Genomic DNA, 136,957 nt, shown 5'->3' with positions numbered 1-136,957 from the left:
GACAGTTAGTGACTGACCATTGACCCCTCTCCCTCCCTTTCCTCTGTATAAAAGGAGCCTGAATTCAGACTGAGGCAGATGGTTTTTCGAGACACTAGTCTGCCGTCTTCTCAGTCTGTTAGCTTTCCGATTAAAGTTGCTATTCCTTGACCCAACAATTCATCTCCAAATTTATTGGTCTGTTGTGCTGCCAGCAGAGCAAACTTGGATTTGGTGTCAGTTGGATTTTGCAGCTTCCCAAAATGCATTAAGATAGACTGGAGAATTTCCCTTCATGGTCATCAGCTACAGGGTAAAATAGGTATACACACACACACACACACACACACACACACACACACACACAAACGCACATGTCCCACCAGTGCCACAAAAGGCAAATAAAATTAAAGTGTTCATTTCAGAAGAATTTGGAGTTCCCGTCGTGGCTCAGTGGTTAACGAATCTGACTAGGAAGCATGAGGTTGCAGGTTCAATCCCTGGCCTTGCTCAGGGAGTTAAGGATCCGGCATTGCTGTGATTTGTGGTGTAGGTCACAGACACGGCTCAGATTCCACATAGCTGTGGCTCTGGCATAGGCTGGTGGCTACAGCTCCGATTAGACCTCTAGCCTGGGAACCTCCATATGCCGCAGCAGCGGCCCAAGAAATGGCAAAGAGACAAAAAAAAAAAAAAAAAAAAAAAAAAAAAGAAGAAGAAGAATTTATAAGCTGAGAAAGAGCAAACCACACATGATGTTCTGAGCTCTCACTGTCTTCATAGAGAACTGTGCTAAAGAAAGCACTTCAGTAGAGAGGGAATCCCACTCCCCTCAACAGAGAACTCAACACACATTGCTCTGTTTAGATGAAAAGGGGTCAGGAAATACATACGACCATTTAGCAGTAAAAGCAACTTGGTTGAGGAAGTGGCCTTGTTAGAATGGAAACCTCTGGAGCTCCGGAGCTGGTACCAGTCTGTTCTACCTCTGAGCTAACTTAGAATCTGTAGGGAGTAGGTAAAGAAAGAGCCATCAAGGTCAACACAATTTGACCTTTTATCAACTCTACATCAAGTAAAATGAATGAAGTAGCAAAAAGAAAAATACTTCAAATATGTCAATGTGGAGTTCCCGTCATGGTGCAGCGGAAATAAATTCGACTAGGAACCATGAAGTTGCAGGTTCAATCCCTGGCCTTGCTCAGTGGGCTAAGTGTTGCCCTGAGCTGTGGTGTAGGTTACAGATGTGGCTCGGATGTAGTGTGGCTGTGGCTGTGGCTGTGGCTGTGGCCGGCAGCTGTAGCTCCAATTAGACCCCTAGCCTGGGAACCTCCATATGCTGCAAGTGCGGCCCTAAAAAGCAACATCAAGAAAGGTAAAGTAGGCTGAGAACCATTTCAGATTAAAAATTCAGCAAGAATTTCTGGGAAAGCTGCATGCAAATCACTGAAACTAGAACACACCCTCACACCATGCACAAAAATAAACTCAAAATGGCTGAAAGAATTAAATATAAGACAAGACACCATCAATCTCCTGGAAGAGAACATAGGCAAAACATTCTCTGACATCAACCTCATGAATATTTTCTCAGGTCATTCTCCCAAAGCAACAGAAATAAGAGCAAAAACAAACCAATGGGACCTAATCAAACCGAAAAGCTTTTGCACAGCAAAGGAAACCCAAAAGAAAACAACAAGACAGCTTACAGAATGGGAGAAAATAGTTAGAAATGATGCAACAGACAAGGGCTTAATCTCTAGAATATGCAAGCAATTTCTACAACTCAACAGCAAAAAAGCCAACCACCCAATGGAAAAATGGGCAAAAGACCTGAATAGACCATTCTCCAAGGAAGATATACAGGTGGCCAACAAGCACATGAAAAATGCTCAACGTCCCTGATTATTAGAGAAGTGCAAATCAAAACTACCATGAGATACCACTCACATCAGTCAGAATGGCCATCATTAATAAGGCCACAAATAACAAGTGTTGGAGAGGGTGTGGAGAAAAGGGAACCCTCCTGCACTGCTGGTGGGAAGTAAGCTGGTATAGCCATTATGGAAAACTGTATGGAGGTACCTTAGAAATCTATACATAGAACTACCATATGACCCAGCAGTCCCACTCTTGGGCCTATATCCAGACAAAACTTTCCTTAAAAAAGACACATGCACCCACATGTTTATTGCAGCACTATTCACAATTGACAAGACATGGAAACAACACAAATGTCCACCGAAAGACAATTGGATCAGGAAGATGTGGAATATACACACAATGGAATACTACTCAGCCATAAAAAAGAATGACATAATGTCATTCGCAGCAACATGGATGGAACTAGAGACTCTCATACTGAGTGAAATAAGTCAAAAAGGGAAAGACAAATACCATATGATATCACTTATATCTGGAATCTAATATAGGGCACAAATGAACCTTTCCACAGAAAAGAAAATCATGGACTTGGAGAATAGACTTGTGGCTGCCCGGGGGGAGAGGGAGGGAGTGGGAGGGAATGGGAGGGATTGGGAGCTTGGGGTTAACAGATGCAAACTGTTGCTCTTGGAATGGATTTACAATGAGATACTTCTGTGTAGTATTGAGAACTATGAGTAGATAGTTATATTGCAACACAACAATGGGAGGAAAAAGTATGTATACATGTAGGTGTAACTTGTTCCCCATGCAGTACAGTGGGAAAAAAAAATAAATAAAACCAAAGAAACTAGAGAGGAGTTCCCATTGTGGCCCAGTGCAAATAAATCTGACTAGTAACCATGAGGTTGTGGGTTTGATCCCTGGCTTCGCTCAGTGGGTTAAAGATCTGGTGTTGTGGTGAGCTGTGGTGTAGGTTGTAGACGTGGCTTGGATCTGGCATTGCTGTGGCTGTGGTGTAGGCCAGTGGCTATAGCTCCAATTAGACCCCTAGCCTGGAAACCCCTATATGCCTGTGGTGCAGGCCAGAAAGAAACTAGAGAAACGCAACACTTAAATACGCAATCCTGGGTGAGATCTTGGATCAGTTAAAAGAATTAATATCAAAAGTCATTGGGACAATTTATGAAAATGAATATGGATTATATATGAATAATTTTATAACGATGTTGAATCTTCTCAATTTTATCTTTTGTTTTTTTAGGGCCACGCCCACAGCATATGGAAGTTGCTGCCAGCTGCCAGCCTATGCCACAACCTATGCCACAACTTATGCCACAGCCACAGCAACGCTGGGTCTGAGCCGTGTCTGCAACCTAAACCACAGCTCATGGCAAGGCCAGATCCTTAACCCACTCAGCAAGGCCAGGGATCGAACCCACAGATTCGTTTCCACTGCACCATGACGGGAACTCCAAATCTTTTCAGTTTTATGAAACTGTATTTTGTTTAAGGAAAGAGAATGTCTTTGTTTTAAGGAAATACACACTGAAGGATTTAGAGGTAAATGGGCATGATTTATGCCATCTGCTTCCAAATGGTTCAGATAAATACACACAGACACACATGAGGAAGGGAGGGAAGGGGGAGTGATAAAGCAAATGCAGCGAAATGCCTGCAAGTGGTGAATCTTCATGAAGGTGTACTGGAGTTCTTGGTACTCTTCTTGCAATTCTTCTAGAAGTCTGAAATTATCTCAAACTAAAAATTAAAAAAAAAGAATGTAGTAGATATAATTTGGATTTATCTTCAAGATAAATAATAATTACATATATATATATATATGTATGTATATATTACTGCTTAGTCAAAAAAAGCAAGGTGCTAGGAATTCCCATTGTGGTTCAGCGGTAACGAACCCGGCTAGTACCCATGAGGATGCAGGTTCAATCTCTGGCCTCGCTTAGTGGGTTAAGGATCCAGCATTGCTGTGAGCAGTGGCATAGGTCACAGATGTGATTCAGATCCCATTGCTGTGGCTGTAATTGTAGGGCCAGCAATTGCAGCTCTGATTCAACTCCTAGCCTGGGAACATCCATATTCCTCAGGTAGAGCCCTAAAAAGAAAAAAAAAAATGGTGACGAGTATGCCTATAGTACATACATACATATATATATATTATGGCCAAATGAATATATATATATTTTTCATATACATATATTTATATATTTTATATTTATGCTCAGACTACACAAAAAACAAAGAATAACCATTTTTTGACACCTGGAGTTACTACCAGAGCTACTACCTCTTTCAGCTATTTGATCTTTGCAGTCTATTTACAGAGGAGTTTTTTTTTTTTTTAATTTTTTTTTTAAACATTTTATTTTTATTTTGTTGTTGTTGTTGTTGTTACTGTTGCTATTTCTTGGGCCGCTCCCGCGGCATATGGAGGTTCCCAGGCTAGGGGTTGAATCGGAGCTGTAGCCACCAGCCTACGCCAGAGCCACAGCAACGCGGGATCCGAGCCGCGTCTGCAACCTACACCACAGCTCACGGCAACGCCGGATCGTTAACCCACTGAGCAAGGGCAGGGACCGAACCCGCAACCTCATGGTTCCTAGTCGGATTCGTTAACCACTGCGCCACGACGGGAACTCCTTTTTTTTTTTTAATTTTTTTACGCCCTACCTGAAGCATATGGAAGTTCCAAGGCTAGGGGTCAAATCGGAGCTGCAGCTGCCAGCCTACACCACAGCCACAGTCATACCCACATCTGAGCTGCATCTGTGACCCACAATGTAGCTCCAGGCAATACCAGATCCTTAACCCACTGAGTGAGGCCAGGGATTGAAACTGCTTCCACATGGATACTAGTTGGATTTTTAAACCACTGAGCCACAATAGGAACTCCTCAGAGGAGTTTCTTGAAGTTACCACGGTGATGGTTCTTTCAGGACTTGAATCCTATCTTTCTGCTCCTTTTGTTGGTGAAGTTCTCCCCAGTTCTTCAGTTTCTCCTAACCAATTGATTTTGTTAAGATTTCATTTTATATTTGATTCTGGAAGGTGAAAATACAATTCATATTAATATGTTGATCTTGTATCCAGGAATTGTTCTAAACTTACTTAAATCTCAATTTTTACATATATGTTCTTTGGAATTTCTCCTTCCCAATTCTTATGCCTTTTTTTTTTTAAAGTCTTTTGAACTAACTAGCATCTCAAGTAAAATGTTGAATAGAAGTGGGCTAGTTGGTATTATAGCTCACTCTTAAACTGAGGGAAAGCTTTGAATAACTTACCATTATGTATTATGTTTACTAAAGGCATAGTTTTTTTTTTTTTGAGTTAAAGTCATGAATGGATCATAAGTGTGATCAGGATTTTCTGTATATTTTGTGGTAACCGTGAGATTCTTCTTACTTATATTCTATTATCATAGTTAATTATTGATGATGACCATATATTAAAGCCATCTTCTATTTCTTGGATAAACCTATCTTTTTTTTTTTTTTTGTCTTTTTAGGGCCTCACCCTCGGCTTATGGAGGTTTCCAGGCTAGGGATTGAATCAAAGCTGCAGCTGCTGGCCTACGCCACAGCCACAGCAATGCTAGATCCGAGCTGCATTTGCAACTTACACCCCAGCTCACAGCAATGCCAGATCCTTAACCCACTGAGCAAGAATAGGGATCAAAACTACGTCCTCATGGATGCTGGTGAGATTCATTTCTGCTGAGCCACAATGGGAACTCCCAATTTCTTGGATAAATCTGTTTTATTTGTGATGTATTATTTTCAAGAACTGCTGGATTTTATTTGATAATCTTCTGTTCAAGATTTTTTTTTTCTTTTTTAGCTAAAATTGAGGTATATGGACATTCCTAGGGCACGGATAGAATCTGAGCCACAGCTGCAGCAAGTTACAACACTGGATCCTTAACTGTGCCACAGTAAGAAATCCTTGATGGATTACTTTTTTTTTCTTTTTTTTTTTTTTTTTTGGTCTTTGTATTTCAATGCTGTCTTTCATTTTTTTAAAAAAATTGAGAGGAGGAGTTCTCAGCAGAAACAAATCTGACTAGCATCCATAAGGACCCAGGTTCAATCCCTGGCGTTGCTCAGTGGGTCAAGGATCCAGCATTGCCCTGTGTTACAGGTTGCAGATGCAGCTTGGATCCCACATTACTGTAGCTGTGGTGTAGGCCAGCAGCTACAGCTCTGAATCAACCCCAAGTCTGGAAACCTCCGTATACCATGGGTGCAGCCCTAAAAAGACAAAAAAAAAAAATTGAGAGCAGACGGTATTAAGATGATGGAGCAGAAGGTCTGGAGTTCACCTTCTCTCATAAAAGCAACAAGATTACAACCAACTGCTGAACAACCTTCAACCAAACAGACTGCCAACTATCAAATAAGATATCATATCCCACAAGACACATTGAGATGGTGGGAGAGGCGATTACATGATATAAGCAACCCTACACCCACAGGTGGGCAAGCCCACAGACTGGAAAGTAACAATCACACTCACCTTTGGGAGTGAGAATTCTGAGCCCCACATTAAGTCCCCACACCTGGGGATCTTGCATTGGGAGGAGGGGCCCCCAGAGTATTTGGCATTGAGGGCCAGGGGGCTTGTGTGCAAGAGCTCCACAGAACTGCGGGAAACAGAGAACCCATTCTTAAAAGGCACACACAGGGCTTCTTGTGTACTGGGTTCCAGGGCAGAGCAGAGACTCCATAGGAATCTGGGTCAGACCTGACTACAGTTCCTGGAGCAGCTCCTGGGAAAACAGGGGATGACCGTGGCTCACTGTGGGGGAAGGACATTGGAGGCAAAAGTCTCTGGAATAATCATCAGTGTGTATTCCTCTAGAGGTGGCCATTTTGGAAAAATCTGGTCCTACCCATCAGGGCTGAGAAACCTTAGGCCAAACAATAATCCATCAGCAAACAGGCTGCCTAAAGAACGCCCAGTCACACAGATGCCTCTAATCTCACCAGAAGGAGAAGAATCAGCTCCACCTACCAGGAGGCAAGAATATACAATGGAGGAGTTCCCGTCGTGGTGCAAAGGAAATGAATCTGACTAGGGACCATGAGGTTGCGGGTTCGATCCCTGGCCTCGCTCAGTGGGTTAAGGATCCAGCATTGCCGTGAGACTTGGCTTGGATCCTGTGTTGCTGTGGCTCTGGTGTAGGCCAGAAGCAACAGCTCCGATTAGACTCCTAGCCTGGGAACCTCCATATGCCATAGGTGAGGCCCTAAAAAGACAAAAGACAAAAAAAAAAAAAAAAAAAAAACAATGGAGAAAAGACAGTCCCTTCAATAAGTGGTGCTGGGAAGGCTGCATGTAAAAGAATGAAATTAGAACACTTCCTAACACCATATACAAAAATGAACTCGAAATGGATTAAAGACCTAAATATAAGACCAGATAATATAAAACTCTTAGAAGAAAACACAGGCCAAACACTCTGACATAAAACACAGCAGTATCTTCTCAGATCCACCTCATAATGACAAAACAAAATCAAACAAGTGGGACCTAATTAAACTGAAAAGTTTTGCATAGCAAAGGAAACCCTAAACAAAACGAAAAGACAACCTACAGAATGGGAGAAAATATTTGCAAATGAAGCAACTGACAAGGGATTAATCTCCAAAATTTATAAACACCTCTTGCATCTCAATGCCAAAAAAACAAACAACCCTATCAAAAAATGGGCAGAAGATCTAAAGAGACAATTCTCCAAAGAAGACATACAAATGGCCAAAAAACACATGAAAAGATGTTCTTCACATCACTCATTATTAGAGAAATGCAAATCAAAACTACTATGAGATAACCACCTTACACTGGCCAGGATGGCCATCATCAAAAAGTCTACAAACAATGCTGGAGAGGGTGTGGAGAAAATCAGAACCTTTTAGAGTCTGTGGAAATGTTAATTGGTGCAACCACTATGGAAAACAGTATGGTGATTCCTCAGAAAACCAAAAATAGAATTACCATTTGATCTAGCCATCCCACTCCTGGCATTTATCCAGAGAAAACCATGACTCGAAAACATAAGCATACTCCAATGTTCATTGCCGCTCTATATGCAATAGCCAAGACAAGGAAGGAACCTAAATGTCCATTGACAGAGGTGTAGATAAGAAGATATGGTACATGATGGAATATTACTCAGCCATAAAAAGGAAAGAAATAATGGCATTTGCAGCAACATGGATGGGCCCAGAAATTATCATGCTGAGTAAAGTTAGTCAGACAGGGAGACACCAATATCATATGTTATCACTTATATGTGGAATTTAAAAAAAAAGGATACAATAAACTTCTTGCAGAACAGATACTAACTCACAGACTTTGAAAAACTTAGTTTCCAAAGGAGTCAGGATGGGGATGGGGGAGGAATGGGCTGGGGGTTGGGAATGGAAATGATATAAAATTGGGTTGTGATGATCTTTGCACAACAGAAAATATAATAAAGTTCATTGAGTTAAAAAATAAAATAAAAATTGAAGTATAGTTGACTCAGAATATTATATTCAGGTATATTACAGTGATTTGGTATTTATAGACTATACTCTGTAAAAAGTTATGATAAAATATTGGCTATATTCCCTGTGCTATATATTTACTTTCTTGTATGTTATTTAATACCTGGGAGTTTGTACCTCTTAACTCCCTTCACCTATCTTGCCTCTTCCCCAGTCACTCACTCCTCTGATAACCACTAGTTTGTTCTCTGTATCTGTGAGTCTGTTTCTGTTTCTTTATAATTTTTTTATTTGCTTTACTTTTTAGATTCCACATTTAACTGAAAACACACTGTATTTTTCTGTCTGAATTATATCACCAAACATAACTTCGGTCCATTCATGTTGTTGCAAATGGCAAAATTTCATTTTTTTTATGGCTGAGTAGTATACCATTATCTATTCATCTGTTAACATATATTTCCTTCCATATCTTGGTTATTGTAAAAGCTGCTATGAACACTGAGTTGCATATATCTTTTTGGTGGTTTTTTTTTGGTTGTTGTTCATATAAATACTCATGCATGAAGTTGCTGGATTTTATGGTAGTTTATTTTTAATTTTTTGAGGAATCTCCATACTGTTTCCCACTGGCCTGTTACATTCCCTTCAGTGGTGTACTAGGCCTCCCTTTTCTTCACCTCCTCGCCAAGTTATTTATTTAATTTTTAAAAATTTATTTCTTGCTTTTTATTATTTATTTATTTTTAGGGAGGCAAATAAGTATTTGAAGAAAGAAGAGGATAGGTGTGGAAAAAATACAGGCACAGATAGCAGAGGTGAGGGAGGTGGAAAGGGTTAGAGAGATAGACACTGAGAGAAGAAGAGAGGAAGTTATTTCTTGCTTTTTAGAGCTGTACTTGTGACATAGGGAAGTTCCTAGGCTAGGGGTAAAACTGGAGCTGCAGCTGCTGGCCTATGTCACAGCTACAGCAATGCCAGATCCAAGCCAGATCTGCAACCTATGTCACAGCTTGCAGCAATGCCAGATCCTTAACCCATGGAGCGAGGCCAGGGATCAAACACATACCCTCATGGATACTAGTCAGGTTCTTAACCTGCTGAGCCATCAGGGAACTCCTCTGTCTTGTATTTTGATGATAGGCGTTCTGACTGGTATGAGGTGATATCTCATTGTAGTTTTGATTTATATTTCCCTGATGATTAGTGATGTTGAGCATCTTTTCATTTGCCTGCTAGCCATCTGTCTGTCTTTGGAAAAATACTTTTTTTTTTTTTTTTTTGTCTTTTGTCTTTTTTTTTTTTTGTTGTTGTTGTTGTTGCTATTTCCTGGGCCGCTCCCACAGCATATGGAGGTTCCCAGGCTAGGGGTTGAATAGGAGCTGTAGCCACCGGCCTACTCCAGAGCCACAGCAACGCGGGATCCGAGCCTTGTCTGCAACCTACACCACAGCTCACGGCAACGCCGGAAAGTTAACCCACTGAGCAAGGGCAGGGACCTAACCTGCAATCTCATGGTTCCTAGTCGGATTCGTTAACCACTGCGCCACGACGGGACTCCATGGAAAAATACTTTTTAAGAATCTCTACCCATTTTTAATTGGGTTGTTTGTTTTTGTGATATTGAGTTGTATGAGTTCTTTATATATTCTGAATATTAACCCACTATCAAATGTAGTTTGCAAATTTTGTCTCCCATTTAATAGGGTGCCATTTTGTTGATGACTTCCTAAACTGTATGAAAGGTTTTAAATTTGATTAGGCCTCATTTGTTTGTTTTATGGCCACACCCATGCCACATGGAAGTTCCTGGGCCAGGGATTGAATCTGAGTTGCAGCTATGACCTACACCAGAGTTATGGCAATGCCAGATCTTTTATCCACTGCACCAGACTGGGAATCGAACCCAAGCCCCCACAGCAAACTGAGATGATGCCATCAGTGTCTTAACTCACTGGGCTACAGTGGGAAATCCTCTGTTTATTTCTGCTTTTGTTTCCCTTGGCCTTTAGAAACAGATCCAAAAAAACATCGCTAAAACCAATGTCAAAGAACATAATGGATTTTCCTCTAGGACTTTTATGGTTTCAAGTCTTACATTTAGGTCTTTAATGTATTTTGAGTTTATTTTTGTCTACAGTGTGAGAAAATGTTCAAATTTCACTCTTTTATATGTAGCTGACCAGTTTCACATCACCACTTATAGAAGTGACTGTCTTTTCCCCACTGTATGTTCTTGTATCCTTTGTCACAGACTAATTGACTATGTGTATGGGTTTGTCCTGGGCTCTCAATTCTGTTTCATTGATCATTATGTGCCTGCTTTTATGGACACTGTTTCAATAACTGGAACTTTCTAGTATAGTCTGAAGTTAGGGAGATGATACTTCCAGTTTCATTCTTTCTCAGTATTGCTATTCAAGGTCTTTTGTGGTTCCATGAGCATTTCAGAATTATTTGTCCTTGTCTTGTACCAAAAATTCCATTGGTATTTTGATTGGGATTGCATTAAATGTATAGATTGCTCTGGGCAGAATGAACATTTTAACAATATTCTTCCAGTCCATGAACATGGGATTATTTACCATCTTCCATTTCCTTCATCAAAGTCTTACGCTTTTCAGAGTACTGGTCTTTTACCTCATTGGTTAAATTTATTCCTAGGAATTTTATTCTTTTTGATACAACTGTAAATGGGATTTCTTTTTTTTTTCTTTTGTCTTTTTCAGGCCACACGCATGGCCTATGGAGGTTCCTAGAGTAGGAGTTGAATCAGAGCTATGCCAGAGCCACAGCAATGCAGGATCTGAACAGCATCTGTGACCTACACCACAGTTCACGGCCATGCCAGATCCTTAACCCACTGAGTGAAGCCAGGGATTGAACCTGCGACTTCATGGATATTAGTCACATTCATTTCTGCTGAGCCACGATGGGAACTCATAGATTTTTCTGATAGTCCATTATTAACATATAGAAATGCAAGACATTTCTTGTACCCTGCAGCTGTCCTTAATTTATTAGTTCTCATAGTTTTTTGGTGGAATCTTTAGTGTTTTCTATATATAGTATCATGTCATCTGCAAATAGCGACAGTTTTACTTTCCTATTTGGATGACTTTTGTTAATTTTTCTGGCCAAATTGCTGTGGCTAAGACTTCCAATACTACATTGAATGGGTAACAGTGGTTAGAATGGGCATCCTTGTCTTGTCCCTGATCTTAGAGGAAATGCTATTAGCTTTTAACCACTGAATATGTTGTTAGCTGTGGGTTTGTCTTAAATGGCTTTTATTATGATGAGGTATGTTTCCTGTGTCAATTTTGTTAAGATTTTTTATCATGAATGGATGTTGAATTTTGTCAAGTTCTTTTTTTGCATCTATTGAAGTGATCATGTGATTTTTATCTTTAGTTTTGTTACTGTGATATATCACATCAATCAGTGAATATAGAACCATCCTTGCATTTCTGGAATAAATCTCATTTGATCATCTTTTTATGTATTGTTGAATTCTTTTTGCTATAATTTTGTTGAGGATTTTTACATCTATGTTTATCAGGGATATTGGCTTATAATTTTCTTCCTTTATCAGAGACATTAGCTTATAATTTCCTTCCTTGGAGCATTTCATATATAGTTTAATTGATTATTATTAGGCAGGTATGAATTGCCATTTTGCTACTCGTTTTCTTGTTGTCTTTGTAGTTCTTTTCTGTTCTCTACTTCTTTTAGACTCTTTGTGGTTTGATGATTTTTCTTTAGTGTTATGTTGGGTTCCTCTCTCTAATTTTTGCATAAATATTTTAGGTTTTTGATTTGTGGTTACCTTGAAGTTCATACATATCTAACAATATCTACATATTTTAAATTGATAGTCATTTCGGTTCAAATACATTTTTTAAAATTTCCGTTTTTCATTCCTCCCCCACTCCCCACCCACCTTGGGTGTGTTTTTTTTTTTTTTCTTTTTACAGCAGCACCTTCAGCATACGGAAGCTCCTCAGCCAGGAGTTGGATCAGATATGTGGCTGGGCTTGGCACAACCATGGCAACACTGGATCCAAGCCACATTTGTGACCCATACCACAGCTATGGCAATGCTGGATCCTTAACCCATTGAGAGAGACCAGAGATTGAACCCACATCCTCATGGACAACATCATGTCCTTAACATGCTGAGCCACAACAGGAACTCCCACCCCCATTTTGATGTCATATCTTATATCTTTATGTCTATCCCTTTACTGTTTATTGTAGTTACAGCTGATTTTACAATAGTTGTCTTTTAACCTTCGTACTAGCTTATTTCAGTGGTACTGTTATTCACATGTACCACAAAGATTTTCCCTTTCACTTATTTCTTGTTACAGCCTTTTCCTTTTCACTTAAAGATCCTTTAACATTTCTTGTAAGGTCAATTTAGTGATGATGAGCTCTTTTTGTTTTTTTAAGGGATACTATCTCTCCTTCAATTCTGAATGATAATCCTGCTGGATAGAATATTCTAGGTTGTAGGGTTTTTTTTTCAACACTTTAAATATATAATGCCACTCCCTCTGGCCTGCAAAGTTTCTGCTGGGAGGATCCTTTGGATATGGCTCTTCGTTTTTCTTACCTTTAAAATTCTGTTTAACTTTTGGCATTTTATTTATGGCATGTCTTTGTGTCTTTTCAGTTTCATCTTGTTTAGGACTCTGTGCTTACTGGACCTGGATACCTATTTCTCTCTTCAGACTGGGGAAGTTATCAGCTATCAAGTACATTTGTATTTCATCAAATACATTTTATGCCCCTTTCTCTCATTTCTCTTTCTGGAACCCATATAACATGAATATTAGTAAACTTGGTGTTGTCTCACAAGTCCTTTAACTATCATTAATTTTTTTTTTTTTTTTTTTTTTTTTTTTTTTTTTTTTGCTGCCCTGACTGGGTGATTTCCATTATTCTAACTTTCAGGTGGCTTGTGCACTTTTTTGTATCACCTAATCTGCTACTAATTTCTTCTAGTGTGTACTTTTCACTTTAGTTACTGAATTCTTCAGCTCTAATTGGTTCTTTCCTCTATATTCTAACTCTTTGCTGAAATTCTGAGTTCCTCCATTCTTTTCTTGCCACACCGTGCAGCAGCTTGATGTAGGATCTTGGTCCCCAGATTAGGGATTGAACCCAGGCTGCAGTGGTGAAAGCACCAAGTCCTTACCACTAGACCACCAGGTAACTCACTCAATGGGCATTCCTTTATACTTTATGACCATTACTTTACTCTTTATGAGGTAAATTATCTTCATTTTATTAGGGTTTTTTTTTTCTTTTGCGGTTTTATTTTGCTATTTTGTTTGGAATATATTCCTGTCTTCTCATTTTTTCTGTCTCTGTGAAATTAACCTATCCTGGTTTTCACAGTGTCCTTGCATGCGAGCATCCCTATGCAGTTTGTGTATGCCCAGTGGCTTTAGCAGGAGAGCTGGACATGAAGTGATCAGGGGCCACATCTTCTGGACTGCATTAGGAGCTGCCACCTTGGTAAGAGGTAGGGCTGTGGTTGGAGGAAATAGAATGAGAGTCAGTTGCAAGCTAGGGCTCCTCCCCAGCTCAGTGGTGGTTGTTGCCCTGTCAAGGGGGGGAAGTCCAGGGCCCAAGGGGCTGGAACAGGAGCCCTGGGGAAAGTAGGCTCCTCCTAGGAGCAATGGCAGTCTCTGTCTTGGTTGGGGGTGCGGCCAGGGCCTGAGGGGGAAAACATGGAACACACATATTTGTGTCATTCTTGCACAGCGAACATGCTAATCTATGTATCATTCCAATTCTAGTATATATGCTGCCAAAGAAAGAACTAGATCTTCCTTCTCTTTTTGAGTTTATCGTTAATATTTTCCATGAAAATTATAAACTTGCTGAAAATTGCATTAAATAGCTGGGTTCAAACTCTTCCTGTTCTCTTAAATAATTTTGCTTTCTTTGTTTACTGGTTACTACAGGACAGGTGAAAATTCTTATGTCCATCTGATTTTTCTTCTTCCTTTGTATACTTACTTTTTTGCTTCTTATTTGGAGTGGCCAATGTGGCATTAGGTAGATCTTTTCACTTATTCCCTCTTTTCTAGATCAATCTGGATTTCCCATTAGTTATTTTTTAATATTTTTATTTAATGATTTTTTTTCCCATCATAGCTGGTTTACAGTGTACTGTCAATTTTCTACAGTAGCAAGGTGACCCGGTCACACATACACATATACATTCCTTTTTCTCACATTATCATGCTCCATCATAAGTGACTAGATACAGTTCCCAGTGCTATACAGCAGGATCTCAGTGCTTATCCATTCCAGAGGGAATAGTTTACATCTATTAACCCCAAATTCCCAGTCCATCCCACTCTCTCCCCTTCCCCCTTGGCAACCACAAGTCTGTTCTCCAAGTCCATGAGTTTCTCTTCTGTGGAAACGTTCACTTGTCCCAAATATTACATTCCAGATGTAGTATCATAGGTTATTTGTCTTTCTCTTTCTGACTTACTTCACACTCAGTATGAGAGTCTCTAGTTGCATCCATGTTTCTGCAAATGGCATTATTTGGTTCTTTTTGTGGCGGAGTAGTATTCCATTGTGTACATATACCACTTTTTTTTTTTTTGTCTTTTCTAGAGCCACACCCATGGCATATGGAGGTTCCTGGGCTAGGGGTCTAATCGGAGCTGTAGCTGCCAGCCTATGCCAGAGCCACAACAATGGGGGATCCGAGCTGAGTCTGTGACCTATGCCACAGCTCACGGCAACACCGGATCCTTAATCCACTGAACGAAGCCAGGGATTGAACCCACAACCTCATGGTTCCTAGTCAGGCTCACTAACCACTGGACCATGATGGGAACTCCCAACATCTTTTTAATCCATTCATCTGTCAATGGACATTTAGGCTGTTTCCGTATCTTTGCTATCGTGACTAGTGCTGCAATGAACATGCAGGTGCATGTGTCTTTTTCAAGCAAAGATTTTTCCAGATATATGCCCAAGAGTGGGATTGCTGGGTCATACGGTAGTTCTATATTTAGTTTTCCGAGGTACCTCCATACAGTTTTCCATAGTGGCTGTACCAATTTACATTCCCACCAACAGTGCAGGAGGGTTCCCTTTTCTCCACAACCCCTCCAACACTTGTTATTTGTGGATTAATGATGGCTATTCTGACTGTTGTGAGGTGGTACCCCATAGTTTTAATTTGCATTTCTCTAATAATCAGAGATGTTGAGCATTTTTTTCATCTGTATGATGGCCATCTGTGTATCTTCTTTGGAGAAATGTTTATTCAGGTTTTTTGCCCATGTTTCAATTGGGCTGTTGGCTCTCTTGCTGTTGAGTTGTATAAGTTGTTTGTATATTTTAGAGATTAAGCCCTCGTCAATTGCATCATTTGAAACTATTTTCTCCCATTCTGTAAGTTGTCTTTTTAAAATTTTTTTATGGTTCCCTTTGCTGTGCAAAAGCTTCTCAGTTTGATTAGGTTCCATTGCCTTTTTGTTGTTGTTGTGGTTGCTGCCTTGGAAGACTGACCTGAGAAACATTTGTTAAAGTTGATGTCAGAGAATGTTTTGCCTATGTTCTCTTCTAGGAGTTTGATGGTATCTTATCTTATTTAAAAAGTCTTTAAGCCATTTTGAATTTATTTTTGTGCATGGTGTGAAGGTGTGTTCCAGTTTCATTGATTTAAATGTGCTGTCCAGTTTTCCCAGCGCCACTTGCTGAAAAGACTGTTTTCTCATTTTATATTCTTGCCTCCTTTGTCGAAGATTAATTGACTGTAGGTGTCTGGGTTTATTTCTGGGTTCTCCATTCTGTTTTATTAAATAGTTATTATTTCATTCATTAATCCAGAAGCTACTCAGATCTTTATGCCAGTCATTTGGATGGCTGTTTAACAGTGAATAAAATACAAGTACTTAACTTCAGATAGCTTACAAGTTACTGACCACTCAGATTTATTCTCTGTGCTTCCAACTTAACTCATCCCACAGATTTTCCATTATTTTGACTTTTTTACCTGTACTTATATATGACTATGCACTTATATGGTTTCTCTTCTTGAATTCTCTTGATGTTTTAGTTTCACATTTGTGCCCACAGCAACTTTAAAATTTTTTTTAAATTATTTTTATTTTTTCCATTAGGCTTGTTTTACAGTGTTCTATCAATTTCTTTGTGTGTGGAAAAAAAAATTTTTGCCTTTTTTTTTAGGGCCACACCTATGGCATATGGAGGTTCCCAGGCTAAGAGTTCAATCGGAGTTGTAGCTGCTGGCCTGCACCACAGCCACAGAAATTCAGCATACGAGGTTCATCTGCAACCTATACCACAGCTCACAGCAACACCAGATCCTTAACCCACTGAGTGAGTCCAGGGATCGAACCCATGTCCTCGTGGATACTAGTTGAGTTCGTTAACTGCTGAGCCACGACAAGAACTTGTGTTCTGTCAATTTCTACCATACAACAAGATGACCCAGTCACACCCAAGGCAACTTTTTACACCCTTTTCCCTAACCTATTAAAGTCTTAAAAGGATAACTTAAAAGTGACTTCAAATGTTAAGAGATGAATATGGAAAAAATTTATACACTTAGAGCACATTACAGACATATACATACCTCTTAAGCATGAGCTGATATTTTAACTATACTAACAGAAGAAGCTACCAGGTGATTAATTCCTTTATAAAAAGAACAATAAGGAGTTCCTGCTGTGGCACAGTGGGTTAAGAATCTGAATGCAATGACTCATGTCACTGTGGAGACACAGGTTTGATACCTGGCCCTGTTTAGTGGGTTAAAGAACCTGGCATTGCTGCAGCTGTGCCATAGGTCACTGCTGTGGCTTGGATTCAATCCCTGGTCTGGGAACTTTCATATGCCATGTGTGCAGCCATTAAGTAAGTAAATAAATAAATGAGAAAAATCTCATAATGTTCATACCCTCCTCTCTTTGCTGGAACTTTCAACAGAAAAAAAGTAGCATTGGGAGTTCATGTCGTGGCTCAGCACAAAGGAATCTAACTAGTATCCATGAGGATGCAGGTTTGATTCCTGAGCTCCATCGGTGGGTTAAGGGATCCAATGTTTCCATGAGCTGTAATGTAGCTGCAGATGAGGCTTGGATCCTGCATTGCTGTGGCTGTGGTGTAGGCTGGCAGCTACAGCTCTGATTTGACCCCTGGCCTTGGAAGTTCCATATGTCCAGACTGTGGCCCTAAAAAAAGACAAAACAAAACAACAACAAAAAACCCAAAAACCAAAAAAACCCTGCAGCATGAAGAGGCCTATTTGAGTACTTTCATTAGCTGAGTACTTAACTCACTGCACCTTCACAATAATATGAGACAAATACTGTTGAAAAGGCTTGCTCAATAAGGTAGTCAGCCAAGGTATAAGTGGCTGAGCGAGAGTAAGAGTCCCAGTCTATCCAGCATCATTTTCTATTGTGATGTATGTACAGTAGCTACAGAATCGAAAAGATTCATAGAATGTTGTAGGATATATCAGTACTTCCTTCGTATAGCTAGACCGTATTCTATTTTGGGATACATCATATTTTATTAACCTATAGAGCCACTGGACATGCCTTGCTTCTGCTTTTTGGCTATTATAACAAGGTTTTGTATAGATATTTTCATTTCTCTTATGTATAAACATACAGAGGATTAAAACTGCTGTCATATAATCTGTCTTCTTATGGTTGAGTTGTAAGTTCTTGATACAAATGCTTTATCAGATATATTGCAAAATTTTCCTCCCACCCTGAGAGTTGTCTTTTCTCTGCTGATGGTGTACTTGGAATTAAAAATTAATTAAAATTTAATTAAAATTTAAAAATTTTTATTAAGTTCAATATATATACTTTTTATTTCATTGACTTTGCTGTTGGTGCCATATATGAGAAACTAATACCTAATCAAAGGTCACCTTTATATTTTCTTTTTAAGAGTTTTCCGATTTAGGCTCTGGCATTTAGGTTTTCAATCCATTTTGACTTGACATTGGTATATGATGTGAGGTACAGGTTCAACGTCATTATTTTAAATGTGGGTATCTAGTTATCCCAACACATTTTAATGAAAAGACTCTTCTTCCCTCACTGAGCTGTTCAAGCACTCTTGTTGAACCTCAATTAATCATACACTCCTGGACTTAGTTCTATTTTATTGATCTATAAGCCGTAACACACTGTCTTGATTTGTCTGGCTTAGTATGGGAAGGAATATTTTAACAGTTTTTTTAGAAAGCCGTGGATAGGCTTATTTGAGAAAATACCAAAACTGGACAATGGTGGTTTCCTAAAGGTCAGCTGCAGTGTAGCATCTGAAACCCTATAATCTTCTACTCTGCTAGACCTTTCACTCACACACCATTCTGTAATCCATGCGTAGAGTATTTGAAGAATATTGGTTTTGTAGATCATCCAAAGGTTGACACATTTCATTATAAATTATCAACAACGATTTTATTAGAAAAGTACTAGGAAGTTATGATGCTATTGTGCTAAGATGCAAACTTTCCAAACTTCCAACTTGCTCTTGAAAGCTCAAATTTTAGCCTTAACAAGTACTCTTAGTCTTCTGCCAAACACTCGAGTCTGAATAATCCTGGTTTGCCTGCTAGTCACTTTCAAACAGAAACGTTCAATGAAAAAAGTGACTAGTTCAGTTTATAACTCACACAACTACTTAACTGTCTTTCCTTAAAATAATGACCACTTTATTATGCAGCAAAAGTGCTTTATGCATACTTCTTATTTTGTTCCACATAATATTAAAGACATGTTTTCAAAGGTCAAGATTAAGAATTAACTTACTACTTCATTAAAGATATTTTAAATGAAAGACTTCTTTAAAAAAAAAAAAACTGTGGTATAAAGATGAAAACTATAATGAAGACTAGTACAGTATGGTGCTACTGCCTTGACTCTTGCTAAGGTACCAGCAGTTTTGCCCACCAATAAAACTTTTCAACACACTGAAAAAGGCAAATAATAACTTAGAATTATGAGAAGTTTTAACTTTGTAGACCCCATGAAAGAGTCCTGGGAACCTCAGGGTCTATGGTCCACTCTGAGAACCAATGATCTAATTAATACATCTTGGCAATGACCATCAAAAAGACAACCAGACCTGTGTTTCCTAGGGGATGTATATACCACCACCAGTGAAGCATTCTTGTCCAAGAGAAAAAAAAAAAGAAAAAAAAAAAAATCAACCTCAAATCTCAGCCTCTATACCTAACAACAGTTTACGACATATATAGGAAAGAGAAACATAGTGACACCTAAGGAAATAATCAGTAAAACCTTTTAGAACAAACAAGCTGGCTTTTATATATTAAAAAACCTATATGTTGAAAGAGACTTTAAAGACAAATCAAGCAACTACTATATATGGAAAAGATATATCTTATAAGATACATGTATCTGAGTCCTGATCTAAGCAAATTATAAAAAAATTATTTTCAAGAATCACATTATTTGATATTAAGTAACTTAATTTTTTAGGTGTGAAGACACCACAGTTCTTGTGTTTAGAAACATACTAAAACATTTAGAATTAAATATAAAGTCAAGTCCATGATGCAAGACTGTATAGAAATTCCAAGGGAAAAACAAATAAGGAGAGAGCTAAATGTGCTTGAAAGTACGCTACTGAAAGGTGCTGTTTACAATGAGCTGGCACATGTAGTTTTTCTCAGTAATCACATCCTCTTCCACCCAATTCTGATGCCCACTAAGGACCCCAGGAACAACCTCTACTTTGATGAATTTCCAGGGAGCCCAGAAGAAGGAAAATATATTCCAAAGAGGATCAGAAAAACCGTAGGGTTTTTCCTAAGAAAAAGTTCACAGATGACCGAACAATGGAAACAGTCTGTCATACTTCCTTCAACACATTACTTATCAAGTACCTAATTCAATGCTACAAGCTCCAGCAAGGCACTAAGGGAAATACAAAAATAAGACAGCTCTTAGTTGGTAATACATACAATCTAGTTTTTGAGAGATACACAGTGATCAGTTTTATTGTAATACATAATTACGGAGTATTTAACTAGGTGCTAAGTGTCATGGACCTGAGGATTTAAGTTCCTCAAATACATATGCTTTATGTGAAACTTAGCTTGGAAACAATCAAAACAGACATGGTAAATGAAGAGAATCATAAAGATACCTGCCCACAGATACACTCCTTCCTGCAAATAAGTGTTTGATTTGTCTTATAAGTGATATACAGCTACTTAGTGGGTGCTCCTGCCCTGTCTACTTAAATACATAAGATGGTGTCATTTTAATCTTCCTCAAGAGAAAGAAAGTTTAATACTGTAGAAAAACATTTAAAAATTCAATTAGCTTTAGGGAATACCTATCACAAAGCACACATATATAAGGTAGTGGGTGCTATGGGAGTGAAAAATCCCAAAGGTACTTTGCTCTGTGAATTGTTTAGTGTAGTAAAAAGACAGACGATAACTATGAAAGCAAAACAGTTCACCTTAAAGGTGGAAAAATAGGGTAATTACACTTTTCTTTACATTTAAAATTGTTTTCATATGTTCTAAAACAATAAAAATGCATTACTTTTGGAGTTCCTGTCGTGGCGCAGTGGTTAATGAATCCGACTAAGAAACATGAGGTTGAGGGTTCAATCCCTGGCTTTGCTCAGTGGGTTAAGGATCCGGTGTTTCCATGAGCTGTGGTGTAGGTTGCAGACGCGGCTTGGATCTGGTGTTGCTGTGGCTCTGGCATAGGTCGGTGGCTAAGGCTCTGCTTAGACCCCTCGCCTAGGTATCTCCATATGCCATGGGAGCAGCCCTAGAAAAGGTAGAAAGACCAAAAAAAAAAAAAAAAAAAAGCATTACTTTTAAAGTAGTAGTGGTTCACATATGCCAGACCGAGGGAGGCATATTAGAGAACACCTGCAGAAGATGTTTTATAAAGTAATTTGCTAAAGAGGCAGAGTTCTGTCCTCAGTAGGATGAGACTAAAAAGAAGTCAAAGAGATTAAAGCAAACCTGGTTTCAGAGTGCAGAGTAATAATGATGAATTTATGTAATCTAAAGAAAGACAACATTTCTTTGGAATGAGAAAAGTCATACTCAGGTTAAACTGTTTCTTTCTAGAATTAACCAAAAAGTTAATGGAGTAGATTTGTTTTAGAAAAGTGACCAGGAACTGGTATGGAAACCATTAATGATCACTATGCTTGCAAGTCAGTATAACCTGGGGTTTAAAAGCATAGATAAAAAGCATGTTTGCCTAGGTTCAAATTCCAGTGCTGTTACTGAGTATAAAAATCCCAGGGAAGTTACTTTACCTAATGCCTTGATCTTCAAATCAGCATAACAGGATAATACTAACACCTATTTCACAAGATTGTTAGAAGGATTAAAGGATTATTAGAATGGATTAAAAGTATTGTTAGAAGGATTAAGGATATATGGAAAGTACTAAGTAAATGTTCAACTATTAATATTATCATGTGAAAATAATCAACAAAAAATTAAATACCAATAGACAATGCATAACCTTGTTTTCTAATATAATAAGAAACAGATCCAAAAATAAAGACACAACAAGAAATCAAGAACACTTTAAAAATTGTGTAGGACTGGAGATCAAAATGCCTACGTGTATGAATGGTTCATTTGAAAAAACTGATATTCTGAAAAAAAGTTAACACTGAAAATAATAATTTTTCAGAATAAAGTCACTAAAACATCTGTAAACAAGAATAAATTTATTTAATTTCTTTTAAAGATTTAATGATATACAAAATGTATATAGTATAATATCTTTAATACACTTTTTCTCTCCCCCCATCAATATTAAACACTATTTGAAGAGCTTATCTCTTGCCTTGTCTGTATCTATGAGATACACTACTGAATACAAGTAAGATTTACACTGCTCCCTCTCAAATTAAAATGAAAATTAGTACCTAGGGAAAAACAAAAAGATAAAGAAAGAAAAAAAATCAAAGCATAAAACTTCAGAGAGATGAAAGCTTTTCTTTTCGTTGAGTATTCAACAATATCTGGGGCAGTTAAATTACATTTTATTGGCATAAAGTTGCATTGCAATCTCCCGACATCACATAATGATAATCCATTTCTTAAGTACCACAAATAGTATTCATGTTCGGATGTTCCTACACAATTTTTAATATATGCAAGAATTCATGTTTACATTCTGATTTGATATACTGGTCAATAAAATCTTTTGAGAAGTATGTAACTTCCAAGTTGTCATTAGATAGGGAAAAAAGCACTTTAACTTTTCTCACAAGGTAACTTCTCTTGAACAGTGAGTTTCTCCTTTGACATATTTACATTTATACCAGTCTACCATGGCTTTCTTCTACATAACAGTGACTTGATAAAACAAAGTTTAAAAAAAAAAACAAAAACAACTAATACTTTTGCACAATTTGGGCTCTATTTAACAAAAACCTGGCTCTATCTTTTAAATAGGAGCCTAACCCTGATTCATAAAGTCCCCCTTGGAAAATGCTTTTCACCTTGGGCTTCCTATATCCCTGTAGATCTAGAATTGTAACAAGCCATCTCCTTTCCCACGGCCAAGAAGCATCTAGCTGGGGACTAGGGACATCATCACTGAACACACTAAAACACACTGAGGAAGACGTCTGACTGCCATTTAACCAAAAGACTGGGTGATTTCTTTATCTCACTAGCTGAATGGCAGTAAACCAGCTGCCAATAAAATATGCACGGACACCTAACTTTGGTTAATGGTATTGCACCACATGAAGTGAGGGTGTTACCCTCATCAGAACAAAGTCAAATGAAATCCTCTGTTAAAAAGAGCCCTTTAAAAAGTTATAAATATGAATTTTTCTTTACCTTTAAAATTTAACAGCTGCCAGCTGTATCCTATAGTGAGTTTCTGACTAGTTTAATCAGGTCAAAAGAATATTGACCTTTCAACTGTGCCAGATTCAGCATATTCAATTAGGACACACTTATATTACCAAACAATTCCCTCTTAAAGGAAAAGTGACACAGTAACATTTTTGTGAGGTGTAGGCAAAACCAATGATTCAGTAATATTATAACATCAGACGAACAGAATTAGTTGATTCTGATTCTTTGGTGGAATTTCCAGGCTGAAGAGTCAAATCAGAAGGTTCATCCTGAGGAAATATAACTTTATCAGGTGTATAGTCATTCCTCTTCAGATCTATATTCACCACCCCCAACAAAAAAAGAAAAAAAAGAGTCAGTACTGCATTGAAATTTAAAAAAAAAAAAAAAATCAAGAACACTTTCTAACTCAATTTTCCTCTAAATATGCCAGATCTATATTCTACAAAGTTGTTATATATTCAAAAGCACAAAATTTATACTGATAAAAATGAAATCATTCAACAAGTAATTATTACACTCTGAGTCAACTCATGTAGTTGTTCATGAAGTCCCTGTTCTCATGGAGCTTATAATCTTGGTGAAAAAAAAAATAGAAAAATGACAAATTTTAAATAGGAACAAATGCTTTGAAAGAGGAGTTTCTATTGTGGCTTGGTGGAAATGAACCCAACTAGTAGCCATGAGGATGCAGGTTCAATCCCTGGCCTTGCTCAGTGGGTTAAGGATCTGGAGTTGCTGTGAACTGTGGTGCAGGTCACAGATTCGGCTCAGGTCTGGTGTTTCTGTGACTGTGGCAGAGACCATCAATTTGACAAATGGCCTGGAAACTTCCATATGCTGCACCTGCGGCCCTGAAAAAAAAAAAAAATGCTTTGAAGAAAAAAAACAGTGTGATGAGGGTTATGTGGGAGATGGTATAAGGTGATTCTTCTAGGGCTCTTTTTCCTAAGACTCCCAAATCTCATAACATGATATTCAAAATATCCAGGACATATTCTAAAATTAGCAGAGATACCAAAGATCATCTCAAAGTTCTCAGTGAGGAGTTCCTGCTGTTGTACAATGGATCAGTGGCATCTCTGTAGTGCCAACACACAGGTTCAATCCCCAGCCTGGCACAGTGGGTTAAGGATCTGGTATTTCCACAGCTGTGGCATAAATTGCAACTGCAGCCTGGATCTTGGACCCTGGCCCAGGAACTCCATATGCTGCAGAGTGGCCAGAAAGAAAAAGATAAAAAAAAAAAAGATTCTCAAAGAAAAAGACAACCAAGAGATGTCAATTCCAAGATTACCTAGACATAGAATAATCAAATACTTTAAACTAGCTACTATAACCATACTCCATGACATAGGGCATATAAACTTGAATGAAAAAACAAGTTTTTAGCAGAGAAATAATCAGTATAAAAAGAACCCAAAGCAAATTATAGTACTGAAAAATATAATTGAAATAAAAAATTCAGGGAGTTCCCATTGTGGCACGGTGGTTAATGAATCCAACTAGGAACCATGAGGTTGCGGATTCGATCCCTGGCCTTGCTCAGTGGGTTAAGGATCCGTCGTTGCTGTGAGCTGTGGTGTAGGTTGCAGACGTGGCTTGGATCCTGCGTTGCTGTGGCTCTGGTGTAGGCCTGCAGCTACAGCTCTGATTCGACCCCTAGCCTGGGAACCTTCATATGCCACAGGAGTGGCCCAAGAAAGAACAAAAAGACAAAAAAAAAAAAAAAAGAAAAAATTCAGTGCATGGGCTTAATAACAGATTGTAGAAATAAAGAATGAAGAGTCAGTGAATGTGTAAATCAACAGAAATAACCCAATACACGAACAAGAGAAAAATTAATTTCTAAGGAAGTAATCAGAGCCACAAATTCCCAGGTGACAATATCAAAAAGTTTAATGTTCTTTTAATGAGAGCCCAAAAAGAGATAAAGAGACACGTGCAGAACAAATATCTGACAAACAGCTAAAAATTCCCCTAATTTGAAAAAAGTCTAACTTGCAAATTCAAGAAGCTTAGTAAAGCTGAAATAGGATAAACTTAAAGAAAGCCACTATTAGACATAACAGAATCAAACTGCTCAAAACCAAAAATAAAGAATAAATCTTGAAAGGAGTTAAATTATAATGACACATTGCATATAAGGGAAGAACAATCAAATGACTGTGGAGTTGTTATTTGAAATACCAGGCCAGAAGAGAGCAAAATATTTTTTAAGTGCTAAAAGAAGGGTCAACCTAAAACTCTAGATGCAGTGAAAATACCCTTTAGGAAGAAAAGCAACACACACACACATTCTTAAGTCAGGGAAATTAAGAACAACCACTAAAAATCTAAACATAAATATAAAACAGAATACCAAAACAGAGAGGGGGGGAAAAAAAAACCCAGAAACATCAATCAGAAACCAATAAAACAGTAGATTAAAATCTAACCTTATCAATAATTAAATTAAGTAAAAAGGGTCTAAGACAACAATTAAAAGATGGAAATTTTTATTTAGATTTCAAAAAAGAAACAAATTAAACCTAGGAACTAACTATATGCTATCTATAAGAAAACTACTTTAAATATAATTAACATATATAGATAAAAAGAATGATGAAATCACTCTTGTTACTATCAGACAAAGCAAACTTCAGAACAAGGATAATTGCCATGGCATTCTATAATGATAAAAATCAAATCACTAAGAAGTTAGAGCAACTGTAAATCTGCACGTACCTAAAAAAAAAACCCTCCAAAATACAGGCAAGAAAAAAATGACAAAATTGAAAGAAAAATAGACAAATATACTTAGAGATCCCTTTTGTAAGTAATAAGTGCACACAAAATCATCAAGAATATAAAAAACCTGAACACTACCAAAAAACTTCCCTTCATTAACATTGGTAGATTACTCCATCCAACAAAAGAATATTCTCTTCAAGCATGTGTTCAACATTCACTAGAAACTATCTTTTCTTTCTTTCTTTTTTGCTTTTTAGGGTCATACTGCAGCATACGGAAGTTCTCAGGCTAGGGGTTGCATCGGAGCTGCAGCTGTTGCCCTATGCCACAGGTACAGCAACACCAGATCTGAGCCCTGTCTGCGATCTACACCACAGCTATGGCAATGCTGGATCTTTAACCCACTTAGTGAGGCCAGGAATCGAACCCATGTCGTCATGAATACTACAAGGGTCTGTAACCTGCTGAGCCACAACAGGAACTCCGGAGACTATCTTTTTAAAGTTAATTAAAAAAAAAAATTTAAATTATACAAAAGTATGTTCTCTTACCATAATGGAATTAAACAAGAAATCAGTAACAGAAAAGTAGCAGGAAAACTTCAAATACTTGACAACTAAAAAAGACACCTGTAAGTAATCCATAGGTCAAAGAGGAAATTTCAAGGGAAGTAAGAAATATTTTTAAAAAACCCCAAAAATAAAACATACCAAAATGTATGGGGTGCAGTAACATGATTAGAAGAGGAAAATTTATAGCACTGTTTTATTAGGAAAAAGGCCTCAAGGAGTTCCCGTGGTGGCTCAGTGGTTAACAAATCCGACTAGGAACCATGAGGTTGCGGGTTTGATCCCTGGCCTTGCTCAGTGGGTTAAGGATCTGGTGAGCTGTGGTATAGGTCACAGATGCGGCTCAGGTGTGGCGTTGCTATGTCTGTGTTGTAGGGTGGCAGCCATAGCTCCGATATGACCCCTATCCTGGGAACTTCCACATGCTGTGGTTGTGGCCCTAAAAAGACAAAAGAAAAAAAATATATATACACACACACACATACACATTACATACATATATAAAGTGGGGCTAATATCAATTCCATACAATCAATTCCCCAAAACAGAAGAGGTATAAAGACTTCCAATTTTTTTTTTTTTTTTTGGTCTTTTGTCTTTTCTAAGGCCGCTCCCACGGATCAAATTGGAGCTGTAGACACCAGTCTACACAAGAGCCATGGCAACGCAGGATCCGAGCCACATCTGCAACCTACACCACAGCTCATGGCAACACCGGATCCTTAACCCACTGAGCAAGGCCAGGGATGGAACCTGCAACCTGATGGTTCCTAGTTGGATTCGTTAACCACTGAGCCACGACAGGAACTCCCCAACTATTTTTAAGGTCAGTATTATCGCCACACCAACCAAGACAAAGATAGTACAAGAAAAAAAACAAACCCATAGACCAATATCCTTTATGAACATAGATATAAAAATCAACAAAATATCAAAAAATTGATCCAACAATACATAAAAAGATTATATATCATGACAAAGTAGAGTTTGTCTTAGGAATGCAAGACTGGTCCAACTTTTTTTTTCTTTTTACAGCCACACTTGGGGCATATAGAAGTTCCCAGGCTAGGGGCTGCAAGGTCTATGCCATAGCCACAGCAACATCAGACCCAAGCCACATCTGTGACCTATGCTGCAGCTTATGGCAATGCTGGATCCTTAACCCAATGCGCAAGGCCAGGGATCGAACCAGGATCCTCATGGACACTATAGTAGGTTCTTAATGTGCTGAGCCACTACAACTCCTGATTCAACATTTAAAAAAATCTATCAATGTAATACAATACTAATAGATTAAGGAAGAAAAACCAAATGATCAAATAAACAGATGCAGAAAAAACATCTGACAAACTCAATGTCCATTTAGGATAAGCATCTTCAAGAAATGAGGAGTGAAAGATGTCTACTCTCATTATTCCTAATCAGTCTTGTATTGGAATTCTTTGCCAGTGCAAAGTCAAGAAAAAGAAATAAATGGGATATAGGCTGGAAAGGAATTAATAAAACTGTCTCTATTGTGTACACAGAAAATTCTAAGCAATTTACAAACAAAAAACAAACAAAACCTCTTAGAACCAAGTGAGTTTAGCAAGGACACTGGATACAAGGTCAATATACAAAAACAAAACCCAAATTTCTGTTAACAATGAACAATTTAAAAAATTGTGAAAACAGTATCATTAGCATGCTTATCATGTGTCTGGGACTGTTTTAAGTACTTCACAAATATCAACTCTTTCAATTCTCCATTCAAAAAACAACAAACCTCTAAAATGCAGGTACTCACTGAGGCCTTACAATCTAGCTCCCAGGTCCAAGCTCTTAACTACTACATTATTGATCATAATGAAATGGATTTTAAAAATATAGCTCAGGGGTAAATGCCAGGAACCTGTAATTTTGAAAAAGTTCAACAGGGGATTCTGATGCATACCAAAGAGTAATAAGAATCACTGATTTATGATATAATCTATAATTCAATAATAACATGTAATTCTTCAAATATAAAATTACTATCATGAGAGACTGTATCTGCAGTTCCTGTTCCTATTCCATGGAATACTTTCCCCAACTTTTCAGGCTAACTTGAAAATCTATTTATCTTTCTGTTTTAGGTAAATCTGCTAATTCCTGGCATCCAACAGATACATATTAAATGAATGAATTTTGTGTTTTTATAAGTAATGAAAGAAAGCATAGATCCATTTATAACCAAAAATATGTATTTGTGCCTCTGGCTTTATGAAGTTCTGTAGTAATCAATTTTGCCAACAATTTATATATTATACCGATTAAGAAAATGCTCACCTGGAAGTTTAAGCTTTCTACAGCAAGAATTACAATGATGTTTTGCTCTGAAGTTTTTTATTGCATCTTCTCCTAGATTTGCTGGGCCAAAAACCATATCACAGGATCTGTGGAATGGGTAGTTCAAAAAAAAGTTAAGGCAAACAGAAATGTAGAAGTAAAAATTATAAAAGCATGTCTTAATGAAATTACTAAAACTTACCTCTTTTCTTCTGCCTTTATCACAGAAGGATCAGTCAAATTTTCACCCACGCCTTTATATGTATATATAAAAAAGATAATTTATATTATATGTCAGAAATATTGACATAAAATAAAGTCATGAGAGTCTATAGAATCACCAACCATTACAAAATGTTAAATTATTCCAGAGTATAGTTTTTCTCTTGATATTTTACAGCTTGACTTTTGCCCACGCCCACAACTGCACCAGGAACAAACAGTTCCTAAGACATGAACAACAGTTGAATGTCAAAGTAGGTAGGCATGTAACCTCCTGATGACAACAATTTCTGAACAACACAGTCAAGGCTGCAAGCAAATTATCCCCTATTCACAATCTGCCCTTATTTCACCTTAGTTGGCAAAGAACAATTAGGTACATGCGGCATAACCTAGAGGCCATTTAAAAAGTGTTTTGAATTTTTTAAAATTACAGACTAACATATGAATACATCTTCTTGCAAGATTCAGATTACATATATAGAATAAGATTGTGAACCTCTTCCTTCACCTCCAGTCCTCTCCAGAGGTATTTAAAGTATGGTTTTTTTAAAAAAATCTTTTTACTGCCACACCTACAGCATGTGGAATTTCTTGGACTAGGGGTTAAATGAGAGCTATAGCTGCAGCCCTATGCAATAGCTATGGCAACACCAGATCTGAGCCGTATCTACTATCTACACAACCTGCAGTAATACTGGATCTGTAACCCACTGAACAAACCCACATCCTCAGAGAGACAATGTTGGGTCCTTAACTGACTTGAGCCATGATGGCAACTCTTAAAGTGTGGTTCAATCTTTTAGTTTCTCTCATTTATTCTCTCATATAAAGAATAAACTACTGATACTTGAATAATTATAAAATATTCAACCCATTAGAATTAAATCTAACAAAATGGTTAGAATTCCACAATAGAAAAAACTAGAATTAAAACTAGAACTAAGTCTCTATTCAGATTAGCAAAGATTAAGAACAATCAGAAGTTCCCACTGCAGTGCAATGGAAACACTCCGACTAGGAACCATGAGGTTGCAGGTTTGAACCCTGGCCTCACTCAATGGGTTAAGGATCTGGCATTGCCATGAGTTGTAGTGTAGGTTGCAGACGTGGCTCGGATCTGGCAATGCTGTGGCTGGCAGCTGTAGCTCCAATTCAACCTCTGGCCTGGAAACCTGCATATGCTTCATGTTCAGCCCTAGGAAAGCAAAGAAAAAGAATATTCAGTTACTCACTACTGGAGAGATGGTAAAGAAATAAGTATTCACCACAGTGCTGAGTAGGAATTCCTACCGTCTTTTAGAAAAATAACCTAGTGGAGTTCCTGTCATGGCTCAGTGGTTAATGAACCTGACTAGGCACCATGAGGTTGTGGGTTTGATCCCTGGCCCCCTGGCTGTGCTCAGTGGGTTAAGGATCCGGCATTGCCGTAAGCTGTGGTATAGGTTGCAGATGAGGCTTAGATCTGGCGTTGCTGTGGCTCTGGCATAGGCCATTGGCTATAGCTCCAATTAGAACGCTAGCCTGGGAATCTCTACATGCTACCAGTTCGGCCCTAAAAAAGAAAGACAAAAAGAAAATGAAAAAAAAAAAAAGAAAAACAACCTGGCATTCACTGCTAAAATTGCACTCATCTCTAAAAACTAAAAATGGGGTGACTGTTTTACAACAGAGTATGAGAATGATGCCATACCTCCATACTATAGCTATTAAAAGGAATGATTCAGATTTACCAATAATGACTGAAAAGATGCCCATGATGTAATGTAGGGTAGGGAAAAAAAAAAAAAGTGAAACATACACACACATAGCGTGATTACAGTTGCAAGAAAACCACAACACAAAATGATCAGAAATAAGGGGGGAAAATTGTGTATTGTCTTCACAAAGGTAGAGAAATAGTCAAGATGGGAACATTTGTTCCTTATGTATTTCTATATTATTTAACTTGTTTGCAGTAATTTCCTAAAATATCTCTATGAAGAAATGGTTCCATGAACATACTAATTTTGTAGAGAACATCACAATTACCCTGCTTATTAAAAATAACTGCCATCTTTTAATTAACAGTTCAGACAAAATCCATTTGGCTTCACTGCCAATGCATGCTTTAAGATGGATTGGCCCACCTAACAATACATGTTGAGAATCAATACCAACTGTTTGCTTTTCAGTAAATCATTTATATTTGTGAGCATCTATATAATGAAAGACATCAAGTGATATGCATTCTAAACAATTGTTCTTATGTGATTTGAAATCTTGTCCATGTTGACATTTGAAATTAAAGCTGATCTTTAAAAAAAATAATATGGAACCTGTAAGTGAAAGTACCATCCAGGCAGAGCTGGCAACTTGCTCTCTTTTCCTTTGACCCAGCTGTGAAGCTACATAGACATTACTCTAGGCAAATGTGCTCTCTTCTAGCCACAATTTTTTCTTTTTTACATGTATTAAAGAGTCTACAAAAATGGCTATGATCAGTTTTTTACCTCCCTGTACACATGCTGCTCTACCTCCCAAGTGCTAAAAAAATCTATTCCCTACCTCTCGAATCTGAGCTGTCCTTACTACTATCCTTAACCAGTAAAATGTGGCAGAAGCGATGTGGGCTCATTCTGGGCCTGACCTAAGAGTTTCTGCTTTCTCTTTGGAGGAAGCCAGTTGTCATGTAAGAAGTCTAATTACCTGAAACTACCATGCTACAAGCAAGTCCAAGCTCGCCAGCCATGTGGAGAAATCACTTGGTGGAAAACTGATGCATTCAGCTGTCCGTGAACAGAGTTCTAAGACATTTGGCTCCAGTCAAGCTGCCCAAATTAGTTTCCAGCCATTTAAACCCTCTAAGTGGACAGCAGAGATAAGCCCATCCCCAAATTCTCGAACCAAAGAAGTGTAAGCAAATAAAACGGTTGTTTTCATTCCTAAATATTTAGGCAGTTTAGTTCACAGTAATAGATTACACAAACATCAGGAGATAGAGATAGAGATACCTATTATTATTTTAAAGAAATGGCCTTTATACCTTTAAAAAACTCAGGCTATTCATCTACAAAGAGAATAGGGGATTTCACATTTCACATGTTTTTGCTCTTTAAAACATATGTATTACCTAAATAACAATTAAGGATAGCCAGATACCACTCTTCAGGGACCTAACAGCTATATACTATGGCCATTATCAACTTGCTTTTTATAACGGCTTCTACTGACTGAAGATTTTACCAATCTATAAAAGAGCAGATTTCTGTGTATTGTTCAGAACACAAGAATAGGTGAGAATCTACTGCATAATTTCCTTTTACCAATATTTTGATAAATTTACCTTGTAAATCAAGTACCAGTAACTCTCCTCTTGTATATTCATAAGTCCAGTGGCTAAAGGCTAGCATGATCTCTTCCAGTGTATTAGTTGGAATAATCTCATCACCATTATTGTTGTTGTATTTCCTAAATTCTCCAGTCATACATTCTTCCACAGCAAACCACTGTCCTGCTGAGTGGCAATATAGCAGGAAAACTTCAAGGAACCTTATGAAAAACAGTGATAGATATATTACTAGTAGTTTTGTTAATACAATTTTAATTGATCTTTGAAATGTATAACTAATGATATATTCAGCATCAATAATGGAGGTCAAAAGAGAATGCAATCCACATTATAGTAAAAGATCTCAGAAATTTTTAAAGATTTACCTTGGAGAATATGGTATGGATTTGGGTTTCATTTGGTTGAAGGCAAATGTAAGCTTTTGTGCTGCTCTCTGTTGTTGAATTTCCTACAGAATAGAAAAAAAGAAACCCCTGTTCAACATATAGTTAAAATTTTATCTTTAGAAGTGAAAACATGAAACTCAAATGCATATAGGTCACTGTATGCATTCACTAGCACTTACTCTGAGACAGAGATGCAGAACTGTATCTTCTTTATAAATACTTGACCATGTGTTAACCACCTCAGGAAGAAAAGATTTGATGATATAAAGATGTCCTGATTTGAGGATATCATGCTCTGACCAAGTACACTGTACTTTGACAGCTCTTCGTAAACCTCCTCCCATCTCCTCTTTACTTAAAAACTCTATTTTGGCACAAAGGCCTAGCTGTGACCAAGAAGACATGCTGTTATTCAGTATGTTGGGAGAACTCTCCTCCAAGCGATACACTGTGACAGGCTCACCTGCAACGTGAATGGATACATTTTAAGGTCAAAGTATGACTCTAAAAATCAGAAGGTAGAAATTGGGAGGTATCTTTGGTTAAGATTAAGTAAGGAATAAAAGATGTTTTATAAAAGGAAGTGTGGAGTTCCTGATGTGGCTCAGCAGTAAGGCATCCAACTAGTATCCACGATGATGTGGGTTCAATCCCTGGCCTTGTTCAGTGGGTTAAGGATCTAGCGTTGCCATGATCTGTGGCGTAGGTCACAGATGTAGCTTGGAGCTGGCATTGCTGTAGCTGTGGTGTAGGCTGGCAGCTGCAGCTCCAATTCGACTCCTAGCCTGAGAACTTCTATAGGCCACAGGTAAAGTTTTAGGGCAAGAAATACACAGAAATCAAGAGTCTAGTAATATCTCTAATTTCACATATATTTAGTAATGATAAGCATTTTTGAAATCATAAATATTTTCAAGAAAAATTTTTGAAAGCAACTGGGCTTCTAAACATTTTTGTTAAACTTTTAAGACACAGGTCAGATCTGTTCCACAAATCCTGTGCTATCAATTTATCAACACCTCTTTTACTAAACTATGGATCAAGATCTTTTCTGAATTAAAACACACCACTGCTTCTGATGCTTCCTTCTATTTAAACATATCTGACTCTTATAAGTAATTGAGTTGATTAAAATTTATATGAAACTAACATTTCTTAATGTGATCCTTCCTCTGTCACCACCCATGTTCTACATTACAGTTAAAACCTACATACGAATTCCCTTTTATTTCTTTACTTTTTTGGATTTACCTCTTGGAGGCACAGGTGTAAATGGAATGCTCTGGGATAACCTCATCAAGTTATTTCTTTCCACAGCTGCATAAAAATGAGAGAGAAAAAATGAAATCCCTAAAAACCCAACATATTACTAAATTTTGATTTTAATATTACAAACCTGAGTAATAGTAATTTGTATCCATAACAGGCTTAAATGGAGAAGCAAGACCTAAAACAGCAAACAAATGAGACCCTATTAAAAAATACCAATGCAATATAAATTTTTTGTCAGGCATTCTCACTTAATCATCCTAAGTTTCCTTCATTTATGTTCTCTTCACAAAAACAGAACAAGTAATAAATTAGCTCATCATGTGCTTTACTACCCTATTTCATTATGCCCAATTAGTGTTAACTGTGCAGACATCTGGAAAGGCAAAAGCACATGATGGCTCACACTCTCCAGTCATAAACTGCATTCTTCCCTTATCCTCTACTCAAAAAGAAAAGGGTTGGACCTTTGGGATCTGAGGCTGTAGCCATGTTTTAGTAGGCTGACCATGAGAAGATGTGAAACATAACAAAAAAACTCTCCTCTATTTCTAAATATATTTGAGGACTTAATTTTTTAATTTTATTTTTTAATTGAAGTATAGTTGATTTATAATGTGTTAGTTTCTGTGAGGACTTCATTTTTTAACTGTAGTGAGAAAGATGGATAATAAATTGAACTTGCTATGTGTTAAGTTTCTAGAATATAAATAAAAAATCTATCAGAGTTCTCTTGTGGTGCAGTTGGTTAGGATTCGATATTGTCACTGCAGTGGTGTGGGTCACAGCTGCTGGTGTGGGTTTGATCCCTAGCCAGGGGCTTCCATATGCCGCAGATGCGACAAAAAAAAAAAAAAAAAAAAAAAAGAGCCTATCTTCTTGCACAAGTAGTTAATAGTTAACACTGCGTGGTAAATATAAAATACATATGTATATCACAAACGTATAGTACAGGACTGGAGAAGAGGGGTATAAATATCTCCTGGTTGAAGGGAGACTGAAGGCTGTCTCAGAGGAAGAGAAGGTAGAAAAGACAAGTAGTACTGTGGTCAGGTAACATTTCCAAAGGCATGGAACTGTTAAAGTAAGTGCCCGCTATATTTGAGAAACTGAAAGTTGTTTGATATGACGAGAACAGTGGTTTTTCAACACTAGCTATCAGAATCACCCAAGGGGCTTTTTCAACGTTACCTACCTGATCTCACTCCAAAATATTCTAACTCTGTAGGTATGTTTCATCACACAAGAGATTCTTAGAACTATTCGGATATGCAGTGAAGACTATAAATTAATGAGAATGAGTATAGACATGAGGAGATAAAGCTATAGAAACAGGGAGTACCAAATTGTTGAGTCAAATATGCCATGTTAAGAAAGGACACTGGATTTTATCTAATGACAGTGGAAAAACGCAGTGACAAGACCAGATCTTTGAAAAGAATCATTTTGGTGGCAGAACAGAAAATAGACTGGAAGGGAGCCCAGAGTAGCATAACCAACCTCAAAATCCTAAACTACTAAATGTGAACATATGCATACCCTACCACCAGCAATTTCACTCCTAGGCACACACCCAACAGGAAATAAAGGCAAATGTTTACCAAACAACATTAACATGAATGCTCATAGCAGCACTACTGATACTAGTCGTATACTGGAAGCTACTGAAATACCCATTAAATAGTAGAATAGATAAATTCATTTAATATATTCATACAGGAAAATACTGCAGAGTAGTAAGAATGAACGGACCAACACAACACACAGCAATATTTATGAATCTCATAAATATATGTTAGGAGAAAGGAAAGAAGCACAAAATGGTACATATTTATGACCCTATTAATATATTCCATATATAAGTATATATATATATATACAATACATACAATAATACATACATAAAATATAGATATGGACACATATACACACAGGCAAAACTAATACATGTTATTTAAGGGATAGAGATTATAAGAAGAGGAGGACACTGGAGCTAAGATACTGGCAATCTGTGTTGTGATCTGGGTGCTGATTACATGGGAATGCACATTTAGTGAGAATTCATTGGAGTGAAGGCATATCTATAGTTTTCTCTATGCATATTATATGCATCAACAAAAGGTTCTAAGAATAATGACAGTCTAAAATGAAAGCAGTAGCACTACATATAATGGAGGATGGACTGTAGTGACATTTAAGAGATAAATATAATAGGACTGTGTGTGTCCAAGGTCAAGGGGATCAAGAATACTTCCTCTCAGGTTTCACCTGGCTGACTGAAAGAGTTATCATTCACTATAACAGGGAATATAAGGGAAGGAACAGCCTGGATAGCAAGGATGAAGGGGAGTGGGGAGACTGTAAAAGAATCATCATTCACATGGTGAGTTCTTATATCTGTGAAACAATAACGAAGAGAAACGAGCTGAGGGAATAATTTTCTACTGCTTTAGCTTTTTCAAATATAAACTCTACAATTTCTTACCAGACAATGTGGTATTTGCTAAAATATACATTTACGATCCTCTATTTTTCACATTAACTCCATCACATAAACTCACCATTTAAGGTTCCTTCTTCAGATGGCCTAAAGAAACATCAAAACATATAAGCTATGTTATGATTTTAGTTTTGGCTACCACAAGATTTTTTATTTTATGAAGTAATTATTATTTAAAATAACATTATAACAAAATAACTATTGGTTTGAGTATATGCCATTTCCTTAAGTCAATGTCAAATTCCTACACATATATGTATATACTCATTGGCACTTTATCAACAATTTGTACCTCCTACTTATGCTTACATAAACATTATTAATAGTTTGGTCTCAAGCTGAAGATGCAGTTTCACTCAAACTGAGAGTGAAATATTCTTTTATTTGTGGAGATTCATTCCAGTACTGTAACAATGCCTTGAAATAGCTCTGCAGGATTCTAAAAATACTTCAACATAACTGATGGGCAAAGAACTAAGAGAATAGCAAATAGATATCATTTTGCAAAGCTCAAGTGCTAATGTCAAAAAAAAGTTTTCTAATGTTGAATACATGTATTTATAACAACATATATTGGTACTCAGTGGAGGTTCTATCACTCCCGTAGATTCCAGTACAAGTTAGAGAGACAAGTGAAGTGGGAAGGAGAACGGGATGAGAATCAATAAAAATGGGGAGTTCCCATCATAGCTCAGCAGAAACAAATTTGACTAGCATCCATGAGGACGCAGGTTCAATCCCTGGCCTCACTCAGTGGGTTAAGGATCCGGCGTTGCTGTGAGCTGTGGTGTGGGTCACAGACGTGGCTCAGATCTGGTGTTGCTAAGGCTGTGGTGTAGGCCGGCAGCTACAGCTCTGATTTGACCCCTAGCTTGGGAAACTCCGTATGTCACCTGTGTGGCTGTTTAAAAAAAAAACACAAGAAAAATGGATTCGAAGCTTAGCTCTTCTTGCTCAGGATAAAAGGACTAGATCCAGAAAGGACCTCTGGAATATAAGATCTTGGTAATCTATTTCTTTTTTTTAAATTTTTTTTTTTTTTTTGGTCTTTTTGCTATTTCTTTGGGCCGCTTCCGCGGCATATGGGGGTTCTCAGGCTAGGAGTCTAATCGGAGACGTAGCCGCTGGCCTACGCCAGAGCCACAGCAACGCGGGATCCGAGCCGCATCTGCAACCTACACCACAGCTCACGGCAACGCCGGATCCTTAACCCACTGAGCAAGGGCAGGGACCGAACCCGCAACCTCATGGTTCCTAGTAGGATTCGTTAACCACTGCGCCACGATGGGAACTCCTGGTAATCTATTTCTAGCTCTTATATTCTGACTCTGATGTTTCTTCTTGCTTTTCACCTTAATAGCATAAGTATTTTCTTACAGGAAATATTTTGAACCTAGCAATATTTGAACCTAGCCTCCTGTCTACTGTTGGTTAACCACTCTTTCCTTAGCACCCAAAGAGCACTGACCAACTCCACCTTTCTGGGTACATCTATGGGTCAGCATTCTGTAACTCAATATTCTCTTGTTGGCTGAATTAACATCAACTTGAAGTACCTACCTTGTATTTATATCCTATGGTTCTGGTTATAAAAGACATTATTCTATGAAGAGGTCTGATTATAAACAGGTCTTCAAGTGCCATTCAGGGCCAGAATATCCCCAAAATATTAACAACTGTATACCCTTATAGCACCTGGTTTCTTTTCTTCTCTACATATTCACATATATTTCTGATACAGAGAGGGGAAATAGGGAAAATACTGTGTAATATACAATAAATTTCCTTTAAACTGGCTTCCTTTTCCAAGTAGTCCATATTGGGGAGTAACTCCACCATACTTCCAATATCAAATGGGTGTCAAAACGAGATTATTTTTTTCCAATGTCCTTTGGAGTCCTAAAATACTAATTTCCAGGCCAGAAACAGATTATCTTTGATTTTTCTTTATACTTATGTTAATCAATACTGAAAATTCTTACTTTCTTAGGGTGACTACTTGTCAGGCTGTCTTTTATTTCTACTTTTGGTTCTGGATTACAATGGCTTTCTCGTGGGATCTCCCTCCATGCAGGTTTTCTTATGTACACTGTGTATTACTGCTCTAATTACCAAAGTGTCTTCCAAAAGCAGAAACAAGAGTTGTTGATAAGAACGACAGGGAGAGAGGAGTTCCTGTCGTGGCTCAGCAGAAACACATCTGACTAGTATCAATGAGGATGCAGGTTTGATCCCTGGCCTTGCTCAGTGGGTTAAGGAACCGGTGCTGCCATAAGCCGTGGTGTAGGTTGCAGATGTGGACTGGATCTGGCGTTGCTGTGGCTGTGGCGTAGGCTAGCAGCTACAGCTCTGATTTAACCCCTAGCCTGGGAACTTCCATATGCTGTGGGTGCAGCCCAAAAAAGAAAAAGAAAAAAAAAAAAAGATTGCTGGACAGAGAGAAAGTATGAAATCAGGTCTTTGAACAAATTTTTCAAAAGCAAGGTGGAAATAGGACTAAATAATAAAATCACAATTGTATCATTATAAGGAAAATTTTAGTAGGAATTATAATTATAGTATTATTATATAATATCATTAATTTAAATATATACATTAACTCATAATAAATGATTCCCCAATCTCTTCTATGGAAAGAGAGGAGATGCCAAAGTAAATAATTATCAACACTTTCAAGGAGTGTTAAAGTGATGATGCAAAGAGCAGAAAAAAGACCACATTCAATAACTATGATACTTTTCAAACTAATGAGAAAGGGCTTACTTACATTTCTCTGTTTGATGGTCTATCTTGTAACCAATCCTTTCATCAGAAACAAACACAAACAAAGTTAAAGAAACAAGTCTCTGGATAAAGCATAATTGTTTATTGTTTTATAGCCTACCCATGCTTTATGAAGAGCTAAAAATATGAATTTTTATACAAATGAATAAAATAAAAAATGGGTAATAAGGTTATTCCACAAGGTTATTCCACAAGGTAGAGTGATAAATTTCATGAGTGTTATTTACTATGACATAATTATAATTGTCTCTTGTCAATCTTCTTTTCCTAAGATACACATTTGTTTATATGACTCCAAAAAAAAAACGCGCCTGTTCTCAAAAGAAAAACACACTAAAGTATAAAGAGGAAAATTAAAACCATGTAAACTGTGAACATAGAAATCACTAATAACAGGCATATTTCACTGAAGCCTTTTGATGTGTATGTATGCGGTGGTTTTTATTCCAAAGTTTTATAAATATATCTCCAGATGTGGATTTATTTCTACCTCTCCAGTTTGGGGCTTATACTTCCTGAATTTGAATTTCATATATTTCATCAATTTGGAAAATTCTAAGTCATTTTAATCTCTTCAAATTCTGTCTACTCTCTCAGAGCCAATTTAGAGACATTTTCCCTATCTCTTTACATTTAACACATTTTCAATCTAATTATAATTTTATGCTTTGTCCTGGTCCAATTTAGTAAAACTTTCCATTCAACTGTGCCCAATCTGTTATTTTTAACCCCCACTGAGTTTTTTCTTTAATTTTCCAGTATTTTTGTGTACTCTTTTCTTTAATATTCGTAATACTTTTATGGTTTTAGTAAGATATTTTACAATCTATAACCAATAATTCTACTATTTCAAGTTCCTGGGGATCTAATACTGTTTGTGTAAGTTGGCTCCTGCTAGTTTTATAATTTGGCATTGTGAGGTCATCTTCAATGGAACTTTATTTGTGGCAAAGCTGTGTAAGCTTAGGTTTAGGACGAGTCCTTCCAGAAAGGAGGAATTGTTACTCTGTGTTCACTAACCCCTTATCTCCACTGAAAATCTTTTAATAGCATGATTTTTATTAATACAATCTATTTCCTTACATCACAATGTAAATTAATACATTTTTCTGTTTTTCTCTTCAGGTTTCTAAAATGTTTTAGTAAGACTGGGCATGGGATCTACTTAAAAGATCTTGCTTCCTCTCTGCATCAGATGGTGGCAACGAGTGAAGCAACAGCAGCAGTTAGGTCAAAGCCTTCTAACAGGATGAGATTAAAAAGACTGGTATACATACAAACACACTGACTAGAATATCCAAGGGGCTCGCCTCTCAGTTTATCATGGAGATAAATCCAAATCTCACCTGCACATTGAAACCCTTGGAGTGCTCAGCTCCATGCAAAACCTGGGATTCCTCCCCAGCCTGTTTGTTCTGGCTGCTTCCTGGGATCTTCTCCACCACCTTTGCTTGCCCTATCTGGGCTGATGAAACCTGCTTGAATGACTCTGTCCTCTAAAGAACCCCCAGAGCCTCAAGGTCACGCACCTTGCAAGGGAGAGGGTGTGAATACATGTGTAGTGTTCAGTCAAGGGGGACAGGGCCAAGTTAATATGTTCTTGATTATCTAGAATCATAATTATGAGCAACAATATCTACAACACTATAAAAGCGCCTTTTTTTTTTTTTTTTTTTTTTTTTTGCTATTTGGCTTGGTTGACAGAGTGCTTTTAAAGAGTGTTTGTAGGAGTTCCCTTGTGGCGCAGTAGGTTAAGGGTCCAGTATTGTCACTGCAGTGGCTTGGGTGATTACTGAGGTGCAGGTTTGATCCCTGGCTTGGGAACTTCCAAAAGCTGTGGGTATGGCCAAAAAAAGTGTTTGTAAAATCAAATATTCCCTCAATTGGCTGGAAATGATTTTAGTTTCAACTCAAAACATTCTTGCCTTTCTTTCTTTTGCACACATTTTTCTTCAAAAATGTCTGACTCTTCACTATAGGAAGAAACTCTTTCCTATAACTGCTATCATGTACAGAGATAGTTTTTTTATGGTTAAACATTTTTTGAAAGATAGATATCTCAAATATCACCATCTCCTAGCTCTTCTCTAATAAATACGTATTTTAAAATATGTGTATGTTTCACTGAAATGTACAAACCGGTAGTAAAGCTGCTTTGGAATCTACTTCATGAGTTTCTTCTGTAGATAGCCTTCTACTGCTACTTTCCACTAAAAGAAAATTATAAAAAAAAAAAAGTTATAAAATAAAAATTTTTCTAATACAAACTAGCCTAACACAAAGTGTTTCAAGGCATAATGTAACTTTCCTAAGATAACTTATCCTTTCCCTAACACTGCCGAACATGAGTTATATAAGGCCTGTGGGTCTCTTAACAGGGTATCAAAATTATCCAATTTACTTCTGTGAAAAGGCAATATGAGGAGTTCCCCAGTGGCTCAAAAGATTAAGGATCCGGTGTTGTCACTGCTGTGGGATAGGTCTGATCCCTAGCTCCAGAACTGCCACATGCTGTGGCAAAATAAAATATATCTTTAAAGGCAATATGAAACAAAATATGTATCTTCAAGTTGTTTTTTAAACTTTAAACTTGGAGATCTTCCATGTCAGTACACAGAATTTTTCCATTCTACTCTGATGTTACACTGAAGTGCACAAAATGGATATACAATAATTTCCTTAAATACTTATACTGATGGACATTTGGTTTGATTTCAATCTCTTGCTATAACAAACAATGTTACAGTGAATAATCTTATGCGTACATCATTTTACAGCAGGACTTAGAATAGATCATTGTTCCCCCCAATTTAAGACCACTGCTACTGTCACACTTTATTTATGCTAAAGCCTTGGAATTAAGCCTATTTTCCACCCAAAAGTGAGCATGTTAAATTTTAAATTAACTTAGAATTTATAACTTCATGATACAATAAAGGAAAATCTCAGAATAAATAGTGAAGGGAAATCTCAGAACATTCTAACTATAAAGGGCAAAAAAGAGCAGAGTGAACTATATTAGGAGATTCTGGGCAAAACTTAGGATGATGAAACTGATGACATTGTTTATCTGAATATACTGAAGAAATTAAGTCAAAGAGCAGAGAACCTTGTGTTCCTCTAACCAAAATTATGATGTAATTAAATTGGTGAGAATGGGTAAAGACATCTACATGTATGCGTTTGGGAATGGGGGTTGTGGGGGCAAGGGGAGGTGGGTGGAGGGGAGTTTAATCCTTGTCTTTAGTGGAAGGTCAACAGATATTGACTAAAACTGAAATAACAAGGATTTAAAATTATAGGCATCCTAACTGTAGAAATAATATCCATGTTACCTGAAAATACTAAGTTTTATTTCTTCCTTCCAAATCCTTCTATCATTCATCTTTCTTTTTCCTCCTCTGGCTAAAATATTAAATAAAAGTGGTAACAGCCAAAATCCTCACTTTGTTCTCCATCTGGGGCTTTCAGTATTTCACTATGAACTATGGTATCTGTGGTAAGTTTTTACATACCCTTTATTCAGATTAAGGAAATTTTATACTATTCTTACTTTAAGAGTTTTAATCATCAACAGATGTTGGATTTCATCAAATTCAGCCTTTTCTGCAGCTATTAAGAAGATCATATGGTTTTTTTCCTTTAAGCTACTGCTATCACGCCTTACCGTATTTTTGAATATTAAGCCAATTTGTACTCCTGGAATAAACCCAACTTGAAGAGAATGAAAGGGGAAATAACGGTGAAGAGTATAAAACAGTACTGCTTTTCTTAACCTTATAAAGATTATATGTATAAAACTGAAAAGCCAGATAATGACTTTTAAAAAGCATAACATGAAAAAATCTCCAGGCCCTTTAATTTTTAAATGAAAAATCAAAGGTTCAGAACAACTTCCTGTGTAAAAGATGAGAGGTGGAAAGACTATATTGTCATATATGATTACATAAGCATAAAATTCTAGAGGAAAAACAAAAACAACAGAGGTTATACATGGGTTTGGAGTGAGACTGAGACCAAGACTGATTTTCAAAGAGCTTGTGTGTACGTGTTTTAATTTTGAACCAAATAAATGTATTCGTTATTTTTAAACGTTAAATAAAAAACATAAGCTGACTAAATGACTGTAGGGATTAAAACACAAGGTTCATTTGTAAAATTAAAATCAGCAGATCTGGAGTTCCCGTTCATGGTGCAGAGGAAAAGAATCCAACTAGGAACCATGAGGTTGCGGGTTCGATCCCTGGCCTCACTCAGTGGGTTAAGAATCTAGCGTTGCTGTGAGCTGTGGTGTAGGATGCAGATGCAGCTCAGATCTGATGTTGTTGTGGTGTAGGCTGGCGGCTCTAGCTACAATTAGACCTCCATATGCCGCAGGTGCAGCCCTAAAAAAACAAAACAAACAAACAAAAAAAATAAAATAATAAAATAAAACCAGCAGATCTATAAAAGTTAAGTCTTTGCATTTTGCCTTTTAGGTAGGACGAAATAATTTGTAAAAAAAAAAAAATTAGGATTATGTTTTACTCAAGGTTAACAGCAACAGTGATGGACCCAAATCGTCATTTTCTGACTCCCAGAACATTCACTGCTTAGGTGTGTGATGAACATAAAACACATTCAAAGCTTGCTAATGTACTTAAAATACATTTAAAATTTAAATGAGTTTGTTTGCTAACATAATTCATGCAGTCAAAACACTCACCTTGTTCTGAGTGAAGAGGAACAGAAGTTTTGTGACACTCAGTAAATCCAGCATGAGGACTCACGTGTTTCAAAGTGTTTTTAGAAGGAATATCATTCTGCATATAGTACATACACACAGTTTAAAAACAAATAAATTTCAAATCATTGTTCTAAGTAGTATAAGAGTATCTGGATTGATTTAGCTTAATGTGCTTTAATCTACCTGAACTCCAAAGGGTATATTACAAATATTTTCTTCAATGTCAATATCAAAAACTACATCAAAATACTCTACTTTATTGTTCATAAATCCATCTGAATGAATTCTTTTTCATAGTAAAGTTCAATAAAAATTGGGGGGAAAAACAGGAAACTGCTGGAATAGTAATAAAACATTTATCAATTCACCTATAAAAGAAAAAATACTATTTTACACTAAAGTTGACACAGCAGTAATAACAGTGGAGGGTTTGGTAGCTTCTTATTGATGTGTGTAAGTTTTCGTATAACAAAGATTCAATCACTATCTGTCAAATTTCAATATTTTTCAGATTTGTTTTATCTATGCCTTATATTTTTAGATACTCATCTCTTTACATCCCTCCTTTAATATTTGTTTAAAATGTCCTCCTGGCTTTACTAACCTAATACATGTCTTAAGTTTTTTTACAATTTGATTCGATTTGACTTTTTTTTTTTTAAGAGACGCACATTTGGCATATGGAAGTTCCCAGGCTAGGGGTCGAGCTGCAGCTATAGCTGCCGGCCTATGCCACAGTTACACCAGATCCAAGCCACATCTGTGGCCTACACCACAGCTCATGGCAATGCCAGATTCTTAATCCACTGACCGAGGCCAGGGATCAAACTTGAGTCCTCATGGATACTAGTCTGATTCATTTCTGCTGAGCCATGATGGGAACTCCATGATTTGAATTTTTGTATTTAAAACCAGAATTCTTATGAAGTGATAACAGCACATCAACAGATGTTTCCAAATACTGACCTAGTTGCTTAATTTGAATTTACTAACAAAGCATTTCTGTCCTTAACAATTTCTAATCCAACCCTTATTAAATCCTTATTTGTAGAAGGGTTATATTCAGAGTCACCAAAATGTTTCACTAAATATTCACATTTCAACTCTACTTCCTGTATATTTAATATCTAACAACTAATTCTCCCTCATTTTATTTTTACCTATTCATTTTTCCAGATGAATAAAGGAATTTCATAAAATTAAGGAGGAAGATTCAATACCTTCATCTTGTTTCTTTTCAACTATAAACAGGTAACACTATTACGCAACTTTAAAATTTTCTAAACCTCTACCAACTCTCAGAAATAATGAGTTTAAAATGCTACTACTATACTTTTTTTTTTTTTGGTTTTTGTCTTTTTAGGGCCGCACCTGCGGCACATGGACGTTCCCAGGCTAGGAGTCTAATCACAGCTGTTGTTGCTAGCCTACGCCAGAGCCACAGCAATGCGGGGGTCCAAGCCACGTCTGCGACCTACACCACAGCTCACGGCAACGCCGGATCCTTAACCCACTGAGCAAGGCCAGGGATCAAACCTGAAACCTTATGGTTCCTAGTCAGATTCGTTTCCGCTGTGCCACAATGGGAACTCCTAAACTATTACTTTCATTAAATTTAACTTAGACATCTCAAGAAAATTGTTTTTCTACCTCTGATGCTTCACATTCTTCACATTACAGCTGATTTATCTAGCCAAGCAAAAAGTGCTAACCTTTTTCTTGTAGTCAAAATGCAACTCTAATTTCCTTTGATTTTAGCTGTTTCTTTTAGGACCAGTTCTAGCTATTTCTTGTTTGCTTTACTTAAGTCCTGTCCTTGACTGATGCAATGACACATCAATTTCATAGAACCATCTTTGATAGAAATTCTAGCATGAGACTGACTGGTGGCCTTCAAGGTATTTGTAAAACTCTATACCTTAAAAGAAAAAAAAAAAAGTACATGTGCATTTTCCTGGTAAATGTGTAGTTTTTATTACATTTTTAAAGGGGTATATAAACCACAAACGTTCAAGAATTCAAAGTTTCTAACCATTATGAGCTAGAGCTTATTATTCTATTATTATAGTTCTTTTTCTCTAAATTAAGTTGAATTACTCACAAGTGTTAAATTCAAAGCATAGCCACCACTTTTCTTCCTACTCACAGAAACTTGTTATTTCTTGTTTTTACCAGGAAGTTGTCTGCTGCCTTAAAAATTTTCAGCATACTCCTGCTTCAAGTTCATTTAGTAGGTTCATTATTAAAAGGTACACTCTGTGGGGAAACCCTAACATTCACCCTTTCCCACTAGGAAATGTCTATTTACCTTAAATCATTTCCTACATATATCAAGTGCTTCACAATAGCAAAATGATGCCATCAGAGTGTGATGATAAATTCTTTCAATTGCTATTGTAACACCTTGTTAAAGACAAAAGTTCAATGAAATAAAAGTTAGAGACCTAAGTCAAGAGAGAAGCAAAGATATAAAAACAGTATTTAGGAAGCAAAACCACTTAGATGTGGCTGTTGACTAGAAAGGAGAAGTAAGAGTGCCACTTTGCCCTGGTAAACTAGAACACTGACATTATTTACAGAAGGAGGAAATACAGGAGGAAAAAAATATGTCTGCTGGTCAGAGAGAGAATGTTGAATTTGAGGTTCTGACAGGGTGAGTTTGACAATCATATGAGGCCCAGCTAGTTAGTAGCGCTAACCTTTTATTTTGGTGCCATGCCAATCCCTAGGTCAGAATCACTCCAAAGATTTACTTTCTCCATATCCATTCCCAGCCCTCAGAGTTTTTCTGGCTAAAAATCAAGTGCTGATACAGCTTGCAAAAATTTATGCTATTTTTGGCTTTGTAGCTGAGAAATCATATTCTTTTCTCCTGACTCCTTAATAACTTCACAGAATGATTAAGCATTATCTATCTCATGTACTACTTTACCCCAGTTCCTATCAGTCCTAGAGGAAAAAACAAATGCCTTAAAGGTGTCAATGGGAGTACCCTGGTGGCCTAGTAGTTAAGGACTTGGTGTTGTCACTGCTGTGGCTTGGGTTCATAACCTGGCCCGGGAACTTCTGTTTGCTGTGGGCAGGGCCAAAAAAAAACAAAAAACAAAAACAAAAACAAAAGTATCAATGAACTGCCCAGATTACTTTTTATCCCTTTAATTAAAAAAAATGTATAATTTATATACGATCAGTCACATAGATCTTATGTGATAAGTTAAAGAAGAGTTTGAGCATTATTTTTCCCCAAATCTAAGTACCTGTATGATTATCCTTTCTGTCAGCCCTCCTGTCTCAAAGAAGCAATAATTTTTCCTCCTAAGATTATCATCTTTGAGTGTCTGACTTGATTCCATATATGTTGTCCTGTTTTTTATTTATTTATTTTTTGCCTTTTTTTTTTTTTTTTTTTTTTTAAAGGGCAGCTCCTGCGCCCTATGGAGGTTTCCAGGCTAGGGGTCAAATTGGAGCTGCAGCTGCTGGCCTACACCACAGCCACAGCCACGCATAATCCGAGCCGTGTCTGCAACCTACACCACTGCTGGATTCTTAACCCACTGAGCAAGGCCAGAGATTGAGCCTGAGTCCTCATGGATGCTAGTCAGATTCGTTAATCACTGGGCCATGATGGGAACCTCTGCTTTTTAAATTATAATTCTAAGTTAGCTCTCCTTCCCTGTAAGAAACTCAAAACAAGAGATACAACTAAAAAAAGCCCTTTGATTTCCCTACTGATTCCTTTCATTCAAATTAAAACATTCATACATCCTTCTTATTTACTAAATAAAGAAAATAATAAATAATTTAATAATTCTGCTACTCATTCAAGCTCTCAAACCATCTTGTTATTATTGAATATAGTGATAGTGATTCTTCTATTCCCCTCCACAATTTTTATTTTGCATCCATGGGTATACTGAAATTGATTCATGTAGGCCACCTACTGCAGTAGTCTAAGATCGCATTCTCCTGTACTTTTCCAAAGCATCAGGAACTACCATACAGTCTCCCTTTTTGAAAATTTCCTGCACTGATCTGTGATGGCTGCTTCAATATGTTGATAACTGCCACTCTATGAGTGTTATTGTACTTTTTTCCTCCTCTTAATTTCTAAAAAGTGGGAACATCTGAAGCTCAGGTTAACTCATCACTTTGACCTCTCTACTGTCGATATATATCATTGATCATGTTCTCTCCCTCTCATGCTATAGTCTTGCATTCCTAAATACCATTTATATTCCTACTTTACTGGCTTACTTGTCACTCATTTAATTAACAGAACTTAATCCCCCCATATTAATTCCCATTCTTTTCAATCATGCCTATTACCACACAGAGTACTATGATCTGGGCCTGGAAGCTTCTTTCTTTATAGTTCTGTGTGTCTACAGCAATATCATGACACCTCTCTCCTGAATTGTGATTGAAACTCCTTTCAAATAAGTCTCCCATATCTATGGTTACTATCATTCATGCTGTGCATTGCTTCTGGATAAGTGGTCCTACAAAGGTAACAAAAAATCATCAATGTCTTCTTTCCCTGACTCAAAGAAAAATTTCAAATTATTTCACCAGTTACTGAAACACCTATATATCTGGCCCTGTGGCACATATTACAAAATTCAATCTCCCCTACTTTATTCAAACAGCTAAATTACATTCCCAAGTGTCATGTGCAGTTAGATGTGATCATATAACTAAAACCTCTTCCTTTGAATTTCAGAGCAAATGATGTGTGCTACTTTCTAAATTCTTTTTTTTTTTTTTTTTTTGTCTTTTTGTTGTTGTTGTTGCTATTTCTTGGGCCGCTCCCGCGGCATATGGAGGTTCCCAGGCTAGGGGTTGAATCGGAGCTGTAGCCACCGGCCTACGCCAGAGCCACAGCAACGTGGGATCCGAGCCGCGTCTGCAACCTACACCACAGCTCACGGCAACGCCAGATCGTTAACCCACTGAGCAAGGGCAGGGACCGAACCCGCAACCACATGGTTCCTAGTTGGATTCGTTAACCACTGCGCCACGACGGGAACTCCTCTAAATTCTTTTTAAAGGCTGTACCCGCAGTATATGGAAGTTTCTGTGCCAGGGACTGAATCTGAGCTGCAGCTGCAACCTATCCTGCAGCTGTGGTAATACCAGACCTTTTAATTCACTGCATTGGACCGGGACTGAATCTGTGCCTCTGCAGCAACCCAAGCTGCTGTAGTCAATGTTCTTAACCCACTGTGCCAACACTAGGAATTCCTGAGGTGTAGTACTTTTATGCCTGGCTCATAAAACCCTCTTCTGTGCCTCTCTGTGCTCTCCCCCATCTGCTAGTTGGATATAAATGACTGCATGACTTTGGTCGGTGAGAGAGCCATAGGATCGAAGAGCCAATATTACCCTGCATCCCTTAACATATGGAGAAGAGCCATCCCACTAGCAAGAAATATACTTCTAATCCCCCCTAATTCAGGACGATTTTATAGCCTTATCTCCTACAACTTCCTCAAATGACGAACTTTTTTTTACTAGTCAAACTAACACTACTTTACCATATTCTATATATCCTGTCTCTGCCTCACTACTGTTCATACTGCTACCTAAAATATCCTTTTGTCTATTGAAATGCCTAATTTATCTTTTTTAAAAGATCCTGACTCCTTTATGAATTCTTCTCTGACATCTTCAGCTGCAAATATTCTCCCTCCTCTAAATAAACATATAGAAAAACAAGACCAAGAGTCTTGTGATAGTTATTTGAGCGCACAGGTTTAGAGTCAAACTTGGGCTCAAATGTTTCTTAGGCACTAATGCCTATATTAGTTTTATTACTAAATCATAAAAGGTATCAATAAATATCTCTAAAATTCTAGGATTCTAGGTACCCAACTATAAAATTAAAACATTTAAAAAATTACCTTCATTAATAAAAAGTGAATATACTACCCCAATTAGAATGTACATCCCACCTGAATAATTATAAGGACTAAAATAAGAGGCATTGGGCTCTCTTACACCGACACAAATGACTATATAATTGAGCAACATAACACACTGGGTCTAGATTTTAATAAAAGGATATTAGCATACAAGAAAAAGTGTGGTAAGAGATTTTATTAAGCTTAATCCCAAATTATAAAAAGTTGTATTTATTAAAAGTTATGAAAGTCCATAAAACACTTCATTTACATGTAAAACCCACTGCAGTTAAAATCTGTTGAAGAAAAATCCCATACGGATGTAGGTATATCATGTCTACATTTTAAGAATTATAAGACCAACTCTGGCAGAGCTTTGTCATTCTTTTTTCTATGTATTACTTTTTCTCATTCATTTCTTCTTTCCTTCTTTTTCATCATCATGTGTCAGCTAAGGCTACCTAAATGCATTCAACCTATTTATTTAGTTCTCTCCTTCTCTGTAAGGCGTTATATAAAATGTAAAATTCAGATCTTTAAAAGTATGCCACAGAATTACAATGGTTAGAAAATATCATGCAAATTGCAGTCTAATGCTAAGTTCATTTACCTACTTCCTCCATCTACAGGTATATGTATATTTTAAGTTAACTTTCTGATTCCCACAAGTACTAAACAGACTTTACCTGATATTTAGGCATCTTAGAATACTCCATAATCGTATTTCTCACATCATTCTGCTGATCCTATTGGAGTTCAGAAATACGAACTTCAGGTAAATATGGAAAGAAAGCGACCTCATGGAATTACCACATCTCAATTTTCACAAAGTCAACAACTAAATCCTTAATTAACAAAATCTAGTTAGACATTAAGTTATTCACTTTACTACAATAATTCAATCAAAATATGCCATTAAAAATAAAATGTTAGTATTTATAAAATAAAAATGCACTTAAATCTACCTTTCTGATATAGAGTGATAGTAATATGTCCTGACAACAATTACACAATTAACTATGGGTTATATGAGAAACAGTCATTGACAGAATCTTATGGAATTCCCACTGTGGTGCAATGTGATCAGGGGCATCTCTGCCACTGCAGCTTGGATCTGATCCCTAGCCCAGGAACTCCTATATCATGGGGTGGCCAAAAACGAAAAAAGGAAGAAAAAAAAAAGATAAAAACTTATGTCATTATCATTTCCTTGGCTTTAGTTTTAGGACAAACTTTATTTCCATTGTATGTTACTTGATCACTTCACCAACTTAAGTTCTTAGGGTACGAGAAGCTCAGCACTTTTCCAGATCCTCTTAATTATCTTGATGTATTATGTTATTACCCTTTAGGCTGAAAATAGTTATGGGTAATTTATAAAAGCAATAGTTAAGAAATAAAAATTAATTTTCAGCCAGGAACATAACTTTTTGGTAGTTGTTCTATACACTTTAAAAGTCATTTAACTAACATTTATTAAACATCTTACGTTTGCATGCCATACTGTAGTTACTGGCATATTTAGCTTTTTATAGACAGACCACAGGGTCCTTGAGAACCAGTGTAACATTCCAGAGAATTCTGGGGCCTAGGTAAGATTTGAGCTCAATGAGTATTTAATCAGTGGAAACCATACAGGAAGAAGCATTTTTTCAAAAAGAAAAATGTTAAATAGGTGATGTTTTCATTTTAGTTAATAAAGAATGTAAGCTATTTGTACAGTTTTTTTTTTAATATTCCTCAACTTCTTCTTTTATTTAGGATCATCATGTTGACAATGGTCTCTGCTAAAACTATATTTTTACAGAAAAATATGTTTAATTCTATTTTGAACTAAACCCCAAAGTAGCGAGATAAATTGAACAGCTATAAAGATTTACTTACAGATAATATTTCTTTTATCTTGTTTGGTGTTTCTTTAAACCTCTGTAAATCCATGCTATCTCTGTGTCCTTTAAAAAGGAAAAAAAAGATTACAAGAAAAAAATACTGTTTTTTTTAATCAAAATAATGTCATTGCCTAGTCTATTCAAACAATTGCTTTATGTTGTTTTATAAATAGCTTTGATAGCTTTTCAGTTTCCTGTAGCTCTTTTAATAAATATAGAAAATATCAGTCAAAAAGCTGGAAAAGATGAATAGTTCAATTTACAGTAACAGGATCCTAAAAGAATCCAATATGTGATATGAAATGAATTGCTTGAAATTTAAAAGGAAAAAGGGGAGCGATGACTTTTACTCTAAATAAAACAACATAAGAGCATTTTACATATGTAATATATACTTATAATATATTCACATAATATATGTGTGTCATATATATAGATATCTATATATATCCATCCCCATGTCAATATAAAAACAGACTAAAAATGTGTTTTCTGCCACACCCTCAGCATGTGGAAGTTCCCAGGCCAGGGATCGAACTTGTCCCCAGAGATGCAGCTTGAGCCACAGCTGTGGCAATCCCAGATCCCTAATCTGCTGCACCAGAAGGGAACTTCCTAAAATGTGTTCTTTAAAAAACAAGCTAGGGTAAATTTTATGTAGGAAAATGTCTCTAAAAACCCACAGTGAACTCACACAGTCTATCAGTAGAGATTGGCATGCTCAGTATCTTTGTGATTTATGGGGCTGGCCCTAATGTGGAGATTTTACACAGACATAACATAATCTTTGAACCATCTCTGTATATGTTCTAGGTAAATTCCTAAGCTGGGAAGGCTCATACAGTGTTAAAGATAAGATTAGGAAGCCACCTGATGGAAAAATTCAAGAGACAAAAGGCCTTCTTCAAACCTTGGAGTATTCTGGTTATGTCCACAAACAACCCATGATGTTTTCTAAAAATTTGTTGTTAAAATCTTTAATCTTTAATAATCTAAGAAGAAGGCTATTAGAACACTCTGTTCTCCCAGAAATTTGAGATTCAGCCAGCTCTGTGAAGCATTACTTCTTTAGCTTTTCCTTCCATGTGACATCATGTCATTGTTTTCTCTTGCCTTCACTGACAAGCTTTTAAGATTCGCCTCCCCCAGGCACCCTCTTTACATCCTCTCCTTCCATTTATACTTTATTTCACTATAATCTGGCTTCTCTCTCTCCCACTTTCTTTTTTTTTAGGGCCGTACCCATGGCATATGGAGGTTCCCAGGCTAGGAGTCTAATCAGAGCTACAGCAGCCGGTCTACGCTACAGCAACACCAGATTCAAGCTGTGTCAGTGATCTACACCACAGTTATTGTAACGCCAGATCCTTAACCCACTGAGCAAGATCAGGGATTGAACCCGCAATGTCATGGTTCCTAGTCGGATTTGTTTCCACTGAGCCATGATGGGAACTCCTCACTCCCACTTTCTTTACTGAAACAATTTTCACCAACGTTACTATTATCATTGCCAAAATAAATATATCTTCAGTCCTTATTTCACTTGAGCTGAGGTATAAGAATGAATCATTTCTTTCTGAAACGCTCTCCCCTCTGGGTATATAACTGGGACAACCATAAGTACTCATTTTCCAAACAGTCGCGGTTTTCTCTACAGTCTTAATGTAAACACTGGCAGTGTACCCTTTCACTCTCAAAAGTGTACTGGTATAGATGAAAAGCTATATGGTAAGTCTATTTATAAAACACTGCTCTTTTCCAGTTACTTCTAGTCTCCCCTTTACCTTTGTATTGTAAAACTTACAGATTGCTCAAGTTCTTTCAACAAAAAGTTGATCAAATTCAAGAGACTATCCTCAAATTCAAAAGTCAGAGTTCATATAAGTTTTCTTTCTTTCTTTCTTTTGTCTTTTTGCCATTTCTGCGGCAATTCCCGTGGCATATGGAGGTTCCCAGGCTAGGGGTCCAATCAGAACTGTAGCCACCAGCCTACGCCAGAGCCACAACAACGTGGGATCTGAGCCGCATGTGCAACCCACACCACAGCTCACGGCAATGCTGGATCCCCAACCCACTGAGCAAGGCCAGGGATCGAACCCGCAACCTCATGGTTCACAGTCGGATTCGTTAACCACTGAGCCACGACAGGAACTCCAAGTTTTCTATACAATTGTACTTACAGCACTGAAGAGGTTTATGCTAATATATCTGTAACAGCCCAATTCATTTCCTCCACTTCTAATTCCTTAAAAAAATTTTAGAACTATACTCTATGAAAAGGTAGTCCACTTGTCACACAAGTACAAGGTTTTATTAATTAGCTATTTGTTTTTATTTCTAAGGTGCTAACTATAATTAAAAAGTAAATAATATTCATATACAAATATCAGTTTGCCAAACTTACCTACAAATGCTCCGAATTCTATATTATCTCCTTCTGCAGCTTTAAAACAAACAGCTTCTCGATCTTTGGTTACAGTTTCTAAGTGGCTTTTGCAACTTGGCTGAGATGGTGTACTAACAAAAAATTTGGTTGGTGGGGATGATAGATGTGGTATGCTATTAGATGAACTTCCTGATTTTTGATTTTTACTAAACATTTTTATGGTTTCTACTCCATGTAGTCTCTGTCGTAGTTCTGGAGGAGAGACAGTACTTGGGAATAAGGCACTGCAAGAGGAACCAGCCTCTGGAAAACTGAATTCTTTTCTCTGGGGTATTACAGGTAAATCCTGACCAAATATATTACATTGGGGATCTTTTTCATCTTTCATAAAAATATTACAAAGAAATGGATTATTACTTTCAAGACCACTTTGCGGAAGAGAGGAGCTAAGTGTATTTACAACACTGTGCTTTTTCCATACAGAAGGTCTTATGGGACCATCATCAATAAGGTTTTGAGCCAAATGTTTAGAAACGCTCAATTCTCGTGTAATTTCATTGTGAACTTTGCTAGCTTCTGAAGCTTTCTGGGCAGTAAGTGTTTTTAAGGTATCTACGGTCAGGGCTGAAAGATCTTGCAAATGGCCAATTTGAGAATCTAATGACTGTAACGATCTTTTGATATAGTTGACACGATCTCCAACTTCTTTAATCTGAATGCACATCTGCTCCACTCTGTAAGGGAAACAGGCTTTTTACAAATGTTAAAATTAATGGTTTAGAAATTCCTTTTGTAATCTCAATAAACAATAATGGTAAAAAGAAATTTTTCATGCATTCAAAGATGTAAAAATACAAGATTTCAAAACACATTTTTGTGCCGTAGGCGACTTTTTCCTACACTAGACTAACACGAAAATGTGTATTCAGCTACATATACATAGAATTACTATTACTATTATTGTAACTATACAAACACCATATACTTTTAGAACGTAGCAAAGCTGATGGAAAGAAACAAATATTTTTATTTTTATTTATTTATTTTTGTCTTTTCTAGCACTGCACTGGCGGCATGTGGAGGCTCCCAGGCTAGAGGTCTAACCGGAGCTGTAGCCATCAGTCTATGCCACAGCGACAGCAACTCAGGATCCAAGCCACATCTGCGACCTACACCACACAGCTCATGGCAACGCCAGATCCTTAACCCATTGAGCAAGGCCAGGGATTGAACACGCAACCTCATGGTTCCTAGTCAGATTCGTTTCTGCTGCACCACAACGGGAACTCCCCAAGAAACAAATATTTTTAAATAATTAATATAACTTTTTCTCCACCAACTAGTAAAAAACATTAACCCTTTTCTGCCCTCTGTAATAAAGGTCAAAAGATAACAAGAGATTGACATACTGACTTAACATGAAGTATTAGAACAACCGAACTATTATGTAAACCATGATTAAACTTACGTGTGTGACAAACATAAACTAAATAATGACAACATACAGGAAACATAACTAATCAATCCCACTCCAACACAAAATCAATTATAATTAAAGAGCTCCTGAACCTTTCAAAAGTGACACGAATTCTCTCTTCGCTACCAGAATGGAATTTGTCATCTTTTTCATTAAAATACATCTCAACACACTGCTCTTCAAAATCATGAAGTTTCTTTTGATCTTCTTCTGTTAAAAAAAGTTCTAAGGGGGGAAAAGAAAAGAAAAAAAAAAACACTGAATACATAAAGATAAGCTCATTAGCTCATGAATCTTATGAATTATTTAGAGTACATCAACTGCAATTTTTTGTTCTCTTTTTGTATGTGTGTTTCTAAAACTCTAGACAGGTATTTCTACTTTTTGCTTTACTCACAGTGTATGTCAGGAGAATGGTTTCAGATACTTCCTCCTTTTCTAATTTCCTTTTCCTATAAAATACCCTTTACCATCTGTCTCTCACACCTCTCCCTCACATATCCAGATAGAGGGATTTAAGAACTGATTTGGGAGAGCAGACAGCCACTGTAAAAAAAAAATTTTAGGGCTGAGGATGTGGCATATGGAAATTCCTAGGCTGGGGTCAAATCGGAGCTACAGCTGCCAGTCTAAGCCACAGGCAGAGCAACAGGGGATTCAAGCCTCGTCTGCGACCTATGCCACAGCTTACGGCAATCAGATCCTTAACCCCCTGAGCCATGCCAGGGATCAAACCTGCACTCTCCTGTTGTTCTTAAACCACTGAGCCACCACAGGAACTCCCCACTATAAAATTCTAAGCAGAGTTTGATTAGTCTCATGTAGTGTACAGAATATGCTAAATAAAAGTGTTACTGTTTATACAGCAGTCAAAATGGTTTGTAGAATAGCAAGTATTATGGTTTACATTAGCATTTTTTTTTCTTCTTTGGCCACTTTGGTGCATATGGAGTTGCCAGGTCAGGAATCAAATCTGAACTAGAGTTACAACTTATGCCACAGCTGTGGCAACACCAGATTCTTAACCCAGTGCAATGGGCCAGTGATTGAACCCGTGTTCCTGCCAGTACAGAGACACCATGGATCCCACTGTGTCATAGCAGGAACTACTCATTTTAATAAAACCAAATTGAGATGCCACGCCAAAAAAGAAGTAAAATACTAAATTTACTTTTATAGATACCACACTGCACTTAAAATTCTTTTATGTTTAGGCAAACTGAACAAAAGTCTTTACAGTAACATTAACCAATTAAGTCTTCTGAATAAAATTAATACTTAGCTTTTAGTGTAAAACTGACATACTGACAAGTGATTAAAAACATTTGCCTTAATATATTTTACTTACTTGGCCCATCTGAAGTCTTATCTTTTTTCCTTCTTTTACATATGCAGCAAAACAGAGAAACTATATGGCTGAGAATGATAAGTGGTGGAGGCAAAACTGGTTTCTCATGATAAGCCATAATAAAATGATAACGTTGGTATTTCCATACAATATTAGAAATTGCCTTCACTTGTAAATATACATTGCTTGAATAACAAAGAATAAAAATAAAACAAACTTAGCTTACAATATTTTAAAATTTTAAATTCTGAAGATTGTAATTCTGTTCTAAACAAGGGTTCAAAAGGAGTACTCCACTATAATTAACACTAAAAGGCAAATGAGAACCTGAAAAAAACACATCCAACAAATATAAGGCAAAGTTTGATATTGTTAAGGGTCTTAATTACAAACTCCTGGAAAAAAAGGCAGAAAATATGATTTTAGGTTTTTAAAATTATATGCAACGACAAAAACAAGAAAATATTCAATCTGTATAGTAACAAAAGTGCAAATAAAAACAAGACCCTTTTATGTACTATCAAATTAGCAACATTAAAAAAGATAACACCTACTATTAGCAGAGATTTGAGGACAAGAGTCTATTTTGACTTAAATGCAAGAAGTCTGAAAAATACATACACTGAATCCTTCTACCTTTAGGAAAACACTCTAAGGAGACATGTAAGCATTGATCAAAATTTAACCACACTGTGGCTTTGGGGAACAGAAAATTATAAACAACTGAACTGAGAAATGTAATATATTGGTTTAAAAATTATGGTCTATATCATGGAATACTAGGTAGCCATTTATTAATGTACGATAATTTTTATGTGTCGCTTAGTTAAAAAGAGTACACAAAACATAAAAATATTTCTGAAAAGAAAAAACAGTTCATACATTTTCATAAAAGGTAAAAAGACGTACACCAAAATATTAAGAATGGGATCACTGAAGAAATTTGTTTGCTCTTCTGTTTTGCATACTGAACAGTATATACATTTTAGTGTTTTGTATTCCAACCAAGTAATAAACCTCAAGTAAAGACTAAATTTATGAAACAACTGCATTTTGTAAAATGAAGTCTCAAATTTAGTACCAATCTGATTTTGAAAAAGCATGCCTTACTTGTAATTTTCAAAAATAATTTTTAGTAGTTTCAGCCTCAATAAAATGTATTTTAAACTTTGTAAAATTCCTTCAAAAAGAGACTATATATTAAATGATCTCGTTACAATATGCAAATGAATAATGCTTACTTGAAAAATGCAATGAGAAGATTGACCATAATGATATACTGTACAAAGAGGTAGACTGCTTGAAGAAATGGAGTCAACCATGTCCCAGGACCACAGATTTCACGAATAGATGAATCATTTGCACAAACTTTAGAAAGAAAAAAAAAATTAAAATACATTAATTTACCAGTTACTGCTTCTAATCAGGATATGTGTATGTTTGCTTAAGTTTTCATCATGTACAAATCTCTTCCACAGATTCTAGCAAAAGCTTCTGGGCAGGCAGCCATATAAACACCAACTTAAAAGTATTCCAACAAAGAAGAATATTGTGAGGGAAGGTTACTATCCCACTACTCTCTACTCCATACAAGGAAGTATATTTCTGTGTTATGTCTACCCTTCAAGGGTGGTTTAGCCAGAAGAGTATCAAGAATAAAATTCCCAGATTCAGCCACACATTTCTACAAGAAAAATAACTGAACCATAAAAGAGTAGGATAAACTCACAGTGAATTCACAAACATGAAGATTACTGAGTTTAGCTTATTATGTCATAAAAGAGGGCTGAAGGAGTGGTTAAAGTGTCTCTCGAAGTTCTCATCATGACTCAGCGGAAATGAATCTGACTAGCATCCATGAGGACGCAGGTTCAATCCCTGGCCTCACTCAGTGGGTTAAGGATCCGGCGTTGCCATGAGCTGAGGTGTAGGTTGCAGATGCGGCTCGGACCCTGCTGCTGTGGCTGTAGCGTAGGCCAGCGGTTACAGCTCTGATTTGACCCCTAGCCTGGGAACCTCCATATGCCACGGGTGCAGCCCTAAAAACACACACACACACAAAGAAGTATCTCTCAAATATAAGATTTGAATTCCTTGCTTTTTGTAACTTCCACCTGGAATGTTTCTGAAGCCAGACCATGGCTGAATCAAGCAAGTGAGAGATTTAATACCCACCCAAGTTATGAAGAAGTAAAATCAATTCAAGTAGGGCAAGGATTAGAATTAGCAACAAGTTTCATAAAAATATTTATAATACACTTAGCATTTAGTGTTCTTTTAAGCATTTAAAAATATATATACCACTGAAATTCTCATCATGGCTACATCATTCCTTTCAAATAAATGACTTTATGGGCAAATTAATGCATAAGGTTCTTTCACTCTTAAAAAGCTTTATGACTCTATTTCCATTCTATTCAGATTAGTTTGATGAAGCAAATACCCAAGAAAGACAATGTAGGAGACCAAAAAACTGTACCCAATGCAATATAAGTAGAGCCACATGATTTTAGAGCAGAAAATAAAAACCTGGAAATGACACTGAACAGGAAGCCATTAAACATGAAATTTTCCCAGTCTGATAAAACCTATTTTAACCAACATCTGATAACAACTGATGACTACTACGTGACCATACCTTGACCTAATCACTCATAAACAGGTAGGTAAGGAGCAACACAGGAATGGAGTAAGGAAGGAGTAAAGTAAGATGGGAGAGAAAGAGCAAGAGAGAACTAACAAATATTCTATAACTCAAATATGGAGGTCAAGAGAAGAACTTCCCTGAAAGGTGGCAGTATCACCTATGTTCCCAAGTTATCCAGCCTCTTTAAGCAAAACAGAAAAATCTTTATCACCTTATGCAGAGAACGTATTCAGAGCTGAATTTTACAATTCAAGGGTACATACAATGCAACTAGTCAATGTAATTCCAGCACCCTTGCCATGTTTCAGAGATAGGCAGACTGAAGCCAATTTAAGCTAATGAGATGAAAAAATAGGTTCAACAGGGGCCATCTGGAAAAGGGACTTTTTCTGCTGAAGAGAACTACGGAAAACAGTGTTTCCTCTGGTTGCTAGTGACAGAGTCTTACAAATGTAAAGGAAAACCTTTATGAGTCAGACACTGTAATTACAGAGCAGAGGGATGAAAAAGAATAGGTGTCCTTAGCTACGAATTAACCTATCTCAAAACCACTCTGCCTTTGAACTTTCCACTTAATTGTGTAAGCCAGTTTCATTATTTCATTATTTTCTGCTAAATAATCTCTAATTTACTCTTTTCGATTAATTTTTGTTCTGCTTCTTCTGGCATTAACTAATGTGGTGTTAGGTTGACAATTGGTGAAAATACGTAATGTAACTATAATGCAATTCTAACTTTAAAACATAAAAAAAGAAGTGTGTACACATAAATCCTTACCATCAATTTCATATGCATAAACTTCACCGAAAATCATCCAGTATGGATGAAAAACTATATCTTTAGCAAGAGTCCAAGATGGTGCTTCATGAGGATAAAGTATTGCCTTTCTAGGAACACCAAAACTAAGTAATACAAGAGCCATAATCACTACAATGTAGAACATATTGGCCACCTGTTAAAAAACAAACACTGTTAAAATACATGGAAATTTAAACACAATTTTTCATCTTAAAAAAGTTTCTAGTGTTCTAATAGATAAGCTGAATTTTGGGGTTTCTTTTTACTCCTAGTTATTAGCATTCAGGAAATCTCATCACTACATAAACCTTAACATCAAGGAAATTATGTAAAATTTGATCTATGACATCATGCAAGTCATAGGCACCTTCTACATAATGAACCACATCACAGGCTCAAACCACAGTCTTCCTATCTCAAGTACATGAAGATTTTAAAGAGGTACAGACATGACAGACAGATTCAGAGAATCAATTTCCCTAAGTATTCTTTTCCAAAACTACTCTGCTCTTTGTCTTCTTAGGACTGCACTCATGACATATGGAAGTTTCAAGGCTAAGGGTCAAATCAGAGCTGTAGTTGCTGGCCTACACCACAGCCATAGCAACTCCAGATCCGAGCTGTATCTGGGACCTACACCACAGCTCATGGCAATGCCAGCTCCTTAACCCACTGTGCAAGGCCACATCCTCATGGGTAACAGTCAGGTTTGTTACCACTAAGCCACAACGGGAACTCCTGCTTGTTCTTATACTGGAGGTGCAGACTATCATTTCTACATTCCTTTGATACTGTCTTTTTGCCCACTTCACAAAAGAAAGGCATTCTTTCACTCATCCTAAACCTGCCATGATGCCTTGTCTCCTGGGCTGTGAAACCTCCTATGAGGTAAATAGAACAACGAACTGAATAATCAGTATAGGTTTTGAAAAAACAAGTGATACCCATAATCCACAAGCCAGGTTGTTTGAAAAAACTGAAAACAGCCTGTTACTATCACCTAGTAAGTCATTAAAAAAACAATTTTTATTGCTAAATCACGACATGAATTTTAACATCATTACTCAGGAATTCAAAGAAGTGAAATGCTATAATAAAACCTTAATTTCTATTGACTTATTTATGTGTACAAGTGTTCAGCACTTGCATCTAAAAAAGTGAATACAGTCTCATTCCGGCAATATGTAATAATACTCATTTACAAATAACAATCTACCAGAGAAATCCCACACAGATCAATTTACACATAAATAAATCTGTACTTTAATCTGTTAACCAACAATAAGTGTGATGATAAATCAATCTCAAAGAAATTATTATGACACTTACATATATGTTTTGAACAAGTACACAGTGAGATTAGAAATGGAAGGTAGGACTATGACAAGAGGACAGTAGGTCTAGATGAGACGGAAAAACTATAATCTATTTATTTATATGAAATCATTTAGTCTTGATTCTTTACCTTTAAAATTGTTAGATCTCCCAAAAAACTTCCTTTTTAAATTAAAGGTTGAGTCCCTGTGACTTTCAATTAAGGAATCTTAATACCCCTTTCAACATTCAGGTTTATTTGTAAAATAGTCAAATAATGCTTTATTTGACCATGTAAGAGAATTACTATGACAGCATGTTTTTCAGTAAACAAAATCTTAGGATATAAGATTTTAAAAGGCAAATAATTCATTAAAATATTATTTATGGCATTTGTGATAATTTAGAACCGAAATAGTTATCTGTAACTGAAGAAAGAGTCTAGGTCAAAAATCCAAATAAAAACCCAAACCTCAAGTATTCTAAAATTATTCAACATCTCTTAGCTGATGATTCATAGAGGTCTCTGGATTTCATACCTCTTCACATAATGTCTATCTGACAATCTTCCTTACATTTTATCTAAATTTAATTAAAAGACCTGAATATTCAATTTTTATATCTAAAATGAGCTTAAGTGTATAGCTATATGGAGTGACAGCGAATAGTTGGCACATGCAATTTTCATTAGCCTGAGAAAATCTTATTTTAATGCTAGGGGTTGAATCAGAGCTGTAGCTGCTGGCCTACATCAGAGCCACAGCCAACGCGGGATCCGAACCGCGTCTGTGACCTACACCACAGCTCACAGCAATGCCAGATCCTTAACCCACTGAGCAAGGCCAGGGGCCGAACCCGCAACCTCATGGTTCCTAGACGGATTCGATAACCACTGCGCCACGACGGGAACTCCAAAAAAATTCTATTTTCTAAACTCTTTTCAAATAGTCTTTGTGAAAGCCTTCATGACAGAATTAGCTCTTCAGTCTTCACACAATATTTTACCATATCTTTCTGTAACTATCTGTTCACATGCTTGTCTTACACTAGATTGTGAGTTCCATGAGTATCTGGACCATATCTTATTCATCTTTGTTATCTCAGGTTAGCATGTAACAGATTCATAATGATAAAATAAGTTAAGTTACTCTAAGGAATCTACTTCAAGTTATAAAATTCATTTCCTTTATTCATTATTTAAAAGTACATTTTTAATGAAGGACTTCTTATACCCTGCAGAACCTACTTGAAGCAGGTAATTAAAACATTAACCATTCTGAGTTTTGAGGGCAGTGGAAAGCGAAGATGGCACTAGGAGAAAAAAGATAATGATGTAATAAATGAATGATTGAAGAAGGAAAAGACATAATCCTGGTGAAGAGTGGTTCTAAAGAAGATCAGTGATAAAGAAGAAAATGAAATATAATCAAGCTCCCTTTAACTGGGATGGAAGAATTGGCAGGAGTGTTCAGAGTACATTTTAAGTACAATTCAGATGGAAATCCAGACAGCTCCACTTTCTCTTGGCTTCCTCACTTTTCCCATCTCCATCTACTCACATCTATATTTCCTGCATCTCCCATTTACTGTACATCACCATTAAATTAACCCAATAACATTAAATAATCTGGCAGACAATGATAAAAGCTGAAGCAGTCTTTTGCACACTTAAAAGTTAGGCTAAAACCTGGTCTTTCCCCAAAGCCTTAACTCCCCGACTTTTCCTGATAATACCAGTACTTCATGAAAGAGTACAAAATGACTAAGTACTTCTTTGAACTGACAAATAATACATCAGTAATTCTTAACTGGGGGAGTAGAATATATTCTCCTAAAGGGAAAATTTGTAGCGTGAAACATCAAATATAATAATAAAACTCTATATTTAAAAACCATAAAAACTTTGTTTTCTTGTGATGCAAAGCAATGCTGATAATCTTGTGAAGCAGTGGGGTTACTTAGAAGAGAAATTTAATCCAGAAGACCACTTTTCTGAGATTAAGGAAAAGAGTTTCAAAAATTTTAGGAACACATTTTTATAAAGGGGGTAGATATTTAAAAAGAACTGAGAAAGAGCACATATACAATAGGCCCATTTCGATAAAACTATTTTATACACTTATCCATGTGAAGTTTGGGAGAAGTAAACATATACATTCATATACATGTCCTGAAGGATGGAAAGGTATATATCCAACAGTTAATAATGGATGTCTCTAGAAGGTAGTTTGTCTGTACTTGCTAAAATTTTAGTAATTTTAGAATAAGGAATGAAGAGTTACTTTCACAAAAGCAACAGAAGCATAATAGTTTGTCTTTTTCACCACTTAAAACCAAAAACAATTTATGGCAGGAGTAGGTAGGCCCAATACATTATTTTTTTCACTTCAATGCATAAAACAATTGCGTATTAAACTTGGTATCTATATTTAAAAACAAAACCTGTCAGTTGGTTAAGCCTATGGGAAAGAGCAAAATACTGGGAATATTATATCAGGCAGAGATTAGACGTTCTAGATATAACTTTTAAAAATAGTATGGATTGGTAAAAATAGGAGAAAGAGGTACCTACAGACATAAACCATTGACAGTATTTGTTTAGCATTATCTTGCAAAGCACATTATACGGGACAAGATTAATGTGGAGGGTTGGGGTTGAGCATGAGAACCCCCTGTAAGACTTTTTCAGCCAACTCCACTGATTGAAAATCATCATAACGAACAATGTGACTGCTTTCAACATCCATACACTGTGAAGTCACTCCAAAATGATAAGAAAAGAAAGAGAAATGTCAACTTATTCCTTTTTTATTGAAGAAAAATCAAACTTTGAGGCAAAAACTCTTGCATGGTTTCCTTTACATTTTTCTTCTCTAAAGTGTGTTTTCAATATTCTATATACTCCAAGGAATGCCCTGTCAATCCAATTTGCTTACAACTATACCTTATCAGAAGTTCCAGTCAGCCTTTTACTTCCATCTATCTCAAGCTTTCAAAGAACAGCTCACATCCCACTGCTTTAACAAAAACCTCCAGATTTCTCTTTTCCCATGAATCCCTATATCCCCTACTTATTAAGTTAATCAATACACCACTTTGATAGTTTACTAATATCTCATGTAATTTCTTAAAATACTTTCTGTAGGAGAGGCTCAAGCTGGATTATACAACTGTAAAAATATATATAGTACTCATTAAGTTAAAAAAGAGAAACGTGTTTTCACAAAGTTCAGGGGCAGTATCCTAATACCTATTGCATTGTCTTGTATAGCAGTGATAATATAATAAACATTAAAAACAACTTGGTGAAAATTCTGCAAATGATGTTTTGCAAATAAGGGCTTCATTACCAAAATACATAAACAGCTCATACAACTCAATACAAGAAAACAACCCAAACAAAAAATGGGCAAAAGACCTAGAGACATTTCTCCAAAGACATACAGATGGCCAAAAAGGCACATGAAAAGATGCTTATCAGCACTAATTATCAGAGAAACATAAATCAAAACTACAATAAGGTACCACCTCACACTGGTCAAAATGGCTATTATTGGAGTTCCTGTCGTGGCCCAGTGGTTAAAGAATCCGACTAGGAACGATGAGGTTGCGGGTTTGATCCCAGGCCTCGCTCAGTGGGTCAAGGATCCAGTGTTGTCATGAGCTGTGGTGTAGGTTGCAGACACGGCTCTGATCCCGTGTTGCTGTAGCTCTGGCATAGGCTGGCAGCAACAGTTACCATTAGTTCCCTGGCCTGAGAACCTCCATATGCCGTGGTGCAGCCCTAGAAAAGGCAAAAAAAAAAAAAAAAAAAAAAAAAAAAAACCATCACTAAAAAGTCTACAAGTAACACATACTTGAGAGAGCACAGAAAAAATCCAACTTATCTATACCATTGGTGGGAATGTAAATTGGTGTAGCCATTACGGAAAACAGAATGGAGGTCCCTCAAAAAACTAAAAATACAGTTGCCCTATGATTTCAGAATCCTGCTCCTAGGCATACATCAAGACAAAATTGTATATCAAAAAGATACAGGTATCCCTATGTTCACAGCACCACTATTCACAATAGTCAAGACATGGAAACAACCTAAATGCCCATCAATAGTTGAATGGATAAAGATGTGGTACATGTACAGAATGGAATACTACTCAGCCATAAAAAAGAACAAAATAATGCCATTTGCAACAATATGGACAGACCTAGAGATTATCACACTGAGCAAAGTCAGAAAGATAAAACATTATATATCACTTACTTGTGGAATCTAAAATGTGACACAAATGAACATAACTACTAAACAGAAACAGACTCACAGATACACTGAACAAACTTATAGTTGCCAAGGGGAAGGTGGAGCAGAGAAGAGAAAGACTGGGAGGTTGGAATTAGCAGATGTGAACTATTATATACAGGATGGATAAACAATAAGGTTCTACTGTATAGCACAGGGAACTATAATCAATATCCTGTGACAGACCATAACGGAAAAGAATATAAAAAAGACTAGCTGAATCACTCTACTGCAGAGCAGAAATTAACACAACACTGTAAATCAACTATACTTAAATAAAATTTAAAATGAAAAAAATTACTTGGTGAACAATTGCAATTTTTCAAAATTTTTTTTTTTTTTTTTTTTTTTTTGGTCTTTTTAGGGCTGCACATGGAGGTCCATGGCATATGGAGGTTCCCAGGCTAGGGGTTGAATCAGAGCTGTAGCCGCCAGCCTACGCCATTGCCACGCCAGATCCAAGCTGGTCTTTGATGTATACCACAGCTCACAGCAACATGGGATCCTTAATCCATTGAGCGAGGCTGGGGATCAAACCTGCATCCTCATGGATGCTAGTTAGATTTGTTTCTGCTGAGTCATGGTGGGAACTCTTTTTTTTTTTTTTTTTTTTTTTAAACAGTTTTTAAAATTTATAATCAGGAGTTCCCGTCGTGGCGCAGTGGTTAACGAATCCGACTAGGAACCATGAGGTTGCGGGTTCAGTCCCTGCCCTTGCTCAGTGGGTTAAGGATCCGGCGTTGCCGTGAGCTGTGGTGTAGGTTGCAGATTCGGCTAGGATCCCGCGTTGTTGTGGCTCTGGTGTAGGCCAGTGGCTACAGTTCCGATTCGACCCCTAGCCTGGGAACCTCCATATGCCACGGGAGCGGCCCAAGAAATAGCAAAAGGACAAAAAAAAAAAAAAAAAAATTTATAATCAGTTGGCGTTCCTGTCGTGGCACAGTGGTTAATGAATCTGACTGGGAACCATGAGGTTCGACCCCTGGCCTTGCTCAGCAGGTTAAGGATCCAGCATTGCCATGAGCTGTGGTGTAGGTGGCAGATGCGGCTCAGATCCCGCGTTACTCTGCTCTGGTGTAGGCCAGCAGGTACAGCTCTGATTCGACCAGGAGCCTGGGAACCTCCATATGCCGCAGGAGCGGCCCTAGAAAAGGCAAGAGCAAAAAAAAAAAAAAAAAAAAAAAAATTATAATCAGCTAAGGATATAAAGGGAAAAAAGTCTTAAGAATCAACCTATTAAAATACAATTAATTTTCAGTATTTTTTTTTCCTACTTGAAATGGCTTTATCCATCCAACAAATATATACTAAGGAGATTCTACTATGTGACAAGGACTGTGATAAGTAATGGAGATATAAAAGTAACCAAAACCAAAGTTCCTACTCCCAGAAGTTTATAATCCAGAGAAGAATATAAATAATCCAGTAAGAATATAGCTTAAAATACAGTTAGACACAGAGGTAAATATTCTGAAGGGAAGAACATGAGTACTATAAAATTATATAGCAAACTTGATCTAACTGGAAAAGATCAAAAAAGCTTCCCTGAAACAAACAAAAACACACTGAACCCAAATCTGAAGGATAAAACTAAGTTAATTAGGCAAAAAAGCTAAGGATATGAGTGTGGATGAGGGTGATCATTTTACACAGAAAGAAGACATGAGTTATGGTAGGGGCTGTGTTAAAAAGGTTTTCTTTAGGGGCTGTGTTAAAGAAAAAAGACAAGGGCTTGTGTGACTTAGAGCACAGAGTGGAAGTCAAAAATGGTAAGAGAAGAGACCAAAAAAGCAAGGAAGATGTTATTACCGGAGGAAACTAGGTAAAGAATACACAGAATCTCTCTGTATTATTTTCTACAACTGCATGTGAATCTGTAATTATCTCAAAATTTAAAGAGGAGGGAAAGAGGGAGGAAAAGGGAGGGAGGGAAAGAAAGGAAAGCAACAGCCAAACTGGACAGGCTTACGGGTTTCATTAAGTATACTGACCTCAGGAGTAATGCGAAACCACTAAAAGATTTTTTAAAGAGGAGTGACATATTCAGATTTGCATTTTGAAATATTACTCTAGCTATAACACAGACTGGAGATAAGGCTAGAGTGCTTGTGAGTAAACAGATTAACATACTACTGCAGATGCTAGATGATGACACACTGGTTTAGGGTAGTGGCATAAAGATGAAAAGAAATTCACAGATTGGAGCTGGTAAGTTCATATTTTTCATTCTGATCTCTAATTGTCCTAGCAAGTGGCATTTTAAAACTAAAGTATTTCACAATAAAACAAAAAAGATATGGTTTCCTAACCCTATCCCATCAAATATTTCCTTCAAAAGTTAATAGTCTTAAGAATGGTCTATATGGAGTATGAGCCAAATAAACATGATCATTTTCTAGTTCAAGTAAAACTATATTAATAACATTTTTATGATTTTAAGAAACAATATCAATAAACTCATGAGTATTTATCAGACGCCTCTCAACTTACCATTTTTCCAATCATCATTACATAAGGTCCTGCCTGTTGATTTACAGCTAGAAAATCTAGCAAACGCACATACCAAAATATTATGTTAAGACAGTAAATTAATCTTCCAGCCACAAAAACATGATTATCATATGCATTCTCAAAGTTCCATTTTGCTCCAAATCTTAGTCCAAATCCAATGAAGAAAGAAATTATGGCAATTGTATCACTGATATTGAAGTAATCACTAAACCACACTTTAATCTTCTGGCTTATTTTTCCAGCTTCAGACATAAAGATCTAAGGGTTTAAAAAAAAAGATTTAATCAAATTCTTCCTATTAAAACATAAACCAGAGTTCAACTATAATATCACAGTAGCACTTTATATATCTTTTAATATTTCAAAATATTTTTTATTATCTTGGCATTTGACCCCGAGAATAATTCAATAAGATATCCAAGACAGATACTTCTTAGCCTCTTTCTATCTATACAGAACAGAAAAAGTTCTCTAGACTTGGAATGTAAGATGCTTTTGAAAAGTTGTTTATTTTTCATGGAAATAACACTACGATATCCATGTAGGATCTTTGAAAGCTGCTGTACTTGCAGAAAGTAAATAACTCAATGGTTTAAGTAGCTATACTTAACTCTTTGATAAAACTTAAAAAAATTTCTTTTGTGGGGAATGGTAATATATTTACAGCTTCAAAAATCACAGTGTATCATAAAGTACAAGTGTGTTCCATTCTTCTTCCCCAGTCAATTTATTCCTCTTCCCACTAGAGGCAACCACTTTTATTACCATCTAATGAATCCTTGCAGCACTGCTTTTTGTTTTCTTTTCATGGCCACACCTGTGGCATATGGCAGTTCATGGGCTAAGGGTCAAATGGGAGCTGAGTAAGGCCAGGGATCAAACCCACATCCTCACAGAGGTAACATTAAGTACTTAATCCACTGAGCCACAATAGGAACTCCCAGAACTATTTTATGAATACACATTAAAAGAATTATTTGCAGAGTTCCTGCTGTGGCTCAGCAGATTAAAAGCCTGACACAGTGTCCGTGAGGATACAGGTTTAATCCCTGGCCTTGCTCAGTGAGTATAAGGATCCAATACTGCTGCAAGCTGTGGTGTAGGTCACAGATGTGGCTTGGATCCAGTGTTGCTGTGGCTGTGGCACAGGTTGGCAGCTGCAGCTCTGATTCAGCCCCTAGCCTGGGAATTTCCATGTGTCACAGCTGCGACTGTAAAAAGAAAAAAAAAATTTTTGCAACTTGCTTTCACCATTTAACAACTTAACTTCTTTAAACATGTTAGTAAGACAAGAGATTGCCTTATAACAGGGGCCATGGCACTCAAAGGACTTTAAAATGCATGATATGTTATTTAATAAGATAAATTCCTATGATACCTAAGTGGGAGGGGGGTACACCACCTTCTATGGATTTTTGCAATTTTGTATATTCTCTAAATGTAGAGACATGAAATAACTCAGATATATTTAAATTAGTGTGTACATAAAACAATATTCATGTAGGTACTAGTTTAAACAGAAAGTATAAAAATTTTTTAAAAAACATTTTCCCCAAATCAGGACATTAGAAAATTTATAATTTGAACTGAAAACTCAAGATAGACAAAAGGATCTAATTCTAAATGACAATTCAACTGGCAATACAGATACTTTAGAGGCAGTATAATGTAAGAGTAAATTAAGAACCTACTTACAATATACCTACCTGATCAGGTATATATCAATTTAATACTTTCTCAGAGTATCAAAGAAAATAAATATGAATGTTGAAATAAAACAAAACAGATCTAGTTTTTGAAACAAATCAGTATCTTTTGTAATTGTGACAATGTTAAGACATGAATCTCTATTTTTTGGCCACTACTTTTAGAAGAGCAAAACCAAATATATTCTACACTTCAATAATATCATCACATACTGAAATTAGGAATAACATTTACTCACATACAAACACATAACCAAAACTTACTCCATATTTACACTAAGTAACTGGTAAAAATTAAAGACATACCTCACGGATTTTCTCAATAGCATAGGTAAAAATATAAGCAATAACAATCCATTCTTGAACTGAAGGAAACTGTTCCATTCGTACAAGAACCACAAATGTATAAAGCATCAGAAATCCTAAGTATGCCAACTAATAAAAAAGGAAAACACAAGATATAAATGAAATTGATTACAAAATACAATTTTCTACTAAGAAAATTTCCAAGCACACACAAGAGACTAATAAGTATGTCCCTGTAATAATCTCCCAGCTTTAATCATTAGAACAGTTTCAGAAGTAAATCTTTTTCCATACAGACACTGCATTTATCAATTAGAATATAAATGATCCCCAAGGTATAAATCTGTTGTTCTAGACTTTTGTTGACTTTTCAGTACTTCCCATATGAAGAATTTTATAATACCAAGTTTATGTTCTCAGTATAGTCCAAATAATTCCACTTAACTTGCATTATACCTAAAGTACCATAACTTTTTTTTTTTTTCTGTTTTGGCCACCCCATGGTATATAGAGTTCCCCGGCCAGGGATCAGATCTGAGTCACAGTCACAACCTAAGCCACATCTGCGGCAACACTGGACCCTTAACTACTGTGCTGGGCTAGGGACTGAAGCTGTGTCCCAGTGTTTCCAAAATGTCGCTGATCCCATTAAGCCACGGTGGGAACTCCTAAAGTAATCATAACATTTTAAATTTTCTATAGAATTTCATTATCATCATCAAGAAAAACATACCACCTGGCTCCTTCCCTCAACCAAGTAGTATTCCTAAGAAAGACAACCAGTATTTTCCAGGCTCCCAGTCAGTGAGGTTGCATCCCAAGAAATGAAAACAAATATGAAAAGCATTCTCCTTAGGCAAGAGCACATCCCACCTCTGAGACTCTTAACAAGAATATAAGGAGATAATAAGGTATTATGTATAATAACATCTGAAGAGTCATTTCATTTCATAGGAAAATTCAGACTCTTTGACCCTTGAAAAATTGTCGCTAAAAATCTGCTCATTGCTTTCCTTGCCTCTACCAGTCTTAAAATAAGCCATATCCTTGATTTAAGTTATGGCGGGATAGGAAAGTAAATTTCAGTAAGAAAGAAAAAAAGAAATTCCTATAGCCATCTGAATTACTGTACATTTTAAAATAGTCATTCACATGAATGCAAACATATGAAACTTATGTTGTTTCCATTAGTGGATAGAGAATTTGGGGATTATATTAGGTAATTCAGATTTGCAATTTTAATATCTGAACGAGATGGAGCAAGAAAGTTTTCATATTGAGAAGGAAATGTAATGAATTAGTTTCAGGCTAAGGGGCATGTGTGTGGGTGAGAAAGCAATAGCTGACTGACAAATAAGAGTGGGGGTAAAGAGGTATAAACTATTAGGTATAAAATAAGCTACAAGGACACACTGCACAACACAGGGGATGTAGCTAATGTTTTATAACAACTATAAATGGAGTATAACCTTTACAAATTGTGAATCACTATACTGTACACCTATAACATATAATATTACTGTACTTCAACTAGAATTCAATTAAAAAAAAAAATACCGTGTTAAACCAGAACTTTACAATTGGCGCATGATAAAAGGCATAAAACTTTCGTGTGATGGGAAGCTTTTTTGATTTTATTTGTATCTCCATTTCATTTTTTCCTTCATTCCTGTCCAATATTCTTACTTCTTTAAATACTTCCTAAAATAAAAATAACATTTATTGTCTATTTATTCACAACAAATTTCTATTTACTTTAATTTTTTCCCTCCTTACCATGGGAATCTCTTCTGTTATGTTCTGAAAGTTGTTTTCACTATCTTCCATTGTCATTTGATGAGCATCTTGAGATTGTGGAATATGAGACATTTCAGCCTTTGTTTTATATTCTAACATTAATATGGCAGGTGGAACTAAAATGCTTAGTATGACCTAGAAATTTTAGAAACAAGCAAGTTCACATTTTAAAATTAATGAAATTCAAGAAAATAATAAAAGCAATAGAAGGTACAAATATCCTGATTATTAGTTAGCTACTTTGCCCCTGGTAGTACAGGGAAAAAACAAAAACTATTTTTTACTTACATATTATATATAAAGAGGCCCAGGTTGAATGGTTTTAAGAGGTAGCAAAACATTTGAGTATTATGATATAAGGGTATAAAAATATTTAATAATTATTATAGACTTGTCCTTTTAAAAAATCAGATTACAATTTTCAGAAAATAATTTTTCTTCAAATAAAATTCAAGCCTTATGAAATTGCTATGTGCTTAATTTTATCCCAAATCTCTTTGCAAGTGTTCCATGTCATAACATGATTACTCAGCTTGTGCCTCTATAAACAAAAAGGTTTATTTCACTTTATGTATTACCTGCCAAAATCCTAAAGCACAAAGAAATTATAATCGTCCATCAGGGTTTCTACTGGTTAATCTTTCACCACTATTTTTAGTAGATGATTAGTATTTGTTATCCACTTAAAACGGTCAGTGGTTAAACTACTTGCCTGATTTCTGCCTTCTATATTTCTGTACCTTATTTAAGACATAAGATAACAAAAAGGAAAGTTTAAAGTAAAATCTCTCACTACGATGAAACCAAAAGTACCAGCCAACATTTTACCCAAATTCTTAACCGTAAAAACCAAGCAGATCCAACATACGTCAAATAAATTAAAACAGATTATTAAGTTAGTAGATAGGTCCAGAATTTTAGAATTTGGGAATCATCTTTTCATTAAGCAGCAACTTTTTTCATGGCTGCTCTGGGCTATAAACGCCAGCACTCCCTTTTGTTGCTCTAACGCTTCTGGGTCAGACTGGGACAACAATCATTATACATCACACCTATCAAGGATTCAGTGTGAAAGGGAAAGAGAGGCCATTTCATGCCACTTGGGATAAAATGCCAACACCACCACCCGTAGAACCTTACAAATCAAGGCATTTTACTATACAGGTAGGCTAATTCCTCTTTTTATCTAGTAACATACTTTATATTAAATTGTTTTCAAGGTATACCTTATACCAGGAATTCTTCCTCATATTCAGCCTTCCCATCCACATATCAGATAACAACATTTGTGTACAGGTGTGGGCTACAAAAGGTCTAAGTCTTGAAGAAACTGCTAACTTAAGACAGGTGGAATTACTCCAGTTTTTCAGTTCATATGTAAGCAGTTTCATAGCCATAGTTTCATCTTGTCTGAAGGACTGTTCTAATAATTCGACTGCCAGTTGACCAAAATCACTATCAAAAGATAAAAGCCAAAACGTATGCAGATTACCAAATTTCGGTTTTAAACCATTAATTCTTAAAGTCATTCATAACATGTTTCAGTTTTCAATATTTCCACACTCACACTAAGGGAATTGTGAGGCATCAGAATCACAGTAGCTCTATATTTTCAATACACACTACTACATGGAAATTACGAAATATTAGGAACAAGACTGAATATGTGATCAAGAGTACTTTCCCCTGGTCCTAGAAGTAAACTTATAGACTCACAAGATACCAAAACTGACAATGTGCAAATTCTCTGTTCAAAAAGTGTCTATACAATATTGCAAACACAGAAAAGAGATGGTTCCAAGTAGAGAAGAAGAATAATATGAATAGGACTAACCTAATATGAAAAATATTTTAATCTTAAATCCCTGGTAAGTAATCATAGGATCTCTGTTTGAGTTATTTTCAGTAACATCTCTTCCAAAATAACCCATTTGTGGGGAAAGAGGTCTTATTCTCCATGATACAGCTTCCTACAAACTACCTTTTTAGCTTAATATTTCATTATTCCACTAAGTTAATTGTAAAATTTCTGTAAACTGTTTTATTCTTCTATACTTATAGTTCCACCATCTGAAATGCCTTTCCAGTTGAATTAAATTTATTTCCTTAGAACACAGCTCAAACCTCACTTTCTTTCCTTCCCTACCACTTCAAATGGACCTTTTCCTAATCTAATCATTACGCAAAGTTAATTATTAAAATGACTTCTGGCACTTTCTTTTTTTTTTTGGTCTTTTTGCCATTTTCTTGGGCTGCTCCAGTGGCACATGGAGGTTCCCAGGCTAGGGGTCGAATCGGAGCTGTAGCTGCTGGCCTACACCACAGCCAGAGCAACACGGGATCCAAGCCACATCTGCAACCCACACAACAGCTCACAGCAACGCCAGATCCTTAACCTGAGCAAGGCTAGGGATCAAACCTGCACCCTCATGGTTCCTAGTCGGATTCGATAACCACTGAACCAAAACAGGAACTCCCATGGCACTTCTTTTTTGCCAAAATATTTAACTCTTGAATTGCAAACAATATAATAATCTCATTTTTGCTTAGGCAGCAAACTTTCTGAGTTAAAAAAAACCCATAAAAACAAAAAACCTAAACATTTCAAAAGTGGGTTTCTCTTAATTTTACCAATACAATTATAAATACATACCCCCAACTAGTGCATGACACTATAACCTCCACTTAACCCTCATCTATGCATATGTTTAAATTGCTTCAAATGATAAAACACTACTTACTTGGAATACTGTTTCAATTCCTCTGAAGTATCATCTACAAGGTCACTCTGCTTTGCTTCATATGCCATTGAACGATAGATCTTACAGGCAACTAACGCTTTAGCCATTGATTCTTCACCATGCTGCCATAGAAAACGGGCCATGACCTGCCTCTTCATAAGGCAAGCCCAAATTAACAGTTCATTAAGTGGATAAGGAAAGCGCTTGGTTTCTGGATCATCAATATCTACAATTTCATCTTTGGTTCTTTTCTTCTTTCCTTCTTCCACTGTTGTATCAATCTTCAAGAGAAGATAAATGTTATAATAAGGCTCATTAAAATAAGTCCATTATGACATTCATGTGAGAATTTTAAGAAAATACCCTTTATCCTTCAATTTCATATAGCCACACAAATCAAAATAATATTAATTTTATATAATTGATATTTACTATAGCTCAAAATCACTTTTTATAGATATGGCACTTCCAAAAAAAGTCTCTGTAACAAAGTTTTCCAAGACTAAAGAAAGTACCTAAATATTTAAACTAGTATCTGATAAAACATAGTTTTAACGAAAGAAAAGTCTGGATAAAGCTTTTGTCTTGTGTATTGTTAATCAAGTAAATATAGAATAAAAGGAGGTAGCTAGGCATTGACCAAAACATCTAAAAATTATGGATATTATTACAGCTGAATACTAAATAAAGGAATCACTGACTCACAATGAATATCTTTTGGTATATAGGAAAATGAAGACTCAATTTAGAAAGAAGAAAACCCAAAATCCAGAAAGGGTAATATTTAAATAAATATACCTTTGGTCGGTAGGGCTGTGCTGTTTTAATGAAATGATTATGTCTCATTTTTTCCTTTTTATCTGCTCTATTGCCAAAAGATTCTTGACTCTTTCTCAACTGAGGAGTGCTGCTGGAGGTATTTCGGCCAGACCTCTGGAAATAAAAGCTTGTGAGTTTTTATTGATCTAAATATGTTGATATGCCACAAAAAGTTAAAAATCAATTTATGTATTATTAATATGAACACATCAAAAAAACATGATTTATTTAGGACTTCAATTACAAAATACTTCCAAGTACTTAGTTGAAAATCTCACTTTTTTAAGACAATGCTACTTTCACCATTCTAATATAAGTAATTTTTAACTTTTAAAGTATGTAAATTCATTTTAGAGCAGATCTATAGACTTCCCCCTTAAATCATTACATACCCGACTATTCCCACCAAGGCTGTTATATATCAGTCGAAAACGTTTCCGAGTATAGGTGCATCTATAGGTTCCTCCCATGAGATATTCAATAACAAGTCCTATATCGATTAGAGTGATCTTATATCCTGGAGGAAGATTTCCCTAGAAACAAAACATTAGTTTTAAAAAGACAAAATAGTATTTCTTAACATTTCCATGTCATACCTAGAAATGTGCCTACTCTCCAAAATAAGCAAATGTTTACTTGTTATAAGAAGTTGAAGTTGCTGGCAGCTATCTTTACAGAAGGGAGTGACTTGTTTCTATTTCCTTTTCTAAGATTCTGTAAGGATTTGTAAGGATTCTGACGTCCTAAAGGTGTGGTAAAGGATAGGAGTATGGCTTAGAGAAGGAATTTGATCTCTCCACTGTACTAATACTTCACACATAGAGGCAAAGAAACCTGTAAAGTTTGCCAAGTATTTCACTGTGGCACTTAAGTTGCATTTTCCAACAAAAATAATGCTATAAATGTTAACTGTGTTTCTAGATGTGCCCATTAAATATTTATAAATATTTTTAAGACAATTATGTTGGCTATTTAATAGGTTACACAAGCGTTAAGAGCTTTGACTAGAATTCAACTACCACTTATAGTACTGTTCAGAGCTGGGATTTCATTTTCCCAGGGCATCAATTTACAAACGAACTTTTAGAACATAAGCCATTTGTGAGTTTGGAAAGACTGCCTGTTTCAGAATGAAATATTTTGTTAATTTCACTGTATAATCTTAAAAAGAGTTTAATCCTCAGATGGTTATATATATTAACCAATTTTGCCCTCCTACTACCACCATTCTTTTCATTTTCCTAATTAAAATTCCACGAACTTAGTACTTTTAAAAACGCTTATACTTTTTACATTTTGGCCTCATCTGTGAAACTTTCACTTTTTAGATATGTTTTCTTTAGACCTCCAATTTAAAAACTAATCAAAAATATATTTTCATCTCAAATACAAGACTTCTGTTTCTATTTTATCTTAAGCAACCTAAAAATATACTTTATGACTGAAGATGTCATGTATGGTATTTTATTTTATTCTTTTGTCCATGCCTACAGGCATGAAGTTCCCAGGCCAGGGATCAAACCCATACTGCAGCAGTGACAAAGCCAATCCTTAACCCACTGAACCACCAGGGAAATCTAGTTTAATATTTTATTTTTTTCCTCTTCTTTTTAGGACCATACATAATGGCACATGGAAGTTCCCAAGTTAGGCGATGAATCAGAGCTGCACCTGCTGGCCTACACCACAGCTACAGCAAAAGCAGGATCCAAGTCACGTGTGTGACCTACATCATAGCTCCCAGATCCAGCAGCACTGGATCCTTAACCCACTGAGCAAGGCCAGGGATTGAAACCCCATCCTCAAGGATACTGGTTGGGTTCTGAACCTACTGAGTCACAATGGGAACTCCTATTTAATTTTATAATCTGACAAATATATCCTTTGTTATGAATTCAAGTGAATGGGAAATATTTAAATTAAATAAAGTGAGTAATCTAAAAAAACAGAATAAGCAATTTCTCCAACTATACAAATAACTCTTACAAAAGAACTTATTAATTTGAATAAGAAAATAGTCAATTATTGCTTTTATTTTAGGTTTTTCCACTTATGGAAGTAGAAAATTTAGGTTTATTATTACAGCCGTCAATGTAAAAATAGTCACTATATAATAGCATATATATGTGAGATTTCCAGAATTAACACCTATAGTTCTGCTAAACCACATAAGTAAATCATAATGTAAACGTGTTTAAGAAATCCCCAAAGTAAAGCTTTATTACTCAAGCTTTCTGGAAAGAAAAAAAAAAGGTTTAATTATTTAAAAAAAACAAATTAAAAAAAATTCAAATGTCCAGAATAGGAAAACCTATAAAAACAGAAAGGAGTTTAACAGTTGCCTAGGGCAAGGTCAGAGGCAAGGAACGGAAGAGCAGCAAGAATCGGGGGAGCCTGTTAATGGCCTCAAAAATACTCTGAAATCATGGTGATGGTGGTACTACCCTGAATATAGAAGTCACTGAACTATACGTTTTAAATGGATAACTTTTATAGTATGTGAAGTACATTTCAACAGGGCTGTGAGGAAAAGCATATGGAAAAAATGAATCAAAGAAAAAAATTTTAAGTCTAATTTTTTCTATGAAATGTTACTTTAGTATTAAACATGTTACAAAACACAGAAAACGACACTTCTATATATACTTCAATTTTTTAATAGTAAGCTCACACTTAATGACAAAAAGTCTGAATGAAGAGTTCTGGAAAGAAAGCATTTTAGTTCAGAAATTAACTAAATATGAGCACCTTTTCATCAAGGAAAATAAAACTAATGAATACCACTACATTACCTCTACTAATTTTTTAAAAAAATTTAAAACTATTAATTCAGAGAATCCCAATAGAAGAATATTATTGTATCAAATTTAGTCCCCACAGCATGGTTTCAGAACATATGACAGTGTTATATATATTAAATTATTATAAATTAGAAACTGGCTATAAAGAAGGGGGAAGAGGGAGAGAAAGGGGGGAACATACAGAGAGAGAAAGCATTTCAGCCTTTTTACTGGCAAAATCTGCCACTGAAGATCACCATTTCCTATTTCTCTCAATGTTCTTATTTAATGTTCTTTTCACACCCTGGGAACACAGGAAAAGAATATACATTCTACTAATGATTAACCTTTATTGACCAATGAGTATTATGAAATTCACTATACTCTATTCTGAATGACAAGAAGCTCAGATCTTAATTTCATAAACTTTCCTTTTTCTTGATTTCATATATTATGCTCTTTACTCCTATAGTACCACAAATTTATCCCTCATTTTATCTTGACCTAAATTTTTTTAAAATAACATTTTCAAAAACAAAAATAATCTCTTACCTGTTTGACATCTCGAACAAGATGAAACAGCATTGGATTAGTTGGGCCTTGTTTCTTTAAGGAAGAAAAAAATTCGAGCAAACTATTATTTTTCTTCTAAAATAAACTTACATTTTGTTACTTACAGAACTTTTGTTCTTGCACAAATTATATTGTTTTTGAGTTAGATAAGTTCTATTCATAAAATGGAACAAAGAAATAGATATAACCATTTCATATTATTATGTTTACCTTTAAGAAGCTATAGTTTCTTATGTTCTTATATTTTTACTTATGCAGAAACACAAAAGCTTTTCTGGGAGTTCCCATCGTGTCGCAGTGGTTCACGAATCCGACTAGGACCCATGAGGTTGCAGGTTCGATCCCTGGCCTTGCTCAGTGGGTTAAGGATCTGGCGTTGCCGTGAGCTGTGGTGTAGGTCACAGACGCGGCTCGGATCCTGCATTGCTGTGGCTCTGGCGTAGTCCGGCAGCTACAGCTCTGATTAGACCCCTAGCCTGGGAACCTCCATGTGCCGAGGGAGCTGCCCAAGAAATAGCAAAAAAAACAAATAAACAAAAAAAAACAAAAGCTTTTCTAAAAGTCATGCAAATATTGCAATCTTCACAATTATATGTTAGATTTAATTTCTATTTCTTTCACTAATAATGGAGGTTTAAATTCTTTCCTCTTGTTAAAATGTCTATACTTTGGTTTCTGCCATCTTAAACATTTTGAGTAACAAACTTTTAACATTTATATATGCTATCTTTTCCTTATTATCTTATTTCCATTTAATTATAGTATTAGAGTAGACTAAACACAAGTTTCATTTGTAAAGTAATCTTATTTTGATAGTATTCTATATTTTGAAAAAATACCCAGGAATATACGTCCCCCCATCAAGACTGAGATAAATGAGCTCAAAGTGTATTCTTCTAAACCTATTTTAGACAGTGCTTTGACTTACATATGAAATTTACTGCAATTAATGCTCTGCAGCACAAATCAAAAGAGATTTATTATCATAAATAATAAATCTCTGGTGGCTCAGAGGTTTAAGGACCCAGTGTTGTCAATGCCATGGCCTGGATCACTGCTGGGGCAGGGGTTTGATCCCTGGTCTGGGAACTTCTACATGCCATGGGCACAGGCAAAATAACAAAAAGTTAAGTGGGTAAGCCTATTACTTCTTCAGAAACAATATTATTTTCCTTGATATTACTGGCTTTCAAATTCTATATACAATCTAGAGATGACTACAGCTGTTATTACATATATAAGTTACTTTAACCTTACTTTTCCCTGTTTTCTTTTTATAATATTTAGACTATAGACTTAGGACCTGAGTTCTCTCAGCTCATTCTCTTTTATATGTTAATTTTTTTTTTTTTTTTTTTAAATGTGTCTTCCTTGGAGTTCCTGTTGTGGCGCAGCAGAAACGAATCCGACTCGGAACTATGAGGTTGTGGGTTTGATCCCTGGCCTCGCTCAGTGGGCTAAGGATCTGGCGTTGCCATGAGCTGTGGTGAGAAAGAGAAAGAAAGACAGACCATGAGCTGTGGTGAGAAAGAGAAAGAAAGACAGACAGACAGACTTAGGCTAAAGATCTGAAGAAAGACTAGACAAGGGAATTAGATTACTGAAGTAGTATAGGCTGGAAATGACTAAGTAGTACATAGACACTAGGAATGAATAGGAAGAGATAAATAGAAATTGATGAATGGAAGGAAACAGATGTGCAGAGAAGTCAAAGTTAGAAAGCTAGGATTTGTATTCCTCAAGAGATAGTTCCACTTATAGAAAATCATTAAGAAGGGTATTATCTACCCTCTTCAATGTTAATAACATGAACTTCAAAGCCAAATGAGAAAGGCTTTATAAAAGGGAATAATTAGTTTTCAGGAGCTCTTTAAAAAGAAAAAATGAAAAACAGTATGTAAGCTGAAAGTGGGATACCACAAGGTCAAAATCAGGACTGTAAAAAACAGAAAAGAGAAGAAAAAAAAATCAATGTGTAATTTCTCCATTGGTCAAATCAATTTGGTTGAATAAACGACCACCAAGGACCTTTTTTTTTTTCTCTCTCTGCCTGTCGTCCAAGATGCCCAAGGGAAAGAAGGCCAAGGGCAAGAAGGTGACCCCAGCCCCTGCCGTCGTGAAGCAGCAGGGGGCCAAGAAGGTGGTAAACCCCTGTTTAAGAAAAGGCCCAAGAATTTTGGCATTGGACAGGACATCCAGCCCAAGAGGGACCTCACCCGTTTTGTCAAATGGCCCCGCTATATCCAGATGCAGCAGCAAAGGTCCATTCTCTATAAGCAACTGAAGGTACCTCCTGCAATTAACCAGTTTACCCAGGCCTTGGACTGCCAAACAGCTACTCAGCTGCTTACGCTGGCCCACAAGTACAGAGCTGGCCCACAAGTACAGACCGGAGACAAAGCAAGAGAAGAAGCAGAGGTTGCTGGCCCGAGCTGAGAAGAAGGCTGCGGGCAAAGGCGATGAACCCAACAAGAGGCCACCTGTTCTTCGAGCAGGGGTAAATACTGTCACCACCTTGGTGGAGAATAAGAAGGCTCAGTTGGTGGTGATCACAATGTGGATCCCATTGAGCTGGTGGTCTTCCTGCCAGCCCTGTGTGGGAAGATGGGGGTCTCCTACTGCATCATCAAGGGCAAGGCCAGGCTGGGGTGGCTGGTCCACAGGAAGACCTGTACCACCGTGGCCTTCACGCAAGTCAACTCGGAAGCCAAGGGCGCTCTGGCTAAGCTGGTGGAAGCCATCAGGACCAATTACAATGACAGATACGACGAGATCTGGCATCACTGGGGAGGCAACGTCCTGGGTCCGAAGTCAGTGGCTCGCATTGCCAAGCTGGAAAGGCGAAGGCCAAAGAACTGGCCACCAAACTGGGCTAAGTGTACACTGTGGAGGTTTCTGTACATAAAAGTTATTAACAAAACTCTTCAGCCAGTTACAAAAAAAAAAAAAAAACAAAAAAAAACGACCAAGGAAAAGAAGAAACATAATGGCTCTATAATTAAGGAGTTAATCTTACAGCCTTAAAAAGGGGTGAGGGGAAGGAAAGCACTGTTAACACCACATCTCTTTCGTATGTGGCCATGGTGACAGATGAGGTCTCCAGAAATGGGAGAAGGGTTTCAGAATGTCATAAACAATCTATACTAAGCCCGGCTGTAATTTTTTCATCCAATCTAGCAAGACATAAAGGTGTTACCAATAGGAATGAATATGTTCAGGTAACATGACACTTTCCAAAGATGATAAAACTTAGTCAACAAAGAATTTTAGTATACACTTACAGTGTTGTAAAGTTCTTCCAGTCTAGGAATGGTAAGGAATTTATGCATGCTTACTCCATTTTCAATAAGAAGTTTTACAAATGCAACTCTATCCATTACAAGAGCATCGAGCATAGCTTGTTCCAAGGATCCAACCTAAAAGAGTATCAAAATAAATAAATGTGTTTCACACATTCAAATTATACAAACAATTCTAAATGCAAGTCCTTAGGATTTATATACATTTATTACTGAACAGTTTTAGAACAAAATTTTTAAAATGCAAAACAGTAAAAGACTTAGGACTTGAGGTATACAGAGAATAGATAGAAAGTCCTCTGTAGAGCAGCATCCCCTAGAGAACATTCTGTAGGACAGCAAGGGTAACATGGGGGAAAACAAAATAAGAAAGAATCCATTATCAAGTAAATGTGAAGAAAAACACCTCAGAACAATGGTTCTCAATTTTTTTTTCTGGCCTCACATGTGGCATATACATATATGGAAGTGCCCAGGCTAGGGGTCGAATTAGAGCTACAGCTGCCAGCCTAAGCCACAGTCACAGCCACGTGGGATCTGAGCAACATGTGTGAACTATATCACAGTTCATGGCAATGCCAGACCCTTCACCCACTGAACAGGGTCAGAGATCAAACCCGCATCCTCATAGATACTTGTAGGATTCATACATTATCTGCTGAGCCACAATGGGAACTCTAGGTTCTCAAATATTTAGGAAAGGCTTTTTAGAATAACTGGGGCTATTACTAACATAATGGGTGAGGTCAAAGGATACCAGAAATAACGCAATATGCCAGACAGTCTCACTCAAAAAGAAACTGCCTTATATCTCAGACAACTTGGTATGATTCCGTTAGATTCTCAAAAATGAAAATCCAGTAATTTTGCTTTATATACAAACACAAAGTATTGTCATAAACTTTCCAAAAATACAACTACTATATAAGTCAAACAAGATTGTACTTATTTAACAGAAACCATTCACCATTAGAGAAAAATCACATCTCTTAACAGCAATATAACACGTGCCATTGGAGTTTAATGTAACGTGTGTATCAGTCAACATTTATTGTGGTCCCTTGCAAGTGTTTAGACACTCTTTTACAGAGTTCAACAGACCTTGAATCATATATTCTTAAATTAGAGGAGACACAAATACAGAAATTTCACTGAGAATCATTATAAAATCATCTTATTAATATTAATATTTTGATACTGATATTTAACATTGATATTTTAATATTATTTTGGTATCATATAATAAAAAACTGTGGTGAAAATCATACCAAAATCACTGGGTTTTTTTCACCTTTTTAAAAAAAGATTTTTATTTTTTCTATTATAGCTGACTTAACAATGTTCTATCAATTTCTACTGTACAACAAAGTGACTGAGTCACACACATATATATACACACACACGTATATTTTTTTCTCACATTATCCTCCATTATGTGCCATCACAAGCGACTAGATATAGTTCCCTGTGCTATACAACAGCACCTTTTTTTTTTTTTTTTTGTCTTTTTGCCAATTCTTGGGCCGCTCCTGCGGCATATGGAGGTTCCCAGGTTAGGGGTCGAATCGGAGCTGTTAATTCTGGCCTATGCCAGAGCCATAGCAACTCAGGATCCGAGCTGTGTCTGCGACCTACACCACCGCTCACAGCAACGCCGGATCCTTAACCCACTGAGCAAGGCCAGGGATTGAACCCACAACCTCATGGTTCCTAGTCGGATTCGTTAACCACTGAGCCACGACGGGAACTCCTGTTTTTTAATCTTACTCTGAATCTGTCTCCGGAAGTTTACAATATAATTACACAAATACTTTACAGCTGCTTTCACTACCATCTCTTTATCCAATCTACTCCTAATCTCTATTATTTTGCAAAGGATATGACTTCCAAAATCTTTTTTGAGTATGCAAACCAAATGCATGCCTTATAGATAATGGATGACCAGATGAAAGACATTTTCTGTGATTTTTTTCTTCACTCAGTTCTACTTCATAACCAACACTACACTTAAAAATGTAGCACAACATAAGAATGTAATACTTACTCATGTTCTCATATATTTACAGTCTGTAATTTATCACAGCATGTTATTCCTATTTTAAAGATTATTCACTACTTTCTCTTATCATACACAAGTCTGATTTGTTATTAACTTATTCTAACATTAACAACTTTTGCTCTATTGGTCCTTGGTACTCTCTCCATTTTTCTTATTCTGTACTTATAAGAGGTGCTCTTCTGTTCCCCATGGATTTTAAGTTACCAACAACAACATTCCTGTATTAGTTACGTTAAAGCTGTAGCATTTAAACCGATTCTATGTACAAATGAATGCATCTGATTACCTTTGTCTTTTATATGTTGCCATTCAAGAGCACTTACATACTGAAGTATCTATTTGTAGTATAAGTCACTCTTACTTCTCTATTTTCAATACAATTAGGGCCTTATACCATTTTTCCAAAAAAAAAATTGTGCAGGATGTATTTATAGAACTTCTTTTTCATACAATAAAAAAAGATGTAACATAATTTTCACCTTAAAAAAGAAATGTTCTGAGTTTATAATCATTGCTCTAGAAACAACAGAGCTTGACAAAATGTTCATACCTGAGAAGTTTTAGTTTAAAATAAAAAGCATTTCTTTATATCCTCAATGCATACTGAACTAACATCAAAAGAAAAAAAGTAGAACAATTGTCCTGTAAACTCTACATTTAGAGTGAAAGAAGTACAAAATCAAATAGAACATATGCATGAGATAAAACAAATACAAAAAGAGATGAAGGCTTTATTTAAGGAGACCAAAAATCCAATGAGATTATTCAAGGCAATAAAAGACTGGTTTACTACTGGGCATTTTACTACTACAGGTGATTAACATCCTTTCTCCTATAATTTTGTAAGAGGGGAAACAACTAAATTTTTTTGTTGGCTTTTTTTAGGGCCACACATATGGCACATGGAAGTTTCCAGGCTAGAGGCTGAATCACGAATGCAGCTGCCGGCCTATCCCACAGCCACAACACAGGATCCAAGCTGTGACTGCAACCTATACCACAGCTCATGGAGATGCAAGGTACTTAATTCGCTTAGCAAGGCCAGGAATTGAATCTGCATTCTCATGGATACTAATCGGGTTCCTTGCTACTAAGCCACAACAGGAACTGATAATTCTCAAGTATTATATAGGAAATGTATTTCCATGGTTTAGAAAAATCAAATACTACAAAATGGTATAAAATAAAACTTTCTCTCCTCTGTTCCTCATCTTTGCAGGTATTCCCATATTAACAGTTTCCAGGAAGACTCTATGACTACACAGGACATGTAGATATGCATGAATGTGTGCACATTGATAAAAAGAATTTGCCGCAATTAAGATAGTGCTATGTATACTTTTCTGCACTTTGCTGTTTACATTACATAGATAAAAAGGATCTAGTTCATCCTCTGTAAAGGGTAGATAATACTCCAAGGAATGGATTAACATTTAATTTCCCCAGCATCCTACTGATTCATACACATAGCAAAAATTTGTCAAGCACTTACAAGAGGCTGTGAATATAACAGTGAACAAAAGTGAAAAATATTCTTGCTTTCATAAAATCTCCTTAGAGTAATAAATAAATGGTTAAAATGTACCATGTAATCAGATAGTAAAAGCTATAGAAAAAAATGGCAGAGAAGAACATAGAAAATGATGTAACGGGAATTGCTATTAAAATAAGGTGAGCAGTAAAAGCCTAACTGAGAAGAAGATATTTGGTTTGAAGCCAGAAAGATAAGAAGATGCCAGCCCAGGTAGGCATCGAGGGGAATAATGTTCTAGACAGAAAAAAACAGTAAGTACAAAGCCTAAAGACAGGAACATTCTTGATATGTCCTAAGAACAGTTAAGGCCAACATGGCTATATAATAAAGAGCAAAGGGAATAGTGGTAACATGTAAGAGAAGAGATGATCTAAGATAATGGTGCAGATGATGTTAAGCCTGTGGGACAGACATCATAAGGACTCTGGACTGTGCTCTAGGAAAATAGAGTATGATACAGCTTATATTTACAAAAGGAAAGGAAGAATGAGAACAAGGAAAGCAAAAAGAATGCTATTAAACAACACAGAAGAAGGGTGACAGTAGACTGGACCAGAATGATAAACTGGATATTTTGAAAGTAGTCATGAAAGATTCACAAAAGAATTGATTGGATTGAAACAGAAAAGTTTAAAATGACACTTTTTTTGGTCTCAAAGTGGGAAGCTGTTGTGGGCATTTACTAAGTAAGATGGGGAAGACTATAGTCAAAAGTGGTCTAAACATCCAAGAGAACACTATAGTAAGTATTCCTGTACATAGAATATTGTTTCTTTTTCCTTTTTGCATTTTATTTTTAAACTTTTAACCAACTTTACCCATTTTGCTCATGACCCACACCGGCTTCTGGCAACCACCAATCTGTTCTCTGTATCTATAAGCTTGATTTTTTAAAAATTTCCACATATAATTCATATGAGAGATGAAACAGTACATCTATTTCTATCAGACTTGTTTCACTTAGCATAATGTGCTCAAGATCCATCCCATATCTCAAATGACAAGACTTCATCCTTTTCTATGTCTGAGTAATATACCATTACACACACACACACAGACACACACACACACAATTTCTTTATCTGTTCATTCATCAATGGACATTTAGGTTGTTTCCTTATCTTGACTGTTTAAATAATGTAGAAATAATGGGTGCCTGTATCTTCTCATTCATTTTCCTCAGATAAACACCCAGAAGCGGAATTGTTGGAACACATGTTAGTCTATTATTTAATTTTCGGAGGAACTTCCATAAAGTTCCTCATAGCAGCTGCAGTATTTTACATTCCCACCAATAGTGCACAAGGATTCATATTTCCACATCCGTACCAACACCTATTTCATATCTTTTCTATAACAGCCATTCTAATAGGTGTGAAGTGATATCTCATTGGGGTTTGGATCTGAATTTCTCCAATTATTAGTGATACTTAGCATCTTTTCACGTACCTGTTGACCATCTGTACGTCTTCTTTGGAGAAATGTCTGTTTAGATTTCCTGTCTTTTATTTTTTGGTTTTTAGGGCTGCACCCACGGCATGTGGAGGTTCCCAGGCTAGGGGTCAAACTGGAGCTACAGCTGTGGGCCCGCACCACAGCCACAGCAATGCGTGAATCGAGCTGCATCTGCAACCCACACCACAGCTCACAGCAATGCCAGATCCCCGACCCACTGAGTGAGGGCAGGGATTGAACCCGCATCCTCATGGATACTAGCTGGATTCATTTCCGCAGCGCCACAATAGGAACTCCCTCTGACCATTTTTAAGTTGTTTGTTTTTTTGCTTTTGAGTTGCATGATTCCTTTACATATCTTGAATATTAACCATTTATCAGACATATATGATTTGTAAATATTTTCTTCCATTGAGTACCTTGCCTTTTCATTTTGTTGATGGTTCCCTTTGATGTGCAGAAGCTTTTTAGTTTAAAGCAGTTCCACTTTTTTTTTCTTTTGTAGTTTTTGCTTTTACTGTCCCATTCAAAAAATCACCAAGACCTATATCAAGGAGCTTATTACCACATATGTTCTCTTCTAAAAGTTTTACGGTTTCAGGTTTTATGTTCAAGTCCTTAACTCATTTGGAATTAATTTGTGAGAAGTGTAAGACAGTGGTCAAGTTTTATTCTTTCACATATGGCTCTGCAATTTTCCTAACACAGATAATTGAAAAGACTGTCCTTTCCCCATTGTATATTCTTGGCTACTTCGTTGTAAATTAATTGACTGTATGCGCATGAGTTTATTTCTGGGCTCTCTATTCTGTTCCTCGGATCTATTTTATTTATTTTTATGCCAATATTACATTGCTTAAATTACTACAACTTTGTGACACAGTTTGAATCAGGGAGCATAATGCCTCTGGTTTTTCTTTCTTTCTCAGGATTGTTTTAACTATTCAGGATCTTTTGCAGCTCCATACAAATTTTAGAATTGCTTATTCTATTTCTGTGAAAACTGACATTGACATTTTGACAGGGACTACACTGAATCTATAGACTGCTCTGAGTAGTAGCGATATTTCAGCAATACTGTTTCTTTCAATCAAAGAGCATGAAATAACTTTCCACTTCTCTGTATCTTCTTCAATTTCTTTCATCAACATATTATGGTTTTTAGTACATAGATCTTTCACCTCCTTCGTGGGATTTATTCCAAGGTAATTTATTCTTTTTGATGCAACTGCAAATAGGGTTGTTGTCTTAATTTCTCTTTCAGGTATTTTGTTACCAGTGTATAGAAAGAGAACAGATTTTTCATATTGATTTTGTTGTTTTTTTTTTTTTTTGGTCATGCCCATGGCATGCAGAAGATCCCAGAACAGGGATCAAACCTGAGCCACAGCAGTAACACCAACAAATCATTAACAGCTAGGCCACCAGGGAACTCCTACATACTGATTTTGTATCTTGCAACTTTGCTGAACTCATTTACTGTTAGAAATGACAGATTTTTGGCCAAGTCTTTAGAGCTTTCTATATACAGCACCATGTCATCAGCAAAGAGTAATAGTTTTACTTCTTCCTTTCCAATTTAGATGCCTTTTTTATTTCTTTTTTCTTTTTTTTTTAATTTCCCAGGCTAAGGGTTAAATTGGAGCTGCAGCTGCTGGCCTATGCCAGAGCCACAGCAATGCCAGATCCAAGATGTGTCTACAACCTACACCAGAGCTCACGCAACACTGGATCCTTAATCCAGAGTGAGGCCAGGGATTAAACCTGCGTCTTCATGGGTATTAGCTGAGTTCGTTACCACTGAGCCACAACAGGAACTCCTTAGATGCCTTTTATTACTTTGTCTCGCCCAACTGCTGTGGCTAGGGCTTCCAATACAATGTGAATAAAAATGGCAAAGTGGGCATCCTTGTCTTGTTCCTGATCTTAGAAGAAAAGCCTTCAACTTTCACCACTAAATAATGGTGTTAGCTGTAGGCATGTCATATATGGCTGTGTTATACTGAGGTGCATTCCTTCTACCTACTTTGTTGAGAGTCTTTCTCAAAAAATGGATACAGAATTATGTGAAATGTTTTTCCTGCATCTATTGAGTTGATTATACAATTTTTTTTTTTTTTTTTGTCTTTTTGTGTTTTCTTGAGCCGCTCCCGCGGCATATGGAGGTTCCTAGGCTAGGGATAGAATCAGAGCTGTAGCCTCCGGCCTACGCCAGAGCCACAGCAACACGAGATCCGAGCCGCGTCTGCAACTTACACCACAGCTCACGGCAACGCCGGATCCTTAACCCACTGAGCAAGGCCAGGGGTCAAACCCACAACCTCATGGTTCCTCGTCAGATTCGTTAACCACTGCACCACGACGGGAACTCCTGATTATACAATTTTTATCATTCATTTTCTTAATATGATAAATCACAATGACTGATTTGCAGATCCCCAGAATAAATCCCACTTGATTATAATACATCACCCTTTTTAAAGTATTGTTGGATTCAGTTTGCTAATATTTTGCTGAAGATTTTCCAAAGCTGCTGCCTGAGGTCTGGCTTCAGTCTGAATCTAGGTGGTGAAATACTCCTGTGCCACAGTAGGGTGTAGGGAAAATGATAGGTAATGGCATATCCTAAAATATAAAGTACATCAATGGATAGATTGATAGATCATCCAGTAAGAAAATCAGTGAGAAAACATCGACCTTAAATAACATATTAAACCATATGAATTTAACAGATATATAGAGAACATTTCATTCAAAAGCAACAGAATACATATTCTTCTCAAGTGTACAGGGAATATTTTCCAGGACAGACCATATGAGGCCACAAAACAAGTCTTAATAAATTTAAGAAGACTGGAGAGTTCCCACTGTGGCTCAGTGGTAATGAACCCAACTAGTATCCATGAGGGTGCGGGTTTGATCCCTGGCCTCGCCTCAGTGGGTTAAAGATCCAGCACTGTCATGAGCTGTGATGTAGGTCACAAGACGTGGCTCAGATCCTACACTGCTGTGGCTGTGGTGTAGGCCAGCAGCTGCAGCTCCGATTTGACCCTTAGACTGGGAATTTCCACAATGCCACAGGCACAGCCCTAAAAAAGCCAAAAACAATTTAAGAAGATTGAAATTATATCAGGTATCTTTCCAAACACAATGATATGAAACTAGAAATTCATAACTATGTAGACACTGAACACCATACTACTGATCAATCAATAAATCAAAGAAGCAAGCAAAAGAGAAATTTAAAATAATACCTTAGGACAAACAAAATGGAAATACACCAAAATTTGTGGGATGCAGCAAAAGTAGTTCTAAGAAGAGTTCCCATCATGGTGCAGTGGAAACAAATCCAACAGTACACACTTGGATTCGATTCCTGGCCTTGCTCAGTGGGTCAGGGATCTGGCATTTGCCATGGGCGGTGGTATAGGTCACAGACATGATTGGATCCTGCATTGCTCTGGCTGTGGCATAGCCTGGCAGCTACAGCTCTAATTATACCCCTAGCCTGGGAACCTCCGTATGCCAGGAGTTCAGCCCTTTAAAAAAAAACAAAACCAAAAAACCAATTCTAAGAGGGAAGTTCATAGCAATAAATACTTACCTCATAAAACAAGAAAAGTCTCAAATAATCCAACTTTACACCTCAAGAAACCAGAAAAAGAAGATCAAACAATGTTTAAAGAGAGTAGAAGGAAGGAAGGAACAAAGATCAGAAAAAATATAAAGGAAACAGAAACAGAAAAGACAGCTAGAATGAAACTAGAGCTAGCTGTCTGAACAGATAAAATTGACAAACTCCGGGGTTCCCGTCTTGGTGCAGTGGTTAATGAATCCAACTAGGAACCATGAGATTGTGGGTTCGGTCCCTGCCCTTGCTCAGTGGGTTAACGATCCGGCGTTGCCGTGAGCTGTGGTGTAGGTTGCAGATGTGGCTCGGATCCTGAGTTGCTGTGGCTCTGGCGTAGGCCGATGGCTACAGCTCCGATTGCACCCCCAGCCTGGGAATCTCCATATGCCGCGGGAGCGGCCCAAGAAATAGCAAAAAGACCAAAAAAAAAAAAAATTTAACAAGTTCTTAGCTGGATTCAGGAAGAAAAAAAGGACTCAAAATAAAAAATGACAGAGATGTTACAAGTGATTCCACAGAAATACAAAGGATCTTAAGAGGCTAATACGAACAATTATATGCCAACGAATTGGACAGCCTAGAAAAAAACAGACAAATTCCTAGGAACATACAACCTATCAAGACCGAATTATGATGAAAAAGAAATTCTGAACAGACTGATTAAGGATCCGACAGCTTTGCTGGTGAATTCTACCAAACATTAAAAGAAGAAAGAACTAATCTTTCTCAATCTCTTCCAAACTCATTTTATAAATCCAGCATTACTCTGACACCAAAATCCGACAAAGACACCACAAGAAAAGGAAATTACAGGCCAAAATTCCTCACAAACATAGATGCAAAGAGCACAACTTCTAAAACTTCTTTCGGTTATAGGATTTTTAGAGACCTATGCCCTATAAAAAACATGGTGTTTATCAACAGGCAAAGAGAACTTATTCAATTCTAAATGGATCTAGATGTTGCAGAAATGTTAGGCTACCGTCATTTTGCACTTTTGACTGACAGGTAAAATGTCAAGTTAGGTCACAATTCCAACAGATACTTTGTTATTAACTTAGTTTAATTTAACTACATTGCTTTTATAGACTATTTACATACCAGCCACTGCTGTCCATAAACAAATACATGATTTTTGGCAATGTCAACTCTATCCCATGCCAATGTAAGGATGAGCTGGTCAAATGCAGATGCATTAGTGCCTAAATAAATACAGAAAACAATTGACAAGTTCAATTAACTTATCTCCATTAAAATGTGAATACTTATGAAATCTCCCCTTCCCCTTCAATTAACTTACACAGCTGGTATCAGTCACTGTTCAGAGGTAACCTGCCTCAGAAAGATAAAGTAACCCCAGGGTTGAGGACTTTTATTTTCCAACTATAGAAAAGACACAGCCTCATTCATTGCAAACAATTCAGAATGCAAAACAATGAATAGAAAAGAAACATGACCTGTTGCTATCATAGCAAATAGTACTGAATGTTAATATTTTGAAAAATTTCCTTACAGGCACTTTTCTATACATATATTAATTCATACTTATATTTTTAATACTTTATGCAAAAGTGAGTCATAGTATACAAAGTATTCAATAGCCTGCTTTATGCACTGTACTTAGTTTTCAATAGTAGTAGATACAAAAAGTAAAAAGTAGTAATAAAGACAAAAAGACCAAAAAAAAAAAAAATTTACAATTGTAACTCATTTTTCCACGAAATACTCATCTTTTTACTACCAATCTTTTTTTTTTTTTTTTTTTTTTGTCTTTTTGCCTTTTTCTAGGGCCACTCCTGTGGCATATGGAGATTCCCAGGCTAGGGGTCAAATCGGAGCTGTAGCCACCAGCCTACGCCAGAGCCACAGCAACATGGGATCTGAGCCACGTCTGCAACCTACACCACAGCTCACGGCAACGCTGGATCGTTAACCCACTGAGCAAGGGCAGGGACCGAACCCGCAACCTCATGGCTCCTAGTCAGATTTGTCAACCACTGAGCCACGATGGGAACTCCAAGAATCCTACCCTTAATTTCTATCAACTAATACTTTATTACTATTAAACAGCTGTTTTTCAGCCAATTAAAAATATGATACATTCAACACATACTTAGCAGAATAATTAAGTTAGACTGCATAAATCCTGCAATGAACCTTAAAATTATATAAGATAAAAACAAAAGCAAATTTATTGTTGAAGAAAATGAACACTGTTGTATATTTTACAATGAAAAATTATTGAAAAAAATCAATTCCCAAACATTTAGCCAAATTTAAAAAAATCCTAACTTATATAAAAAGGCTGTAAATGAAAGCTTTTACAAATAAAAGATGCTAAGCCTTACCTTTAAGCAGTGCAGTTAGTATTGCTACATCTATATCTTGATGTTCATCTGATCCAATGTGGAAAACAGTAATCTATTTAAAGATTAATTCATAATATTATGTCTTTACATTTTTTAAGTCACATAGATCACAAAGTAATTTCAAACTACACAGCCAATACATAGTTTTTTTGGGTCAGAAATAATTTCACCACAACCAAAACCCCCAAAATTAAAGAATTTGTATTATTTACCAAATAAAATTCAAATATATTCAAAATGTTTATTACATTCTTTTTTTGACCTATTTATTTCCATTACTAGAATAAGCAATTTATGATCTGAGGCTAGAGATTACTAATCTGACTAAATCCCATTGTTCCTGCTACAGGGTGAATTTAATTCAAATAATACATGTGTTCTTTTTTTTTTTTTTTTTTTTTTGTCTTTTTGCTATTTCTTTGGGCCGCTCCTGCACCATATGGAGGTTCCCAGGCTAGGGGTCGAATCGGAGCTGTAGCTGCCAGTCCACGCCAGAGCCACAGCAACGCGGGATCCGAGCCGCGTCTGCAACCTACACCACAGCTCACGGCAACGCCAGATCGTTAACCCACTGAGCAAGGGCAGGGCCCGAACCTGAAACCTCATGGTTCCTAGTCAGATTCGTTAACCACTGCGCCACAACGGGAACTCCCCAATACATGTGTTCTTGAATGAGAAGTGTTTTGTTGAATTCTCTTACTGGAAAGTTATTTAAAATTAATTGAAATATAATACCAGGTGAAAGGTTTTTATTTAATAACATTTCATAAAGAAAAAAAGTAGTTATAATCCAAATACAAATTTTTCAACTAACTTCATTTTGCAGTGCATAAAAATTAAATGCATGAAAGAAAACAGCAAACCATACTATGTTTTCATCTACCAACTTACAGAGTTGTTAAAAATTTTTTTTATAAACCTAAACCCATGTCTAGATGACTGAAATTAAGAACTGATGTTTAATTTAATAGTTTTTTCCAAATATATTTTAGGGAAGCCATTACCAACTCTTATTTTAGAGTTCTTGGAGGAATTCCCGTCATGGCTCAGTGGTTAACAAATCTGACTAGGAACCATGAAGTTGCTGATTCGATCCCTGGCCTTGCTCAGTGGGTTAAGGATCTGGTGTTGCCATGAGCTGTGGTGTAGGCTGCAGACACGGCTCAGATCCCGCGTTGCTGTGGCTGTGGTATGGGCTGGCAGCTACAGCTCCGATTAGACCCCTAGCCTGGGAACCTCCATACGCCGCAGGGAGCGGCCCTGGAAAAGGCAAAAAGACAAAATAAATAAATAAATAAATAAGAATTCTTGGAGTTCCCATCGTGACTCAGTGGTTGACAAACCTGACTGGCATCCATGAGGATGTAGGTTTGATTCCTGGCCTTGCTCAGTGGGTTAGGGATCTGGTGTTGCCATGAGCTGTGGTGTAGGTCACAGACGTGGCTCAAATCCAGCACTGTTGTGGCTCTGGCCTAGGCCGGCGGCTACAGCTCCGATTCAACCCCCAGCCTGGGAACCTCCATATGCCACAGATGCGGCCCTAAAAGACAAAAAAAAAAAAACAAAAAAAAAAAAAAAAGAATTTTTGGAGATCCCGTCATAGCTCAGTGGTTAACGAATCCGACTAGGAACCATGAGGTTGCAGGTCTGATCCCTGGCCTTGCTCAGTGGGTTAAGGATCCGGTGTTGCCGTGAGCTGTGGTGTAGGTTGCAGACACGGCTTGGATTCGACCCCTAGCCTGGGAACCTCCATATGCTGTGGGAGCAGACCAAGAAAAGGCAAAAAAAACAAAAAACAAAAAACAAAACAATAAAAAAAGAATTCTTTCTTGGAGTTCCTGTTTTGGTTAAGCAGGTTAAGAGCCTAAGTGTCCATGAGGATGCGGGTTTGATCCCTGGCTTCACTCAGCAGGTTAAGGATCTAGCATTGCCACAAGCTGCGGCATAGGTCACAGAGGCGGCTCAGATCTGGTGTTGCTATGACTGTAGCATACACTGGCAGCTGCAGCTACAACTCAACCCCTTGTTTGGGAACTTCCATATCTCGTAGATGTGGTTCTAAAAATTAAAAATTAAGTAAAATTTAAAAATGTCTTCCTTGATCCAGGATATAATCTACTCAGGCTTACTTACAATGCTTTTCCTAAAACAGATATGCAAAACATGTCTCAAGAATGTATAAAAACTGTAATCCTTCTGTGCTATCTCTTAGACTGAACAAAAGTAATATATGACATCTTTACACGGTTAAAAAGAGATTTTAAATCCAAATTTTTAAAAAAGTATTTCTTCAATTTAGAATTTGCTTTGAATGAAATAAAAGGCTATTTATTCTGCTGAAATGAAATCTACTTACAAGCTCCTTTCTTTTCATACACTCCATCAGTGTCTGAAATAAATGAACTGCTTCACTTTGGCCAAAGTTAAAAGTTTTTTTGATGGTTGAAATAATATCTGGCTCTGCTGCATCAGGAAGATTCCTGGAGTAAAAAGGAAACAACCACTGATTTCAAATTTCATTACTTGCAAGATCTAATATCAAGTACCAGTGGATCCAGGCAAAACACTTAAAGATACTGTATTAGTATTACATACTTGACCCTGAGTGAAATTTTCTCCTTCAAGAGACTTCCACTATAAGTGATAGTGTGGAAAATGGAATGGAGTTATTTTCCTCTTTGAATTAATCTGAATTCTTTTCAGCAGTGCTGTTAACCTCATCAGTGCTCACATTTTATAAAATGTTATAAAAAGATAATTTTAAGATTTTATGGTATATAAAGCAATTCACCAAAATGTGTTAAATACCAACACATTTGCATTTTTTTCTCAGTAGAGAATATATTTAATATAGCTCAAAAATATAGTGATATAATATAAAATATAAAAACATGAAAATTCATAGTGAAAACTGAATCAGTCTTCCCACGGTCTTTCATTGGTCCGTTCCATCTCAACTGCTTTCAAGAAACACTATTACTGCGTGTAACTTTCCAAGATCTCTTTCTATAATTACAGTTATCCCTTCTTTTTTTCTACACAAAAGGAACCACAATATACATGCTATTATTCATTTGCCTTTTTTCACACATATATTTTGGTATTCTTCCCAAATCTAGTATACAGATTAAAATCTTACTTGACTACAAACTACCTCACTGTGTAGATGTACCATAAATTATTCATCTAATCCCCTTAAGAGATGCTCTATATTGTTCTAATCTTTTACAAACCAACTGCAAAAAAGGAAATTGATATATGTTACTTCACATGTATACAAGTATACCTGTATGAACAATTACCAGAAATGGAACTATTAGGTCAAAAGATACGTGCCTCTATATGTTTAATAAATCTTGCTAAATTGTCTGCTACAAAGACTGTGATATTTTAATTCATTTCAATAATGTGTCAGGCTATCTCTTCAAGACTTAAGGTACCTTCATGTTCATCTAACATGAAATGAATCTAACAGTCTAAAAACCAAGGCCGCTTCACAAAAAAATTATTAAAAATGTTGTAATCATATACTTACCCCCCTTCTTCTGTTTGTTTATGAAGATATGCTAGTAGATCTGCAGCTCTCCCTGTTCCTTCACATACGACAACTGGAACAGGAGGACTTTCCTGAAGGTATTCTAAAACTGTGAGGATAACATTTGGCCCGCCTTCAAATATAAGTGCCACCACAGGGACACCTTGACCAATTCCTTAAAAAGAGTAAAAGATTAATTATCATATTAGGGAAAAATGCTGTAATTTAATCTTATATTTACTCAAAAACGAAATTAAAAATAAAAATAAAAAGTAAAATTTCTTATTAAGACCATATTGATTTAATTTTAAGTACTCAACATGATAGCTGATATGGTCACTGAAAAGCAATAATTATTTTATACATTTCACTAACTGAATTCTTGACAAGAGATTAAAACACCAATTTGGTTTTTAATTTGCTTTTTAATATTGCATGAGTTAAACTTCTCATATATGTTTCAATCACTTTTAAAATGTGTTTCTGATTCCAAATGCACTGAGTAAAGTCAGGATTGCATAAACAGAGCAATAAAATCCAAAACCTCTATAGGAATAAAAGAAAAATTTAATGAATACCAATTTTTGTTATTGTGATAATTTGCAATGCAGTGAAAGAATCGAAAATATAGGTAACTAGAAGATTCCAGAATATTACTAATTTTTAGGAGATGGATGTATGAGTCCATCATAATCTGAAAATAGTGTTCTATAACTTTGTATTTCCACTTCATTTTGTCATAGAGCTCACCTTCTTCGTATTCTAAAATTACAAAATTTCTTCTTTTTGAAATAAAAATCTAGATGTTGGAGTTCCCATTGTGGCTCAATGGAAACAAACCCAACTAGCATCCATCAGAATGCAGGTTTGATCCCTGTCCTTGCTCAGTGTATTACGGATCTGGAGGTGCTGTGAGCTGTGGTGTGGGTCACAGACTTGGCTCGGATCTGGCACGCTTGTGGCTGTGGCATAGGCCAGCAGCCATAGCCCTGATCTGACACCTAGCTGGGCACTTCCATATACCATACCTGAGGCCATAAAAAAGAAAAAAGAAAAAAAAAATTGATGTTGAAACAGCAAATCTGACTATGGTTGGAAAGGAAGACCAGAGTCAAGAATACCAACTTTTTAAGACATGTGTACCAAAGAGTGATACCTACTAATGTTATTAACTTTCAGCAAGGTCTTACTTTACCATAAAGTATGTTTTTCCTCCTCAACCTTGAATTTCAAAGACAAGTATTGGAATACATCATGAATTAAAAATATCTGTATTCCTTGAGGTGCAATGGGGTTAAAAAGAAACAAAGCTTACAATTTTTGTGGCTTTGGCCTTAACATCTGAGTACTTATTATCAGACTTCCTTTCCTGGGTCTTCTTATTTTGTGTAAAGTCAGTCATTCCTGGTTGTTTGGTATGTTACTCCGTTATATAAGGAAATGAGCACTTTGAAAACACTCTTTTTTTAGAACACTCTTTTTCAAAATTAACACAGCCAAGAATCACTTCAATAATAACAAATGTATAAATTCCCTTACTAGCATGAATTCTTTGCTGATTAATAGTTTTTTCAAGTTCTCTTCTTAGTCTGACTTCTGCCCCATACTTTCCAACAGTGCCATCATCCACCAATATGAAATGGGAATGTAGATTATTCAGAACATTCAATTTGCTCAGAGGGTTCAATAACGTTTGGTAAGGAGCAACCACCTAAACAACACCAAACAGGAGAGTTAGTGGGAAGGATTAAATATAATAAAATATAAAGTAAAAACAAATTTTGAATAATCTGTAAAGGCAAATAAATTCTATTTCTGCCCAGCAACAAATAGAAAATGTAAAAGAATATATTGAAAAGCAAAAGTCAAAAAAAAAAAAACAAAAAAAACCATTCGGGAGTTCCCGTCGTGGTGCAGTGGTTAACGAATCCGACTAGGAACCATGAGGTTGCGGGTTCGGTCCCTGCCCTTGCTCAGTGGGTTAACGATCCGGCGTTGCCGTGAGCTGTGGTGTAGGTCGCAGACGCGGCTCGGATCCCGCATTGCTGTGGCTCTGGCGTAGGCCGGTGGCTACAGCTCCGATTCAGCCCCTAGCCTGGGAACCTCCATATGCCGCGGAAGCGGCCCAAGAGATAGCAACAACAACAAAAAAAGACAAAAGACAAAAAAAAAAAAAAACCATTCAACTCTGCCATTGTAGTGTAAAAAAAAAAGCATACATTTTTAACCTGCTGAATATTATTCGAAAATAGGGTGAATCATACAATCATATTTTGGCTCTTACTGAAGAAAATACCACATTTCATCATCCCATTCAAAGGAAGCAGCAGCAAATAAGCAAATAAATAAAATAATGTAAAGAAACTATTAGATTATTAGTGAATACAGTGTAATATATAAAGAACACTGAATAAAAGCAATCAAATGTCATATTGCTATTTTTTCCAGCCATAAGTAAATCTTTAAAAGTGATGCTAGAAATGTAACTGCACTTGAAAGTGATCATAATTCAGTAATTTCTATTTAATAATCTCTTGAAAAATACCTATAACCAATTTACATTTCTTTAACCTACTTGACCAAAACACCAGCATCTGATTACTACTCTTACTGACAATATAATTAATCCTTAATGTCATTAAAAATGTAATTAAAGACTGGCATACTATGGAAAAGATGTGAAATAGTTATATAAAAAAAGGTAGAAACCAAAATGTACTAATACTGTAAATGACAATTGTTTATATCTTTGAACGCATTTTTGAAAGGATCATGGTATGAATATTTTAGGCCGACTTCATGCTACTCTTGCTCTATTTTTGCTTATACATAAGTTTCAATGTAAGAAATTTTAAAAAGCATGCTTACATCTCTCCCAACAAGATCATTTCTGTTTTCAATCACTCCCCACGGAGCTATTCCGATGGTGCAAATCTTTCGAGATGATCTGGAAGCATGTTCTTTAAGGGCATCACCAACATGTTTTGCCACGCCTGTTCATACAAAATTTATTTAACTTTATTTGGAAGTCCTTTTTTATGTCTGAAACAATCCTATGCTCAATCTATAACATTAAAATCTGTGATAGTTTTCTTTACACATATAAGATAAAAGGCAACAAGGTCCAAAAGACAATCTTATAAAAGATAACAGGAGTTCCCATCGTGGTGCAGTAGTTAACAAATCCGACTAGGAACCATAAGGTTGTGGGTTCGATCCCTGGCCTCACTCAGTGGGTTAAGGATCCGGTGTTGCTGTGAGCTGTGGTGTAGGTTGCAGATGTGGCTAGGATCCTGTGCTGCTGTGGCTCTGGCGTAGGCTGGCAGCTACAGCTCCGATTCGACCCCTAGCCTGGGAACTCCATTTGCGGGGGGGGTGGGGGGGGTAAGAAAAAGCAAAAAGACAAAAAAAAAAAAAAAAAAAAAAAGATAACACAAGGACAAAAAAGAAAAACAAAACTCCACAATGTCAAATCACTATAACTTCCTGAAACACATTTAAAACTTTTACCACGTTATTAGGCCTAGTCCTCTCTTAGATTCCTCATGTAAGTGTAGTTTTTGTTACTGCTCTATACATCATCTAAAAACAAAAGAGCATGGCTCAGGACTATAAGCAAAACACACACACAAACACTCACACGGAAGAAAAAAAATACAAAAGTTTTCCGAGTCAAAAACTGGAAGGAAAATAGAAAATACAATTCAAAAGAACACTTCCCATTAACATCTCATTATCACTTTTTATGTGCTAAACTGTATCCTCCCCATTCATACGTTGAAATCCTAACCCCAGTACCTTAGAATGTGACTCTATTTGGGAAAAGGTCCTTTAGGTTATCATGTGAAAATGAAGCTGTTCATCCATCTGACTAGTGTCCTCATAAAAAGGGGAATTTGGACACAAAATATGCACAGAGGAAAGGCCACGAGAGGACACTGTGAGAAGATGGCCATCTCTATGGAAGTCAAGGACAGATGCTTCAGGAAGAACCAAACCTGCTAAATAACATCTTTGGGTTTCTAGAACTTGTGAGAAAATAAATTTCTTTTGTTTCAGACAGGTTACCTAGTCTGTGGTATTTTGTTACAGCAGCCCTAGCAAATCAAGGCATCACTCAATTTGATTCAACTTACTTTTTTTTTTTTCCTGCACTCACGGCATGTGGAAGTTCCTACGCCAGGGATCAAACCTGTGCCACAGTAGCAACCCAAGCTGCTGGTGACAACGCCAGATCCTTAACCTGCTGCACCAGAAGGGAACGCCCAACTTTGGTTTTTATATTAGATCTCACTCCTCACATGGATCATGGAAATAGCATCTTCACTAGCCTTCTAATTGTTGCCTTGCCTATTCAGTTTATTTTCAAACCATCACTCAAGTGATCTTTGCTCTTGTCAACTCTCTGCTTAAAACCTCCCCTTCTCGGGAGTTCCCATCGTGGCGCAGTGGTTAATGAATCTGACTAGGAACCATGAGGTTCCGGGTTTGGTCCCTGCCCTTGCTCAGTGGGTTAACGATCCAGCGTTGCCGTGAGCTGTGGTGTAGGTTGCAGATGCGGCTCGGATCCCACGTTGCTGTGGCTCTGGCGTAGGCTGGTGGCTACAGCTCCAATTCGACCCCTAGCCTGGGAACCTCCATATGCCGTGGGAGCGGTCCAAGAAATGGCAAAAAGACAAAACAAAACAAAACAAAAAAATCCCTCCCCTTCTCATTCACTTATATGATGACCTGTTGCCCCTGCTATTCCTCCTCTTCTCATTCACTTATACGATGACCTATTGCCCCTGCTATTCACCACCCCACCTGATGACAGCCCTGCCACCAACACACACCCATAACTTCCTGATCTCATCACCTAGTACGCTTTGTCTGTTCCACTCAAGCTGCACTGGACCCTTCTTACTATTCTTCCAACACCTGCTATTTCTTCTCCCCACATGCTCTACACCGTATCATTCCTATCTTGCTCCTTTCATCTCCTTCCATCTCCATGCAAATATCCCTCATTATCCCTCCTCTGTACTTCATGTGTCTCCAAAATACTCATCATCTAATTTATTATACATCATTTAGTTATCTGTTTGTTTTCTACACTTCTCCACCAGTATATACGCTCCATGAAGAAAAATATTTTATTTTGTGGGATGATACATTTTCAGCAGCCAGAAGAATGCCCAACACAAAGAGGTTCAGGAAACAGTCACTGGCCTTGTACACTGTCGGGGATGTAAGTTGGTACAGCCATCATGGAAAACAGTATGGAGGTTCCTCAAAAAACTAAAAATAGAATTACCATATGATCCAGCAACCCCACTACTGGGTATACCTCCAAAGAAAATGAAAACATTAATTCGAAAACATGTATGCACCCCAATGTTTGTAGCAGCGCTATTTACAAGAGTCAAAATATGAAAGCAACTTAAGTGTCCACTGACAGATGAATGGATAAAGAAGAGGTGGTGTATATATACACAATGGAATACTACTCAGTCGTAAAAAGAATGTAATTTTTGCCATTTGCAACAACATGGATGGACCTGGAGGGTATTAGGCTTAGTGAAATGAATCAGGCAGAGAAAGAAAAAAAAAAAAAAAAAAACAGTCGCTGGAATTCCTGTTGTGGCTCAGTGGGTTAAGAACCCAACTAGTCTCTGTGAGGATGCAAGTTCACTCCCTGGCCTCACTCAGTGGGTTAAGGATCTGGCATTGCTGCCAGTTGTGACGTTAGGTAGCAGATGTAGCTCAGGTATGGCATTGCTATGGCTGTGGTATAGGCTGGCAGCTGCAGCTATGATTCGACCCCAGCACTGGAACTTGCATATGCCCAGATGCAACCATTAAAAAAAAAAAAAAAAAAAAAAAGTTGCTGACAATAAATTAGGGTTTTGCAAGCTAAGTAATAACTATATTTTACTTTATATTAAAATTAATTTGCCTTCCTTATATCCAACCTGTGTATGTGATAGAGAAGACTTAGAATAAAAGACTATAGTATATTAAAAATTAATTTTAAGAGCTATTTCTTACCACTGTCTAGGCAATGGACTGCCTTTCTTCTCTCAATTTACCAGTACAAAGTGACAACACTTTGCTCTACAGTAAGGGGTAAGCAACCTTTTGTGTAAAGGGCCAAATTGTAAATAACTTAAGGCTTTGCAGGGCATACAATCTTTGTCAGAACTACTCACCTCTACTTTTGTAACACAAAAGTTATGGTACAAAACAATAATTCAAAAAGAAGTGACCGTGGGTATGTTCCAATAAAACTTTTATTTACAAAAACAAGGAGCAGGCTAGATTTGGCACATGAAGCCATAGCTTTCAGACCCTTATTCTAGAGCATATTATTATTTAACAAGAATCAATGAAAACCAAACACTTTTTTCAGTTAGCATTTATATTTAGAAACTGTAGATTATTTAACAGAAGAACTGAATATATTTATATTCAGTGTTGACTATTATTTCAAATATCTAACTGCTAGCACGAAAAATATACAAATACACCAAATAAAATTGATATAATTACATTACCTGTGTTTACTCCTCCAGTTAAAATCCAAGCTCCAGTTGTAACTGCAGCTTTGATAAGACCCTTTCCAAGCAACTGTTTAATTCGTGGGTGAAGCTCAAATTTCTGCATGCCACCGTGTACAGAGATAACAAGTTTGGGTAATTCCATTTGCCATTCTTTCAACAGAAGTTGTAGAATGACTTCAGGTTTGGTGTCATATGATAGCCGCACATACTAATAAAAAAGATTTTTAATAATTATAATAATTGAATGTTTATAGAGTTCATAATGTAACATTATATAACTTATGAAAAATTTTATTTGAATCAGATTACTATAGATTTCATAGGCTACTTTTAACATATTTACACTCCTAGGAATAAACAATAGCAAATGATTTTAAGGATGGAAAATCATATTGCCAAGATCTACAGAAGTAGTGCACTCCAATTTTTTCTTTGTTTTGTCCACACCTGCCGTATGCAGAAGTTCCAGGGCCAGGGAGTCAAACCTAAGCCACAGCAGTGACAACGCAGAATCCTTAACCATTATACCATCAGAGAACTCCTAACTTTTAAACCTCAATTTTAAGACATAAAATTGTTACTTTCTGTTTATATAAACTCAATTACCATTCATATGATACATAAATTTATCCATACTATTTACTGCCTTAACTATGAATATGCAGTGAATGAGAAGTGTTTACAATAGATACGATGATGAGAAAAGGGAAAATGAGAGAAGAATAGTCAAGACATGGAGGCTTTTATAACTCTTGCTCCTAAGAGAGGTAAATACTGAATTATCTGCTTGAAAGTTTTTATCAAAAATCTACATCATTTATAATAGAATTGTGACTATGCAGTAAAACAGCGAAGATATTTTTAATATAGATGACTGTTTCCTTTACTGGAAGTAACTATGGATTTGACTCACAAATTACTGAAAATAATAAATTTTGCTCAGTATTTCAAGGTATTCAGATGGAATCACCAGTTTAATTTTTTGAAAAATCATTCCATAGAAAATAAGCTATCACATCTGTGGAACAACTTCCTTTAGTATGAAAGATTTAAAAAATTTATCTGTTAAGTGACATCATGATACTTACTTGTTCTGACTATTCTAATTCATTTTCTTTATCTGAAGCACCTACAATTTAGCTCAGAAAAAATCTAAAATATTCAGATGTTGGAAGAAAAACACTTTTAATTCTTTCTAATAAAAGAAATATATTGCCTATTCTTTTACAAATAGAGTTCAAACACCAGGAGAAAATATCCCAAAATATCAGAATTATACAAAACAGACAACTCCAGAACCCCTCAAGAAGGATTTGCAATGAGATTTGTTCCATACTAAGTTTTCTGCATTAGTTTTGTTTAACTTATTATTATACATGGGTACATTAAGTAATGTTTGGAAAACTGTCTAAAATTAATTAAAAAAAAGTTTAAAAGACTGTGAATAATAAATGAGGAATTCCATCTCCAACAATAATGGACTAGGTTGTTGCGGAGTAACTCTACCCCTGGGAACTAGAGAAACCAGAAAATAGATAAACAACACCTGTGTAAAGGCACTGGCGAGCTACCAAAGCAGTGACAACTTATGGCATCAGGATCCAAGAGAACAGAAAAACCTGGAGACACAGACCCACCATTTGGCACTTCTTACCAAATCAAGGCAGGAAGGGAAGCAGGAAGAACAACATAAAAGGTAAAATGTTGGTAAGTCTAATGAATAATAATTATATTTGGGGGCTTTAAAATACACAAGGAAATAAATAAAATTCATGCCAATAAAAGTACCTAAGTCATGAGGGAAATAAATGCAGTGACAAGTATTCTAAAGTTTCTTACACTGTCCAGGAAGTAATACAGGTTCTAATTTATAATAGTAACAAGTTAACAATGCATTTTATAGTATTTTCATAAGATTACGCTAAAGAATAGAAAAATAAGTTAAGATGCTAATAAGAAAGGAAAGAGGAGTTCCCGTCGTGGCGCAGTGGTTAACGAATCCGACTAGGAACCATGAGGTGGCGGGTTCGGTCCCTGCCCTTGCTCAGTGGGTTGACGATCCGGCGTTGCCGTGAGCTGTGGTGTAGGTTGCAGAAGCGGCTCGGATCCCGAGTTGCTGTGGCTCTGGCGTAGGCCGGTGGCTACAGCTCCGATTGGACCCCTAGCCTGGGAACCTCCATATGCCGCGGGAGCGGCCCAAGAAATAGCAACAACAATAACAACAACAAAAGACAAAAGACAAAAAAAAAAAAAAAAAAAAAAAAAAAAAAAAGAAAGGAAAGAAAAAAAAAAATCCAAGAAGACACATGAAAAAAAAGGAACAAAAAGTGAAATAGAAGACTAAACTTAAAAAAAGGTTCAAATCACCAAGATATAAAAATTCTATATTTGTAAGCACCTATATAAAGAGCTTCAAAATACATAAATTACTAAAACTAATTTTCTGACACACGTATTATTTAAATTGTCAGATAATAAATGTATATTATTTAGATAACAAGGTAAATGAAGTAAAAAACTCAAATATGTGAGATACCTTTGCTCTGTAGGAATGAGAACCCCCTTGAAAATTTATGACTCCATAAGCATCCGTTGGGCTCTGTTCTGTATGCTTTTCCACAGACCACTCTTCTAATGTCTGATTAAAATGGTCACCCAATTTCACATCTGAGTATTTCATGGCAAGACTTGCGGTAAAACAAGCATGTTGCTTGACCAAGCGACCACAAAAACACCTAAAGGAAAAAAATAAAAATTTAAAAAGACCTTTTAAAAGCTTACTCAATGAAAAATTGTATTTAACTCATGCAGAGTATGAAAATAATCTGACTTTTTGATTTTAGGATATCAGTAAATTAATACTTTCACCATAGCATTAAAAGAGTGTTAATACATTAGCATTTGATGATGTAGTCTTCTAAATTTAGTTTGGGGCATATATTCCCACTAGATACGCAAAACAGCATTGGAGATTGCAGAAATAAGCATTAGTGAACCTAAAGACAGATCAATACAAATATCTAATTTGATAAAAAGGAAAAATTATTTTAATTAAATAAAAATAAAAGTACAAAGAAGTACAAAGAGAACCATATACAATGAAAATATCCTTCAAAAATGAGAATAAAATAAACATATGTTCAGATAAACCGAGCTAAGAAAATTCATCTTTAGTATAACTGCATTACACCAAATGCTAAAGGAAGCTCTTCAGCCTGAGTGGAAAGACACCAGATAGAACTACCCATCTAGAGGAAGGAATGAATATGACTGGAGATTGTAAAACACCCCAATATATCTAAATGAACTCATTCTATGCATTTTTGCTCCTAGTCTACCAACCACAGACCTTCTTATCTTCCTCTTTCATTTCTTCATCACATAAAGAATTACTCTTTAATTAGCTGCCTAAGTAACAAATTCAAATATAATCCTCAAATCTTTCCCTTTTTTCCATATACCCACGAAGTTCTATTGAGTTAATCTGATTAATCCCTTCAAATATGCCTACTTCTCTTCATCACCATAGCCAGTACCTTAAATTTGGACTCTCATTACTCAAAAACCTTCCAAATTATTTTTTTCTCTCAATCCATTCTCCTCAATATGTCAACTGCTTTTAAGGGGGGGAGAAAGAAAATCTGAGCATGTTACTTCTCCATATAATAACCTTTTAATATGAACTCAAAACTGTGGCATAGTACACAAAGAGCTTAAATGATCTGGCCCTCCTTACTTCTCCAGACTCAGATCTCTCTCACATCCATCTTATATTCTACAGTGCAGTTTCCTGATGGAACCGTAATTTCTTTCACTGACAGGTCTTCCCACACCCTGTTCTCTGCCTAAAATCCCTTTCTCTCAATCTTTACCCAACTAAGTCACATTCAACTACGAACCATGCTCAGGTGACTTCACTTGAGTTTCAAGCAGCTCTGCCTGATCTTCATCTACCAAATCTGAGTAAAGTAACCCTTAAATATAAAAAACCTGTGAATACCATCCCAGTGTAGTCTTACGTTTTTTTAAAACATTAGTTCTATTTTTGAAAACTTGTGTTACGTTATGAAACTTTACCTGACGAGTTGCTGACAAATTTGACATCCTGGAAGGCATCTATAAAACAAAGTAAATCTATTACTTAAATGGAAAAAAATTCTTTAGTTTAAAACTATAAACTATATAAACCATATAAAAGTATAAAACAAAGGGAAATTATATATTTAATTTTCAGTAGATATTACAAGTCATTTATACTTTAATTTATATATTCAAAAACCTTTTAAACTCAGTTTTCTTATTTTAAATACTGTTAGTTATGACATAAAACCCAAAAACTGTAAGAGAAAAGACTGATAGATTTACCTACCTAAAAACACATTTCTATGTAGTAAAAATATGTCACTTATAAAATTTAAAGATAAACTGAGAAAAAAACATTTGTAGACAAAAGGTAGTTTCTCTAATATATAAGGAGCATCATCAAATCAATATAAAACAGGACAGTATAGGGAGTTCCCTGGTGGTCTGGTGGTTAGGATGGCACTTTCATAGCTGTTGCTTGGGTTTAATCCCTGATGAGGGAACTGTGATCCTGCTTCAAGTCACTACATGCTGTGGCCAAAATAATAATAATAGGAAAATATATGAACAGATAATTCACTGTAAAAATGTACAAATGAAAAGGTATTTCATTAGAAGAAAATTTAATTTTTTAAGACACTGTCTTAGTGAAAATAAAGAAGTAATCTTGTAAACTCTCTATCAAGAGGAGAACATTATTTTGTTCTTTTTTATGGCTGAGTAGTATTCCATTGTGTATATATACCACATCTTCCTGATCCAATCATCTATCAGGGGACATTTGGGTTGATTCCATGTCTTGGCTATTGTGAATAGTGCTGCAATGAATATGCAGGTGCATGTGTCTTTTTTAAGGAAAGTTTTTTCTGGATATATGCCCAAGAGTGGGATTGCTGGGTCATACAGTAGTTCTATATTTAGACTTTATGTCTCATATGAATGGCTTAAGCCAAGGATATAATAACAGCTTGTGATTTCTTTAACACCTAACGAGAATTTGTATTATTTACATTGCAAAGTAAAATCAACAGAATTATAGGAAATAAGTTCCTTAATGATAATATCCTACTTTTTTTTTTGGCTGCACCCATGGCATGTGAATGAAGGGAAATCCAAAACAGTCTATTTTTCAATAAAGTAAAACCATAATTTTCTTTCAGTAAAAGAATAATAGAGTCTTACTTTAGAACTGGCACCAAGTTGATCTAAATTGAACTAAGGAGATCTAAATTTTAATCCCATCTTTATGAATTATTAGCTATGTAACCTGGGAAATGTCACTTAGACTCTCTAGCTAAGCAATGCGATGCATTCTTGTAACAAAATGTATCTTAAATAATTAGTAAGTTATTCAAATAAATCACAGAAGAGACATCAATGTTATGATTTCAAAAGACATTTACAGAAATTACCGAAAACTGGAGGAATATTACAGAATATAAAAAATGTTTTCTCAACAATAATCAATAAAACCAAATTTTTTTGGGCCATATCTAGAGCATAGAGAAGTGCCTGGGCCAGGGACAGAACCTAAGCCATAGCAGGTGAAACACCCAGTCCTTAACCACTAGGCTACCAGGGAAATCCCAATGCAAATTATATATATACATACCATTTTCCACACATCAGTTTTTCTTAAATAATGGGTAACATTACTCTAGTCAATATTCAGGTATTCTCATTCCTACTGGTGAGAGATATATCTACAATAGAGACTTTTTTTTTTACTGATAAAAAAAAGAGAGAAATGTTGAATTCGAACAGCAGGTTTATATAATAAACAAAATAAAGGCTTAGAAATTCTATTCAACAAATATTTACCAAGTAATCACTATGGACAATAACACTGATAGGTGCTATAATTTAAAATACATCAGTTGGGAGTTTCTGTTGTGACTCAGTAAGTTACGGACCTGACATAGTGTCTGTGAGGATGCGGGTTTGATCCCTGGCCTTGCTCAGTGGGTTAAGGATCCAGCATTGCAGCACCCGTGGCACAGGTAGCAACTGCAGCTCAGATGTGATTCCCTGCCCTGGGAACTCCATATGTTATGGGACAGTCAAAAACATAAAAAAGAAAACAAATAAATAAAATACATCAATTAATAAAAGATTACCCACTTGGTATTTTCATAAGGGTCATGTATCAAATGGAAGTAAAAGCTATAGAGAAGGTAACTGGATAGAAAACAAGGTTTGACAGGAGACAGGAAAGATAAGGAGACTAAAAATCTTGTAAGCGCTTTTTTCAATTAATTTTTCCTAAGTGCTTATGAAGAAAGGTGCTCTGTAGGTAAAGAATTAACAATACCTGTGATTAACCCTTTTAAGTTTTTTCTATTCTGCAGTCTCAGAAAAAAGAAAAAATTTAGGAAAAATGTTTCTTCAGCCAAGACCTTAAGAGGTCTTTTTCTTGAATTTTAACTAATGTCCTTTATTTGAAATTTTTTCTATTATAAAAGCCATTTTATGTACTTTTTTTGGTACAAGTTCCTGGGCCAGGGATCAAACCCATGACACAGCAGCGACCCAAGCTGCTGCAGTGACAATACCAGATCCTTAACTCACTGTGCCACAAGGGAACTCCTTATCAAAGCCATAAAGACCAAGAGACTATCTGATGCCTAGAGAATGTTTATTTTTTCACTTTTGCTTTTTAGGGCTGCACCTGTGGCATATGAAAGTTCCCAGGCTGGGGGTTGAATGGGAGCTGCGGCTGACAGCCTATGCCATAGCCACAACTCGGGATTCGAGTTGCATCTGCAACCTACACCACAGCTCATGGGATCCTTAACCCACTGAACAAGGCCAGGGACTGAACCCAAATCCTCACAGATACTGGTGAGGTTCTTAACCTGCTGAACCACAATGGGAGCTCGTGCCTACAGTATCTCTGGTGATAGGTTTTCCAGTAGATGCTGACCTATATTTCTGGTAAACAAAAAATAGCAACTATTAGGTTCCTATTGGTTTCCTCAGCATAAACTACAGTGTTAAGTACTCAATAGATACCCATTAAACAGGTAAACTTTCTTAAGGTCTCAATATCAGTCCATCTTTTTTTTTTTTTTTAAGGGCCGCACCCGCGGCATATGGAGGTTCCCAGGCTAGGGGTCTAACTGGAGCTGGTGCTGCCAGCCTACACCAGAGCCACAGCAACACCAGATCCAAGCTGCATCTGCAACCTACACCACAGCTCACAGCAACACCAGATCCTTAATCCAGTGAGAGAGGCCAGGGATCGAACCCGCAACCTCATGGTTCCTAGTCGGATTCGTTTCCTTTGCACCATGACGAAAACTCCAGTCCATCAATTTTTTAAAAAGAGCCTTAACTGTTCTACCTTTTATAATACACTAGTACAATGTGGGAGAGATAAGGGATGGTACAACACTGAAGAAGAGATTTTATGTTGTGAAATGTCATTAAAAACTCCATAATGCTGATATCTTGCTAATGATAGCCCCTTCTTCTAATCCTAAAAGAATTAATAACAGTAAGTATAAAAAGAGTAATTGCAAAAATAATTTATTTTAATAAACAAACACCGATATAATTTTCATCTAAATTTCTAGAAGAACCTAAATGAAAGAAAAGTATCCTTACCTGTGAGGGTCTTTGGAACTCGGTATAATATACACACATTCCCTCTTGGTCAAAGTGCTTTCTATCCAGGATTTCTGGGACTAAAATAAAGTTTAAAAAGACAGTTTACAAATTAACTCACTAATATTACAAGGAGAATTTAATGATAAGTACATCAAAATAATTTAATATTTTAATTCACTAAATATTTACTATATACATTTTTACTGATGACAGCATACCTAAAATATTAAATTCATTCCATTTAAATGTAGTTGAGATTAACATTACTAAATCAGCAGTGCTATGCAGATACTTTTGCTTCAAATAACCAGACAGAAGGGAAATCAAGTTTGAGATTCCTACTGTGAGCCAAAAACTTCAAGAGGGGCTGATATGATCCTGGTAAGTGGATCATTTAAAAACCAATTAAAAGTGATTGTCAAAGTGGTGCGTTAGCTATAATTTTCAAGCAATTAAAGGGGAGAAGGAGTATCAGCATAATCTTTCATTACAAGTTTTACCTTTAGGAAATCTTAAAAGTTCTTACTGATCCCTATTACTCAAGATAATGACAATACCTTATATTTTTGTAAGATTTTATAATTTAGAAAACATTTCTATGCATAGAATTTCTTTTTGCTGTCAGAATCTTTTTTGACCAGTTGCTGAACAACATGGTACATTTCTAGGATAAGTAGGGCTTTATACATAGAAATGAAGCAGAGACAATTGTAACAAAGGTCAAGTTAAAGAAAACGATTAATAATAACATCAAGACCCTTGTGTTCATTAGCCTTTCAACAAGATCCATAGTATTCTTAAAATTTGGGGGAAGAGATAAAAGCATTAGCCTCCACTGAGAAATTTGAAAAGATGTTAAAACACTTCCATGAGACATTGGCCTTGTCTTTTCCAAGCTGTTAGAGTCCATTTAAATTCACTGTCTTATATTAATAAGAAAATATTGGGATGCATAACTTTTTAATAATAATTTTTATTTTTTCCATTATAGCTGGTTTACAGTGTTGTCAATTATCTACCATACAGCAAGATGACCCAGTTACACACAAATGCATACATTCTTTTTTCTCACATTATCATGCTCCATCATAAGTGACTAGATATAGTTCCCAGTGCTATACAGCAGGATCTCACTGCTTATCCATTTGGATTGTATAACTTTTAATACGTTTTACATAATTTTTTCTATACAGTAAGTGGGCAGAGCCTGTTAACCTAAGTCATAATTGTCACAAAAAATATTTACTCCAAGTTTTCACTAGTCTGTTCCTTGTTTCATATAGTGTTTTTGGTAAAAATTTTTTAAAAAAAAGGCAGAAGTTCCCACTGTGGCCCAGCAGTAATGAACCCGACTACTATCCATGAGGACACCAAATCCTTAACCCACTGAGTGAGGCCAGTAGTCAAACCCACATCCTAGTGAATATTCGTTGGGTTCTTAATCTGCTGAGTCACAACAGGAACTCCCACCTACTTTCCATTTCAATGAGAAAATTGAAGCAACAAGAAGAAAACTTCTATAAACTTCTACCATATCTGTCCATCAATGAGTATTTATACCCACCCATTCTGCCTTCCTTCCTATGACTGTGCTCCTATTTAAGTCTAGCCATACCTCCTGTGCCCTAGACTTCATATCCTTACTAACTCTCTATCAAGTCTCCCTTTTTTTCCTTATTAACTCATTTCCATCTGCATGCAACATGCTATATATTATACTCCCCATTTTAAACACAACAAATCTTTGCTTGACTCAACTTGTCCCTCAAGCTAACACACCATGTTTCTGCCTCCATCTACAGTAAAGATCACTGGAAAGTGTTTCCCTCTTCTACACTTTCTAAAACTCATTCCAGTTTGGCTTTCAAGGAAACCACTCTCCTGAAATTAGCTCTGAAGACATCACCAATGACTTTCTCTAAATCCAAAGATCAAACTTTCAGGACTCATCTTCTTTTTTAGGCTTTTATTTTTTTTCTATTATAGTTGATTTACATTGTTCGGTCAATTTCTGCTGTACAGCAAAGTGACCCAGTCATACATACATACATATTACACATTCTTTTTCTTACATTGTCCTCCATCATGTTCCATCATTAGTGACTAGACATAGTTCCCTGTGCTATATACAGTAGAGGACCATCTTCATTGATATATCAGCAGCATTTAACAAAATCAATCATTCTCATCTTAAAACTTTTTCATCAGCTTTTCTGGCTACTCCTTTTATCTCTTTTAGTTTTTCCTCCTCTCCCTAATCTTTGGCTACTCCTTTTATCCCTTCACTGGCTACTCCTTTTATCTCTTTTAGTTTTTCCTCCTCTCCCTAATCTTTGGACTTCTTTTCTCCAATTAAATTCACTCTTTTAGTGCTCACACCCAGTTTACCATCAATACACTGGATGACTCTATATATTTCCATGTCAAACCTTTCCCTGAACTCCAAGCTCACACATATCCAACTGCCTACTCAACAGCTTCATTTTGATGTCTAATAGGCATCTCAAACTTAACCTGGACAAAACTGAGCTCATCTTTCTCAGTCTTCCCCAGCTCAGTAAATATTAAGTCTATTTTCTAGTTGTATTTTTTTAAGGCAAAAAATCTTAGTGTTATTTTTGATTTCCTCTTTTAATATACTTCATATATAATCCCATGACAAAACCTGTCAGCTTGCCTCCAAAACACATCTAGAATCCACTCGCTTCTCACACTTCCACTGCTACTACCCTGATTCAAGCCATCATCACCTCTTGCCTGGTTTACTCCAGAAATCGGTCATGCCACCCTTGCAAACTTGCAGTTTATTCCTCAAGAGACGAAGTAATTCTTTTAAAATATGTCATTATATTTACTCAAAAGAGTTTTATAAAAGCCAAAGTCCTTACAGTAACTTCTAAGGTTCTACTGCTCTGCACCTCTGCATCTGCTTCACTACTTTCATTCTATCACCTCCTTCAGGTCTTTGAGCCAAAGTTACCTCCTGAATGAGGCTTACGCTATTTAATAACGCAATCTCCACACACACCCCTTACACAATTATAGAGCAATGGAACCATTCCCAGGATCACACTGAGAGCACTGTCCTAAGAACCAAAAGATCTGGCCATGTCAGTTAGACTGCTGGTATATTATTGCTTTCCTGGCCTCTTCTCCCATGCCACCACCATAGTACACTAAAGGTAGGCAAAGCATCTGAACCAAAGACATTTATTCACATGACTGCTGCTTACAACTTGGGAAAAAAAAAAAAAAAAAACATTTGGCAGGCACTGACACATAATGATGTGAGGTTGAATTTGTACCAAAACTAACTTAAACTGCTTTAAACTCATGAAATTTTCATTATGCTACTATTTAAAAATGCAGGATTTTGGAGTTCTTGTCATGGCTCAGCAGAAATCAATCTGACTAGCATCCATGAGGTCACAGGTTCGATGCCTGGCCTTGTTCAGTCGGTTAAGGATCCAGCACTGCCATGGGCTGTGTTGCAGGTCACAGACGTGGCTTGGCTCTTACATGGCTATGGCTGTGGATGTGGCACAGGCCAGCGGCTACAGCTCCGATTCGACCCCCTAGCTTGGGAACCTCCATGTGCCATGGGTGTGGCCCTTTTAGGGCCCTTTTAGAATAGACTAGACTAAATTAAACTAAAAATAAATAAAAATGCAGGATTTAGAGGTGGAAGTAAAATTAATACTATGATTTATCATTTAAAGGGTTGCTTCTCTCTTCTAGAAAAATTAGAACTGGTTTATTAAAAAAAAGATTAGTGATTATACTTACTGCTCTACTTTTAATTACTGCTTGTTAAAGGGAGACAAAGATTTGTTTGGAATTTCTCCTTGTGAGTTTATTTGAAAACAAATGGCAGGCAGGAGTTCCCGTTATGGCTCAGTGGGTTAAGAACCTGACTAGTATCCATGAGGATGCAGGTTTGATCCCTGGCCTTGCTCAATGGGTTAAGGATCTGGCATTGCCACAAGCTGCAGCTGCAGGTTGCAGATGCAGCTCAGATTCAGCACTGCCATAGAGGTGGAACAGGCCAGCAGTACAGCTCCGATTCAACCCCTAGCCTGGGAACTTATATATACGGTGGGTGTGGCTCTAAAACAAAAAGAAAGAAAACAACCCATGCTATGGTAATGAAGTCTACCAAAATCAGATTCTAGAACTAGACACTTACATATGCAAATAACCTCCTGAAATAATGGCAATATACATACAGTATATTTTAAAACATACAGTATGTTTTAAGACTGTCCCCTACAGCTTCCCCTATCTTATTCACCAAGTTTATTTATTTCAATGGCTTAATGCCTCTCATTCTGTTGTATAAACACCAAATGTAACTATATTCTCCCCATATACAGCATTTTTGTTGTTTAGCGCCTTCATTTGTTATATTAGGGATTGGCTTCCTACACTTGATAGTCATATATCTTGGCTGATAATTGCAAATCCTTCCCAATGATAGGTTTCTGCTGTTTTTCAAATTTTGAATTTCTGCTCTGCCATCAGTTATCCAATTATATTTGCCCTGGATTATAAATAATATATAAATTCCTTACTTTGTACTTCTTTAGCTAGACTGCATTACTTAATTTTACCAAGAGGTGGCACACTATAAACACAAATCTGAAGATTCTCAAATGTTTCAAGTAAAGTAAAAACTATAGCCACAGAAAGCAAAAGGAAACTTAAAGATCACTGAATGATCTTCAGTGGTTAAAGAGCACACATTCTGGAATCAGAGTAACCCGATAGAATTCTATCTTTGTTGTTTATACTACTGATGTAACCTTAAGCCAAGTTTTTGAACTTCTGCTTCCTTACCTATAAAACAGAATAAAAAATTCATTTTCTCACAGTTCTAGAGACTGGTATTGAAGATCAAGTTGCCAGTAAGGTTTGTGTCTGGTTAGAGCCCTCTCCTTGGGTTGCAGACAGCTGTCTTCTCACTGTGTCCTCACACAGTGGGGAGAGTGGCAAGCTCTCTAGCATCTCTTCATATAAGGACCCTTTATGTAAGGACCTTCATGACCTCATCTAACTCTACCTCCCCAAAGCCCATCTCTAAATATCATCAACAATGAATTCTGAGAATACACACACATTCAGTCCATAACAACCACTTTTAAAAAAAATTAATAGTCCTAAAAGGACTATAACAGAACTTAGAGCCTCTACAAGACTACATTATGTCTACTACACAATCCAAAACTACTAGCTAGATGTAAGAGGAAAATGTGAGCCATACTCAAAAGACAATTAAATTAAAAAGGGGTTTGCTTACTAATAAAATGCAATTGCTTTAAAAAGTTAAATGACACTACAGATCCAGAAATTTCAAGATACATAATAATTTTGTCATAGTGCCTGCCAGCAAATGGCACAATGACAAAGAAAAATTAAGGCTAGAAGTTCCTATTGTGGATCAGCAGTAACGAACCTGACTAGTATCCATGAAGATATAGGTTTGATCCCTGGCCCCGCTCAGTGGGTTAAGGATCCAGTGTTGCAATGAGCTGTGGTGTAGATCACAGACGCATCTCAGATCTGCCGTTGCTGTGGCTGTAGCGCAGGCTGCAGCTCCAATTTGACCCCTAGCCTGGGATCTTCCATGTGCTGCAGGTGTGGCCCTAAAAAGACAAAAGTTAAAAAAAAAAAAAAAAAAAGAAGAAGAGGAGGAGGAGAAAAATTAAGGCTAGTACAAAGCTAAATGCTGAAAACATCTCTGACTTTCTCTATCAAGAGTCTAATTCATTCTAATTCATTTGCTTCCTGGCATTCTTACAGGCCCTTACTCTAGAAGTTTTGCTCTCACTCTTAATTGGCTGTCAACTACTTAACAAATTAATAAATAGATATTATTGATAATTCAGATGTGATCTTCTCAACAAGTTTTAAAGATACTTGAAAAGCTTCTGTGGAATGATGAACAGCGAGTAAAGTCTCATATATTAAAAAACTAAACAGTAACAAGAGTCCAACTACTACATCCAATCTTACTTCTGTTGGTTTTGCTTTCCTGCTGATCTTATGAAGACGGCTACCCGGACTGCTTAACAGCCCAATACTGCCTTGAAATTAAGGGACAGAAAATGTTTGATAAAGAGAAATACAAACAGCTGCCATCGTGCTATATCATGGAGTGTAAGATATTAAATAACTGAAGACTAAACATTGAGTCTAAAAAGTGGCCAACCTCAATATAGCTCAAACAGCAGTAATTTTTCCCTCTGGTATTCTAGGTGAAGTCTTACCCGAAATAATTCATTTTACCAAAAGAATTATTAAAATGAAAGGGAGAAAAACTTAACATTTTAGGAGGAAAAAAGTATGTTGGCAAAAAAAATTTTTTTATTTCATATACTAAAAAATTTTACCTAGATACCTAAGATTGCTAAAAAATCAAAACAAATATACTCAGAACACAAACAGAACAATGAAATAAATCACTTAGAAACAGAAACTGGAGCTCCCGTTGTAGCGCAGTGGTTAACGAATCTGACTAGGAACCATGAGGTTGTGGGTTCGATCCCTGGCCTTGCTCAGTGGGTTGCCGTGAGCTGTGGTGAAGGTTGCAGACGTGACTCAGATCCTGCTTTGCTGTGGCTCTGGCATAGGCAGATTAGACCCCTAGCCTGGGAACCTCCATATGCCGCAGGAGCGGCCCTAGAAAAGGCAAAAAGACCAAAAAAACAAAAACAAAAAAAGAAACAGAAACTTGCACTTAAGGAAACTTGGTGTATGATGGAAAGTGCAATATAAATTATAAAAAATATTAATAACTACACTATATGTACGTGAACTATCACACTAGAATCCAAAAATGAATACTTGATGAATTAAAGTCCAAAGGAGAAAAGCAAAATTTTAAAACTTCTATCAAAAATAAATACCTTATGACCTCAATATAAGAAAAAACCATGCTATAAGAAAACAGATAATTATACTAAAATTAAAAACCAATGTACATCAACAACCCAAAAAATAAGTAAACAGCCCACCATTAACAAAGTAAAAATTTTAAAAGCTAGAGATTGAAAAAGATATTTGTAGCTCATAAATCCCCCCCACAAAAAATTAGTATCCAGAATACATAAAAAATTTCTACAATTAAAAAAAGATAATCCACTAGAAAAATGAGCAAAACAATTCACCAAAGAGGAGATAACCATAGCCAAAAATTTGTAACCAGAAATGACACTCAAAATTAATAGTGGCCAGTGACAGGCAAATTAAAACAATGAGGAACTACATTCACAAGTCTGGCGAAATAAAAGAATCTCATCAATTATGTGTTGGTAAAGATGTTGGGAGGAAAAAAAGGGGAACTCTCATATAGTTCTAAAGGGATTGGAAATTAACACAATCACTTTGGTCAACACTTCGGCAATATCTATAGTGTTGAAGATGTACCTACCCTATGACCCAGCATTTCTACTTCTAGATATTATACTTCCTAGAAAAATTCACAAACATGTTTATAAGGTGATACATACAAGAACATTACATAATTATTTTAAAAAAGCTGGAAACAACCTAAATGCCCAACAACAGTAAAACAGACAACATACAGCATATTCCTATAATGGAATAATACATTTAGCAGCTGAAAAGGACACACTAAACCTTGTATATTATCAACATGAATTAATCTCCAAAACATAAAGGTCATTAAAAAGAAAAAAAGGGAGGTCCCATCACGGCTCAGTGGTAAGGAACCCAACTAGTATCCATGAGGACGTGGGTTTGACCCCGGGGCTCGCTCAATGGATTAAGGATCTGGTATTGCTGTGAGCTGTGGTGTAGGTCACAAACTCGACTTGGATTTGGTTTTGCTGTGGCTATGGCATAGGTGGGTGGCTACAGCTCCAACTCGACCCATAGCCTGGGAATTTCCATATGCCACACATGTGGCCCTAAAAAGACAAAAAGAAAAGAAAAAAGCTATAAAGATATACTGTACATCACAGGGAATACAGCCAATATTTTATAAGAACTTTAAATGGAGTTTAGTCTGTAAATATATTGAATCACTATGTTGTACACCTGAAACTAATATAGTATTGTAAATCAACTATACTTCAATAAAAGAAAAAAAGATATATAAAAATGTACAAAATTCCATATATATAACACTTAGAAATACCAAAAGACCACTACATAGTATATATACTTTATATAAAAACACTACCAAAGTATCCAAAGGAACAACTGGATACTTGTATATTTAGGATAAAAGTTACATCTGCAAAAGTGAAAGTGATATGGGATTTTAATGGGGTACATCAAATTTTACTTGCAATATTTTTCAAGCTGAGTGATAAACACAGGGATATCTGCTGTATTATGATATCCACACTTTCATACATCTGAATTCCATCATAAAAAATTACCAAAGAACTCAAAGTATATAATTTATTTAAAAATATTATGTACTTGTAGTCAAACAGTACAATTTAAATTCTTTATTCCTGGCTCCTTGTTACCTAATCAAATATTCCAAAAAGGAACAGAATCTACTTAATTAAATGAATCATAGATCTTATTTAACAACTACCAATATATTTTCCAATGATGCCACCAAAATTAATCTGAAAAAGAGAAATATAAAGAAAATATTAAGATATTCTTTATTATAAAACTCAAGCCTTCATATGTGAGTAAACAGTAACAACCTATTCTCTATTCCTGAGTAGCCTGATAATACTTTTGTTGATATATTCATGATAGGTTTCTACGGTTTTTATTAGTGAGTTCTACCCGTAACAGAAATCCATTTAGCTAGCTTAATGACTTTTCCACTCTACTAAGAATACCCTCAGAATAGAGAAATTTCTGCACTTTGTCAAAACACAATGTTTATAATGGTATAATAGTATTATAAATAACCTAAAGTTATTACATAGAAATTTGGTAGTAAAGGAAATGTCTAACTTTTAAAACATTAGATTTTTAAAAAGGTAATTTTTTTTTAATGACCTCAACTTTTTTGTTGTTGTTGTCTTTTTAGGGCCACACCTGCCACATATGGAGGTTCCCAGGACAGGGGCTGAGTTGGAGCTGTAGCTGCTGGCCCATGTCACAGCCACAGCATCACCAGATCCAACCCGCATCTGCAGTCTACACCACAGCTCATAGCAATGCCAGATCCTTAACCCATTGAGAGAGGCGAGGGATTCGATCCTCATGGATGCTAGTTAGAGTTGCTTCTGCTGAACCACAATGAGAATTCCTTAACCTTTTTACTTAACACTTGTCATCTGAGATCTCGATAATTTACATGCCTCTGAATGTCAAGATATTTCTCCAGGTTTCTATAATTTGGCAAGTCAACACCTACTCTCCCACTGATTAGCCCTATGACCCTTTGGTGAGTGATTCAGCTTCTCTTTTTTTTACATAAATAATGGAAGGGGGAAAAAAGTGTTTACTTCATGATAGAGTCTTGACAGTGATATACGTAAAGCATTTAGAACAAGAGCAACAGCTAAATGCTAATACATATTAGCTAATATTATGAAAATTTGTTTAAAGCCTAATACACACTTTTTTTGGTCAGAAGTACCTTCTGGGTAGAGTACCTTCCAGGTATTGGGTATGGTAATTTATAGTAAAACAAGGAAGACCACTAGTTCACATACTTAGGGTAATTTACTGTCCTATCTTTCTATCCTAGTTAATGTTTCTCCAGTTTTCTCTTTATAGTGAGTCTACTTTCCAGGTAACTTTCCATCATTCCACATATACTACCAAATTGTCAGAGGAAAGTAGGTAACTAAGCCTATTAAACTTCACTTTGCACATATTTTTCTTTGTCTTTTTAGGGCCTCTCCCACGGCATATGGAGGTTCCCAAGCTAGGGGTTGAACTGGAGCTGTAGCTGCCAGCCTAGAGCACAGCCACAGCCTCGCCAGGTCAGAACCACATGTGCGACCTACACCACAGCTCACAGAAACTCTGGATCCCTAACCCACTGAGCAAGGTCAGGGATCGAACCTGCATCCTCATGGATACAAGTCAGGTCTGTTAACCACTGAGCCACAAGGGGAACTCCTGGATATTTTTCAATCAGTGAACCCTGGACTCAAAGTTGCTATGTGTCTGATAATGGCTTGACTCAAAAGCTTTCTTTCTTTCTACGAGGAGTTAGGTTTCCAAAGGTTTAAGTTTCCAGAAGCCTGGCAGCTAGGATAGTTAAGGTGTTGTTATTAACATGTTTTCATGATGCAAGGAGGGATAGTGTTTCGCAGAGCCACAGTAGTGACAATGCCAGATTTTTAACCCTGAACCACCAAAATCAATCATTTTTTATAAAGATAAACTAGAAGAGGTCCAATTCTCCAAGTCACATATTTCATTCATATTGAATCTAATCTAGTAATTGCAAAGCCCCTTCTAAAAGTGACACACATCTAAGTTCTTTTACAGCAATTCACATAGTGACTCAGCTCCAATTCTCATAGATAGCCAAATGCTGCTCATAATATAAATTAATCTAAACACTCAGAACTTTGCCTCCAGGCACCAAATTTATAACAGGCGTTTAACGAGTTCCTGCTGTGGTGCAGTGGGTTAAGAATCCGCTTGCAGTGGCTCAGGTGGCTGCAGAGGTCAGGGTTTGATTCCCGGCCTCCTCAGTGGGTTAAAGGATCTGGCATTGCTACAGCTATGGCTCAGATTCAATCCCTGGCTCAGGAACTTTTGTATGCCACATGTGTGGCCATTAAAAACAACAACAAAAAAAGGCATCTAAGGAGCACTTTAAAATAAAATAAAAACCATAAAATTTAATCGTATGCTGAAAGGTTCCTCCTAAAAGAAAGGGGAAAGAGAAACCCAGAATGAAATAACTGAGCAATGGCAATAATCATTAATGGCTACCTTATGTGAAAGTCTGATGGGGAACTTCACAACTGAAACATCAGGAAGTCAACAGCAACCCACTGGTCAATCTTAACATTAAAAAACAAAAAACAACCAGACAGTATGTGCCTCTTAACGTAATGCAATACAAAGTACACAGCACTACCTGTGAAGTTGTCTTGCCAAAGTATCAAACAATTTGATAGTCTTCAGATTAATCACTATTTCACAGGAAATACAGAGGGAAAAAGGAACATGTTACATAATGCTATATAGACACATTAAACAAAACTCAAACCGTGGGAAATTCTACAGGGCAAATGATCTGGATTTTTTTTTTTTTTTAAATAAATGGTAAATGACAAGACAAAAAAAAGGAGGGGGTACTAGAGACTAAAATACTTATTTATCAACCAAATACTGTATGGACTTCTTTGGATCTTGATTCAAACAAACCAATTGAGAAAAAATATGAGACAATCAGGGAAATATGCTGAATATTTAGTGATATTAAAGAATTATTAATTTTAGGTACACAAACAGTACTGTTAATATGTTAAAATTTTAGATATGTAAAACAAAGTATTTATGGATGGAACATGTCTGGATTTGCTTTTAAATTAACCAGCTGAGGAGTAATGAGAGGGATAATCAAAGAAACAACATTTGCATGTTTCAAACTACTGAAACAGGTCATGGTATATGGTGACTCCTTTTACTATTATATCTTTTTATGTCTGAAATCTCCCACATTAAAATGTTAAGAGAAAGAGAGAATATCAGAGCACTGTATCAAAAATATCTATGATTGGGAGTTGCTGCTGCAGCACAATGGGTTCGACAGTGTCTCTGCAGTGTCAGGACACAGGTATGATCCCTGGCACAGTGGGCTGAAAAGATCCGGTGTTGTCACAGCTGTAGCGTAGGTCACAACTGCAGCTCAGATCTGATCCCTGGCCTGGGAACTGAACATGCCATGGGGCAGCCATAAAAGAAAAAACAAAAAACAAACAAACAAAAAAACCTCCAATTGGCAGAAATCTCAAACTTACATTTTACAAGTGCTTGCTTCCACAGACCTTCATTTTAAAAACAAAACAAAACAAAAAAGCCCTCAACATTTTGGTCAGCCTCCTCCTTATGGGTCTCTCTACTGAGTTTAAAAACACCCCAATTCACCCTCCATATTGTTTCCTTCAGTGAATCCCTTCATCTACAGAATAAAAGGCAAACTTCTTTGCATAACATACACTGCCCTCAAATATCTGGTCCCTACCTATCAGCTCCTTTGCAAGCCTACCCAGACTTTCCTTCCTTTCTCCCTGATTTTCTCCCTGATTACCCTATACTTTCACAGTAATCTATGCAATAAATCACACTAGCCTTTTGCTTCTTGCATATCTATACTGCCCTTCAAGACAAAGTATAACAGAGCTGCAACATAGTAGACATTAAATGTTTGTTTTATGAAGTAATATATGCATCTTCCATTAACAAGACAGGTAGATCTTTTATAAATAATTAGAACACAAGCAGTTTGAGAGTGGAAAACTTGTCTAACACAGTGCTTGGAATATATTAAACACTAAGTAAGTATTTGCCAAATGAATAGTTCTTTTTTTTTTGGGGGGGGGTCAGTTGGCCGAATAGTTTTAAAGCATTGTAGAACATTTTTGTATACTTTCTCCTAGTGTCAAAGAAGAAAAAAAGATTACCAGAAGAAAAGGCCTTAAGCAGGACTTTGTACTAAAATTTATGCAGTGTAGCTACAACATACTTAGGGGAACTTTCAGGTCTCAGTGTTGAGCTAAAAGCTGAAGAGGCTCAGCAAATTATCATTATTGGAGAATCTCAGTCTTAGGGTATCCAAAGGTTTCCCTATAATTTAATTGGAAATTGTAAGGAAAAATCACACAACTCAACAGCAGTCAGGACCAAAGCAATGTAAAAAATGAAATCAGATTTTTAACTTCAAGTTTTAAAGTGAGAATTTCCCCCTGTACAAACAACAACGTTGTCTACAAATATATTGAGAGTGCATTTGCTATAAAAGAGTGGACATAACTGGGAAGACAGCAAACACTAGAGAAACTCAAATAACATCTTAATTTCTGAAGGCTAGATTTCAAAGTACGTAAATAGCAAGACATTAAGAGGTTAGACTTAAGAAAAGCACCTGAGGTAAGACTAAGAAATTGACTTTTACTTCAAAGTCATCAGGAACAAAGTCATTTGTTTGCTAGCAATGGCTTTGAAGATGATGAATCATCTTCATTTCCATTTTCTAACGTGTCTAAATTTTTTCAGAATACTTACATGATATGTTCAAATATACACTAAACACCACCTAAAAAAAGGAAAACTAGACACATCACTGAAGAGTCAGTATTGATTTTTTTTTTAAATAGAAGGCACTCTGATTCAACTCCCCCCCCACAAAAGATTCCCTTGAAATTCACTTAAGAAACAAAAGTTAAAATTTAGCATCGGTAGAAAAACTTAAATTCCTTTAAAAATTATGAAATAAAGTAAAAAGACGTTTTTACTGCCTTTACATTACAAAAAAAGGTGGGAAACAATGGAAGGTGTACTATTTATTTAAAGTATATTCGTGGTTTCAGTTTTGTATGGCACTTGAATTAGTTTCCAGAGAAAAGTAAACCTGCCAGACTCCAGCAGAGGGAGAATTGTTTGCATGAAGCCGATCTAGTTCAAGTACTGACCAGGAACACCTACCTATCCGCTCTTCAGGTCTCTGATCTAAGTGACTTTTTTGGAAGAAATCTTCTAATTCTATTGCTAGCCTTAATAAAAATCCCTATCAAAAACTGCAATGCGCCTCATCCCTCTCTGCATCTTCGGTTTAAAACACGATCAACCCTTCTCTAGGGCAACGAATGAGGTGGTTCGACATAAATCCAGACCACAAAATGCCTCGGTACCCACAGTAGCGTCCCGAGAAAATCCTTAACTCTTGCTAAAGAAAATTCCAAACCAGATCTAGCGTCAATATCGTCAAATCCCTTCTCTCGGACTCCAGAGGAAAATGTACCTGTGGAGTATACACTGCGCAGCAAACAAGGCACAGTTCCAACCTCGTGTTCTCTCTTTTTTTTGTTCCCTGCCAGACCTCCCCTTCCATGCAGAATTTGAGCAGAGCGTTTGGCTCCCTTATCTGCCAGTAACAAGCGCCAGGAGGAACGCGCTCCCGAGAGATGCGGAGCTTGGAAGCTGAGCGCTGCGTCTGGCGCGCTGCGGCCGCTCGGCTCAGCCAGGTCCTCCCGGGCTCGCGCCTCTGCCGCCCCGAGGGGCCGGAGCCCAGGCTCCGCTCAGGGGAATCCCGCGACGAGTAGTCGGGCTAGATTTGCTACTTGCTTCCTGCCCCTCACCCGCGAAAGACCTGCACTCCCGTCCCGCCAGGGCCAGTCCGGAAGCTTCATGGAAATTGGAGGGTTCTTCGCCCCAGGAAGAGTGGCTCCGCGCACACACTCGCCAGCCGAGTCCTCCCCCTTCCCTGCCTGCAACCCCCAGGACCATTCCCTCGCCGGGGCCTTCGTGGGGCTAGTACCATTCTCCTCACGGGGCGGACTCCGGAAGGGCAGCAACTCCACCTCCTCCTCCTCCGCGGCCTGTAGCCATCTATCGGGAAGCGTTTCCGGAGGCGGCAGCAGAGGCCGCCGGACAAGGACAGCCCAGGGAAACCTTCTCAGTACTAACTCAGCTCCGGCGCTAGCAGCAGAAACCGAGTCTTTCATAATTGTGCGACCAACTCCTCCGGGTGACTGGCCACAGGGACGCGCCCGCGCCCGCCTCCGCCGGCGACGGGGCTGAAGACAGACCACGTGAGAGGCGCGTCGTGTGCGTCGCCCCCCGCGGCCGGGTCACGTGAAGGGCGCGCGCTCCCGCGCTTCCAGACCGCCTCCGTGCGCGCCGCGCGCATGCGCCGGGCATGAGCCTCTCTCCGCCATCGCTACGGGTCTTCCCCTGATCTCCGTGGGCTACCTAGGCGGGACTTACGGAAAACTCTATGTCACCTCCCGGGAGCGGAACTTAAGGAAGTAGTAGTTTAGGGTTGAGGTTCCAGGCCCTCTAGTTGCGAGCCGCGAGTGGTTTCCGCTAACCGGACTTGGCCTCTGCCTGTGCTCGGGCGCAGCGTTCCCCAGTCTGTTGGCTGTGCACGGGGGTAGAGGCCTTAAATATTACTCTCTCCTAGTCCGAAATGCAAAATTTTCTCATCCCAATTCTTGTTCTTCCTCTAGTTTACACTCTTTGTGCCAGCTAAAATTCTTCTGACTTTAACTATAGGACCTATCCTCTCCCTCCGGAGATGTCGCCCCCAGGCACACACACCTCACGTGCCTTAACCAAAGATGGTGGTTTTTTTCTTTCCTTTTCCTTTGCTATCACACCAGCCCAGAATTGACTGTTAGTGGTAGTTTACTAAGTGTTGCTTTTTCACTCCAGAAAAACTTCGAGTTCCTCTCTTCCGTCCGACCCTCTGTGATGTTCTACCATCCTCTCTCCCTCTCAGAGCTCTCCTCCCCGCCCTCACGCCCCACCCCACCCCACCCCCCCAAATTGTAGAGAGGAGAATTAGGATTTTAAAAAAACAAAAACAAAAATTGGGGCAATCCGAAAACTGTCAGTGATTAGCCCACAATTTCGTCTTTGTATTTGTCCTTTACGTTTGTTAACAAATATATGCAATACGCAGTGTTGCATTTACATTTAGAAACTTTGGGAAGCACGTTTTGTTGATTATTAACTCAACAACAGGAGTTCCCATTGTGGCGCAGCAGTAGAGAACCTGGCTAGAAATAACCAGAAGGATGCGGTCTGATCCCTGGCTTCCTCAGTGGGTTAAGATGCAAACTATTGCCTTTGGAATGGATCAGCAATGGGCTCCTGCTGTTTAGCACTGGGAACTGTATCTAGTCACTTACCATGGAGCATGATAATGTACGAGAAAAGAATGTATATATGTATGTGTGACTGGGTCACCTTGGTGAACAGTAGAAAATTGACAGAACACTGTGGACCAGCTATAATGGGGGGAAAAATCATTAAAAAAAAAAAAAAAAAAAAAAAAAAAACCCAGCGCTGTGAGCTGTGGTGTAGGTCGCAGACTCCACTGGGATCCCTTGTGGCTGTGGGTAGGCCTTCGCTGTAGCTCTGGTTTGACCCCTGGCTTGGGAACTTCTGCTAAAATGCATAAATAAATAAATAAACAAGCAAACTCAACAACAGTTGCAGTAGGGATACAGCAATTGTAAAGCAACCATTTTCTTTTCTTTTTTGTCTTTTGTCTTTTTAGGGCCGCACCCACGGCATATGGAGGTTCCCTGGCTAGAGGTCTAATCAGAGCTGTTGCTGCCCGCCTACCAGAGCCACAGCAATGCCAGATCTGAGCAGTGCCAGACCCAAGCTGAGTCTTCAACCTACACCACAGCTCAGGGCAATGCCGGATCCTTAACCCACTGAGCGAGGCCAGGGATCAAACTCGCAACCGCATGATTCCTAGTCGGATTTGATTCCACTGTGCCAAGATGGGAACTCCAAGCAACCTTTTAAATATTAGCAGACTGCTATAATAATGAAGAGGGTTAATTTTAACTTAGAAAATATATTTTTAGAATGCTCTAATTGTAAGTTATATCTAAAACAACCAGTGAGTGGTACGGTTTATGAATGATGACTATCTCTGACACTAGCCAGATTTTATGACTTCCCACAGGTATTTAAAACATGTTTCACAAACTTTGACGTCCATACAAATAATGTATAGAGGTTTACATTCAGATAAGCAAAAGCAAGCTCCATAGGAAAACTACTGGAAAGCATAGTCCTTACTTCCTTACATTGAATAGCTAGCATTTATTGAATGATTTTTATCTGCCAAGTATTGTTCTACTTATTCAACAAGTATTGACGTAAGTCCTCTGAACTCTGAGAACTGTATGCTATTATCATGATTTCTATTGCACAGAGGAGGAAACTGAGGCACAGGGCAGAAGCAAGGTTTCAAGCAAAATAGTCTTAATTCCAGAGTTTATATCCTTAACTCACACTATATTACCTCTTGTGACAGTAAAACACAACTGAGAAATCTGTCACTAATAATAGAGAACTGATTATATATGATTCAGTCTTTCACAAAATCTTTCCCTCAAGCTGTTTAATCAGCTAACCAAAGATCTTTCTTTACTTCACTAGGTTCAAATATTTGGCTAATGTGATTTTTTTCACATAATCATACTCTGACTTCTCCCTGAATGGAATTGCCACCAATGTTAAGTCCCTGGGCAACTAAGAAAGGGATACTGTATCTCATAACTGAACAGTGGCCAACATTAAAACAATGATAATTGAATACATGTCAAAAAATTAAAAAGAGAGCCAATATATACAATGTCTATTTTATGTAAAGTGTCCCCCTGTCATTTAAAATTACACCCTCATAAATGTTTGGCAAATTCTTTGTATAAGCAGAGTGATTAAACCAGTTTCAACAAATTTTGCTGTACTTTGGATTGAGAATTAATGGATTTTCTTTCTTAGGCATTCTTTCAAAAGTATTAACCTGGTTTGCAGGAGAAAAGCTTATAAAATGGCACAAAAAATACCTGGAATATTTCAAATATTAATCTCTAATCCCAATAGCTTAGTACAGTGCCTGGATATCAAAAGTATTCAATAAATACTTCTTGAATAATTGAGAGAATGAAAATAAAAATTCTTCAATTATACTGCATGCAAATGATACTCAATTATACATTATGCAAGTAATACAAGTAATAAACATTTTTATAAACTTTTTCTTTGGCCCTAGATAATTTTATTTATTTAGTTTATAATTTATGGCAGTGCCCCTGGCATATGGAAGTTCCCTGGCCAGTGACTGAATCAGAGCCACAGGTGCAATCTACTCTGGATCCTTTACCTCACTACCCCAGGGCAGGAATAAACCCCATGCCTCCACAGTGACCTGAGATGCTACAGTCGGATTCCTAACCCACTGCACCACAGCAGGAACTCTGACCCTGTTTTATTTTTAAAGGAAAAAAAAATTTCTTCCTAAAGTTTTAAAACTGTGCCCCAATTGACTAGATTTGGGTAAAAGCTAGAACAAAGTAACCATAGAGAGAAATTTCCCTTTGAATTTAGCAAAAACTTTTGTGTTGGAATTCCTTTCTTGGCTTAGCAGTTAGCAGACCTGACTAGGATCCTCGAGGATTTGGGTTCAATCCCTGGCCTTGCTCAGTGCGTTAAGGATCCGGCAATGCCATGAGCTGTGGCTTATGTCGCAGACGTGGCTTGGATCCCAAATTGCTGTGGCTGTGGCATAGGCCAGCAGCTGTAGCTCTGATTCAGCTCCTAGCCTGGGAATCTCCATATGCCTCTGGTTAGGCACTAAAAAAAAAAAAAAGAAAGAAAGAAAAAAGGCAATCCCCCTCCCCCCAAAAAACCTTTGTGTTGGTAAAGAATGTTGTTCCTGAAACTCCTGAAACTACAAGAACTTCTCTGAAGCACATGTGAATGTATAATGAATGGGTTACTCTGGCTAGACAGGGAATTTGGATGGGTCTAAGATGGAATGCGTCAAACTATGATAAACAATAATAATTTCCTAAAACTAATTTTGATGGCATATCCATCCCTAAATCTTTTGATTACACTTCTTGAGAAGGTGAAAAAAACAAACAACTGATGAAGTTAATGTAAAAAAATAATCTCTAAATTTCAGTCTGAGGTAGAGATGATCACATAAAACTGGGAGATCAACAGTTAAGTTATACACAAGTGATTTATTTGCTTTTTAGGGCACCTGGGGCATGTGGAAATTCCCAGGCTAAGGGTCGAACTGAAGCTCCAGCTGCTTAAGTACATGTCCTCATGGATACTAGTTGGTTTCATTTCCACTGAGACACAATGTGAATTCCCACATAAGAGATTTTGGTGTCAGTGATAGTCTACTGTAGATTTTAGTTTTCACGTTCAATTTTAAATTACTCATAGGTAGTTTTAGTTGTGAATTGTTATTCATTTCTAGTGGCACACCAATGTTTTTGAGCAAATTCAAGCAGTAAGATGTATAAAAATATAATTCTATTTAAAGCTGATTACCTAGTTTGACACTTAAGCTGTTTGCTCTGATAATGATTCTGGATTGCTAAAAAATTTTTTTCTTTAAATAGGATGCTGGGTGGGGGACACAGTTTTGAGGTGCAAGTCTACTGTGTCTCATTTTGCCTAGCAAAGCAGTAAAGCTGTTCTTTTTTCCTTCAACTCCCCCCACCAAAAGAAAAAAAAAGAAGATGTTGACAACAAGTGAAAAAAGAGATCTCAGGGAGTTCCCATTGTGGCTCAGTGGTTAACGAATCCTACTAGGAACCATGAGGTTGAGGGTTCGATCCCTGCCCTTGCTCAGTGGGTTAACAACCCGGCCTTGCTGTGAGCTGTGGTGTAGGTCGCAGACTCGGCTCGGATCCTGCGTTGCTGTGGCTCTGGCACAGGCTGGCGGCTACAGCTCTGATTCGACCCCTAGCCTGGGAACCTCCCATATGCCGCGGGAGCAGCCCAAGAAATGGCAAAAAGACGAAAAAAAAAAGAGATCTCAAAAAAAATCTGATTTTCTGTTACTAGATATCATTATTTCTACTATGTATTAACATTGCTAATACATATCTCCTAACAATAGCAGTTTATTAAGATTTTAACATTATAAGGTTATCTCAGGAAGGTTCTAAAATGCAAGTTAAATGGCATTAAAATGGAATTCTCATAAGTACATATGTTTGTTTATGTGTATGAGTATGTATATACTTGCCTCACTTTCTTAAGAGATTTTCATCTTCAGAGGGATAACAGGTAGCTAATCTCAAAGGGGACAACATTCAGGTAGCTAATCTTAACCTAATATACTTGAAGATCATAAAAGCCAATTACAATATACCTAATACTCAGAGTAAAACTAAAACATGTAAATGTAAAACAACCAAGCAACCAGCTATTAATCAGATTAATTGGCTCTGTGTTTTGAATACTATTTAAATACAAAATAAGTGCTTAATACTAAATTATAAATGTATAGCTGAAGAAAAGAATAAAAACATAAGGAAAGATGCACATGAAAGGTGATAAATTACTCCCTTGTGAAAAACTCCATAAAACAAGTCTTCAAAGACACTTAATTAAAACTTCCATGCATATACAAGAGTAGAAAAAAAAAACACCCATCACCTAGATTTAATGATTATAAAGATTTTACTCCAATTTACTTTATCTGTTCTTTTATTCCTTTTTTTTTCTTATTTTCTTAGCTGAAGCTGACTTTTTTTTTTTTTTTTTTTTTTTTTTGTCTTTTTGGGGCTGCACCCACAGCATATGGAGGTTCCCAGGCTAGAGGTCTAATCAGAGCTACTGGTTGGGCCTACGCCACAGCCTCAGCAACGCCAGGTTGTTAACCCACTGAGCAAGGTCAGGTATCGAACCTGCAACCTCATGGCTCCTAGTCCTATTTGTTGCGCCATGACAGGAAACTCTGAAGCTGACTTATTTTTAAGTAAATCATAGACATCATGTCATTTTTCTTCTCTATATTTCAAGACACATCTGTTAAAAAATGGACATAATGCCATTATCACATCTAAAGAAATAAACAATAATTATTTAGTACTGTTTTATATTGGTTCATAACCAAATTTTCCCAGTTGGTTTATTGAATTGGGATCCAAACAAGGTCCACACAGGGATTTTGGGTGTCATGCCTTTTAATTTAGAGCAGCCCCTCCTTCCATACATTTTTCCCCTATGCTATTATTACAAGAACCAATTCAGTTATCCTTAAGAATGGTGTATATCCTGTATTTGCACGTTTGCTTCCTCGAATGTCATTTACCTTCTTCCTTCATATTTCCCACAGTTGGAAGTTCCTGCTCTAGATTTGATAAGATTTCAGGTTATCTTTTTTTGCAAGAACACTTTATGGTGCTTTTTACTTATTGAAAGGCCTACAGTGTCTGGTTGTCCCACCTGTAGTAATGCTAAGATTTATCAGTGATTTCAGGTGCCTAGAGCTTAGGACCTTCTCTCACCAAAGGTTTTATACACTGATGATTGTTTCCTAAATCAATTATTTCATTTGGGATTACAAAATCATTATTTTCTTTCTTTTTTTTTTTTTTTTTTTTTTTTTTTTTTTGTCTTTTTAGGGCTGCACCTGTGGCATATGGAGGTTCCCAGGCTAGGGGTCGAATTGGAGCTGTAGCTGCTGGCCTACACCAGAGCCACAGCAACTCAGGATCTGAGCCTTGTCTGCGAACTACACCACAGCTCATGGCAATGCTGGATCCTTAACCCACTGAGCAAGACCAGGGATCAAACCCGAAACGTCATGGCTCCTAGTTGGATTCGTTAACCACTGAGCCACGACAGGAACTCCTTTTTTTTTTTTTCCCAAAAATCGTTATTTTCTAATCCTATCATTCACGAAGAGCCACAAATCTCCTCTTCTACTTCATGTAAGCAAATTTCCTTCCATACTGGCATAAAACTGGACATTTGTTCATTGGAGAGAGTAACGCGGGGGTTTCTGGCCTGGTTGATACCAGGTACAACTGAGAGCAAGCCTGGGTAACACACTGAAAATGGTGTCTGAGTGAATGTTTACATGTAGAATGCTGACACTTCAACACTTTCTCAACCACATGACTCCACCAGATTGGAAGACATTTTTCTAAGGAATCTGATCAGCCCAAGAGAACACATTTAAATATACTGATATTGGGGTCTCCCGGCAGCAAAACCAGGTTAACATACAATGTCCGTCACATTTAATAAGCCCATATACATGCTCAGAATGTCCAACTGGATTTTTATTCTGTCAATCTTAAACATGAGCAGAAAACTAAATATCACCTTCCCTCTGAGGAAAGTTTCTAAGCTATAACACACAAAAATGGAATTTGGAAAAAGAATAAGTTATGTTTACTTCTAAATCCTAATCACACCCATCCTAATTCCTTTGCTCCTCTATTGCTTTCTTGGATTTGCTTGGCGAAAGCACAGCCCAAGTTCAATTCAATACTACACCTGTATAACTAAAAATGGCTGAGGAAAAACACACACATACATATACACACACAAACAGAAAGGCCAATTTAAACGTAAGGTCACAGGTCTCGTTATGAGCCCTTGATGCAACTATATCATACTATGTTCCCCTAGATCAGTAGTTCTCAAAATGTGAAAATCAGGCCACAGTACCCACTTCATCTGGGACATTGTTAGAAATGGAAATTCTTGGTTGGGTTCCACCCCAGACTGGGGAATTAGAAAATCTGGGGCTGGGGCTCAGTTCCTAGGTGAATCTGATACACTGGGTCTCAAATTTTAGCATGCAAAAAAGTCAATCACCCCAGTAAGTGTAGTTAAAAACCAGATTGCTGTATCCCAGGCTTGGAGTTTCTGATTCAGGTCTGGGTCCCAAGTTTTGCATTTTTAGCAAGTTCCCAAGTGATGCTGTTACTGAACCTGGGACCACACACTGAGAACCTGTCCCTTTACCAATCATTCTCCCTTTTTAAAGATAATTTTTTTTTTTTTTTAAATTTTCATCTCCTCCTGAAACTGACTTTCAGCTGATGATCTGATTAGCACTTCACTGGCAGGATATAAAAACAATCAAAATAGAATTTCCCAACCTCACACCTGTCACATCTATCTCCCTATTTTTCATCACTATTCACATACACTACCTACATTCCAGTTCCTGGAGACGAACCCTCTATATTCCTACCTAGTGCTAATTTTTCCATTTGGGCACCAGATCCCATCACCTCAGGCCTTCTTAAGGAACTACATTTAGTTAGTTCTCCAATCTCTTTCCTACGTCATCAAAAACGTCCCCCTTGGAGTTCCCATCGTGGTGCAGTGTAAATGAATCTGACTAGGAACCATGATGTTGCATTTGATCCCTGGCCTTGCTCAGTGGGTTAAGGGTCTGGCATTGCCATGAGCGGTGGTGTAGGTTGCAGATTTGGCTTGGATCTGGCATGGCTGTGGCTGTGGCTGCGGCTGCGGCCAACATCTGTAGCTCCGATTCAACCTGTAGTCTGGGGACCTGCATATGCCCGTGGGCAAGGCCATAAAAAGAAGAAGAAGAAGAAAAAAAAGCAAACCCTTTACTGGATTCCCATCAACATTAAAAAATGCTGCTATTTCTTCCTTGTCAATACCTCTACCCCAATTCTAAACTTATTCCTTGATCCCATTTCTCTTTTTATAATAAAATTCCATAAAGGAATTGTCTGCATTTGCTCTTTCCACATTTATCTCTTTCCATTCCAAACAGTGACACCTAAACTGAGATTTAAAGGACCTATAGGGATGAGTGCATGTGCAAGGTGGGACACCATGCACAGAAGAGATTCCTAGGAAGAGTGTGAGGGGGCAGGAATGAAGGCGAGGAAAATAATGGGAGATTAAGTTAGAAAGGAACAGAGACTAGACTAGTCACTAGGGCTTAAGGAATCTAGACTATTCTTACACAAATTTGTTGCTATTAATTTTTTGTTAAGCACTTGAATTGCATGATCAGATTTCCATCTTGGAAAGATCACTGGCTGTGATATCCCCCTTCCAAGGGGGATTGATAGCAAAATTACCATCTGGAAGACCAATGGAAAGTCTGTTTCAGTACAGATGAATTACACTGAGTTAGTGGCAGTGAGGATGGTGAGCACTAGGACCATTCAGAGACATTTGGAAGAATATGGAGAGGACTTGGCACTTGTATTTGTCTATTTTACTTCTCTGCACTGAAAGGACTGGAGTAGACTTTGTAGAGAAAATAAATGAGGCTTCAACTGAAAAGTGTTCCAAACACAAATAATAAATTTTTGGATAAGGCACTTTTCATTTGTAAAAAAAATTACTTGATTTTCCATAGCTAGCAGAACCTATTAAGGTAATTATTACTTAGACTCCAGTAGATACCTTTCCCACTTATCTAGAGAAGTGACCCTGTGATCTAAGTTGGAAAGTCATTTTTAACCGAATGACATGCCAAACCATAGACTTTCATTTTCAGCTAAAGTTAAGAGCTATATACCCATAACCTCCTAAGAAAGCTCTTAAGAATTAGTACCTTACCAGTTTGCAGAGTTCTTTCCAGGAATTCTGCAAGTCTGGCTATTGTTACAAGTGCAAATTGTCTATTCTAAGACCTCATATACAGGCAGTTGAAATTTCCAAAATTTTTAGGAAGGACACTTTGTTATCATTAGTGTTACTTAAAATTAGTCATCGTTTTGAATTGTTAATGCTTTTCAGTGATACATTATTTTTACTTTTGCTTTTTTGCTTTTTTTTTTTTTTTTGGCCACACTGTTGCTGGAATTCAGCCTCTGCTGGTGCCGAATTGAAACACAGAGACAGAGTTTTGGGTAAAGTAGAAAAAAATAGCTCTATCATTATGCCAGACAAAGGATGGTCACAGTAGGCTAATGCCCTAAAGGTGGTGCCTCCATTAGAAAGAATTGTGAGGAGTTTTATAGTAAAAAGGAGAAAAACAGGTTTTCAGATATGTTTCAGGACTGGGACAAACATGCATTCTTCTTTCTTTGGGGGAATCTTAGTCATCAAAGCTGGAGTCAGGAGATGTCGGTATGATCATGATGGTGGTCTTCTGGGTTATTGCCTAGAATAACAGTACTCACGGAAAGGGCCCATTATTGATCAGAGATGAGAACATGCTAGGAAATTTCCTGAAAAACATCATGTGTTAATAATCTTAAATCCACAAGCAATTGTGCTCAAGGTGCCTCATCTTTAGTTTTCAGGCGATAGTGATTAGGGTGCAATTAAGCCAGGGAAGAGGACAAGGAAGGACTCTAAGCTGTCCTTGACTGTTCCTCCCTTGTCTTTGAATCTCTTCTCTTCTCTTATCAGCAACTGTCTGAACCTGTCCTGAGGAGCTTAGGGAGGGTCATAGTGGTTGAACGAGGCCCATTTCCTAAGAACAAGAAATGGGGGACACAAGAAGGCTCTTGCTTCCAGGAGTCCCACAGAACTCTGTCCAGTTTCAATACCTGCTACAGGTGGAAGTTCCTGGGCCAGGGATCAAAACCATGCCACAGCAGCAACCCTAGTGGCAGCAATGACACCAGATCCTTAACCTGCTGAGCCACAAGAGAACTCCATACTTTTGCTTTATTTTTAATTTGTTGTGGGTCATTTGGTTAAGGGTTACGAGAAATGTAAAGTTGAGAACTTCTTATCTAGATTCTGGAGTCTTTATTGAATTATAGAAATGGGAATGACCTTATAAAATTTAGTCCTACTCCTATTTTCTAGTGAAACAAACTGAATTTCAAGCTAATAAATATAATTTACAGAGAACATGAATTAATTTTATTTAAAGACAAAACATGTGACACCTTGGTTAAATATTTTTCATATTCTTCCATCATCATAGATGGAAAATGTAAAAGGTACAATAACACATAGTGAAAAATGTCTCCTTCTCACCCCTGTGCTCCAGCCATCTTACCCCCCCT

The 136,957-nt window shown here is 36.8% G+C and overlaps 1 protein-coding gene and 1 pseudogene across 4 annotated transcripts; one reads left to right on the top strand and one right to left on the bottom strand.

Moving 5' to 3' along the window:
• Positions 22,127-126,261, bottom strand: TRPM7 (transient receptor potential cation channel subfamily M member 7). 4 transcript variants are annotated; one of them, XM_013993003.1, is made up of 40 exons: positions 125,789-125,961; positions 111,522-111,601; positions 107,910-107,948; positions 106,369-106,567; positions 103,827-104,040; positions 100,159-100,283; positions 98,830-99,001; positions 97,291-97,465; positions 96,112-96,235; positions 93,735-93,807; positions 92,488-92,588; positions 82,690-82,824; positions 79,388-79,441; positions 76,448-76,588; positions 76,035-76,169; positions 75,237-75,517; positions 73,722-73,950; positions 72,475-72,630; positions 72,256-72,399; positions 70,699-70,827; positions 68,666-68,944; positions 60,544-60,718; positions 58,361-58,487; positions 57,120-57,304; positions 55,864-55,996; positions 54,313-55,028; positions 51,904-51,971; positions 50,706-50,765; positions 44,099-44,195; positions 41,533-41,603; positions 39,377-39,411; positions 36,671-36,696; positions 34,237-34,287; positions 34,092-34,157; positions 33,020-33,303; positions 32,820-32,902; positions 32,449-32,654; positions 29,104-29,155; positions 28,902-29,008; positions 22,127-23,608 (listed from the first exon to the last, which is right to left on the bottom strand). In XM_013993003.1, exons 1-40 carry the CDS (start codon positions 125,837-125,839, stop codon positions 23,478-23,480), a joined length of 5,709 nt encoding a protein of 1,902 aa, XP_013848457.1. In that variant the 5' UTR covers positions 125,840-125,961; the 3' UTR covers positions 22,127-23,477. The 4 variants fall into 4 exon arrangements, with proteins under 4 accessions (XP_013848457.1, XP_003121563.2, XP_020951273.1 ...); XM_003121515.4 differs by lacking the exon at positions 125,789-125,961 and adding an exon at positions 125,968-126,256 and having other exon boundaries at positions 22,129-23,608; XM_021095614.1 differs by lacking the exons at positions 72,256-72,399; positions 125,789-125,961 and adding an exon at positions 125,968-126,261 and having other exon boundaries at positions 22,134-23,608.
• On the top strand, positions 80,749-82,284 carry LOC102160822 (annotated as a pseudogene).

This window comes from Sus scrofa, chromosome 1 (assembly GCF_000003025.6).
Source record: "Sus scrofa isolate TJ Tabasco breed Duroc chromosome 1, Sscrofa11.1, whole genome shotgun sequence".
Lineage (NCBI taxonomy): Eukaryota > Metazoa > Chordata > Mammalia > Artiodactyla > Suidae > Sus > Sus scrofa.
The sequence above is the reverse complement of the archived record's forward strand: the minus strand, read 5'-3'. Positions and strand labels throughout refer to the sequence as shown.

Bases quoted from the DNA above. Each gene is read 5' to 3' on its own strand.
- TRPM7 (XM_013993003.1), bottom strand. From the start codon at position 125,839: ATGAAGCTTCCGGACTGGCCCTGGCGGGACGGGAGTGCAGGTCTTTCG. The intron at 93,808-96,111 runs GTAAGTAGATTT...ATCTTTAAATAG, and splicing joins GTATGAAAAGAAAGGAGCTT to ATTACTGTTTTCCACATTGG. The intron at 60,719-68,665 runs GTAAGTTGAGAG...GTTTTTTAACAG, and splicing joins TAATGATGATTGGAAAAATG to GTGGCCAATATGTTCTACAT.